Source organism: Physella acuta, unplaced genomic scaffold (genome assembly GCF_028476545.2).
Source record: "Physella acuta isolate Inbredline_101_S28 unplaced genomic scaffold, ASM2847654v3 ptg001628l, whole genome shotgun sequence".
NCBI lineage: Eukaryota > Metazoa > Mollusca > Gastropoda > Physidae > Physella > Physella acuta.
The window spans coordinates 37,788-172,959 of NW_026733142.1; the positions used below are offsets into that span (position 1 = coordinate 37,788).

The window sequence follows — 135,172 nt, forward strand, 5'->3', positions numbered from 1 at the left end:
TATCAGATGAAGTGTAGATTTGTATCAGGTTTCAGCTACTAAGTTCCAATGAAGTTTCAGGTGCTGTGTTCTAATGAAGTATGGGTTTTGTGTAATGTTTCATGTGCTATGTTCTAATGAAGTATGGGTTTTGTGTAATGTTTCATGTGCCATGTTCTAATGAAGTGTGGGCTTTGTGTTATGTTTCAGGTACTATGTTCCAATGAAGTATGGGTTTTGTTAGTGTTTCAGAGTAGTGTACTATATTCTAATGAAGTATTAGCATGGGTTTTGTGTTATCTTTCAGGTACTATGTTCTGATGGTTGCCTTCTTCTTTGTAGTCCAGACCCTCAACAACTACACACTAGGGTTCAACATCTCTATGCCCTTACACATGATATTCAGAGCTGTGAGTATTTTCTTTTATTTTCTTTGTGTATTTTCTTTTATGTTGACCAAATCATTGTTGACTAATACAGATGATTATTTTTGTTTTAAATTAGTCAGTAAAATTATTATTCAAATTCTATTTCTGAATGTAATCAATAATTAGTTTTAAATGTAGCATTCTGTTTGTTCATTGAAAAAAAATGTACCAACTTGGTTCCAGGGCTCTCTTATAGCCAACCTCATCCTTGGTGCCTTAATCATGAAAAAACAGTAAGTGTTATGTGACTACTTCATCTCTCAGTTATCTATCTGTGGTACATTTTTAAAGTTACAAGTTAAATTTTATAGTAGGCCTACAGCATTAAGTTTACTTCCACGACTACATTATGCTAAAAAAGCAACTGATTATTTAATAACTTATAATTCACTTAAGGCAGAAACAGCAAATTAATAATTACAATGCAATTAAAAATACATCTATAAATATGTACATTAATCATAGGTATTGTAAATCAACAAATTCTATACCAATAAGCATGATCTGTACATAAATATAGACAGAAGTAAAAACATTACCTATGGGAATCTCATTCTTCATACAGATACAAAGTAACGAAGTATTTATCTGTTGTACTCATCACTATTGGCATAGCTCTGTGTACCATTGCCTCAGCTGGTCAAAAGGTAAACACTTTTTCATTCTTTTAAGTCCAGGACCTTTTATAGTACAAACATTAAATGTGTATCCACTTTTAAACCGTATTTAATGTGAATTAAAAGTTGGTTAAAAGGTGAACACTTTTTCTCTCTTTTATGTCTTGTATCTTAAATAGTTCAAACACTGTATGTGGATTTGCTTTTAAATTGTTGTAAATTGAAATTTGTAGAAGTCTTGAATATAATGGGTCGATTGCATTTTACAAATATTGGAATTTCATGTTTTTTTTTAATCAATACTTTTATATTTTGTCAAAACTAAATATTTTTATTAATTTCAAAAAGATCATGTGTAAAATTTAAAAAAAGAATTGTCTATTATCAGACATCGTTATCAGCTATAATTAACTATGCATTTATTTTGATGCTAGTATTTGTACTTAATTAAAATTATGTAATTAAAATTCAAAATATCCTGTATAAATTTGAATTGTGTTGTATTTTTTAGGAAAAAATGGCAAGCCACACCGGAGATGCAGCATATGATTATTTTATTTGGGTTATAGGTAATGTGTTCTGCTGGTATTTATAAAATGTATTGGTACTGTAGATGTACTTGTTTCTTTTTTTCTTTTATTTTATCTGATGGCTATGACTCTCAGCTGTCATGCCTGATTTGTTGTCCCAGTAATAGCACTGTCACTGTCATCATTTGCTAATGTCCCCAGGCTTGTGTCTCCTGGTGCTGTCATTGTTTCTCTCAGCACTGATGGGGATCTTCCAGGAGAAAACTTATGCCCAGTATGGCAAACATCCATCTGAGGCTCTGTTTTACAATGTAAGTTTTGTTTTGTTGACTGGCTTCTATAGTAATATAAGTAGGTAGTAATATATTTTATCCTTGTTTGGGCTATACTTGAATAAATAATATTATATGTGGCTGCAAATAAGAACACACCTTGACCTAAAGCCCCAAAAGTAATGAAGTAGGGCTCAGCGCCTCTGATGGAACTTTAATCAGGTAACTTAAGTCAGGGAGCTAGATTCAGGGAAGCAAACTAGAGCTTTTTGGATTAACATATTACCACACTCCATCACTTTACTTAGCAATCCTGTTTGTGTAGTGTTGAAATACAAATATTTGTATTGGTACCTGGCTATTGTTACACTTACATTTTAAAACATCATGAATTTTTTTTTTCTAGCACTTCATGCCTCTCCCAGGGTTCCTGCTAGTTGTAAGTGACATCTCCAGGTGTTTCTCTCAGTTCAACACCTCAGGTAAGTCATGGACAATGTGTCTAGTTTAAAGACAGTCATACATTGTTTTAATTCAGTAGTACATTGTTCTAAGGCAGGGTACCAAGTTTTAAGACAGTCATACATAGTTTTAATTCATTTGTACATTGTTCTAAGGCATCATATTTATTTTTAATTCAGTCGTACCAAGTTTTAATTCAGTAGTGTTATACCTAGTTTTAAGGCAGTCGTATATATTTTTAATTCACTCGTATATATTTTTAATTTATTCGTACAAAATTTAAATTTGGTCTTAAATTATTTTAGGCAGTAGTAAATTCCTTGTAGAGTCTAGGTGTTCGGCATAGTGTTGATGAGTTTAATGAAAACCATAGTAGTAATAATGCATTTAAGACCGATATTAGATAAAAGCCCTTGATATGTGTTATCATAACATTGTATTAAGAAAAAAAATATTCACATTTTATTGAAGTCGCCACTGTAATTAAAACAAGCAGCTGTGTTAAGATTCTGAAGTGATAGAGAAAATTGTTTTTATCCTAGAACCTTACAGTGTTCCCTCCCTTGGAATGGTGCTGCCGTGGGCGTGGCTGTGGCTGTTGTTCAACACCATCTCTCAGTATCCTTTGGTCAAGCTCCAGCTTTTGTTTACCATTTTATCTGCACTGTACTCACATCTAGACTGTTCTTTTTGAGTGACCACAGGTCAACTAATCTTTGGCTCACCAACTGGATCATAGATCTATCACTGACCACAGGTCAACTAATCTTTGACTCACCAACTGGTTCATTGATCTATCACTGACCACAGGTCAACTAATCTTTGACTCACCAACTGGTTCATTGATCTCTCACTGACCACAGGTCAACTAATCTTTGACTCACCAACTGGTTCATTGATCTATCACTGACCACAGGTCAACTAATCTTTGACTCACCAACTGGTTCATTGATCTATCACTGACCACAGGTCAACTAATCTTTGACTCACCAACTGGTTCATTGACCACAGGTCAACTAATCTTTGACTCACCAACTGGTTCATTGATCTGTCACTGACCACAGGTCAACTAATCTTTGACCACTGACCCACTAATCTTAGACAGGCCATAAAAACAACTTTTCTTCAAGTAACTATTGGTCAACCATTCTTTGACTGACCACTTGTCTACTTATCCTACTAAGTGACCAGATCTACACAGAAAACCTCTCACAACTAAAACAATATTAAGTTGGTACTTCACATGAAAACATGTAGATATATTTATATTTGTTGAAAAGTATTTTTTCATACAGCTATGACCTTACTTAACACATGTAAACTGGTTCTTATAATTAGCATTGGTTGTTGATTGGTTGATTCAAATGATTTGTTTATTATAGTTTATTAATCCTAGAAATACCATTTTTCTATCCCATGGTCCTGGATCTGTTTATTTATCCTTAACAAGCCCCCCAGATTCATCTGCATCAAGAGTGTTTTTATCCTGACCACTGAGTGCTCCTCCCTGACCGTGACCCTGGTGGTGACCTTGAGGAAGTTCGTCAGCCTGGTCTTCTCCATCTGGTACTTCAAGAACCCGTTCACCTTGACCCACTGGGCGGGCGCGACCTTGGTGTTCCTGGGGACCCTGATGTTTGTGGAGATCTTCTCCAGGTTTGAGCCTTACCGCAGACTTGAGACCAGACTCAATCAGCTCAAGAAAGTCAAGACTTAACGATAATTAACCATTAGGTCTTAGATCTGTTGTTTATTTATTTTACTAACAAAATATTTAGTAGTTGTCTGATGTTTTGTTTTTGTGGTAGACGGACAGCTTTAGTCATGAACTAATTTTTTTTACTTACTCTTCAACTAAATATTAATTATTTAGACTTTTTGTGTACTAACAAAATATTGAGGAGTTGTCTGATATGTGGTAGATACTTAAAAATGTTTGTGGTAGACAGACAGCTTTAGTCATGAACTAATTTTTTTTACTTACTCTTCAACTAAAAATTATTGTTTTTATACTTTTTTGTGAACTTTTCTTTGGTTAGAGAGAATTGTTTTTTTTCTTCTGTGATATATTAACATGGTTCTCATGGGTTAAGTTGTTCTACAATTGGGATAGATGTTGTATAGGCTAATTAATTATAATATAATTAGGTTAAATGTTCTCCAAATGGGATATATGTTCTATATGCTTATTAATTATAATATAATTAGGTTAAATGTTCTGCAAATGGGATATATATAATCTATAGTCAGATTAATTGTGATATGGATAGGTTAAATGTTCAACAATTGGAAATGCTAGATGTTTGACAAATATGATTGTTGTCATACACTCACGTTTATTAATAACTTTGTTTACATCTTCTACATAATGGATAGGTGTTCTATAATAGGCATTAATGTTGTTATCAAATTACTAAAACTATAATTCAGCCTTGTGGTCTATATTCAGGTTTATTGTTTTACAGTGGATTTAGTTGTTCAACAATTATTGGGTCTAGTCTAGTGTTCCACTAAATATTAAGTGAACAAGATGTATTTTTGTATCACTATGGATGACCTTCTTCAACTTTAATCTTTACAATTTGATGGGGCGTGGTAATGGGGTTTTAGTTATTGAGGTTTTTTTTTTCATCAATGATCACGTTTTATTTACAGTTTTTGTAATTTAACATAGTTTTTTTAAATTTAGTATGAAAAAAGCTTTTTATTCGCAAAAATGTTCCTAGTTCAGTTTTTTAGTTACTTCATTTTTTTTTGCAAAAATCTCCATTTTGACAAGTTCAAACTTTAAGTATGAAACAAAAAGATTACCTTGCTGTGTTATGTTTTTTTGTTTTGAATAGATCACATTCATTTATGTGCTGGTTTTTACTTTTACTGTAAATATTATTTGAGTAATTATTAATTGAACTTTTTATTGTTTTATTTGCAAGACAAGAATAGCTAACAGTGCATGATTTTTAAATTTTGTTCAATTTTTTAATTGCTCTCTCTCTCTCTCTACTGTTGAGGGTTCTTCAGTGTGTAAATTTGTAAAGGGGTAACTTATTTACATTTTTTTACTGGGTTTGTCAAACATTTTTTTATCAATTTTTACCAAGGTAATTCTTTTTTGGTAATTGAAGCTTCTGACTGAGCCCACCCAGCTCTGATGGGTACCTGACTTATGTTGGGGGAAAATAAAGGCCGCTGGGCATAGTGTTGACCACACCATCCTTCCATATGTTGAGGTTAAGAAAAATGAATTCTACTTCATCTGTCTGATGGATCTTTAGGTCTGGAAAGGGAGCTTAACCTTACTGATGCTTGTAATTGAGTTGTCACTCAAGTAGTGGTTTCCCCTTCCATCCAGTTGTTTCTCAACTTGTGGTGTTTTACTTAACCAGTGATCTCTCACTTAATGCAGTGGTCTATTTCTCAACCAGTGATCTAACTCAACTAGTGGTCTTACCTAACTAGCCACTCCTCCCCCTCCCCCCCTGACCCAGTGGTCCCTCTACTGCTGAAACTTCCAGTATTTGTTGCTTGTGTTCCTCTGGTCAACTTGCCATAATAAAACAAATCTGTTGCTAATCTGATTACCGCCCAATGCATGTGATTCTTCTATTTTAGCTATATTTTACACTGAAATTGTAATTTACATACTGTACCATGTAACTAAGTAATGTGTTTCAGTAACATTTAAAATTATTAATTAACTGGATAATAGATTGACCTTATAATTTTTTAAAATAATTTTTATTTAAAGTAAACTATTTTGAAATGTAGATGTATACATTGGTTTGTTTTCTTTTCTAGCTACCTAATTAAAGTTTGTGTGCTAGATGTTTTTTATTCATAGGTGGGGGTCACACTTTTCCCTCTGATTCAATATGATTGTTTAAACAGCCCCTTCAAGCAGCTATTAGGGTAGAGCTGACATTCACCTCACAGAGAGAATGTGTGACAGTAGACTTAGATATGGTTCACAATCTAGTGCATGGTCAGTTCATATGAATGACAGAATAGACAATAACATTACGTAAGTGTATTCTTGCCTCATACAAAAAACTAAGAAACCTACCTGAGAAGAGAACATCAAGCAATTAATTAACATTAACAAATTTAATAATTTCTATAGCTAACAGAAAGCAATAATATAACAAAAATTTGCAAACCTTTATTTAAAAAAATAAATCTGATCAACCAAGTACAAATTTAAAACCAAACATTTTGATTTCAATATTTATACTGAAAAATACATTCAGACCTACCAATCAAACACTACTTAACAAACTTCTGATCAACATGCTGTATAAAACATTGTAATACATAATTCACGGAATTCATAAATACTTTATATTACAGCTCATCAGAATTAGAAGAAATTACTTTTTAAAAAATCTTCCAACAAATAAATTCACTAAATCCAAAAATTCACTTTGACCACTCATTCATTTAACACTTCACTCAAATCTGTGTGATCGAACCAGTCACACTTTCAAATACTAAATTTTAAAAATTACTAACTAAACGCTAAATTCAATTTCACAACTTAATATATTGGCAATGTAATCAACATTAAAAAAATGGTTTAAAAACATGTTCAGCAGTTGTACTTTAAATAAATGCACAATGTTGTGACACAAAAGAGTGGCCTGCCATATTTAAATGCTTTATAAAATGCTGTGCCATACTTAAAGGACTGCCATACAAAATGGTGTGACATACATTATAATATTAATAACATACTCCAATTTAAAACACATGACCTTTTAGCACACTTTGTTATTCTAGTCAAGTTATGCTTGATGCTAGTAAATAGAATAGAAAAACTAGTCAGGGAGTTGTGGCTTTTCTATGTCTTCACCTTGGCTTATAGATAAGCCAGAAAAAAACCAACAGATTTAAAAAAATTTAAGTTAAATAAAGTAGACTTGTGCTTTTTTAAATAAGAGATATTTGCATGGCTGAATATATATGATAATAAATATGATTATGATAGATATATGTGATTGAAAACAAAATCCTGAATTAGAATTTTTTACTGCCTCCCCATCACAAATTATTTTAGCTATATTTTGGAGTAGCCAAAGGTAGAAAAAAATCTCTAAATGGTTGGCTGCAGTTAGTTGTAATGTCTTTACTTCAATGGATATTTTCCAAAAATTCAATCTTTTCTACACACAGACACTGAGTAACTTTGCTTGACTGATAATCTAACTAAAGAAACGGCAATAAATAAAACAAAAATCAAATGAATGTGTTCATTTCATGTATACATTCAACAAATACACAAGTCAATCTCAGGAGGGCACAATATCAAGTATGAAATGAACACACACAGAGAAACATGTACTCTAACATTCAAAACCGATATAATGCTTTCAATTATTCCAGACATGAATACCCTTTGAGCGATGCCTAAACATATCCGAGTGCTCAACACATAGACTGTATGGATGAATGTTAATCAATAAATTAATGCCACTTTTTCTCTGGGCCTACAGTGTTGACACTGCCAACATGCCACTGCCAGAATTATTTCCAGGACTCCCAGCCAAAGAACACTTTGCCCCTGTCAACATTTTCTTTCACAGTTAGACGCCCTCCGCTGATGTCTTTCTTCTCTAGGGGACCCCATCTTTCTAGAGGCCATAGAACTCTGGAGGCTTTGGCGGTGATCAGGCCAATAGATACCTGCGTTGTTTGAAAAGATAAATTACTAGCTGTGATTAGACTTTCAAATATATTAGATTTGGATTCTTAAACTAGCAAGGAAAGAATGAGAGGGACATAGACAGGGGACAGCATACATTATTAAAATAAATTATCTAATATAGAAATAAAAAAATATGAAAACAAACTGTATGCCAACAAAAATAAAATAAAATAGCAGTGAGATATGAAAAAGAAAAACTACACTAAAATTTAATTCCACTAATTAACAATAACTAATCAGCTTTAACTAACAGAACAGCTAGGCCGGCCTCAGAGTATAACAGTTTGACATCTCAGACTTACTGGGCCAAAGTTGTTACTGTCCATGCTACAATCATGGTTGTCTCCCTCTACCCAGCAGTGACCTCTAGGGATGTCCACATTCTCCTCAAAACAGCTGTTGGCTCTAGAAGCAAGATTCAATTTATTAATTAGTTGTTGGATTTAGGAAGAAGATTCAACAAAAATACATTTGACAAGAAAAATAGTGCTATCCTGTATTGCTATTTATTTTGTTTTGTTTAGGAAGTATTTTTCAAAAATATTTTAAAAACTATTTTAAGGAAGATTTAATGTTCTCATAAACAGAGGGTAAAACTTACTTGACTTGATCTCCTTCTAATGCGACAATTCTTTTAATCAACCACTGGCTGGGATCTTTAGGGGAGCTAATAGGAAGAAATAAACAAAGACCAATGAACATAAAGGGAAATAACTCAGAAATATAAAAATATTAACATTGTTCTTTTCCTTACACTAAAACGTAAACTATCCATGTGTTTCACAAACTTGATCTAGCCGCCCTCAAAACAATTGTAATGCAGCAATAAGACAAAAGTTAACGCAATCAAAAGATATTTTGTCGTTAAAAAGAGCAGATTTGTTTTGATTATACCTACTTTAAGACATTAGCAAGAACGTACTCATCGGCCTAATAATTATTAAGAAACTATTTTTTCTTCAAATTTTGTAGATATGATTTATATTGATGTTTAACTTTGGTGTTCGTGATTTTGTTGTTTTGTTTATGTGTGTGCTGTATGTTTCCATTTTTCTTGTTTTGCGTTTTTGGTTTTGTACAAGGTTAAAATAATTAGAAAATAATCGTTCTGATATTCGCGTTGGTGAGTGTTTTGTTTTCATTTGGAGCGAACGTGAGTTTTTCATATCAGGAAAAAAAAATCTATGCCTAAAAAACTAATTAAAAGCTAACATAAATACACACAAAACTTGCTAACTAAACAAAAAGAACACGAAGATTTAGATCAATAAAACAAACGTTAAAACATCATGCATTCTATAGCTGTAGCACCACGGGACAGTAGCAGATTTTTAATATTTTATTTATATTGCTAGAAGTGAGAACTTTGTACACACGTGGTCCACAAACTAACATTCATCAAATTGAGCGCAAAAACAACAAACGTAAGAGGTCTTTTGATGAGGCCCAGGGGCAGTAACTCTGCTCAATAGGTTCAGCTTGAAGTGACTACACTCCAAGTCTTTCAGCAGTTGTCGGTAATTACAAAACATGAAACAAGGGGGGCGGGGTGGAGATAATTGTTTTCTTTCTCGTCACTCAGTGAGTTCAAAGCTGATGTTTAAAACATGGCACGGTTCAGGTCAAGGTGGGTAGATGGTGTGGGATTGGTGGGTAGATGGTGTGGGATTGGTGGGTAGATGGTGTGGGATTGGTGGGTAGATGGTGTGGGATTGGTGGGTAGATGGTGTGGGATTGGTGGGTAGATGGTGTGGGATTGGTGGGTAGATGGTGTGGGATTGGTGGGTAGATGATGTGGGATTGGTGGGTAGATGATGTGGGATTGGTGGGTAGATGATGTGGGATTGGTGGGTAGATGGTGTGGGATTGGTGGGTAGATGGTGTGGGATTGGTGGGTAGATGGTGTGGGATTGGTGGGTAGATGATGTGGGATTGGTGGGTAGATGGTGTGGGATTGGTGGGTAGATGATGTGGGATTGGTGGGAGGAGAGGCGGGATAGTGAGGATTAGGATAGTCTGCTGGGATAGTCGGGTGTGTTTTGGGATAGACGGGTGTGTTCTGGGATAGACGGGTGTGTTCTGGGATATATGAGTGTGTTCTGGGATATATGAGTGTGTTCTGGGATAGACGGGTGTGTTCTGGGATAGACGGGTGTGTTCTGGGATAGACGGGTGTGTTCTGGGATAGACGGGTGTGTTCTGGGATTAACTGGTGTGTTCTGGGATAGACGGGTGTGTTCTGAGATTAACTGGTGTGTTCTGGGATAGACGGGTGTGTTCTGGGATAGACGGGTGTGTTCTGGGATATATGAGTGTGTTCTGGGATAGACGGGTGTGTCATGTGATAAGCAGTGTGTTCTGGGATAGAAAGATGTGATCTGAAATAAACTACTGTGGTCTGGGATTAACTGATGTGTTCTACCGTAGACGGGTGTTTGCTTAAATAAACAGTTGTATACGCTGACACTTTGATGTATGAAGGTACGGAATGCTGGTGCGCGGAACTTTGACCACACGTGCTTTGACCATAGGGGGTTTGACCATCGGGGGTTTGACCATATGGGTTTTGACCAAAGCGGGGTTTTGACCATAACGGTGCTTTGATAAACCGATGAATTAAAAACATCAATACTTTAACTGCACTAACGCGGGCGTCTAAAAGATAGTCAAACTTTAAAAAAAAAAACGGTCATCAAAAACTATCAGTTATATCCTACACTAAATCAATCGAAATTGAAATCGGCTTGATTAAATCAATGACCGCCAATAAACGGCTGTGCTTAACCACGACCAAGCCACGCCTAATCAGACCATGTCCACGGGAACCACGTGATGAGGACTCATTTCCTGCAGGCTAAACGAGGAGCGTATACTGCGCCAAATGTTTGGTTAGTTTTGATGTGGGACAATTGCATTTTCTTTCAAGTCGGCTCTAGTGATCCTTTTAGTCTAGGCTGCTATATTGGGGGGGGGGGGGGGGGGGGGAAGGGTGATTGATGATGGATAACTATTGCTTGTTTGATAAGCGATTACATCTTAGTTGTGTTTATAATTAATTAGTGAGTTAATTAATTAACAATCACTTTGAAGTAGCCCACAAAGCTAATTGTTTTTTTTTTCATTATATTTTAAAGCTACGAACATACAAATATGATAGATATAAAACTACGATGGTTTTTATTGACTACGGAAATACGAGGCTTGTGGGAAGGGAGGGGGGGAGAGTGGGGTTTACTGTTACAGAAACCAAATCAGACTTTTGAAATTGTGGGTGGATGTAGGTGGTTTGCTGAGTGTAGGGTGTGTGTATTTGTGTTCCATCCCACATAGAGTTTCGACCACAATAAACACTTTAGAACCAATATTTGTGTGTATAAGCTCTCTTTAAAAAAAGTCTGAACAAAAACAAATGCGAGTCAACATGATATTTACTGCTGTTGCTTTCAGCTCCATTGAACCAGAAATAGCCTTCCTCCCTAAATTTAACCAGAAATAGCCACCCTCCCTAAATTTAACCAGAAATAGCTTTCCTCCCTAAATTTAACCAGAAATAGCCAACCTCCCTAAATTTAACCAGAAATAGCCTTCCTCTCTAAATTTAACCAGAAATAGCCACTCTATCTAAATTTAACCAGAAATAGCCACTCTATCTAAATTTAACCAGAAATAGCCACCCTCCCTAAATGTAACCAGAAATAGCCACTTTCCCTAAATTTAACCAAAAATAGCCACCCGCCTCGCCCCCTTTTTTAACCGCAGGTGAAAGTGACTGCTTGATTAGACGGGCTGCTGACATAATTGGCATTTGATCAATACAGTCAACGATACACTGACGTACAAACGATACCGGCGGGAATCGATACTGTCCCCCCCCCCCCACCCCGGTTAACAAGAGCCCATTACCTCGTGACGCAAAGGTACAAACGACGCCGGGAATCGATACCGCCCTGTTAACAAGTGCTCAGGGACAAAAGAGAGGGTGTCGTGCGCGCCCCGACCCCGGGAGAGGCGTGACTCCAGTCTAGCATGCCATGTCGTTATTGTCAAACAATTATGTTCTAAGAAAAAAATATATAATAGCGTTGACATAGCTGTAACCGAATTCTGCATTCAAAATACGGGCAGAATCGATCAGAAAATCATTACCAGCGAGCGACAACTCGTTAGAGAGATTTTCATCGGTTGGGGTAGGATGTGGGGATCACTGGGTCAACCACGTCTTCTTCTTCTTCGTTCTTAATTGTAGTGTTGGAAGGTATCCCCTCCAACACATTTAGTATTAGTGTCAACTGGTTATGCGCCATTGAGGCAATTGACTCCAATTTCAGCCTGCTTTTCTTTTTGGATTTGCTTCCATAGCCTTTGTCCAACCAAGAACAAACTACAAGGCAGCAGTTGTTTGATTTTGGAGTTGTCTCTCCTAGAAGAGTTGCTGTCCCCAGCTAACGTGTCTCATCTGCCCGAAGTCAACCACTTAAATCACAACATTTTACATTTAAATTATCAGTACCGTCGTGATGTTGTTTTTTTTTTTTTTTATTTCTTTTAAATAGCTGAGCAGAACATGACAAACTTGTTTCAAATAAAACAAAATGTGCTTAAAGCTTTATTTTGGAATTATTTTTTTAATAATGTCATTTAAGCCTTACAGAAGAAAAAGTTATAATTAGTTTTATTTTTAAAAAATGCCAGGTGCAATCAGTTGTTTTTTTTTAAATTGAAAACCAGTCAATAACAGAGGTGACAGTGATTATTTTATGTCCTATAAACTTTATGGTCACCTCCCCTACTTTTCTATTAATATCCTCCTGATCACGTGATACTAACAGACCAACACAACAGCTCATCACCATGCCAAGCGAACCAGACGACATCAGCCTGTAATCCTTCTAAATTTTACTTTTATATTTTTTTTCCTGATCTTTCAGATAACAGTAATTAGTTATATTTGCACTCTAATTTTTTTTTAAAGACAATAGGTTTTCATTTTAGTTTACCTGAACGTAAATTAAACTATCGAGCTTACGTAAATGCACCACAGGTAAACGGTAGAAACAGGTGCTAGCTGAGGTGATAGTAGTGGGTTTGGTGCCAGGGATTTTTTAGCTAGAAGACCAAATAAATACTCTCGATGCAGTCTACGTTAGACAGTCAGTTATAAGAGACTGTGTATACATAATAAGAAATGGAAGTGGTAAAGAGGTGGGTTGTCATTGTTTTGTATTGTGGTGTGTGGGGTATGGAGGTAGGTTGTTATTGTTGTATAGTGGTGGTGTGTGTGTGTGTGTGGGGGGGGGGTGAGGGTATTGTAGAGAAACGATTAATAACGCATTAACGCTGCTTCAATTTTTTCATCATTATTTTTGCGCTATTTCTCCTATTTAGAATGGTTATATAATTACGTTGATACACCAGATTAATTTTTTTTTAATTCAATTCAACATTTGAAGGGTCGATGGACATGTTTTATTACGTTATACGAGGAAGGTAAGAAGGAGAATGTCATATTTTGTGTTTTCTAATAAAGCACAATTCCTAAATCATTTACGCCAATGCTTCGATACGTCTTTAGATATATGTAAACACGAGAAGTATGATATCTTATAGTAGGAATAACTGTGTGCCGAGTTAATTAAGATTGCGTCGAAACAAAAAAATCAATACAAACTACGTCACTGGTGCTAAAAATAGATGGATGAGTCACTTGAAAAAACACAGAACAGAAGAGTTAAATAATTCAGGATATTTTTTTTCTGGCAACTTCCCTAGACAACAGACGACCCTGTCTGGCACACTGAACAATGACCCCCATCACGTGATAGAGTGGTCAGTACGTTTAGCGCAGGAACAAGATGGCCGCGTGTCACGATGACCCATGCCTCTGTTGTATTAAAAACATAGGAAATTGAACAGCGGTGACTCGTTTGTAGGGTGGAAGTTTTTTTTTTTACTATTGAAGTTGAGAGAAGCTTTTTAAGACAAGACAGGAGCTAGGGACGAGACACACGCTAAAGACAATAAATCTGAAAGACAAAATGCACGCGAAAGACAACACACCAGCTTAAGACAAGAAACGCTAAATGCAACGCACACGCTAAAGACGAGACACACGCTAAAGACAACACAAGCTAAATTCAACACACAAGCTAAAGGCAAGACACGTTAAATTCACCACACAAGCTAAAGCCAAGACACGCTAAATACAATACATAAGTTATAAAGACAAGACATACGCTAAATACAACACCCCAGCTAAACACAGGACAAACGCTTAAGACCACCTCACGTTTTAAAGTCAACTATTCCAAGACATCTCAGCTATGCCAGACATGAAACCTAATCGGTCTCAAAGGACATTCCACCACTGGCTCACGCACGCGATTTAGACCTGACAAGCTCACGTGCGCATTGCTCGCGTGAGCGACGTAACGCTGGTGAGTAAGTTATCAGTCACGTGATGTCCTGGCCCTGACAGAATTAATTATTTAAACAACCCAGGCTAGATTTGACTGGAACGTTTACTCAAGCAGAAATAAGCTGAGTATACGACGATAAACGATGTCTGTGCATATATATATATATATATATATATATATATATATATATATATATATATATATATATATATATATATATATATATATATATACATATATACATATATACATATATATGTATGTATGTATATTAAATATATATAAAATTTAGCTATATATTATAAACTAGTTGCTAATATTTTCCTAGATGTTTTTCATATAAAACACCTCTAACACAGGTAAACGCATGTCTTGACGCCCCTTGTGGATACATGTAACCTCCAGGATGAAATGGGGGGCGTGTCTAGCTAACCAATCAACTACACACACGATCCACCAGAAAGCTGCCATTTGATAAATTGCTGGCTTTCACAAGACCAAAGGAAGCGAATTTTTTAATTTTAATTTAACGCACAAAAGGGTTACGGCGAATAGATTTTTTTTTCTCTTTGTGATGTGGGTATGACCCGGGGAAGGGTGTGAGTCTGCAGGGGGGGGGGGGTAGGAGGGGGTGTAACGCGACCCGGCGATCATATCACATCAGAGGCCCACAGAGCACCTGCTGGCTGTCGCTATAATTGGCGCCACTGCAGTCTTGTAATTCCGCTGACTTCCGGTCTAGTGGAGGGAGGGGGGACGGGACCAATCACTGCGTCGGTTACAAACAAAGACGTCGTCGGCATAGGTGGCGTGCTCACTGTCACGTGACGTGACCCCTGTCACGTGGCGTGACCCGGGTGAGTGCAGCAAGCGTGAACAAGTAGAATACTTGACGGTAGGCTACTCAGTCATGACCAAGTAGAATATTTACCGTAATCCCAGCTTTAAGTAGAGACCAATAAACTTTTTCCCGAGTCCCCCCCCCCACCAAATAAATGCGATGTGTTAAAAATGGTCTCTTGACTGGTATCGCAGTTGATATCATGATTGGTATCATGAATGCTATAATGACTGGTATCATGATAAGTATAACTGGTATCAGGTCTGGTGTCAAGGCTAGTCTTAGCAATGTGCGAGAGATAGTTTGCTAGAGCGTTCTGATTTCACGATTAATTCAGCCATGATACTATTCATCCTGTCCCTTAATTCAGAAACACAGAGGTCTATATCAAAAGTTTAGGATATTGAAGCTGTCTATCCCAAACTTTCAGGATATTGGAACTGTCTTTCCCAAACGTTTTTTTATATTGGAACTGTCTATCCCAAATTTTCAAGATATTGAGACTGTCTATCCCTATCCCAAACTGTTAGGATATTGGAGCTGTCTATCCCAAACGTTTCTGATACTGGAGCCGTCTCCCCCCCCCCCCCCCCACTCGCTGTGAGCACCCAATCTGACCTGACAGCTAATCGATGACGATTCGCTCACCAGTCACGTGAGCAGTAGAGTATACCGGAAGTGTGAGCAACGGCTGACCGACAGATGGGGAATAAAGTCTTGGACAATGGCAATAGATGGGGAATAAAGTCTTGGACAATGGCTGACCAATAGATGGGAAATAAATCGTATACTAGACAGACATTAATGTTAACTTTATCGTTAATAACACAATGATTCTTGTCAGTATAACGTTGATCGTCGGGTAGGAAAGATGATTCCGACTAACATCTGATTCAGGTCTAAGATTTTCTGATTTACGACACAGATACACATACAATGCTTACGGAGAAATAGTCAAAAAGATGGAGGATAGAGATTCTTAAGAATGAGAAACAGTCATTATTGTTGTTAGGATGTAGGCCTATCACTTTAAAACCGTAACACAAGGCACTGTGCTAAAATAGTACAGTTCGCCGGTTTGTTAATGGACTAAGTGGAGGCTCATCAATTCCTTACAGCAATATCTTCGTATCTTGTTCAGATAATGCAAAGTGCAAGAGCAAAAAGTTAAGCCCCGCCATATAATCAACCTCCAGCCTTATAGGGCTAGGACAATGGCTAGGGCTTGGGTTAAGGTTAGGGTAATTATCAGGGTTAGGGTTAAAAACTAAAAGTGCAAGTTTAATATCCTCTTTTTTTATACTTTTTTTGGGTGGTTGGGGGTTAACTTTTTTGGTGGAGCTTATCTGGACAAGATCCCACAATTTAACCTTTTAAAAAAAATTGAGAAAAAAAAACACGCTGAGGAAGAAGAATTTGGAAGATTTTTGAAACAATGTTTTCCTTTAAAAAAAAAAAAGGAGCTGGTAGTTAGTGTAATTGCCTGTGTTGACAGGGGAGAAGACAGTGCAGGTGTGGAACCGCTTTACGTCATGACATGCGCAGACGTGGGTGGCCACGGACCAGCTCGGCTGACGATTGGCTGGGTCATGGTGGAGGGTGAGATTTGATTGGCTGTGTCAAGAGGGGGAAATGGGGGAGGATGGGTGGGGGAGAAAGGGTTTGGGGGTTACGCCGTGATGGGTTCTCGAAAATTTCACTGGTGTGTATACCAATAATTGTAATAGAAATTTAAAAAAAAAATGACGATTTTCTTGGTTGAAAGCAGCCGCACATTAAGTTAAGTTCCCAATCCAAACCTGACGGTCTATGGGCAAATGAAGTAGGTTCACCTGTTTCTGTGAACTCGGCATATAAAGGTCAGCACTAAGAACAGCCGCAATTTCTTTCCCTAACGTGAGTTAGGTACCCATTAGAGCTGGGTGGACTCAGGGATGGTCTACTGGCTTGATCCAGGATTCGAACTCTAGACTAACGGGTTAGCAGTCTATCACTCTACCGCCATGCCACTCCGTCTGCCATACATTACCTAAGTCAAAAACTATGTCACTAGTTGTGTTTTTAGTCGTCTTTCTACAGTATTGTGTGCTGACGAACAAAGTTTCTTCCACCACCACCACCCTCCCCCCCCCCCCCTTCCCACCGAACAAAAGGGAATTTATATAGAAAACGTATACTTTTACCAGTGTCCGCCACCCCGGAAATCTTGTCCGAAAATATCAAGTGCCCCCCCCCCCCCCACCCCGGAGAAAAAAGTCTGGAAGAAACACTGCTGACTAAGACCTTGGGTCGAAACGTCCACTGTACCGTTTAATGTCTTAATTTGTAAGAATACTAACACAACATGCTTTATTACAATTGATATAAGCCTCACAGCAGCTAGCACTTTCATTTATTTTACTATACCTTATAGACGAGATAGCGGCCTGGCTGATGACAATATTCTAGCTATGACCTCTAGTCCAAACCCTAGCCTTTACCATATCTGACACGTAAGTTAAACTTAGTAGGCGATACTAGAACTATAAACAAGAGGTATGGCTAAACTCGTCTGTCAGAAGACCGATACAACAGGATAGATGCACAATGTTGTGTAAGGACCAAGTCATTTAACTTTTTTTTTTTTTTTTTTTATTTCAACATAAACAAGCGTCCCAAAAAAATTAAACATGTCTTAGCCGCATTTCTGTATGATGCAAGTCAACCATATATTTAAAAAAAAAATAGTTCAAGAGCTAGCAGGCTAAATTATGATGACATCACTTGCATAGCTGATGCAAAAAAAAAAGACAGGAATTTATCTTTGTTATGCTACATCCACTCGACCCCCCTCCCCCCCCCCCCCCCCCTCTCTCCACTAAACAGATGTGATTCTAATGAAGAAGTTAACCCAGACTAAGAAGAAATGCATCTGAAGACGTCGACAAATTCAATTAGCTGGCCTTCTCTAGACACTCCCCCAGCGCACTGCATGTCTAGGAGGCTAATGTTGGAAGCTATTGACACAATTTTTTGAAGTGTCAAATGGTGTGTTGATAGGGGGGATGGTTGTGTATGGGAGGATGGTGTTAGGGGCTGTGTGAAGGTGTCACGGATATAAACTAAACGGGCAGGGAGTGTGGTCTTTTTTTTATCAATCTTAATGTGTAAGGAATATACAAGTCTCAATTATCTACCATAGTTGTGTAAGAATGTAAAAATCGCACATATTCACCATGGGTTTTGAAGAAAATGCCAGTTTCACTTTTTTATCCATGTTTTATGTAAAGCGTATATGGCCTACACACGTTATTTTTTCCCATGCTCTACCACTCGCCTATGCAAAGATTCAAATATAAACATCAGCGCCGTGCAGACTGTCTATGCGAGCGTTAGATTGTCTTCCCTTGACTGTCTATGCGAGTGTTAGATTGTCTTCCCTTGACGGTCTATGCGAGTGTTAGATTGTCTTCCCTTGACGGTCTATGCGAGTGTTAGATTGTCTTCCCTTGACGGTCTATGCGAGTGTTAGATTGTCTTTCTTTGACGTTTTTTAATGGATCTCCGCACTCCAACTTTCAAGGGGGAAAACTCGGTTATGTCGTAAAAAGTTAAGACTGAGAGCTGCTAGCGACAAATGCGATTGCCCAGTTGCCCATCCGTCCCTCCTCCTCCTCCACCCCCCCCCCCCGCCCCACCATCTACTATATATGTTACGGAACAGTCTTTCGCTCTTGATAAATTACTATACGTGCTTCTTATTGTAAAAATAATTTATTGCATTCAACCTTATTTACCCAAACAGTGGCTCATCGCGCTATACACGATGTATTTTTACCTACATCAAGTCCCAACATGATGTATTTTTACTCACACCAAGTCCCAACATGATGTATTTTTACTCACACCAAGTCCCAACATGATGTATTTTTACTCACACCAAGTCCCAACATGATGTATTTTTACTCACACCAAGTCCCAACATGATGTATTTTTACTCACACCAAGTCTCAACACGATGTATTTTTACTCACACCAAGTCCCAACATGATGTATTTTTACTCACACCAAGTCCCAACATGATGTATTTTTACTCACACCAAGTCTCAACACGATGTATTTTTACTCACACCAAGTCCCAACATGATGTATTTTTACTCACACCAAGTCCCAACATGATGTATTTTTACTCACACCAAGTCCCAACATGATGTATTTTTACTCACACCAAGTCCCAACATGATGTATTTTTACTCACACCAAGTCCCAACATGATGTATTTTTACTCACACCAAGTCCCAACATGATGTATTTTTACTCACACCAAGTCCCAACATGATGTATTTTTACTCACACCAAGTCCCAACATGATGTATTTTTACTCACACCAAGTCCCAACATGATGTATTTTTACTCACACCAAGTCCCAACATGATGTATTTTTACTCACACCAAGTCCCAACATGATGTATTTTTACCCACACCATGTACCAACTCTATGTATTTTTACCCACACCAAGTCCCAACATGATGTATTTTTACTCACACCAAGTCCCAACATGATGTATTTTTACCCACACCATGTACCAACTCTATGTATTTTTACTCATACCAAGTCAACACACGATGTATTTTTACTCACACCAAGTCCCAACATGATGTATTTTTACCCACACCATGTACCAACTCTATGTATTTTTACTCACACCAAGTCAACACACGATGTATTTTTACTCACACCATGTCAACACACGAAGTATTTTTACTCACACCAAGTCCCAACATGATGTATTTTTACTCACACCAAGTCCCAACATGATGTATTTTTACTCACACCATGTCCACACACGATGTATTTTTACTCACACCATGTCCCGATGTATTTTTACTCACACCAAGTCCCAACATGATGTATTTTTACTCACACCAAGTCCCAACATGATGTATTTTTACTAACACTCATGTCTCAACACGATGTATTTTTACTCACACCATGTCCAATCAACGATGTATTTTTACTCACACCATGTCCAATCAACGATGTATTTTTACTCACACCATGTCCAATCAACGATGTATTTTTACTCACACCATGTCCACACGCGATGTATTTTTACTCACACCATGTCCACACATGATGTATTTTTACTCACACCATGTCCCGATGTATTTTTTACTCAGATCGTGTCACCACTGCAGAAACACCATGTTACCACACGAAGTACTCTAGACACACCATATAACCACACGATGTATTATACCAACACCATGTCGCCACACGTTACACCACAGACACACCCAGCAAACATCAGCCACACAGCCACAACAATACCACGGGTATCTGTTCCCAGATCTCTCTCTCTCTCTCACACACACTCACACACCACAGTGAGGAAGATCGTACCAGCAGATAACACAGGTATTCCCTTTCAAGCCTGAATAAAACAAATGTTAAACGCGAATCAAATATTCGATGTGTGCGACAGAGATCAAAGAACGCCCGCATTAAATATTCAATGGAAGAAAAAAAAATATGCTAATCATATGGTAAACAAAGTTGAACAAGACAGATTCATTATCTGCCCCTGTCTTCTTTTGAATTTTTAGTATTCACCGCGCACCTGACTGCGTTACGGAAGAGCCTGGGTGGGCTTAGATACGGCCTTTCTGATTGGTCAATTTTTAATGAGATATGGATATAGCTGAATATCTCAAAGCGACCTAGAAACGTGAAACCCATATATAGTAACGTTTCACGTCGTATTTACTGTAGAAAAAAAGTGCTCATATAGTAAGGAAAGTAGTAATATTAAATGTGAATTTAAAACCCTCTTATTCTTTGTAAATTGTATTGTAGTTAGCTCACCAAATACAAATTTTATGAATGAAAACAATCACCAGAATAATTTTTCAGAAGTGACCGTAGCGATAATTTTTTTTTAAATCCACGCCAGTGACCTCCCTTGGTCTTTTATCTCAAAAAGTTTCAGTTTTGAATAATGAATCGATAATCTCTCCCCTTTACCTAATAAAAAAGTTTTTTTTCCTACAACAACTAAATAGCGGCGTATGATACACCGCGGGTCGGCTCGTATTTATAATTATCTTCTGGGAGACGCTAGAAAACAAGCTGTAAGCGCGCCTTGCAGTCCCCTCTCTTCTTCACTAGGCATAAATCAACCTCCCCCACCCCCACATGGTCTGGTGAGCTGTGGTTCACGCTAAATGTTTACATTCGTAGAGACGGGTTTAGCGACGGCTACTAGGGGCAGATAATGTAGTTTGAAACGATTTTAAACTTAGGGGAGGTAACTAAGAGAAGGCTGCTTTCACGGGGGGGGGGGGTAGGGTAGGGGTTGGGGGAAAGGTCCTTAACGACCTACTGATAGTGTTTTAAAAGCAAATATTTTCAGTGGCAGCATTGGTACTGTCAAATTCACAAATTATGAATTACTGAAAAGTAGAAAACAAAACAACTAAATCGCGGCGTATCATACGCCGCGGGTCGGCTCGTATATATATATAATTATTTTCATGGGGACCATAAGAAGACATCGCGCAGCTTAGCCACCACCCTCATCCCCACCTGCCAGGTGAGCTGAGGTTCACCCCAAATGTTTACAATCGAAGAGCCGGGTCGGCTATTAGGGGCAGATAATTTAGATTTAAAAAGGGGAGGTAATAATTTCTGCCATAACTGTTCATTGTCGTCTGTAAACTGTCGTCACGGACGGCCGCTTTCACGGATAGTGTTTTAAAGCAAAATATTTTCAGCCGCAGCATTGGTAGTGAATTATGAATTCCTGAAAAGTTGAAAATAAAACAGCGGCGTATGCTTACGGCGCGGGTATGCTCGTGCAGAAATATTGACCTGTAACAATAGGACAGACCAAATACAACTACACCCATTTGATTCAGAATAACCTTATTTTCGACAGAATAGATTTAAGCAGGCCTATAACTCAACCAACTAGCAGTGTTAATAGATTATATTAAATGACATAGGTAGTTCTTGATAGTCATCGAGTTATGTTTCTTATACAGGGCGAGTTTCCAATTCAAACTTAAATTTTAAATTAAAAATCATTTATTTTATTTTTGCCACAACTGAATTGATACGGAATTTAACATTACTTTTTAAAATATTTATGATAAATTATAAATAAAATTTCCTATTATTTTTCGATTACTATGAGTGTAAATGTTCGTATAACATTTTTGGAAGGTACGTAGTGCTTATATCCCTTCACTTCATAAATTTTAAACATGGGAAATAACTAGAGTAATTGAAAATTCAACGCATTAACTGTTTTCAACGCTTTAATATGTGTTATATTTTTAATAAATCGTAGTATTATACATTATGCTTATTCATTATTAAATCTTCTAATTATAAACAGGTATTTACTTATATACGTTTATTTTGAAACCTACATTTCTGTAAAAGCTTTTGTACATCCATTTAGAACTAGATCCCGCCTCACTAATGAGAGTTTCTTAGTTTGGAAACGCTTTATTTAGTTTGTGCCATGTGTATTTGGGCATAATTTCACAGATCACTCACAATTGTATCTTCCTAAAATAGGGAAGTTGGGAGTATATTTACACCGGTGTCCGATAATGGAATCTTCTTTAAAAAAGGGGTGTTAGGTTACTGGTAATTAACTAAATACACACATGGCTGGCTAATGTCAAAGCTAACCCTGTCCCTAACCCCAACCCTGGTCCTACCATACGCCTAACCCTAATTTCTAACCATAAAATTAGTTGAGATTACAATACTACTAACCACCCAACACACCTATTTTATGGAAGAGTCTATTAACGAACACCGGTATCTATAATCATCCAAATTGTTTTCATGTGTTGAAACATCAGAGGTGAAGGTCACGTAACTTGATTTTTTTTTTTTTTTTTTATATTGAGCATCGTTTAAATAAGGTCAAACAAGACTAGCTTTCATCCAGTGGAGTGTACTCACACCTAGCTAACGAAGCACACGTCGACAGGTGAGCGCATCACCTCCACAAATTAAAATAATTGTCCTCCCGTGTGGGGTGACGACAGCAAGTGGCGGCGAGTCGACAATGTAGGTGAGACACGCGTGACGTCATGCATGGACGCCGCTCACGCAGTGTTTCTTTCATGCGTCTCTTCGTTGCAGCACAGCCGCTCCCCCCCCCCCCCCCAACGAAATAGAATTTATATAAAAATATATACTTTTACCAGTGTCCGCTCCACTTCCGGATTTAGCCCTCCCCCCCCCCCACCCCACCATCCTGGGGAAAAAAGACTGAAAGAAACACTCGACTCAAGTGTTTTACACGTGCGTTATGGGACATCTACTAAGATGGAAGCAAATCCAGAAAGAAAAGCAGACGAACTGAGTCAGCGGGGTCAGATAGCACATAGGATGTTGACACGTGATGCTTAACTGTGTTGGAAGAAACCCCGCCCAACTCTACAATTAAGAACGCAGAAAAAAAAGCCCAGAAATGTAAGTCTACGCTTACTTGTTAGTTTAGAAAATAAAATTCATGCTATTAACGATTTAATTATAAACTTGTCACTTATATCTAATTCCATTTTTTAAGGAATGTATCATTACTCAAAATTCGACGTAAACTTTACTAATCTCAGAACCAACACGGATTGCTAAATGGTTGCTTTTGCGCCAATTAAAAAAGAGCAATAAAGCCATAAAGCTGTTGTAGCTTTTTTTAAATCTTTCAGAGTTTGTGCTATGCTGTCAGAAACACATCTGGTTAGAAAACACATTTTTTATTATCCTAAATGAAAAAAAAAAGCAGTTTTTCCCAACTTAGCGAAGCGTGTTTAAAAAAAAAATTTAATTAGTTACAGCAAGTTGGCGCAGTGGTTGCTTCCCCTGATTTAATTGAACATAAATCTCCCACCGCGCCGAAACGGATCTTTTAACCCCCGGCTTTCCCCCCGCCCTCAAGGTGTTAAACATTTAAGATTGGCTTCTTCAAAAGCTATTTCCCTAGATGAACAAGAAGGGAGGGGGGCGCTCATTTGTAGAGGATGGCTTAATGAAAAACACAAGGGGAGGCTGGTTATTTGTGTTCTACCTTCGCCAGTTGCAGTTTTTGTTCCACGTGGCGGGAAGCAATCAAACAACGGATGTGTACATACAGGAGACACAGGCTGGAATCATGGCTGGTGCGGTGTCTAAATACTTCTGGTATCGACTGGCGATTTGACAGCGACGATGTGAATGAAAGTATCGATATCAATATTAAAAGTCCGATATGACAGTATCAATATCAGTGTTAGAAATTCGTTATAATAGTATCGATACCAATGTTAAGTTGAGTTAAAATAGTATCAATGCCAATGTTAAGTTGGGTATGATAGTATCGATGCCAATGCTTAATCTGGAATATGACAGCGAAGATGTCAAAAACAGTGTTGAAGTCAATAAAAGAATCGATATCAATGCTGAAAGTTTGATACTGCCGTAACGATATCGTTGTGGAAAGTTGGATATGACCGCGCTCTACAGCATTTGTGTAACGGCAGTCTGAGCCCATGTGTACAGCCTATGACGCCATGATCATCATCAAATCATCATCAGCATTATTGTGGGCCCCTTGTGGAGTACAGGGATGCAACCACACCTCTCCGTTGTACTCGGGTCTGGGCGATTCCTCCAAGCTGGTCCCACAACAATCTGCTGCTTCTAGTTCTCCTACAGCTGACCTTATCCAAAAAAATTTTGTTTTGACCTGCTTACTTTCTTCATAACACAACGATAAGAGACCCATATATATCTCATTAACAAAAACAATCTCAAAGAAATCTGTACACTAAACACAATCCTTACAGACAAGATAACATTTACAGGACGTCCATAGTCAATATAAAAACCACAAAACGCCCATGTGCCAGCACTTAGAAAGCCTCTCCATTACACAGAATCAAAATAATCAACCTTAATTTCCGAAAGGAAAATATATTCTTAAATACCACTATAGGCAACTATAGGAAATAGATAAACAGATACGAGCTTGTTACAGAGAATAGATACCAGAGTAGGCAAGTACTAAACAGAGGCAGTCATTATCAGTAAAACACATTCCGTCCATCTAGCGGTGATTTCTGTTTTATCCTTATCATCCCATTAAATACTATCAGCTTTCTACTCACAACAAACACATCGGCCTGTTGTTGATGTTAGTAACGCGGGGTCAAAGGCCACACCAATCAGATAAAAAGGAAAGTTAAACAGTGAAGGCTATCGTTGGTAGAGAATGATTGGGGGGGGGGGGAGTACTTGATTCCATCACAAGAAAATTATTGCTACTGTGATTGAACGGTATGTATAAGCGGAAGGGGGGGGGTCTAGAAGCACCTGAAACCGCTACTAAAAAAAGTTACAAGTGGGAGATAGGGGAGGGGAAGGGGGGGATGACTGCTGATAATGATAGAAACACTAAAACATTTAGTTACAAGTGTGAGATTGAGAGAAGGGGAGGAGTTAGGTGTGTTGATCAATTGATATCAGTATTATAAAATGACTCACTGACTGAGAAGTTAAGTGTGAGTGGATACAATCACAACCAATACCACTCCAGAAAATTAAAGTTATAGCCGTGAGATATGGCGGGTGAGATGAGTTTGTTGATTGCCTGATACAGTATCAGTGTTAGACATTTACCTGGAGCAGTGCGTGTCCTTAAAGGTGCCGATGTCGTGGGGAGAGAGAGAGAGAGGGGGGGGAGAGATTGAGATCTCACGGGCAAGAAGGACCAGCTTACCTGTATTACCTGTGTTGCCCCCCCTCCCCCTCCCCCTCCCCGAGGTTGTAGAAACTTGGGAGTCTATGTGAGGTGGGGGAGTGAGGCGAGAAAAAAAAGTGCGAATTTTACTTAATTGTGCTTCCTTATTGCTATTAATTAACTTCAATCAACATTTAGCGCTGCCCATACTAATTAAGAAAAATGTGTGGGTTATAAGTTTAGAGAGAAACCGTATTCAGCATTATTCGTCATTTTCTGTAGTCTTGAGACAGCTAACTAAATGAATGTAATAAACATTAGTACTAAAACAGTAGGGTGGGGAAAAAGGGGGAGGGGGGAGGTGATGAAATTAGTTATAGTTACTACAAGCATTCAACTGTATGGTGGCTTCTAGTGTCTGCTTGTCAGTATGGTTGGTTTTTAATGTAAGGTGACTTCTGATGTACGTCTGTATGTCTGTGTCTTTTGATGTACGTCTGTATGTCTGTATCTTTTGATGTACGTCTGTATGTCTGTGTCTTTTGATGTACGTCTGTATGTCTGTATCTTTTGATGTACGTCTGTATGTCTGTGTCTTTTGATGTACGTCTGTATGTCTGTATCTTTTGATGTACGTCTGTATGTCTGTGTCTTTTGATGTACATCTGTATGTCTGTGTCTTTTGATGTACGTCTGTATGTCGGTGGCTTTTGATGTACGTCTGTATGTCGATGGCTACTGATGTACGTCTGTATGTCTGTGTCTTTTGATGTACGTCTGTATGTCTGTGTCTTTTGATGTACGTCTGTATGTCTGTGTCTTTTGATGTACGTCTGTATGTCTGTGTCTTTTGATGTACGTCTGTATGTCTGTGTCTTTTGATGTACGTCTGTATGTCTGTGGCTTCTGATGTACGTCTGTATGTCGGTGGCTTCTGATGTACGTCTGTATGTAGGTAGCTTCTGATGTATGTCTCTCAGTAATGGCGCTCTGTAAAAAAAAAAAAAAGACTATAAAAACACAGACGAGCAAGAGGAAAACAATACTGGGAAAACAAGTGGGAATAACCCAGACACAGTAATACATCTTTTTTTTTTTGATAGTTGGCGAAGAAGTGGGATACGTCTATCCCTTATAAGAACAATAAAAATGCACAAGAGGAGAGGGATATGGGATGGGGGATAGAAGTGTCCTGTATTTGATTGCATCTCTAAGACATGTTTCATCTTGGTAGAGCTCTGGCCCTAGAGGCAGGGAGACAATATCTTAGCGGCTCAAGTATTATCTCCCCTGTAGGCTCAAGTATTATCTCCCCTTGTCGACTCAGACGGGAGACTATCTGAAACACGGGTTCTCGATCTATCCTCACTACAGAGAGTTCAGTGAAATCTCGTAAACAATGGGTTTTCTATACAGACATATATATTTCTAATTTTATAGCTATATGTAAGTGCTTATTTCGGCAAACGATATAGGAAATACACAAGGTGCTTATATCCTCTAACCCAGGGGTCTCCAAACTACGGCTAGCGAGCCGGATGCGGCCCGCGAAGTCCTCTCATCCGGCCCGCGGAGATCTTTTTGTCCAAGGAAAAATCATTTGTTGGTGAAGATGAGGAGCTTTGCGCAGATTAAATCAAAGACATGCCTGAAAGAAACTGGCCCCCGAACTGAAATTTGATTGTTAATGCGGCCCTCGGACTGAAACGTTTGGAGACCCCTGCTCTAACCCGTAACAGGAAATAAGTAAATTATTTATTTTCTCGACAGTATGTGAGAGGATACAAGCAACTTGGTAATTTCATATATACATATATATATATACACATGTATATACATGTATATACATGTATATATATATATATATATATATATATATATATATATATATATATATATATATATATATATATATATATACATGTGTATATATATATATATATATATATATATATATATATATATATATATATATATATATATATACCTACATGTCAAGTGTAAGTAAGGAAAACAAAATATTTGAACCAAGACAAGCCACCCGTCACCTATCCTGTCTATACTTATCTCCCCTACATATGCTCACAGCATCGTCTCTACACCTCACTGTGTAAAAATAGATGCGGTGAATCTGACAAGTGTGAGCACTCGGCGCCAAATGCTGACCAGGTGTGCTGCAGGTGCGAAACAATGCTTTGAGTCACGGCATCATCTACCTGGAGCCGAGTGCAGGCTCTGGACGAGACAGGTGAGAACGGCACCAAACCTGACAGAAGCACTTTAAGGGCCTGCAATGGTGTGAAGAAACACTACACAACCGTCGAAATTCGTGAATCGTCAATGAAATTAAATTGGTTTTTTTTTTTTAATGGCTTAGCGATATGAAAGGTTAAAAAAAAAGAACCAGACACAATTTGTACACCTACTTTCTATACATTATATCCTTAGTTTTGGATGGGTTCTCGTAGTAAAAATTGCAATGATCCCCCCCCCCCCCTCAACCAAGAATGAAAACAAGTGCTCCTCTTTGAACCAAAAACGACGATGTGTACAAACAGCGGGGTAAAAATAAAAGGCAAAGACAGAGAAAATAGAATCTTAGGATCTGAGAACTTGTATAGCAAATAAGATGGATCATAATAAAAAAGCGGTATGTATATATATATATATATATATATATATATATATATATATATATATATATATATATATATATATATATATATACACACATATATATATATATATACATACACACACACAAAGGATCAAATCGCTTCTTCAGAAGCACAACCATGCAAATGGCAACAGATTCAGGCCATTTCCTCGCGTCATCAGATGAAACCTCACCAGACTGAGGTAAAGAGAAAACGGCAATGAACTTGAAATCTCATAAATATTTACCAGCCCAATGCGTGTTATTCAAGGGGAAAGAACTCACCCTGTTATCACAGGCCACCGGTTGTCAGCCAATCATATTTCAATTCATCCAGCGCGGCACAGAACACGCAACAAAGGGGAAACTCAGCCATTGAGAGAGATGCCCATGTATTCATGCGTGTTTTATTTGTATGTGTACATGTCTTATTTGAACGGGAGGGCGTGGAACACGGCATAAAGTGATCAGGGATGGTTAAAAAGGATAGGGACAATATAAAAATCGTAAGCTTGGTTTAGATAGAAAGGAAAGGGATTGTATGGACCGGATGTGATTGTATGGATCGGAAGTGATTTATGAACCGGATGTGATTGTATGGACCGGAAGTGATTGTCTGAACCGGATGTGCTTGGTTGGACCGGAAGTGATTGTATGGACCGGAAGTGATTTATGAACCGGATGTGATTTATGAACCGGATGTGATTGTATGGACCGGAAGAGGATGTAGAGACCGGAAGTGGTTGTTTATACCGGAAATGACTTACAGACCAGAAGTGACTGTTCTGGCCGTGAGTGATTGTATAAATAAATATATAAATGTATAGAACTATAGAATCTATAAATGTATAGAACGGAAGTAGTTGTATAGACCGGAAGTGATTGTATAGACCGGGTAAGGATGTAAAATCGAAAGTAGCTGAAGACACCGGAAGTTTTCCAAACGACCGGGAATAATTGAAGACAGGGCCGCGACAGACAAACACCGGTTGTAGAAACTTCAGTAGATGAAGAGACCGGCAATGGGTTAAAAAAAACAACTGGAAGGTTTTTTAAAAAAATTGGGCAAGGATTCTTCTAGAAACAGTCTGTGGTGGTTGAACAGATTGACGAGAAATGTAAGGAGGTCTATGTTTAAACAAGCTGTTAGGGGAAGCTCCAGCGCTGGGGGATCAAGCCATCACAGGAAGCCAGGCTGTCGCTGGGTCAACACGGTGGAATCTCGCGTTCTTTCAGGCAGGTTTTAAACACAACTTGTGTTTTCTTAGGTGAAGCTCGGCTTACACGGGAGCTAAAGGGTTGAACATGGTCTTAGAGATGTGCCAGTCTTATACGAGAGCTAAAGGGTTGTACATGGTATTATGGTACGCCCGTCTGTATAAGAGCTTAAGGATATGCCAGTCTTACACGAGAGCTATAGGGTAGCAACAGAGCTAAAAATAGCTAGAGATCTAAATAGCGACTAAACACGGTACTAGAGTTAAAGCTTGTTATTGCTGGCAGTATGCTATGGGCCAGACGTGAAACTCTGACTTTTAGATGCAGTGCATTTCTCAGGTCCAGTGTGGCAACGGTTGACTTTTACAAGAATATGTCCCAGCGTTTCTTTCAGACTTTTTCTCTCCAAGGGGCACCTGTTCTCAATTTAACCTCTCCATGTAAAAGCCTCCCGGTCTAAAGTATCGAAATGCATACCCACATGAGTGATTGCTAATTGTTTTATCACATACATTTTATATAACACACATCCATTCATCACACAGACACACATTCCTAGATCACCATGTATTCCCACCAGCCCATTCACAACCCAACAACCACCACTTACACATGTCCGTATATTTTAACAGCTGTTGGCCCGTGTGTATTTTTACAACCATCAGACACACAAGTATATTTTTCCAGTCAGCTGTCAGCCCATGTGCCATTTTACTGCCTGCAACATGCATGCACGACCAGTGCTCACTCTTCATCACTACGTGACTGCACTCTTTAAATGTTTGACTCACAATGTTACAACATCCGACCGACTGCACCCCCACACCTACCCCCCACCCCCCAACTTTTTTAACTCCTATCTTTTTTTTTAACTTGAGACCCCCTATACCCTAAACGCTTGCCACATTAAAAAACAGTTCCCCGTCTAGAATTGCCTCCTCTGGTAAATATTTACCCGAGATTGCCCTAGCTAATAAACAATTTACCTGCAATTAATTACAGGTATCAGGGAGTTGCGGCCCCCCGTCAAGATTTCTCCCCCGTGTTTGGCCAATATGGCTGTAAGACAGAGATCTGTGGGGAAATATTTTGGCGGGACACACCTGTCTGAGTCAGGTTCTGGAACAATCTGTTCGCAGGTGGCCATCTTTAGGCTCTATTGGTGCTTGGTCAAGTTGTGGCCATCTTCAGGTTGTATTGGTGCTTGGTCAAGTTGGTAGCAAGTCTCAGTCATAGGACAAAATTTTAAGTAGCAGACTTAATCAAAAGACAAACGTTAAGTAGCAGACGTCAATCATAGGACAAACGTTAAGTAGCAGACGTCAGTTATAGGACAAACGTTAATTAGCAGACGTTAATCATAAGACAAACGTTAAGTAGCAGACGTCAATCATTGGACAAACGTTAAGTAGCAGACGTCAATCATAAGACAAACGTTAAGTAGCAGACGTCAATCATTGGACAAACGTTAAGTAGCAGACGTCAATCATTGGACAAACGTTAAGTAGCAGACGTCAATCATAAGACAAACGTTAAGTAGCAGACGTCAATCATAGGACAAACGTTAAGTAGCAGACGTCAATCATTGGACAAACGTTAAGTAGCAGACGTCAATCATAAGACAAACGTTAAGTAGCAGACGTCAATCATAAGACAAACGTTAAGTAGCAGACGTCAATCATATGACAAACATCCTGTTCTAGAAGTAGCAGGACAAGCCCGAGACAGGCGCCCATGAAAAGAAAAACACACCGCCAAATTCCAAGACAATAAAACCAGCATCAGATAGATTGGGCGCCATCCTTTACTGCTAATCGGCGTATAGGCGTCTAGCCAATCAACTAGCTCACATGCCGACAGTTTAATGCACAATAAAAGATAGATGAAATCATTTGTTCTCGTTTCTCTTGACCCCACCACCGCCCACCACTCCCCCTAGTGGGGGTCAAAGTTCAGGTGTAAAATATATTATCTTTTTAGACGTATCTGTATTGTTGACATCTTCTTAGCCCCTATTCCAGTAGTCTACAGAATTGGTAAGATGTGAACACAATTTTGATCTACAAAATCCGTTCTATTTAACAGAATTTACGGCTAGTGCCAGTATAACCGCCCTTTAACCACCAGTCTAACCACCTTTTAACCACCCGTTTAACCCCAGATTTCCAGACAGTTCCATCACCTCCGCCATAGACCAGGGATGCTGGAAACTTGGGCTTAGAATACCCTCGGTACCAGCTACCTGTAGATAGCCCAGGTGAAAACGGCGTTGTTTTCCTTCACTTAGAGCACCTACGTGTTAATGCACGACCCCATCTGCACGTGCATCGCGTCAGTAAGGTGAGCCCCTCTCAAGGTGGCAAGCAGGAGTACTCATCACTCACTCATGTTGGTCTGACAGAAGGCGCGGTATATCATGACTGGCTGTCACGCTCAACGTGTTGGTTTGACAGACAGCAGGCAAGATTTCGTGTTTGTCTGTCATTCGTGTTGGACTGAATGAGAGCATATATCGAGTTTATTTGGCGTGCATTGAATGAGCATTAGCTGTCCACTATTCTACAGACCTAGCTGTCCACTAGTCTACTACAGACCTAGCTGTCCACTAGTCTACAGATCTAGCTGTCCACTACTCACCTAGCTGTCCACTATTCTATAGACCTAGCTGTCCACTAGTCTACAGACCTAGCTGTCCACTAGTCTACAGACCTAGCTGTCCACTAGTCTACATACCTAGCTGTCCACTAGTCTACAGACCTAGCTGTCCACTAGGCTACAGACCTAGCTGTCCACTAGTCTATAGACCTAGCTGTCTACTAGTCTACAGACCTAGCTGTCCACTAGTCTACTATAGACCTAGCTGTCCACTAGTCTATAGACCTAGCTGTCCACTAGTCTACAGACCTAGCTGTCCACTAGTCTACATACCTAGCTGTCCACTAGTCTACAGACCTAGCTGTCCACTAGGCTACAGACCTAGCTGTCCACTAGTCTACTATAGACCTAGCTGTCCACTAGTCTACATACCTAGCTGTCCACTAGTCTACAGACCTAGCTGTCCACTAGTCTACAGACCTAGCTGTCCACTAGTCTACAGACCTAGCTGTCCAATAGACAACAGATCTAGCTGTCCACTAGTCTACTACAGACCTAGCTGTCCACTAGTCTACAGACCTAGCTGTCCACTAGTCTACAGACCTAGCTGTCCAATAGACAACAGACCTAGCTGTCCACTAGTCTACAGACCTAGCTGTCCACTAGTCTACTACAGACCTAGCTGTCCACTAGTCTACAGACCTAGCTGTCCACTAGTCTACAGACGTAGCTGTCCACTAGTCTATAGACCTAGCTGTCCACTAGTCTACAGACCTAGCTGTCCACTAGTCTACTACAGACCTAGCTGTCCACTAGTCTACAGACGTAGCTGTCCACTAGTCTACAGACCTAGCTGTCCACTAGTCTACAGACCTAGCTGTCCACTAGTCTACAGACCTAGCTGTCCACTAGTCTACAGACCTAGCTGTCCAATAGACAACAGATCAAGCTGTCCACTAGTCTACTACAGACCTAGCTGTCCACTAGTCTACAGACCTAGCTGTCCACTAGTCTACAGACCTAGCTGTCCAATAGACAACAGACCTAGCTGTCCACTAGTCTACAGACCTAGCTGTCCACTAGTCTACTACAGACCTAGCTGTCCACTAGTCTACAGACCTAGCTGTCCACTAGTCTACAGACGTAGCTGTCCACTAGTCTATAGACCTAGCTGTCCACTAGTCTACAGACCTAGCTGTCCACTAGTCTACTACAGACCTAGCTGTCCACTAGTCTACAGACGTAGCTGTCCACTAGTCTACAGACCTAGCTGTCCACTAGTCTACAGACCTAGCTGTCCACTAGTCTACAGACGTAGCTGTCCACTAGTCTACAGACGTAGCTGTCCACTAGTCTACAGACCTAGCTGTCCACTAGTCTACAGACCTAGCTGTCCACTAGTCTACAGACGTAGCTGTCCACTAGTCTACAGACCTAGCTGTCCACTAGTCTACAGACCTAGCTGTCCACTAGTCTACTACAGACCTAGCTGTCCACTAGTCTACAGACGTAGCTGTCCACTAGTCTACAGACCTAGCTGTCCACTAGTCTACAGACCTAGCTGTCCACTAGTCTACAGACCATAGCTGACCACTAGTCTACAGACCTAGCTGTCCACTAGTCTACAGACCTAGCTGTCCACTAGTCTACTACAGACCTAGCTGTCCACTAGTCTACAGACCTAGCTGTCCACTACTCACCTATCTGTCCACTAGTCTACAGACCTAGCTGTCCACTAGTCTACAGACCTAGCTGTCCACTAGTCTACTGACCTAGCTGTCCACTACTCACCTAGCTGTCCACTAGTCTACAGACCTAGCTGTCCACTAGTCTACAGACCCAGCTGTCCATTAGACAGCAGTAATAGAGGTCCGCAAGACTTAACGGTGACACAATCTAACAATCTTACATCAAATCATCTAGTTACACAATCAAACAATCTTTTATTACATCATCTTGACAAAAGCCCAGTCATCAATCTATCAACGCTGCCTACACCATCCCCAATCTTACAATGCTGTAACCACAACACATTACCCAATCAAACAATCCCACGCCGTCACAGCCCACACGACTTAATCAACCATTTTAAACCCCAAAACTCAAGCAAATTTGGGCTCAAATGAAAGAAAAAAAACTTCATGCGATTTCCTTCATCTTAAGAAATCCCCCAAAAAATCGATACATTTGAAGCACTCCAGACTTGCAGAACAGACGCCGCTGGGGGGCAGGCTATATTGCAATGCTAATGTTCCCCACCCAGCGTTTTGAGGGCTCGCCAGCCCGTCCCCCCTGCTGACGTCGAGAGGGTCAGGGGTCGTGGGGTCGCTACTCATCAAAATTTTTCTCGTGTTCTTATAAGCTGCGCGCTAGCTGAGTTGTAAATCGATAGACCTTGATAAATATTCCATTTTTTTAAATATTTTTTTTTGTTTTCATTAATTTTTTGAAACATTTATTCAGCTGTGTTTGAATTATCGTCGGTTATATTTGCTGGTGCATCTTCATAAATTAATTAACTTACCCTGACAAGGAAACCATAGGTCGTCACCTATGTGTTTGCCGATGGCTGAAGACTGACCGAGATACGATCTAGATCTACTTGTATATACATACAAGCCATATTCTGTGTGCGTGTATGTGCGTCTGTCTGTATATTTAATTTGGCGCGTTGTTTGACTGCTTTTTAAAATATATTTATGTATGCGCGTTAGTGTGTCTATTTGCATATTTGTGTGTGTATGTGTAAGTGGATGTGCGTCTGTCTGTATATGTGCTCGTCAGTGTGTCCGTTTGCATATGTGTGAGTGGATGTGTGAGTGCGTGTGTAAATAGATGTGTGAGTGCGTGTGTGTTTAATCAGAGTTTGTGCAAGGCTCCAGCGTTTAGCGAGAATCATGTGGTGTGTTGATTCAGACAGCGAGCGAGGAGTGAACCACATTATGACCACACACCTACACGGCTATACACCCACACACCCACACACACAGCCACACACACCCACAGGGCCACACACACACCGACACGACCACACACCCACACACACACGGCCACACACCTACACGGTCACACACACACCCACACCCACATGGCCAAACACACCCACACGGCCACGCACACACGGCCACACACACACACGGCAACATACCCACACGACTACACACTTACGGCCACACACACACACGGTCACACACACACGGCCACAAACACACACGGCCACAAACACACACGGCCACACGCCCACATGGCCAAACACAACCCCACACACACACGGTCACACACACACGGCCACACACACACACGGCCACTCACACACACGGCCACACACACACACGGCGACACACACACGGCCAAACACACCCACACGACCACACACACCCACACGGTCACACACACACACGGCCACACACACACACGGCCACACACACCCACACGGCCAAACACACAACCACCTCCACACACCCACACGGCCACACACACAAACGGCAACACACCCACACGACCACACACACGGTCACACACCCACACGGCCACACACACACACCTACACGACCACACACCCTCACATCCCCCCCCCCCCCCACATATTAGTCAAGTTGATCACGTGTCTAAAAAAGCGTTAATCAAACTTTATTTTTTTATTTATCAAGCTCAGCCTAAAAAAAAGTGTTAACCATACATTTTGACGATAATTTTTTTCGCATGACATTAATTAAAAATACCTGTACTTTAGTATTAGAATTTTGTGAGGATGTGCTACGTGGAACAGTAAAGGTAATCAAGAAATATGATGTAGAAATAGATTCTTAAAAATTTTAAAATTATGATACTCAGGTAAATTATTGTTAGAGGTAGAGTTTTGAGGCCGGTGGAAAACCCGGGGTGGGGGGGGGGGGGAGGGGTTACAATATTAAAGGGGTTGGGTTTTTATGACTACGACGGGTGGCGATTGAGGTTGAGCGAGCGGGGTTTCACGAAAATCAGCTAAAACGACATGACGTCATTTACAGTCCCCATAATAATATTACTGTAACGACATGACGTCATTTACAGTCCCCATAATAATATTACTGTAACGACAGGATGTCATTCGGTCTCCATAACAATATTACTGTAAGGACAGGACGTCATTTTGTCCCCATAACAATATTACTGTAAGCACAGGACGTCATTTCGTCCCCATAACAATATTACTGTAAGGACAGGACGTCATTTTGTCCCCATAACAATATTACTGTAAGGGCAGGACGTCATTTTGTCCCCATAACAATATTACTGTAAGGACAGGACGTCATTTTGTCCCCATAACAATATTACTGTAAGCACAGGACGTCATTTTGTCTCCATAACAATATTACTGTAAGGACAGGACGTCATTTAAAGACAGTCTCCATAACAATATTACTGTAACATGAACCCGTTCCCGTATGTACAAAAACTGTTATTACTGCAATATCCAGACATTCCTCCATTTATAGCAGATGAACAAAGACACAATAACATTAGTTTATGGCTGTAATACCCACCCACTTCAACACCAACACACACACACACACACACACAAAGTTTGTACATGATTAAATTACTGTAATACCCACCCACTTTACCACAACACATACACAAAAAAGTCGTAAGTCTTTACGCCGACTCCTGCCCCACCCCCCCCCCTCCGCCCCACTCCCAGCAACCGAGACACCTAGTGAAACGTGTTCACGCATGCGCACCACTGCCCATCTCAGTTAATTAAGAGCCCTTGGTTATGTTAAACCCCATTTAGTGCTCGAAATGTACTCAACGCCCCAACCGTGCAGCTGAAGAAAGAAATAGAAACGTGGAGGGGGGGGGGGGGTGAGGAACTTCTAATGAAAAATATAGAAATCAATATCAAGGGAGGCTAGTCGTTACTAATCAAAGGGCACACTCTGTGGTTGTGACAAGTTATCTAGTTATGCCCCCTGGAGACTATACTTTGAACACATTATTATAGGACTACTATGAATATGAAGTTAAAAATTACGGTAAGATGTGTAAAATATAAGAGAACAAATGTATATAACATAAGGAAAGAAATTTGTATAAAGGTAAACAAGTGTATGGAGAAAAGAAAAATATGTGCTTGGGGGGAAAAAAATTGACAAATTACTGACCACATAACGATAGGTGTGACATAAGTACAATTTGTTTCAGCGCAAGTATCTTTAAAAGTGAAAAAAAAAAAATTGCAAAACATTCCTCTAAGAGTATATCTAGCCTCATAAACATTTCAAAAAGTGTTGTTTTCTTCTGTGAATAAATTTTTTTTTTTAAATGTGAATAAAATAAATGGTTTTATTTCAATGAACAGATTTTGGTGAAAAACGTGATACATAACATTTTATATGACAGTCTTTAATAGCTTTTAACAGATACTGTGAATTTGACGATACATGTTCAGTGACATTTGTTCTAAGTGAGTGATGCTTGGTGTTGGGACAATGTTAGGTTTCAAGTTAGTTGTAAGGTTATGGTTAGAGTTAGTGGTAAGACTGTGTTTATGATGAGTTAGAAGGTTGCGCTTAGAGTTACTATCAATGTTATGCTTAGGGTTGAGGAAAAGATGAAGGTTATTATAGCAGACACAGTTGTTTTAAGATAGAGTAGTGATTTACAACGTTCAGACATAGGGACGTGGTTAGCTTAAGAGTTATCTATATCCACAGGCACAAGTACGGTTCTCCGAAAAATGCGCAATCGAAATTTTCGAAAAAACAAAACCATTTTTCTGATAGTTTCATTTCGTCATATTTAGAGGGAAAATGTTTTAATATGCTATATTTTACATGTGGTCTTACTTTGAATTATCAGTTGTTGTTTGTTTTTTTTTTAATTCCAGGACCACTGGCTTAATGTTAAGTTACAACCACTGCTTTGTGTTAAGTTATTACTCTTAGCTTTATCATGAACAACATTAAAACCACACTTTTTAAAAAGGTTTTTCTTCAAATAAAAACTATTTCTTTCAACCCTTACACCTGAACACAATAACAAAGAAAACTTAACTATCACTGGGCTATCATGCACGCAATGGTTACCTCCCCTACACAAAGCAAACTCGTCCCATATCGGCTATGTCAACAATGTCTTATGAAATAAAAGACTTTCACCGATATCCCCCCCCCCCCCCTCTATACACAACCCACCCCACTCCAACATCATATAATGCACTAAATAAACATCCGTTGGGGGTTCTGACACCTAGAGGGGGAGCTGGCGCGGTTGTTGATTTTAACGATTATGCTAATCAGGCGGGCAGCTGTCGAAACTGAGGCCAGGATTGAATTGAATTTTTTTTTTACGGTACACTTTCCGGGATCGTGTTTTGTTTACTTTGTTATTATATTTTTACGGTACACTTTTTGAAGACGATGGTTTGTTTTTTTACTTTTTTGTATTTTTTACAATAAAATTTAGCGTGAGGTTATGTTGTTTATTTTGTAGTTGTATATTTTTACATCAATCTAGTTATCTAGTTTCTCGTTTTCTTTAGTCGTGATGATTCCAACTGAGGCATAATCTTGATTTGCGGATCGTGTGGTACCTCAGTGAAGGGCAATGATCGTAGGTTTGTTACTGACTAATTGTAAAAAGGTATGTGCGCAAGGCGTTTTGTAAAGTATTAGGTGCGCATGCGGTTTGCCCATTGTAAAGTATTAGGTGCGCAGTCCGTTTTGTAAAGTAGGTGCGCAGTCCGTTTTGTAAAGTAGGTGCGCAGTCCGTTTTGTAAATTATTAAGTGCGCAGTCCGTTTTGTAAATTATTAGATGCGCAGTCCGTTTTGTAAAGTAGGTGCGCAGTCCGTTTTGTAAATTATTAAGTGCGCAGTCCGTTTTGTAAAGTAGGTGCGCAGTCCGTTTTGTAAATTATTAGGTGCGCAGTCCGTTTTGTAAAGTATTAGGTGCGCAGGCCGTTTTGTTAAGTATTAGATGCGCAGGCCGTTTTGTAAAGTATTAGATGCGTAGGCTGTCTGCAACCCAGCACGACTAAGCTTGTTAATCCCGGGATGAAATAATCAAAAATATCCCCGAGTTCGTGGCGAGGTTTTCTATCAGCGGATTCAACTTGTCAAATCACAACTTGACAATTCCAATATGCCCTTCTCGCTGACTGTCGTGCGGCTAATCCCTTAAGAAAAATGCGCTGTTTGTTTTATTTTATTGTTTTGTCAATACCTGGATGACATTTCATCCCGCCCTGTTGCCATGACGCAATAGAGAACTTGAAACGACGGACATGACGTGAAACTTTAGAGAAAAAAAAATGGACAGCTGACAGCACGGTGATACGACACCACCCACGGTGATAACATCGACTTGATGGCGGCTCCTTTTCTAGATAATCTCTTTTGTATAATATCGGGTTAGTCGTAAATGACTGATTTCTCGATAGTCTGTATTTAAACCGTAATTCATAACATATTTCTGACTCAAACCCTAACTTTAAAAAAAAATCGGTAATACCTTCGGTCATATATATATATATATATATATATTTATTTGTATGTATATATATGGGAGAGAGAGAGAGAGAGAGAGAGAGAGCGAGAGGGGGGGGGTACCTACACAAATCCCAAAGAGGGTACCTACTCAAGTACCTACAAAGTACCTACACAAATCCCTAGAAGGTACCTACACGAGTCCCTAGAAGTTATCCACTACAGTCCCTAGAAATTACATACACAAGTCACTAAAAAACGTTACAGATATATTCTCGAGCTGAGAAAAAAAAATATTCCACCAACATGTCTAAGATGAAACCAATATTTAAAAAAAAAAACGGCAGCGTATCGTTATGACAAGCTCAGACTGAACAGGGTTAACATTACCAGACAGTAGAGGGTTAACGTCCACAAGACAATCCAATTACCCGACCCCTCACTGCCAGGAAGGACGGGAGACCCCAGAGCTGCCCAAACAATCAGACACACTCAGGACTACTTGACCGTCCGCACACTCGGGCGGGAGAGGCAGATCTCACGTTGGTCTACAGACACGTCTCGTACTGGACGATCCTGACTGTCGTCTGCTAGAGGTTGGCACCGGACTATCGGGTTTAAAGCAAATCTTGGACGGTTGATTTACAACTTGGGAACGTTGATTTACAACAATTTGGGAATGTTGATTTACTACAACTTGGGAGCGTTGGTTTATAATAACTTGGGAACGTTGGTTTACAACATTTTGGAAATGTTGATTTACAACAATTTGGGAATGTTGATTTACAACAACTTGGGAGCGTTGGTTTACAATAACTTGGGAACGTAGATTTACAACATTTTGGGAATGTTGATTTACTACAATTTGGGAGCGTTGGTTTACAATAACTTGGGAACGTTGGTTTACAACATTTTGGAAATGTTGATTTACAACAATTTGGGAATGTTGATTTACAACAACTTGGGAACGTTGATTTACAACAACTTGGGAGCGTTGGTTTACAATAACTTGGGAACGTAGATTTACAACATTTTGGGAATGTTGATTTTCTACAATTTGGGAACTAATCCTGGAAAGGTCACTTCCCTAGCATGTTGCATTCATATTTTAGCAGTCATTATGTAGCATCACGTGAAGTCATCATATAGCAGTCATCATGCAGCAGTCATCATTCAGCAGCCATTATGTAGCAGTCATCATGTAGCAGTCATTATGTAGCATCACATGAAGTCATCATATAGCAGTAATCATGCAGCAGTCATCATTCAGCAGCCATTATGTAGCAGTCATCATGTAGCAGTCATCATTCAGCAGCCATTATGTAGCAGTCATCATGTAGCAGTCATCATGTAGCAGCCATTATGTAGCAGTCATTATGTAGCAGTCATCATGTAGCAGTCATCACACACAAGTCAAGTCATTATTTATCAGTTATCATGATGTAGCAGTCATCCCAGCTTGCATAACTTTCATCTAATTCAAAATTCACCTCATTCTCCCTTGTTCCAAGTCGCGCACAGCGAACGACAGGCGGGGTTGGGGGAGGGAGGGGGGCAGCATGACACACATAAAGAGAGACTGTAACTTAATTAGCCATTTTAAATTAGAAAACACAGCATTGTAATGAGATATCACAGGGGGGTAAGTTATTCCATACAATGAAACAGTGACAAGGCAATAGGCTGTCATATATGACATAGCATTGTTCTGTGAAACTTTACCGCTATAGAAACAGTCAGTGAACATTGTTTACTTCTGTCTTGCATGCAAATTGAAGGTCATTTTATGTAAATATGCTGTTAAAGACAGTCTATGGTGTTAGGTGAATAAATCACATGCATCATAGACCACAGCTACAAGACGCGCACGATTCCACTACTTGATATAAACAGGGCACCGGGTTGTAGTGGTTGCGTCACGTCGACGCCACGCTCCACTGACTGCAACACTTATCGATTACTTCCTGCTCCGCCAGAGTATCGATCAAGATGAACCCCCAGTCTCAATTTCCCTCTCGCACCTCACATCCGATATTCTATCATCTGTGCGGAGTGGGTTCGAACCCTTGCGGGAATGTCGATTTGTCCGACACTAGATAGCAAGATGGTTATAGTGAGGGGTGTGATCAGAGGGAATATGCGGAGACAAGTGGTACGGTAGAACGACTTGGACAATGGGTACGGTTAACTAAATCAAATAGTGCGGAATGGAATAAAGAACAGCTCACAACACAATGTATTTTTTTTTAACTACAAACCGTGATCTGAAAGATGACACAACAGTGGTTAATTACTTCTGATGACACAATAGTGGTTAATTACTTCTGATGACACAACAGTGGTTAATTACTTCTGATGGGGGTCGGGAGTTTAAACAAACGTTTCATCAGGTTCAGGGCCATATGATGCTTGAGAAACTACTCAGCTGTGAGGAGTACCTGGCATAAGTTCGTAAACAATTAAACTCAATGTACGGTCTAATATTCAATATATACGTCAATAGCTTACTGAAACAGCAGTCAGTAGGCACTGCGAGTGAGAGTAATAATATAATTATAATATGTATTATTATAATTTTATATAAAATTATAATAATAAAACTATTATAATAATATATATTATCATAATTTTATATTTATATATATATATATATATATATATATATATAATTACAATATAATGTAATTATAATATAATGTTATAATTATAATGTAATTGGCCGGGATACTTAAAACCTAGCTGCCATTAGTGTAGAATCAATGTATTAAATAACTGATGCTGGTGCATGCAATTTCTGACAGAAATCACGGTGGGTGTAGAAATGTAATACGGTATTGATTTACCTTTTTAAAAGCATAAATAAAAGGTAAAACTAATATGTATGAGAGAATAACGACCAGTTCATTAAAAAAATGTGCCTGTGACCAGCTAAAAAAATAATTCCCGATCAAAACCGGAAGGACTAGGAAAATCAATAGCGACAGTTACTTGAGCAGAATTTCGCTGGACGCCTGGTTTGATTACGTCCCTTTAGTCGGGAATCTCAGTTATCTCTCCTAACCACTTCACCGCGAGAGGTCGCTCTTCGCTCGCCATCTTCCCGCTTTCATTTTTTTTCCTGTTGTTTTTTTTTTTTTATTTTTTTATTTCCAAATCAGGCGACGCGATTCTCGCCTGATTTCCAATAAATCCTGATGGGAAATGCGATTATAATTAACGTTGCTGTCTTACTCTCCAGAAGGAAGAAATACGATTGTCGTTATTTTTCTTTCTTTTTTTCCAAACCCGTGTAAATATTCGCTTCTACAAACGGCAGTGCTAAAAGGAATTTTCGATTTCCTTGCTTCAATATTTGAGTGGGCAGCAAGCAGACAAAATGTGTTTCACTAGTCTTTAATAAATTTAACAGGAGGATTAAAACGATATGACTGGGGACTTCAGGGGCGGATCAAAGCTAGGGAGTACAGGGAGTGATTTGATTTCAGACGACCACTTTAAGAATATTAGAAATGGAAACTCTGAGAACACATAACACCCCCCCCCCCCCCAATATTTCCACACCTACACTCACACACTCGTTATGGTATTTTCGAGAACAAGAGAAATGCTGGAATGTGATGTAACAGCACAATCAAAATTATACAGCACGATCCTAACTAGACAGCACAATCCTAACTAGACAGCACAATCCTAACTAGACTGCACAATCCTAACTAGACGGCACAATCCTAACTAGCGAACACAATCCTAACTAGACTGCACAATCCTAACTAGACTGCACAATCCTAACTAGACTGCACAATCCTAACTAGACTGCACAATCCTAACTAGACTGCACAATCCTAACTAGACTGCACAATCCTAACTAGCGAACACAATCCTAACTAGACTGCACAATCCTAACTAGCGAACACAATCCTAACTAGACTGCACAATCCTAACTAGACAGCACAATCCTAACTAGACAGCACAATCCTAACTAGACAGCACAATCCTAACTAGACAGCACAATACTAACTAGACAGTACAATCCTAACTAGCGAACACAATCCTAACTAGACAGCACAATTCTAACTAGACAGCACAATCCTAACTAGACAGCACAATCCTAACTAGACAACACAATTCTAACCAGACAACACAATCCTAACTAGACAGCACAATTCTAACTAGACAGCACAATCCTAACTAGACAGCACAATCCTAACTAGACAACACAATTCTAACCAGACAACACAATCCTAACCAATCAGCACAATCGCAAATACCTTACACAATCCTTACAAGTCAACCCAATCCGACCTAACCATCTCGTCTTAAGTAGACAGCACAATCACCATGTATTTAAATTCAAAGACATGTACGACATGATTGTGTAGTGTACACATATATGACTTTTCAAACCCGGACAAAACCGGTATACATCATTATAGATAATTCATAATATATTATGCACAATTCATGTAGAATGTACATTTAAACCCGGATAAAAACGTTATACATAATTCATCTGGAATATCTATTTAAACCCGGACAAAAGTCTGTTACAAGCGCCCAAAGGCAGGAGGAAATTACTCTAAAAACTTCCGACAGACGGAGGGGTAGGGTGACAGGGGGGACGGGTGGGTAAAAAAATCAATAAGCAGAAAAGTGGTTTAAGGCCGTTTATTCAGAGTGAATGGAGTTTGGGCAGAGGTAGACATTGGCTATCTGGGCTGACTATAGAAGAAAATGGGGGAGGGGGTCGTGTCGGGGGGGGGGGGGGGGGTTCGTGTCGGGGGGGGGGGAGGGAGGGGGGGTGGAGGGTTAGAGGAGAGGGGGTCAGGAGCCGAAGGAGGGGGGTGAGTTTGGGCAGAGGTAGACATTGGCTATCTGGGCCCTAGGCTGACTATAGAAAATGATGGGGGAGGGTGTAGAAAATAGGGGGTCAGGGGGAAGACGTGAGAAGTTTTGAACCAAGCAAACATTTTGGCTATTCAAGTTCAAGGCTGCCTGTAGCGGGGGGGGGGGGGTGTTAAAGGGTCCAGGAAGAAACATGGGGGGGGGGGGAAGGTAGTAATTGAAGTTAAGGCCTAGGTAGATATTTGCTATTTTAGCTCATAACTGCCTATACAAGAGGATGGATGGGGATAGAGGGGCGGAGGTCAGAGCATCGGATGAGTAAATGTAAAGCTTTGGACGAGGTAGACATTGGCTATTTAAGCTCAAGGCTGCCTGGAGGAGCAGGGGTGAGGAGAAGGGGGTGGGGACGGTTGATAAACTGTATAGACCGTCAGACCGGAAACACTTCCCCGAGGAGAGAGCGGAAATAGAGAGGGAAATGGGATTGGGAAATCTAAAGAGCCTGTTTCTGGAGCCAGGCAGTGAATGATGAGGCAGGGAAGATTTCCCTCCCCTTTTTCGTCCCCCTTTTTTTTTTCATGTCCTAATTCTCTCTCTTGTCGATTCATCGTTTCCGTCGTCTTTGTCACTAGAGTTGTTTACTGCAGTAGATAAACACAGCAGTTCCATGGCTAAACACGACACTGAAGTTTGATACAAGTCATACAACCCTACACAGTGTCAAGTTCTAAACTACATCTTGCCGTATGCAACAACTACAGAAAATGACAAACCTTATAACAGTAGAACTACTTATTGCAGACGAATAGGCACTGTCAAATAATCATCGATCAAACAGCTGAACTCTACTTTATCTGCACCACGGAGGTGCTTTACGAGCTCATTGAGATTGTTTCACTATCATATCATCATCTTTTCCCGTTCTTGACCAAGACACATGGGGCAGATGAAGTAGAGTTCATCTGTTTCAGAGACCTCGGCAAATGAAGGGATAGTGAAATTAGCACTATCCCCAGATGCCCTTGCTTTCCTACTGATTGAACCCGGATTCGAACTCGAGACCACGCCATCCCATCACTGTCATACAAGAACAGCACCATGTATGTAAACACAGAAAACCATGACTTTCAATGCTGTACAATGTTCTAAGACAGCCGGTGATTAGCGCTCATGAAGCTGTTGAAAACTGTTCTGTAACTACACGAGGTAAATCACAAGCACGTTGATTCGGCACACACAAAAAAACCGGTTTTAGCCGTAAGATTTGTATACAGATGTGTCAACGATAATCTTGTAATCTCTCGTCTCTGTTGATACTTGAAATTTCATTGTTGCTCTTAATCACCCCCCACCCCACACACACCCCATCTATTTTTATTATCCGATAATTTTTACATGTCATTTTTGTGTTTTAAATTGCATTGTTTCTCTAACACCCCACTCCCCACCCCCCCCCCTTTTTTTACTCCCTTTTGTGAGGTTTTACATCTTTTTCTTCTTCTTCTTCGTTCTTGATTGTAATGTTGGATAGGATTTCATCCAATTTACGTATCAACACGTTATGCGCCACTGAGTCCGCTTGCATTTTTTTCTGGGATTTTGCTCTCGCGGACTTTGTCCGTCGAAAAACAAACTACAAGGCAGCAGTTGTTTCATTTGGAGCTCGCTTGATTTTGTTTCATAGCTGTTCCCAGCTATCAAGTCGCATCAGCCTGCGGGTTCAAACTCGCGACTTTTTAGCAGCCTTAAGCTTTACTGGCCCGACCACGGCGATCCCTTACTTCTGTCATGTTTCATAATTTTATTTTATGTAATGGCTGCTCTAAATATCACTTCCCCCCCCCCCCCACACACACACCGCCGCCACTTGTATCCATCATGGGATTTATAAAGGAAAAAAAAAGAGCGACCTGCCAATTTTGATTACATCACGGGATAACTGTGGGGGGAAGGGGAAGGGGTTGGGGGGGGGGGGGAGCCAACACGATCATGTACCAGTTGGTGTGCGACCTTTCAACTTTACTCACAGCTGGCATTGAGTAACAATCAAATGTCAGACGTGTAAACCTCGTTATGGGAAGGTCATTTTGAACACGTGTACACAGATCCGTACACATATACACACAGCTCCGTACACATAAATACACACACACACATCCGAACACATAAACACACACACACACACATCTGTACACACGCATACAACCCCTTGAAAAACGAAAATAGATGCTGGTAAACACACAAAAAAACACATGCATACATACACACATACATTACAACACATACATACGAATATACTGTATATACACATAAGCACTAAAACCAATTAAAAATAAATTAAAATTAATCACATACATTACAGCAAATAAAAAGGAATAAGTGAACACGTGAACAAAAAAATACACACATGCATTCATCCACTCACTCGAAACACAAACACACACACTCACCAACACACACGTGGGCCGAAACATGCACTCTAACTACTGAATCACTGAAGCGTGAAGTAACTCTCAAAGAACGTTCAAACCATTGGGGTTGATGCATCTGAAGTCTTTCAACCAAATACTTTAAACTCACATCTGTCGGTGGAGCACCTTGCCTTATCATACGTATATATACAGTACAGTGGGTCTCAAAGTCTCTGTTGTCCTGTACCCCAGCCATTACGTGCTTATGTATGCTCAATTACTAAGTGAACAACCGCAGCTTATAAGTGTTAATCTTTGTCCAAACTTAATTTGTAATTATTTATTCTAATAAATATAATTACATTGTTATCCTTAAGGTTCTTTTTTAGACATACCCTAGAATGAATTATCTTAATAGAGGGACATATGGTTCATTACACATATATTAACCTTGACCTTGACATGTAGCTTTAACTCCTGAAGTGTGAATATTAATAATAATTAGTAATTATAATCATCGTCTACTGTGTAGCTAAAATATTGCGGGGTATGTCACCATTGTACCAGAGTATCTGAAGCAAACTAATTAAAGGGTTCCATCAAAAAGAAATGTTGTGTGTTGGATGTCTGCGGATCGTTCTGGTGTTGAGAGCGATGTGTAGAATATTAGACAAAAACTGCCAGATATTTGCACACGGCGAGAAACCAGGTCAAGGTCAGAATATTTCCTGTGTTTTATCCTGATGCAGGTTTGTTTTCTGTGGCGTGGCATTGTATGATGTCAGTCATATCGTGACAGTGATGTCAGTCATATCGTGACAGTGATGTCAGTCATATCGTGACAGTGATGTCAGTCATATCGTGTCACTGTCTGATGTCAGTCACATACGCACATAAAGCGATTCTAAAACTACAACTTAATAGCATTGTCTGCTATTTCAATGTCAAACTATCTTTTTATCAAACTCTAACCCTAAACTGCCTAAACTTAACCTTCAAGTAAAAAACTATTTATCTAAGCCAGCAATAAGATAAAAGCGGTACGGCTAAGCCAAGTGTACACTTTGAAGTCAGCAGAAAGGTTGAGATAAAAAATATTGGGTGATGAGAATCAAATCAAACTATTATTTCGTAGAATAAAACCAACCTATACATTCGCAAACGACTTGTTTTTAAACGACCGTGTGAGCAGACACGACGATAAGACCAACGCCATAGTCACAGGCCGGGGTCAATTTCAACCACCCCCATGACGTCACCACGTCATTATGCATGCACCAGCGTCACGGTCTGATGCGTGTGCACTCAAGCGTGACAGCGACAGCTTTAACTTGGGTCTTGTGTTACATAATTTAGACCATGTGTTTTTGTTATTCGGCGCTATAGCATACCATGGGTCACTATAGCATACCATGGGTCACTATACCATACCATGGGTCACTATATCATACCATGGGTCACTATATCATACCATGGGTCACTATAACATACCATAGGTCACTATGGCATACCATGGGCCACTAGAGCATAACATAGGTCACTATACCATACCATGGGTCACTGTAGCATACCATGGGCCACTAGAGCATAACATTGGTCACTATACCATTCGGGGAGAATAGAAGGGGTTGGGGTGTTAATTTAAAAAAAATTAATTATTAATTTTAGGAAATCGTTTAATTACAGCTTGATAGACCCCGAATAGTCTAAACTGGGGTCCATGTTGAGGAAAGTTTGAGAAGCCCTTCACGAAATAAATTAATAACGCACTCAAACGTCGTTAGTCATTGGCCCAGTACATCTGACTCAAAGTGTGACCTGAGTGTTTTGTTGTTCGAGTCGCTCATGTAGGATAGAGTCGGCAGTAGTAGGAAGTGTTGCTGTTCCAGCCCACCAAATGATGTTGTTGAGAGCTCAACACAACCATCGAGTTAGGCGGAAACAAAAAACTATCGAAGGCGGTGGAACCGAACATAAGACAAAGGATGGGATTCGATCGTGCCGTTCTACTTCCTCTACGCTACGTTAACCACGTGACGCCCGTAAAACCGCAGCACGTGACCAGAGTTAGGGCCGGGTGTACAAGCTGTCGCCGGGCGCCCTTTACGACGTTGTGCAGATGTTGTTGCAGGGATTTCTGTGGTTTTCGGTGGTGGGGTGGGGGGTGAGGGGGGAAGTAAACAATACAGTGCAAAGGGGTAAAGAGGCTAAACCCCCAGTCACAGTTAAAAATAGTTACAGGGCTTAGATCTACCAAACCCACAAACGCTGTACCGGCCACATCCATACATAGATCATACCCGGAAGTAGCAAGCCGCGTATGTTTGCTCCCTACAAATTGCGCCATGTTTCGATAACAGCTCAGGTGATCGTGCGTTTGATGTGCGCTTGTTGTTGTTACTGTCTTTCACAATCTTTTTCAGAACCCCATCCAACACCCTCTACAAACATAATAGCACACACAAATACAAAACAAACTCATACAGCCCAATATCCAACATCGTTCACAAAATCCTTACAAGCATCCAATCAAAAGCCCTCCGCAAACATCAACAGCACACCATATAGCACCCTCTACAATCAACCTAAACATCCCATACAGCACCCTCCACAATCAACCTAAACATCCCACACAGCACCCTCCACAATCAACCTAAACATCCCATACAGCACCCTCCACAATCAACCTAAACATCCCATACAGCATCCTCCACAATCAACCTAAACATCCCATACAGCACCCTCCACAATCAACTTAAACATCCCATACAGCACCCTCCACAATCAACCTAAACATCCCATACAGCATCCTCCACAATCAACCTAAACACCCCATACAGCACCCTCCACAATCAACCTAAACATCCCACACAGCATCCTCCACAATCAACCTAAACATCCCACACAGCATCCTCCACAATCAACCTAAACATCCCACACAGCATCCTCCACAATCAACCTAAACATCCCACACAGCATCCTCCACAATCAACCTAAACATCCCACACAGCATCCTCCACAATCAACCTAAACATCCCACACAGCATCCTCCACAATCAACCTAAACATCCCACACAGCATCCTCCACAATCAACCTAAACATCCCACACAGCACCCTCCACAATCATCTAAAACACCCCATACAGCACCCTCCACAATCAACCTAAACATCCCACACAGCACCCTCCACAATCATCTAAAACACCCCACACAGCATCCTCCACAATCAACCTAAACATCCCACACAGCATCCTCCACAATCAACCTAAACATCCCACACAGCATCCTCCACAATCAACCTAAACATCACATACAGCACCCTCCACAATCAACCTAAACATCACATACAGCACCCTCCACAATCAACCTAAACATCACATACAGCACCCTCCACAATCAACCTAAACATCCCACACAGCATCCTCCACAATCAACCTAAACATCAGATACAGCATCCTCCACAATCATCTACAGCACACCATACAGCACCCTCCACAATCAACCTAAACATCCCACACAGCACCCTCCACAATCAACCTAAACATCCCATACAGCACCCTCCACAATCAACCTAAACATCACATACAGCATCCTCCACAATCATCTACAGCACACCATACAGCACCCTCCACAATCAACCTAAACATCACATACAGCACCCTCCACAATCAACCTAAACATCCCACACAGCATCCTCCACAATCAACCTAAACATCACATACAGCATCCTCCACAATCATCTACAGCACACCATACAGCACCCTCCACAATCAACCTAAACATCACATACAGCATCCTCCACAATCAACCTAAACATCCCACACAGCACCCTCCACAATCAACCTAAACATCACATACAGCACCTCATCAATCATGTACAACATCCAACAATGCACCATCCATAATCATCTACAACACACCATACAGCACCTTATCAATCATGTATAACATCCAACAATGCACCATCCATAATCATCTACAACACACCATACAGCACCTTATCAATCATGTACAACATCCAACAATGCACCATCCATAATCATCTACAACACACCATACAGCACCTTATCAATCATGTATAACATCCAACAATGCACCATCCATAATCATCTACAACACACCATACAGCACCTCATCAATCATGTACAACATCCAACAATGCACCATCCATAATCATCTACAACACCTTCCACAACCCCTCCCCACACCGCTACACCTCATGACACAACTGAAACAACAGGTAAACAAAACGACACGTCACCCCATGTAGCAGGTGTTTAGCAGGCCGACATTTTTTATCAGTGACAGCCAGAAGAGACGAACAGAATATAACATACATTTTTGGTGTGTCAATGGAGACACCTGGGATAGGGTAAGAAGACGGCGGGGGAGGGGGGGTTGCTTTATTTTTCACTTCGTATTCGTTAATGAACTTTTAATGTAATCAGTAACCTGAACTTTTGATTTAATCAGTTATATGAACTTTTAATTTAATCATTTAAACTTTTAGTTTATTCAGGTATTTGAACTTTTAATGTAATAATTTATTTTAACTTTTAATTTAGCCAGCTGTAGGAACTTCTAATTAAATCAATTAAGTGAGCCATTAATTGAATCAGCTAATTACTAGAATCAAGATTTCAGGCTACAACGATCGGTATTTAAACTTCACATCTTTTAGGAATACTTTACTCGCTCTGCCAATTGACCACCCAGTCTACACATTGTTAGAGCTCACAAAATATACAGAGGGGTAGGGTGTGTGTGTGGGGGGGGGGGGGGGTGATGTCGACTTTAAAGGGACTTTAGGACTTTAACAGTTGCATCATTATATTCAATTAACCCTAAAGTCGCCGTGACATATGATAGTGGATTAACATTTTTTTAATTAACCCTACGGCGGTTACTGAGATGCATAGATTAAATTAACCCTACATCGCCTCTAGCACTTGAAGAGTGGATTAAGCTTAAACCGTGTAGAGCTGCTAAAATGTAATTTAAAACTACTTCAGTAACAGAGCTAGAGAAGTGTAATTTTAAAAAAAAAACAGTAACAGAGATACTGAAATGTAATTTTAAAGTACATCACTAACACAGCTAAGAAATTTAAAACTACATCGGTAACAGAGCTAAGAAATGTAATTTAAAACTATATCAGTAGCAGAGCTAAAGAAATGTAATTTAAAACTACATCAGTAACAGAGCTAAGAAATTTAAAACTACCTCGGTAACAAAGCAGCTAAACAGTTAACTGAACCTAAATCAGATATAAAGCTGAAGATTAACCCTACAGCAGCCGATGAGAAGCAGAAATAGAAACCACAAAACCATTTCCTGCGGTTCTCGATTGCCCGTCAACTAGGTCGCCACGCCCCCGTTTAAACGACACCTGGTTGGGAAAGGGTTAAAACAAATGTCTTCCTTCATTCAATGAGGCGCTGGGGAAGGTATGGTTAGGTAGGAAAGCGTACGTCGACTCGTAAAACCTTAAGTTTGGATCCCCGGGCAGATAAGTCTCGTTAGTTTGGGACAGCAACTCATCTAGAAGAAAAAACTAAAAATCAAACAACTCCTAACTGGCAGATTATTCTTGGGTGCACAACTGTTATATATTTAATGGCAGCAAATCCAGAAAGAAAAGCAGGCTGAAGTTGGAACCAACGAGCCTTTTAGCGCATGACATGGCGACACGTAATTCTAAACTATGTCGGAGTAAACCCCCCTCAATATTTCAACTAAGAAGAAGAAGAAGAATCGAGTCACTAGTGCTAAGTTCAGCTGGTGCAGACTGCATGTAGATGGCTTTAATACTCTATCACATTCAATCAATATTTAAGCTACCCGGGCTAGACCCCGTTACTGTGAGCCTATTATACTAGGAGATTTGTTTTTGTTTTTGAAAAATCTCATTACAAATAACCACGTGTAAAAAAAAGTAATAACATTTATTTTAACGATCTAATTTTGTTTCTATAATTTAAAAAAAACAGAGCCGGAAATTACAAATGAAAAATGATGTAGCATTGTTTTGATGTGATGCTCAGTTGTGTGTGAAAAAATTATTTACCGGTGACACAGTTTTCTATGTCACATATGTCACATAGTGATCCAACCACACCACACTTCAAAAGATGAGACAAACACAGACATTATAAATCTAGAACATTCGTTGTTGACAACACCAAACACCCCTCCACTCTCCACCTACTTTTAAAAAACTGATCCCCCTAATCCCGTTTGTTTACTTCAATCAAAACCAGCTTCAGACAGCACTTGTGTGTAGAACAATTGAGAATGAGTGCAGTCTTATGTTTTTATTAGATCAACCCCCCCCCCCACCCCTTACTTTTTTTACCTCCCCCCCCCCCCACTCCCCACCGCGGTACGCCAAGGCACGCGCAACCCTCTCTCCGCCACCCCGCCACGCGAGAATAGAAGGCCACGCGCAGAGAGCTCACGGGAAGAATCTACTTAGCCCTGAAAGGGGTAGCGCGGAGTGGATTTAGGGACGATCTAGTTTCCGTGCGACGCCGCTGCAAGCAAGAAGACCCGCGCACACAATAAAAAAAAAATTTAAAAATAAAAAAATAGTCGCACACAGGAGAGGGGAACCATTTCTTCACATGGGGCTGCTTGTGTATACACACGATTTTCTAACCGTGCACGGATTAAGATTAGGATTACATGTTCGTGCGGGGATAATTAGCTGGATTGGATAAGCTCTTCTACCATGTAAGATAACTTTTTTCATAACCTATTTATAACTTACAGATAAACAATCTCTTGGTATATGGGAAGGTGGGTAGTAATTTAGAGTTCCTGTAGGTGGAACACAACAGTGACCCTGGGCTGAAACTCATGTCGGTTATCACGTGATCGGGAATCCCCCCGCTGGTGCCTGGTCGATTCAACAGGGTACAATTAGGGATAACGGGACACGCGAAACTCATGTCAAGTCACTTACCTGTTGGGGTGGGGCCCGTGGGTCTGGTGTACACGCCAGGGGGTAGGGGGTCGAGTGTGGGTGGGGAGGAGTGCGTGTGAGGAGTTTGCATGAGGAAAGGGGGGTGAAAAAACATCGCGCGTTATAATTAAGTTAAACCTGGTAGAAATAAATGTGCGTGAGAAAATATGCATGTTTTGTACCAGGATCAGTAGGCTACTACGGAATTACAATGCGGAAGACGTTTTACGATATAAATTACAGCCGTAAACATAACTGTTAGCAAGACGTGTTTACTGTGTTGGTAAAGCTTTAAATAATGTAAAAGGTAGGCTAGTCGTTCCGTCTTTAGCATGAAAACAATGACGAGCCAAGCATGACGGTTACCTCCCCTGATGTAAAAGTTACGACAAAGAAAGCGACTTGCTCTCTCTCTCTCTCTCTTTCTCTCCCTCTCTCTCCCTCTCTCTCTCCCTCTCTCTCTCTCTCTCCCTCTCTCTCTCCCTCTCTCTCTCCCTCTCTCTCTCCCTCCGTATTACGAACTATTGTTTCCCTCTGACCTGTAAAACATCATCATCATCTTTTCCCTTTCGTGCCCAAGTCACATGGGGCAGATGAAGTAGAGTTCACTTGTTTCTGTGACCTCTGCATATGAAGGGATAGTGTGGTCAGCACTATGCCCAGCCGCCTTTACTTTCCCTAACGTGAGTAGAGTACCCATCAGAGCTGGGTGGACTCAGGGACGTTCTACTGACTTGAACCACGATTCGTACTCGAGAATTCCAGGTTAGCATTCTAGTGGGTTATTCCCCTGGTTATGGAACTAAAGGACCGTCAATAGGCACTTGATATTTCTAATCAGCAACAGAAAACCAATCACAAGCTAGAGGCAGTCGCTTAAGAAAGAATTGTTGATAACGCAAGCTGCCTCTCATTAAATAAATAAATGACCAAAAAAAAGAAACTAGCTGCATTTAATTTAAAATATAAATAATAAATTTAAAAAAAAAACTGGCTACCACTCATTAACAAAAAAATTATAATTAATAAAGTCGGCCACTTTTTCTTACCAAAAATATGACCGCACAATGCGACAAAAATCTAATGGCATAGTGAGTTACCTTTCTCTAACAGAGAAATAATGACAAATATGGTAAGCTACCTTCACCTAAACATAGAAATCCTGACAAATAAAACTAGCTACCTCCCCTTAACATAGAAAACCTGACAAACAAAACCAGCCACCCCCACCTTAACATAGCAATAATGACCAGTGAACACCAGGAATAATAAACCTGCTAACATGCATACACAACCATTCTGTAGCCAGCAATCAATAGAATGCATGTAACTCACATGATGTAACTTCATCGATTTGACACACACACAGCTATTGGATACAATTCATTCGTTTTTCATTGCACGTAACAAACTGGACTAACTTTGTTTTCAATATGTAACAGACAAGTTAATACAGGGAAATGGATTCGTTTTTCTTTGCACCTAACAAACTGGACTAACTTTGTTTTCAATATCTTATAGACAGATTAAGATGGGAAAATGGATTTGTTTTTCTTTTCACATAACAAATAGGATTAACTTTGTTTTCAATATGTTATAGACGGGGAAAATTGATTAGTTTTTTCTTTGAAAATAAACTAAAGTAAAGATGTTATCTATGTGTTATAGGAGAGGCTTAGATAGTGAAATGAAAAATCTTTTTATTAATAAAATGCTATTCATTCGGTTACAATGCCAATGTTTACTAACAGAAATAAATACATTGAATTACAATAATCATTATTTTTTTCTGTTCGTGCCAATGACACATGGGACAGATGCAGTAGAGTGCATCAGTTTCAATGACCTCGGCCTACCATGAAGGCTCCACCATGACCTTTTAATTCCTAACTTAAGTCAGGTACCCAGCAGAGTTGGGTGAACTCAGGGGCGTCCTACTGACGCAAGTCAGAATTATAATAATATTGACTCTTAAAGCTCCGTGCAGTATGGATTGGGGGGGGGGGCGACCGTTAATAGAACACTTTGGTTCCAATTAAGAAAATGTATTTACGTGGAAATTTATGAAAGTGATACAAAATGTGCATTGTGGGTAGGTTAGGGTTAAGGTCAGGGGTTAGGGTTCACTTAAGGGTCAGGGTTTCACTTCAGGGTCGAAGACTCTATACAATTTCAAGGTCACCCGCGAACTGGCAATATTGTAATCGTGACTCTTATCATCATTAAACGTATCAGTCTAGGTTAATATTACCGCAACACATCCATCTCAACATACCAGACTAGAAAGAATGACCGTATCACACCCACCATAACCACACCCACATTTAGTACTTTCCCCTATGTTGCAATACAACTTTCACCCTTCCTCTTCACACCGTTGTTTACAATTGTAAACACGGACGTGCGTCACATCCTGGTCCAGCACACAAACAACTTCAGGTAAAAATTAAAATGTCTCCCCCCCCCCTCCACACACACACGTGGTTAAGGGGTCCTGCACACATTACAAAACACGAAAGAGGGTATTGGGTGGCGTGGAGAAATATTAACACCGCTTCTGATTGCATCTATTTTTTTTTAAATAAAATAATTTATTAAATTTTCGCCACATTGCATTGTCATCAAGTATTGACCTACTTATCAACTATGGGGAAAAAATCGGTTCGGTAGAAATGAGTGAGATAACGTTTTCAAGTTTACGTCCATGACAGATGCGGAAGAGTCAAGTTAAATAAAAGCCTGTAACAATCATTAAAATTTCACTCAAACTAATTAACCATGACGTTAATATAATGAGGTTGGGGAAAGGGGGGGGGGGGGGGGGGGGGGGTAAATCCTAAAAATGTTATACGAAATGAAAAATGTTCTATGAAATGTGGTTGTACGTCTGAGGATGACGTTGCTCTAAGTTATTTAAAGGGGGGGGGGGGGGGGGGGTAGGGCAGGATGGTCAAATGTGTTTGCCTTGCATAATATGTGCACGGCCCCTTCACGTCGCGACGGCCGTGGGTTCCCGTGTGAACTGTGGTGTCGTCAGCACAGGTCAGCGCCGAGGTTAAGCCAGTGGCTGACACACGCTCTGATTTAACATCCTTTGAATCACGGGGCGACACAGACGGCGGGGCATTTGTACGTGTCATGTGACGCCGTATGCGAATCGGTGATATTAAACCAGTTTTTTCCAGGCATCTCTTCGGAGGCCGCCCCCCCCCCCCCCCCCCCCCCCCCGAAGAAAGTCTACCCCCTCCACCGAACGAGATGGAATTTATATGGTAAACATATACTTTTACTAGTGTCCGCCCCCCCCCGGGGAAATGTACACCGCCCCCCCCCCCCGGGGAAAAAGTCTAGAAGAAACACTATATTATACGATACTTTAAATCTCAGAGTTAGGGTTTAGTTTAGTGTGAGCAATGGGATTTAGTTTTAGGGTTTAATTTTAATTTTTTATTAATATTTTTAAGAGCACGAAATCCCGGTTGTATCAAAATATAAAATGGTTTTCCATTACCAGATAATGTATACGTATCTTTATCGAGAACCTGTCTAATGACTCCGTATTCGAATAAGTGATATGTACCGATACCTTAAATTTTAGGGTTAGGGTTTAATTTAGAGCGAGATATGGGTTTTAGTTTTAGGGTTCAATTTTTATTCTGTTTTATAAATATTTTATGTGTTCACAAAATCCCGCTTGTATCGAAATAAAAAGTGATTTTTTTTGTCATTACCATCGCAGTACAAATAATGTATAAGTACCAGTATTGATAACTAGTCTAATGTAAAACGACTTGGTGGGTCTCTACATTAAGAACATTTGTTAAAACAATCGTCCAAAAAAAATAATTGCCAGCTGTCTCTGCTGCTTAAGTTTATATAAAGATAATGTATGTACATATGTCTCTGTCATATATGCATGACAGATTGGTGGGTGTAGAAGCGTGCTGTTGGGATTTAAAAACAGAAGTCATAGAAACCAGAAGTCGTACGGCTCATAAGCTAGAGTGAGTGAAACAGAATCATAGGGATAATAATACAAAAACCAACAGAATCTGTTGTTTAAAATATTATATTTAAACAACAGCAGCCTGAATAAAATGAATCTAAATTTTTCTTTACTATCTATAATAGTTTAGTTTAAACTAACATATATTTTTTAGTTTAAACTAACATATATTTGCGGGGAAAAAAATAAAAACCATTCTAACTTTACTCTTAATATCTATGTGTTTACCTAGTAATATTGCGCAGTGGTTTCGAAAAAGTTTTTCTTCTTGGCGCCAAATAATTTCACATTCATCGAAAATCGTTCAACATAAAATTTAATCATCATTTATTTTAACTATAATGTCGGAAATCAAACAACTAAAACAAAACAAAAATAAGATTTAAAACATAAGAGCTAATTAAACTAATGTGTTGGACTGAATAGAACCACAACCTTCCCAGTGAAATATTGCTATCTGTAGCTAACCGTCAAAAACAAATCCTCTAAGTCTTTAATTTTGCCAATACTGAGTAGTTATGGGACTGCTAACCCGCAAGTCTTGAGTCTTAGGATGTCCATGAGACCACCCAACCCTGATTGGTACCGAACTTACCTCTAAGAAAGTGAAGTCGGGTGTCATAGAATTGACTACAGTCTACCCTCGGGCAACTCTCGGTCTACCCTAGGTCTACCCCCCCCCCCCGTGTAACCTAGGTCTACGTTTAGTGTAGCCTAGGTCCACTTTTAGTGTAGTCTAGGTCTAAGCTCAGTGTACGGACGGTCTCCGCCCAGTCTACGTTCCCCCACGCGACAGAAAGCTGAGCAAACCCATTGACTGCTCGCTTTCAAGGGACGATACTCTAGTCGCTAATAAAAACCACAAGTAGGATAAAAGGTCTCTGCCCTTTATGGCTTTGGTAAACAGCTAGCTTACAGAAGAGCCCCCTCCCGTCCCCAAACACACATATGCTGTTTGTAGTGGTAGCGATTAAACCTAACATAGTAACGATTTTTTAAGCACGTGTCCTTTGTGTTAAATGTAGTTACTTGTGATATATGATGCTGAGTGAAAATGGTTTTAGTTAAAGGTGTGTCGTTTTTAAGCTGGGATTTCTCGGGAGTTTAGTTTCCGGGAGTGTGGATTTGGTTTCAGGGAGTGTGGTAGGTTTCCGGGAGTGTAGTTGGTTTCCGGGAGTGTGGTTGGTTTTCGCGAGTGTAGTTGATTTCATGGAGTGTGGTTGGTTTCATGGAGTGTGGTTGGTTTCCGGGAGTGTGGTTGGTTTCAGGGAGTGTGGTTGATTTCAGGGAGTGTAGTTGGTTTCCGGGAGTGTGGTTTGTTTCCGGGAGTGTGGTTGGTTTCCGGGAGTGTAGTTGGTTTCCGGGAGAGTAGTTGGTTTCCGGGAGTGTGGTTTGTTTCCGGGAGTGTGGTTGGTTTCCGGGAGAGTAGTTGGTTTCCGGGAGTGTGGTTTGTTTCCGGGAATGTGGTTGGTTTCATGGAGTGTGGTTGGTTTCCGGGAGTGTGGTTGGTTTCAGGGAGTGTGGTTGATTTCAGGGAGTGTGGTTGGTTTCCGGGAGTGTAGTTGGTTTCCGGGAGTGTGGTTGGTTTCCGGGAGTGTGGTTTGTTTCCGAGAGTGTGGTTGGTTTCCGGGAGTGTGGTTGGTTTCATGGAGTGTGGTTGGTTTCGTTTTTTTTTTTTGGGGGTGTTATTTTCAGGCAGGGAGTTGAGTTTCCGGGAGTGTGGTTGGTTTCCGGGAGTGTATTTGTTTAGGAATGTAATATTTCTTTTGGCAGTGTAGTTTTTTAGGAGTGTAGATTTCCGGATTTTGGTTATCGGGACTGCAATTTTCAGAGAGTGTAGTATCCCAGAGTGTAGTTAACGAGAGAGCAACAGAGGTAAGTCTAAGAGTTGAGAACGATTCTCGAACATTTTCGTGACGTCCGGAAGAACAGAATTAAACATCCTCAACCCACTCCGTGTCAAGCCCCATCCCTTCCTTCCCTACATTTCCGCCCGCCTAAAGTTAACCCACCCCCTCTGAGCACCTCAGCGACAACAACGTCATGTAAGATAAACTAAGTTTTCTCTTCAAACTGCAGGGGGGGGGGGGGGGGGGGGCTAGTGCCAAATGAAAGATTTTAATCAAGATATTTAAACTAGAAGCTGCACGTATGGGTAGCCCACGGCCAGGAAGACTTTACTCGAGAGTTTTTTAATTAGCAGTTGAAAATGAAGACACAATTTATAGAATAGATCATAGCCGGAATAGAAGAGAATCACTACAATAACAAGCTAAAAAGAATATTTAAGGCAAAGGCGTTTAGTTCAATGTAAACTTAACATGAAACTGTGACTCACTGAAAAGTTATCTATATGACGTAACCGAAAAAAGATATTTGCAACAAAGATAATGCTCACAAATATTTACAAGGGAAATAACACAGTACCCCTAGGTAATCCAGATAAGGGATATAACTATGAATAATTGTGAGGAGAACGGCAAGGATCGTGGAACTTTAAAATAGGGAATAGATACACTGAAGTTGTGTAATGGAAATGTAATGGTCGATGTAAGGACCGATGTAAGAGTGAGACGATGGGAGGTAGAGGCCTGTAATGGAAATGTAATGGCCGATGTAATGGTCGATGTGAGGGGTGGGACTATGAGGGGTACAATTTGTGTGGACAACCTTAACCCAAACATAGTGGAGGCCATAGAATTACCAGTAAAAAGGTCGATTATTGTTTTATTAACCCCTGAGACGGTAGAACAATGAGGACGTAGAACAATGGCAAGGGTGGCAAAAATTAAGCGATGTAGTAAAAACAATAAGATGAATTAAACAATGAGAAGGTAGAACAATGAGAACTTAGAATAGTTAAAGAGGTAGTAAACTAAATGGTGCAGTTGGAACAATAGGAATATCACACGCTTTGGGGGTAGAACAATGTGGACGTAGAACAATCTCAAGGGTGAAAAAAAATTAATACAGTAAGAACAATAAGTTTAAATTAAACAATAAAAAGGTAGAACAATGATAATTCAGAACAATTAGGGAATAAATTGTTACAGTTGGAACAATAGGAATATCACACGCTGTGGAGGTAGAACAATGTCAAAGGTGAAAAAAATTAATACAGTAAGAACATTAAGTTTAAACAATAAAAAGGTAGTACAAAGAAAATTCAGAACAATAAGGATATTGAAAATAAACAGTACAGTTAGAACAATACGAATATCACAGACTATGGAGGTGGATCAATGAGAATATAGGATAGCATTGATACAAGGTAAACATATTAGAATGTACAGTAAGAATAATAAGATTACGCACAAGGAAAATGGAACAATGAGAGAATAGAACAATGGTCAGGCAGAACATTAAAGGGCTGAGTTAGAACAATAGGGGAGGTAATAAAAAGTGACAGAAATTAGTTGAGAAAAGTACAAAAAGGGGATGGCAATACAATGTGAGGGTTGTGAAGTGAAAACATAGACCAATGAGAAGGTAGAACAATGAGAAGGTAGAACAGTTCGACCAATGAGAAGGTAGAACAATGAGAACAATGAGAAGGTAGAACTATTCGACCAATGAGAAGGTAGAACAATGAGAACAATGAGAAGGTAGAACTATTCGACCAATGAGAAGGTAGAACAATGAGAACAATGAGAAGGTAGAACTATTCGACCAATGAGAAGGTAGAACAATGAGAACAATGAGAAGGTAGAACTATTCGACCAATGAGAAGGTAGAACAATGAGAACAATGAGAAGGTAGAACTATTCGACCAATGAGAAGGTAGAACAATGAGAACAATGAGAAGGTAGAACTATTCGACCAATGAGAAGGTAGAACAATGAGAACAATGAGAAGGTAGAACTATTCGACCAATGAGAAGGTAGAACAATGAGAACAATGAGAAGGTAGAACAATGAGAACAATGAGAAGGTAGAACAGTTCGACCAATGAGAAGGTAGAACAATGAGAACAATGAGAAGGTAGAACTATTCGACCAATGAGAAGGTAGAACAATGAGAACAATGAGAAGGTAGAACAATGAGAACAATGAGAAGGTAGAACAGTTCGACCAATGAGAAGGTAGAACAATGAGAACAATGAGAAGGTAGAACTATTCGACCAATAAGAAGGTGGAACAATGAGAACAATGAGAAGGTAGAACAGTTCGACCAATGAGAAGGTAGAACAATGAGAACAGAAAACAATGAGAATGTGAAGGTACAACAATGAAGACATAGTACAATGGGAATATGAAACAAAGAGAACGTAAAACTTTTTTTTTTTAAAACGCACTTATAACGCCAACATCGACATCTTCACTTGCACCTGTTCAAACCCAACCACCCCACCACTCCACCAACCACCTTAAAAAAAACCACCAAACCAACCAAAACAAACTACACGGGTCGATCAGACTCTGGTCTTAATGCCTTTCTAATGATTGAATTTCCCACTCCCCCCTCCCTTCCACCCCCCCCCCCCCTCAACAGTTCCGATGAACCTAATTTGTCGGGACAACAAGACACGCGAAACTCGGTAGCGCCGGAATGCGGAACGGAAAACGCGTCAAGTCTCTTACGTCACAAGGTACACATCGGAAAACCTGCCCCCCCCCCCCCTACCCTAATCGATGGAGATTTACTTTATCGGCTCACAAAAGACAAACTCGCGCATGGCAGGAACAGGGGCAGGGAAAGGTTAATGGATTGAGAGGTGGGGGGGGGGGGGAGAGAGAGAGGAGGAAATGGCAAGGGGCGGTGAAAGAAAACTAGGGGAGGGGGGTGAGAAATTGATAAATAAGGGTAAGGGCAGTGATAAGAATGGTTAAAGGGAAATTCGGTTTAGAAAAGAATAGTAAAAGGGAATTCGAATGAGGAAGGGAATATATAATAATCGGAATGGTTAAAGGAAATTTGGATTTGGATGTGTAAGGGAATGGGTAAAGGGAATTAAGGTGAAATTCGGGTGTGGAAGGGAATATACAGGAATCGGAATGGTTAAAGGAAATTTGGATTTTAATTTGTAAGGGAATGGGTAAAGGTATGGAAGAGAATATGTAATAATTATCGGAATGGTTAAAGGAAACTTGGTTTTGGATGGGAAGGGTAACAGAAATTCGGGCGTGGAAAGGAATATTCAGGAATCGAAATGGTTAAAAGGAAATGGAGTGTGGAAGGGAATGGGAAAGGCAATTCGGGTGTGGAAGGGAATACATGATTGGAATGGTTCAAGGGAAGTTGTGCATGGAAGACAATGGATAAAGGGAATTTGGGCGTAAAGGTAATATATAGTAATCGGGATGGTTAAAGGGAATGTGGGTTTGGAAGGGAATAGACAGTGATGAGGAGGGGAAAAAAAAAGGGGGGGGGTGTAATTTGAGGGGGAAATAGGTGAGGTAAAGTGTGATGGATAGGGATGGGTTAATCCACAGCAATGGATAAGGGCAACAGTTTACATCAGGTTATATGGCCAGTTACTTAATCAAATCGTGTTAAAAATTAACCCCCTTCCCCCCTCCCCTAATGAAAAAAGGGGAGGTAATAAAACCTGGCACCAGGAGAAGGGAGAACCTCGTTTAATGACTGTTTGGCGCGCAATGAAAGGAAACACGTTATTTTTTACAGCTGCACATTTAACATGCCATCTTGACCGATAACGCCGTCTTGCTGCGATGCGAGTCAACAATTTAAACCGGGTTAAACTGGATATGGCGTCATCGCGCGCGCATAATCTCTAAACGAATGTGGACCTTTTTTTTTTGACGAGTTGAATTATTTCACGGTGATGGTGGGGGGGGGGGGGGGGGGGGGGCTGGATTTTACCATAGCGTTCTACATCAAGGAGTGGAGGTGGGTGGGATGGGGGTCAATGACCTACATAGAGGCAGAGGCGTAGCGAGGGGGGGTACATATGTCCACGGGCGCCGACCCTAGGGGTCGCCAAAATGGGTTGGGGAAAAAAAATTAAAAGCTCATTTTAGCTGCAGTTTTGCATTATACATATAAAAATATAGGGGGGGGCGCCAATTTGAAAGTTTGACCGGGGTTGGGCAAATTGAAAGTTTGTCCCCGGACGCCGGGAAGGGTCTCTACGCCTCTGCAGAGAGGTCAAATATTTAGCAGGAATTGTTGGGTTATCTGTGTTACAGTACGTTTGTAAATCGATTCATGCATGTTGTATCTGGTTTATTGCAGGTAAGGAGCTTTAAGTAGCGAAAGACAAATTGACGAAAAAGTACAACATCAATAATTGAAATCTAACTAATACGTTTTTTATACATCAGTACTGTAATTGTTTCGTTGCAGTGATTAGAGTGCTTAAGCGATATAAAACTACATTTGAAAATATCGATTACATCATTACAAAAAAGTACGATGTGCGTATGTACAGGAGCTAAATAGGCGCTTGCGCTAAATGAAGTATAAGTATACTGCAAACGGCATTAGTATCATCACAATAGGTGATATAGAGGGGTAGCGATGGATGGGGTTATTAAATACAGGCGAGTTTATGTGTGTTGGGAGGAGGTCAGCATTACGAGGCAAGCGTTGGACTGGAACCCCAAGGCAGAGTAAAAAGTAGGCTGACCAAAGCAATCCTGGAGAAGGACCGTGTAAGGAGAAACAAGGGGGTGCTGGGCTTACGCCCCCCCCCCTGAAGAAAGTCTAACCCCCCCCCCCCCCCCCCCCCGAACAAATTGAAAATTATATAGAAAATTTCAAGTGCCCCCCCCCCCCCCCCCGAGAAAAAAAGTCTGGAAGAAACACTGGGCTTACGTGGGCCCACCTTCTTCTTCGTTCTTAATTCTAGTGTTAGAAGAGACTCCCTCCACCACAAGTACTGCGTGTCAAATTTTTATGCGCCGTGGGCTCTACTATAGAGAGATGTTGTTATAGACCTTTGCTTCTCGAGGGTATCAAAAAAAAGAAGGGGAGTTTAGGGGCAAGCACCCTCCGACACCCCCCCCCCCCCCCCAACCTTCGCCTTTCTTCATCAGGATAAATTGTAAACAGAAAGATTAATATGAGGTCTTAGTGGGAAATTTCAAGTAACGTCACGCGTTTCAAAAAATTAATTAGAATTTAATTTCTTTCAGCTCAGTGGTTTTATTTTATTTTAATTACACAGTTATCTGTATATAATTTCTCTAAGCCTCTATAAATTAAAACTAAATTTCTACTGGGAGTGGCATGACAGTGATGCCCTTGCGAGACGCTGGCAAAACGCTTACGACGAGTCTTTCTTGATTTGGTGTGTGAGAGTAGTTTCCCCTCTCGCCTTCCGTGACTTGATTACCTCCCCTGGTTGGCTGCGTCTAAGCCAGGCTGGGCCCTGCTGTCAAGTGAGTTATTGCCCCTATTAAGGATTAGACTGATAAGAGGGAGGTTATCACTTTGCGAGATTTCGCGACTTTCTAATCTGAAACCCTGTGAGCCGTTCAACACGGATGCTTTAATCGGGGGATGGATTATTTGAGACAGGATTACCACATAGTAAGTAGCTCTAATTACTTAAGAAATAACGCTTTACTCACTATAGGATTAATAGCTGCCTTTTTAATTATTTTATAACCTGAAATATTCGACATCAATCACCAATAAAAATTAGACAACCAGCTTAAGAAAAGATGCAAGAATAAGGTAACTAAAGTAAATTGGATTTTTACAGCGTTTTCGCGGCGTTATCTGTTTATCGCGAAAAAAAAGCGAAGTGGATTAAGTGCGAACTTTGACATAATCAGTCCCCAGATCAGGCCAGGAATAGATGGCGCAGTTTAACGATCGCAAGTATTTTCAAGTGGAAATGTCCGTAATGGTAGCTGTCCACGAGAATAGAAGAATTGTCAACGCCGCAACGTTATACAAACTAGCAAAGTACGCTCTTCTTTGTGTTTGACATTCAACTGAATTAAACTGGTCGGTTGTATTAGCTGCGCGTTCTCCTATGCTATATTTAGTGGGATCGGCTTACTAAGAGTCATAGTTTAGGAGCCATAAATAAATAGTTATAAATTAAAGAGTCATAAATTAAGTGTCATAAATTAAACCCTTCTTGACAGTTCTATCGCCCGCACTGACAAATTCCGATCGTGAATTACAAGTCGGGTATGTGTCTTGACCTCCGCCGAACCCCTGATCTAAAGTATGAAATGTATGTATGATACGAATGTTTTTACACATTTCTTCTATGGCTTATTCTCCTCCATTCCACTACCCCCTCCACACCCCCACTCATTCCCCGCCTTTAACGCCTACCTTCACACTCCTTATAAAATCCCGAGTTAAAATGTAACGTAACGCGCTTAAACACCCCCTCCCACCCACCCATACGACAGACCCACATATTCAACAATTGAACACGCGCTCCTATTTTTGTCAAAGCTATATTTAAACACGGCTTTATTCACGCATACCACAACAATGTAAATGGTCCCTATATAGTTGAACCGACACAACCTATTGATCAACCTACGATTTGAAGCACAGAAACAATAGGACACCCCGGGTTTGATTAACTCCGTCAATGACCACAGTAGTATCCGTATCACGGCGCTCCCTCGGTACTAAGCCCGACCCGCGGGGAGTAGGGGAGGGGTAGATTACATTTCTCGATACGTTCCTGTCGCTAGACAAAAGCCCTAAGCCAACACCGCTGTGTTACGCTTGAATGGTTTCATCTCCGTTCAGGTGCTCAGGTTTTAATTGGAAAATATTTAGTGAAATAGTAACATCCACATATCGGTTGACATCGGTTCTTGAAATAACTTTTTAATTGGAACATATTTGCTGAAACAATAGAGGAGGCATTGAACTATGGTTTTGAATTAAAGTTATAATCAGAAATCATTGCCCTGTCAGTATTCTAGAAGCCATTGTTTCGAAGCGTTAATGAATATAAAGTTTTAATTAACCCTGCCGAAATAATCGCACCACAATATTTGTTCTAAGCGTTAGTCTAAGTATAGAAATAAAGTGTGAATGAGAAATATTCGCCCAGATAACCTCATCAAATTATTAATTTGAAGCGTTGGTAGAAAATGTTAGCGAGATAACATCAGGCAACCACATATGACGTAACTGTGTGTACAAACAAATACTACAGGGGAAGATAAAGAAACTATGGAAATAAAAATTAATAAAATACAAACATTTATTCGACTAAACAGAATGTGTGCGCATATGCAATGGTTGTTTGTTTTTAATTAATCAAACATTTAATAATCTCTAACATCAATTCATAAGGCTCTATCAACAGAAGTAGTCCAATCGGTCAAGTTTAAAATAAATCGGTTGGGTATAATTGGATTAAATTTCTTTCTCAATTTATGCTCATGATGGATACATGTAATCATAAACAACAATGAGCAATCAAGCTATAAAAACGTGTAAAACCTACAAAAACAATTCAATCTAATTTTGTTTCATATATGAATGCTTGTGTGGTTTGATTGGCCATAAAACTAATAAAGACGGAATTACTTGACACAAAAAGATATTTGAAAAAATAAATATGAAGGCCTTAAGTTAGTGAGTAAAACCACTCACACAAAAGCCATATTTTGGTGAGTGAAACCACACACACAAAAGCCATATTTTGGTGAGTGAAACCACACACACAAAAGCCATATTTTGGTGAGTAAAACCACTCACACAAAAGCAATATTTGGGTGAGTGAAAACCACACACACAAAAGCCATATTTGGGTGAGTGAAAACCACACACACAAAAGCCATATTTTGGTGAGTGAAAACCACTCACACAAAAGCCATATTTTGGTGAGTGAAACCACTCACACAAAAGCCATATTTTGGTGAGTAAAACCACTCACACAAAAGCCATATTTGGGTGAGTGAAACCACACACACAAAAGCCATATTTTGGTGAGTGAAACCACACACACAAAAGCCATATTTTGGTGAGTAAAACCACTCACACAAAAGCAATATTTGGGTGAGTGAAAACCACACACACAAAAGCCATATTTGGGTGAGTGAAAACCACACACACAAAAGCCATATTTTGGTGAGTGAAAACCACTCACACAAAAGCCATATTTTGGTGAGTGAAACCACTCACACAAAAGCCATATTTTGGTGAGTAAAACCACTCACACAAAAGCCATATTTGGGTGAGTGAAACCACACACACAAAAGCCATATTTTGGTGAGTGAAACCACACACACAAAAGCCATATTTTGGTGAGTAAAACCACTCACACAAAAGCAATATTTGGGTGAGTGAAAACCACACACACAAAAGCCATATTTGGGTGAGTGAAAACCACACACACAAAAGCCATATTTTGGTGAGTGAAAACCACTCACACAAAAGCCATATTTTGGTGAGTGAAACCACTCACACAAAAGCCATATTTTGGTGAGTAAAACCACTCACACAAAAGCCATATTTGGGTGAGTGAAACCACACACACAAAAGCCATATTTTGGTGAGTAAAAACCACACACACAAAAGCCATATTTTGGTGAGTGAAAACCACACACACAAAAGCCATATTTTGGTGAATGAAAACCACACACACAAAAGCCATATTTGGGTGAGTAAAAACCACACACACAAAAGACATATTTTGGTGAGTAAAAACCACACATATAAAAGCCCTACACCAAGCCGGCTTTGTCAACACAGCGAGACACACAACTGGGATACGTAGAATCGATCGTTAGTTTTAACGATTAATTTTTACTATCGCGGTTGTGAGCTTGACCTTCGGAATTTCCTTCTGTATTGATCTAGACAAACATGCAGTGGTCCTCACGTTGATAAATTAACGATCTAGACAAACATGCAGTGGTCCTCACGTTGATAAATTAACGATCTAGACAAACATGCAGGGGTCCTCACGTTGATAAATTAACGATCTAGACAAACATGCAGTGGTCCTCACGTTGATAAATTAACGATCTAGACAAACATGCAGGGTTGATAAATTAACGATCTAGGCAAACATGCAGGGTTGATAAATTAACGATCTAGACAAACATGCAGTGGTCCTCACGTTGATAAATTAACGATCTAGACAAACATGCAGTGGTCCTCACGTTGATAAATTAACGATCTAGACAAACATGCAGTGGTCCTCACGTTGATAAATTAACGATCTAGACAAACATGCAGGGTTGATAAATTAACGATCTAGGAAAACATGCAGGGTTGATAAATTAACGATCTAGACAAACATGCAGTGGCCCTAACGTTGATAAATTAACGATCTAGACAAACATGCAGTGGTCCTCACGTTGATAAATTAACGATCTAGACAAACATGCAGTGGCCCTAACGTTGATAAATTAACGATCTAGACAAACATACAGTGGTCCTCACGTTGATAAATTAACGATCTAGGCAAACATGCAGTGGTCCTCACGTTGATAAATTAACGATCTAGACAAACATACAGTGGTCCTCACGTTGATAAATTAACGATCTAGACAAACATACAGTGGTCCTCACGTTGATAAATTAACGATCTAGGCAAACATGCAGTGGTCCTCACGTTGATAAATTAACGATCTAGACAAACATACAGTGGTCCTCACGTTGATAAATTAACGATCTAGACAAACATACAGTGGTCCTCACGTTGATAAATTAACGATCTAGGCAAACATGCAGGGTTGATAAATTAACGATCTAGACAAACATGCAGTGGTCCTCGCGTTGATAAATTAACGATCTAGGCAAACATGCAGGGTTGATAAATTAACGATCTAGACAAACATGCAGTGGTCCTCGCGTTGATAAATTAACGATCTAGACAAACATGCAGTGGTCCTCACATTCATAAATTAACGATCTAGGCAAACATGCAGGGTTGATAAATTAACGATCTAGACAAACATGCAGTGGTCCTCACATTGATAAATTAACGATCTAGACAAACATACTGTGGTCCTCACGTTGATAAATTAACGATCTAGACCAGGGGTTTCCAAACAAAGGCCCGCGGGCCGCATGCGGCCCGCGAAGTCCTCTCATCCGGCTAGAATCATAACGTCCAGAATGAAAGCTAACATACATGAGCCTTTACGTTGGGGGCGGCGTGGTCAAATGGTAAACCTTTGACACGGGCTCGAGTCCGTTTGACGAAATAATTTAACTCAATTTCATCTGCTCAATGGACTGTAAGGTTCGAAAGGATACCTCACTACATTATTACAACGATATTACATTGCTACCGTATTCACCAAACTGACTTCTTACAACACCTACATCTTGACGCGAGCATTATTGACTGAAGAGGAAAGCTCCCAGCTGACATCTCTAAAGATGGCGACTACAATCTGATCATGTGACTTCCGTGTCGACGAGACCCGGGTGACCTAGTTACTCGACGCTCAAGGTCGAAAATAATTGCGTGAATGTTCGATCAGTGGTTTCTCTGTCACATTTCCAGAAGATTATGGCATACTTATCTCCCTTTTCCACAACAAGATCAGGACATACTTCTCTCCCTTTTTCCTCCACTAGGTCGCGGTATACTCTCAATAAGAGCACGGTAAACGAGTTCCTATTTTAGCCCACATCTCCGTTTGATCAATGTTCCTTTATTTCAGAATTCTAAATGTGTAGTCCTACATATTTTTACAGGAAATTTAAACAATATAAATAACAAACTCATTCTATTTGTTCAGATCAGGGTTTTATGGGGTTTTTTTTATTTTTATTTTATTTTTAATTTAATTGAAAAAAAAACCCCACAAAAGCCAAAACAATTATATTTTCATAATTATTGTTTTGTACACGCGATCAATATAAAACTAGTTACGTCTGTGCCATACAAAAGAAAGTGTGTGTTTTCAGCTCAATAAAATATGTCTAATTATATCGAACAGTTATGACGTCAGTTATTGGGTTGTTGTTGTTTAATTATACAGCATTCTCGTCATCTGCTTAAATAATCTAACCCTAACCCATTTCTACTAGAAATAAAATACAGAAAAATAAGATACTTAAAACGTCGATGCTTCAAATGAGTTTTTAATTCTGGTATTAATTATCACCCCATATGGCAACAGAGATGACGCCACTGGGCTAAATTTAGACGGGAAGTAAACAAACTACCGTCGATATTTTAAGCGAAACCGATACTATGTATCGATTCACAAGGTCGCCTAGTGCGAGTCAATGCAACAAAATCTATTATTGTATGGTGGTAAGAGGATGGCATGTTACAAAGTTTACTTTTAACCAAACGTCACTAACGAGATAGTTAAAATGCTTAACTTTAATGCTGAACTATTTTATAAAGTATATTTCTATACGTTTCGTTAATTGTTACAAAGTTAACTATTTACTTAACGAGCTTGAAAAAGTATACCTTTATTTTGTCTATTTGTAAAGCATATTTTTAATATGGGCCAAATTATAAATTGTAATTTGCAAAGAAAAAGATTTAAAAAGTAGTGATTTTATCCAGTTAAGCCCCGCCACTAATGCAAAAAGTGCACGGGCGAAAAGTTAAGCCCCGCCACTTATGACTTATTTCTGATGTCTAGACATTTGAATATTAAAAACGCACGCCATAAAAATAACTCCTTACCCGGTTCTAGAGTTAGGTTAGGGTTAAGGTTGGGGTTGGGGTTAGGTTAAGATTAAAGGTACAAAAATAACGACCTTTTCATGCAAATTATCTATGACATGTCTCAATTTCACCCTATACAATACATTCTAAAAGTGCAAATTTACGCTTTATAACCAGGTTTGTTTTTTTTTTTTGGTGGCGGGGGTTAACTTTTTGGCGGGGCTTATCTGGACAATTCCGAATTAAGCTTATAGCCTACTTAATTACTAACAATGCACCTCCCTCAGTCAATGAACATCAATCAGTCACACACAAACAGTCACCGAACCAGTTTGGCTGACGTTGAAAGCGACAAGCCTGACTGAAATGTTAACAAGAGCAACCGTGTATCGCCACATGTTCTAACTAGCCAAGACTCAAGGCTAGGCCGCCCAAGGAAACATCGAACCGGTCTATGAACGCGGGGCAAGGGTTAGGGTTAGCTTTGGGTTAGCAAGTGCCGCAGAACTCGTTGGAAATCCATTGAGAAGATGGGAAATGTAAGACCAAATGTATGGTGGATAAGATGAAATGAAAAGGAGATGTGGAGTGATGGAATAACGTGGTTCGAAGTAAAGAGAAAGGGAAATTAAATTCGAATTTGAACTGTGATCTCTGCACTGTGGTTGTACGAAAGCGGAAATGATTATGAAGATAAATAGGGTAGTATAAATAAGTAGATTTGATCTGTTAAAGCGAGCACGGTATCCATACAGACTTGATACCGTAATAAATTTAAGTTTTGGATGTTAAAATTGCTCTCAACTAATACCAAATATTTACCGCAAATTTGAATAGACTTTCAACTCTCACAAAGTTACCAGTCTCAATAAACTTAAAGTCGAATAGACTTTTAACTCTCACAAAGCTACCAACCTCCACTTAAGCACCCAGCAGCTTAACCGTCTCCCGGGAGGTTTAGCAGACTCGCGAGTCTTAACCAGTTCCAGACTAAACGTCCACTTCAGGTTGTGAAAAAAAATGAAAAACGTTAAATACGAGTACTCTCTCAAGGAAACAAATCGATCATCCCCCCTCGAGTTCCGTTAAAAAAAAAAGTCACCACCAAATGTCAATACTCGGGCGGGTATCGGAAACATGTGCACGACTACAAACACGACGTGTTTTTCAACTCTGACGAGTGCTGTTGTTCTAGAGTTCAATTAGTGCATTGTTATTTAATCGCCCCAGGCTGAGTCCATGCCTGGAATGCCGTGACATCAGCGCGAGTCTTTAGAACGAGAGGTTCTCAAGTTGTTCTCACGTTCCCTGGGCGGGCAGCTGTTCGCTAATCGGTTGTTACTGTCTACAAAGGACACTTTGGTTGTCCCCTCTTAATACAGTGGTTCTCAAATAGGTTTCTACTGTCTACAGAAGATACTTTGGTAGCACCCTCTTAAGACAGGGGCTCTCAAATAGGTTTCTACTGTCTACAAAGGACACTTTAGGTGTACCCTCTTAAGACAGTGGTTCTCAAATAGGTTTCTACTATCTAAAGAAGATACTATGGTAGCACCCTCTTAAGACAGTGGTTCTCAAATAGGTTTCTACTGTCTACAAAAGATACTTTGGTAGCACCCTCTTAAGACAGTGGTTCTCAAATAGGTGTCTACTGTCTACAAAAGATACTTTGGTAGCACCCTTTTAAGACAGTGGTTCTTAAAAAGGTTTCTACTGTCTACAAAAGATACTTTGGTAGTACCCTCTTAAGACAGTGGTTCTCAAATAGGTCTCCACTTTCTACAAAGGACACTCTGGGTGTACCCTCTTAAGAGAGTGTTTCTCAAACATTTATCCAGGGGCGTAGCGAGGGGGGCGGGGGGTGCGGACCGCACCGGGTGACACCATTTAGGGGGGTGACACCAAGGCAAAAAATAGCAAAATATATAGAGAAAAACTCGAGGGGGCGTGCAAATCGAAAGTTTGAGGGGGGGGGTGTGTGTGCAAATCGAAAGTTTGAGGGGGGGGGGGGGGGGGTGCAAATCGAAAACTTGAGGGGGGGGGGGTGCAAATCGAAAGTTTGAGGGGTGGGGGGGGGGGTGCAAATCGAAAATTTGAAAGTTTGTCCCCGGGAAGGGTCTCTATGCCTCTGGGGGGGTGACACCATTAAGTGGCGCACCGGGTGACACCCGACCTCGCTACGCCACTGCATTTATCTACTTGGTACAAATGAATCGAAGCATGTCACCTAAACATACTATTTGTTATAATATAACTTCGGAGCACAATTTGTAAAAAAAAAATAGTAACGATAACCGCACCGTAACACCCCCCCCCCCCCCCAACCAAATAACAATCGAGGGCAAGGTTTGTTTGTTTTTTAATCAAAAATTATCTACGAATGACATTACTGATTACAAAGGTTCTCAAAACGGCACCAGAATTTAAAAAACACGGGGTTGCAAACACAATTTTTCACAAAGTCCCGTAGGGGAGAAAGTTAAAGTGCAACGTGTATTCTGTGTGCGGTGTTCTAAAAGTCTCACACAAAGATTTTTGTATTTTACAAAATGACTGCGCGGCAGGTTCAAAACTAGTGCGCGGCCGCGCGACCACGCAGCTCAGTTGGGACATTGTCCCTGCCATTCTGTATGCGTGGGTTGGACTGTATGTACAAGCTGTTCTAGATTTGGTCATTGGCTGTGACCTCACTAAGATTCATCATAAACATAACCAATCAAAAAATACAAAGGACCGATAACGATAGAAACAAATGTTACCGGCGGCCATAATAATGGAGTTTTAATGGAGAATACCGTTAGCCTAGTGGGTAAGGTTGGGGGAGGGGAAGGTTGGTGGGAGGGTGAGGTTGATGGGAGGGGAAGGTTGTGGGGGAGGGTAGGGTTGGCAGGACGGTGAGGTTGATACACACACAATTGTAAAACTGAAGTAAACCACATATTTACAAAGTCATACTTGATTTACACACAACCTTAAGACTGACATAAACCACATATTTACACAGTCACGCTTTATAAACACACAACCTTAAGACTGACATAAACCACATATTTACAAAGTCACGCTTGATGACTTCCTGATACACCTGGCTTACATCCAAATAACTGTTCGAATTTTTTCTCGATCTAATAATAACTCGGTTAATAAGAAAAGACAGTCCCTAATCAACCGATAAAGACCAACTGATAAGATCAAGACGAGGGCACCGTCTACAGATGAGCGCGCACGTTGTCCATAGAGTTCACGACCGAGCGCCAACAGACATGGCGTCCACGGCGCTCGCCATACAGGCGATGATCCAGTTGAAGTCGCCTGTGACGGGAAGCGTTACTAGATCTAGCTGGAGTAATGGAAGAGGATCATGTTCTATATCAAAAAGATATTGAACTCAGTGGGGGAGGGGGAGGAATGTGGTAGGGTGGGGGAGGAATGTGGAGGGGGTAGGAATGTGGTAGGGTGGGGGGTCAGATTTTAATTAAGTGGTCGTGTCATGTAACCAGTACAGCCAAATAATTCCTAAAACTCGGGTCAAATCGGACGCTCTGGATTTCGGCTATAGTGTGAGCAAAGAAAAACAACAGCGTTGATTAAGTAAGTAAATGTGTGGAGAAGGGAAAACGACTCTAATCGCACCAAGACGTAGACCCATTACAGTTACAATACCTATTTCAACAGTGTTCTTTTTTTTTCTTTTTTTTCTTTTTTTTTTTGCTGTTGTTTGTGGATGTTGTGGTTGTAGAATGTTGATACCATTTCTTGTCTGCTATACGACGGTCCTCTGTTTTACTAATTAATTAAATTCGTACTGATTGCACGGTTCATTTAATAATAAAATTCTGCTACTGATATGGCTCATGATTTACATATATCTTTATATATATATATATATATATATATATATATATGTATATATATATATATATATATATATATATATATATATATATATATATATATATATATATATATATATATATATGTATATATATATATATATATATATATATATAGTGTATATATATATATATATATATATATATATATATATATATATATATATATATATATATATATATATATATATATATATATATATATATATGTATAAAGATTATGTATATTTTCTTTAACCCCTTTCCCATCGTAGCATATCGTCACGGAATTAGATCCCCCACCCCCTCCTCCACTGTGTGTAACGCTCATTACACAAGACCTAATTTTGTATACATGAATTTGTGTTTGTGTCATACAACATTTGCCTATGTATATCCGTACGTAGGAGATACGGCTGGAAGTGTAATGGAGTGTGGGGGTGAGGGTTTTTTTGCTACATGAATTCGGTGTAATTTAAAATCAATTAAGCTTTTTTTCTTAGAAATATATAAAAAAACAACAAAGGCCTTTTAATTCTTATATTTAAATTCCCTTACCACTAGCCTACACAGCGACCGAACTATGGATAAGCCCATTGCGCGACCGCCGCAGGTAGATCCCAATCAATAGATTAGTACACGGCAATCTGCCGCCGCCCCTCGCTAATGAGCGGCCTAGACTAGTCTAGTGCCAGCACGAGTTGTGGGACTTGTGTTTTGGTTCCAGAGTTCACTAACCTACAGAGTAGCAGGCCCTACCGCCGGGGCAGACTGCTCCATGCTGTTCAAACTATTGGACAGACGACGTGGATGGATTATTGTTTTTATTTGTGTGAGTAAATATTGATAATGCGGTCGACATTGAATTGTATGCGTGTAAATAAAACTTTTTTTTTTTTTAAATCGAAACAGTTTGAAATCGATTAATGTATTCATACTATGAGATAAGCGAATTTTTTTTTTTTAAATTTGTGAGTTGTTGTTTTTTTATTTTGAAGTGTTGGTCACATACCGAAAGCGTTGAGATCTAATCACTTAACAATTTTTTTGTACATTCTGAAAATAATAATAAGGCATAGCGAAACCAACAAAAATATTTTTAAAATCAAACAGTTTTAGCGATTGTGTATGGTTGAAATTTTTAAACATGAATATTTGAAATCAATAACGTCTGATAATCATTTAATAATAGCTCGATCAATGGCATGGATCTATTAAGCACACAAAAAACATTAGACAAACTGAGCAACTTTACGAATGTCATTTATATTGGGTTTTTTTTTTATATTTGAAGATGAGCTTTTTTTCTTGAATGCGTAAATACACTTGTAAAGGTTCTCTCTTATTATTACACCCAATGGGCAAGTCGACCTGCCAATTCTAAAGACAGTCTAGAGATGCATGCAAGTGTATGTTGAACCTTACGCTAACCAAAACAGTAACGAACACAAACGCTAACACAACGCTAACTCAAACGAAAACAACTCTATGCGTCCATGTCTTCCTAGAGGCACTGATAATAACGAAACCAGCACAAAACGACCATTCTTCAATCTTTCGACTAAACACCACCACGCACCATCAACACCAGCGCACGACAACCACCGATAAACTACTACATCGTTTCTTACAAGTGTTGTAGTGAAAGCGTTGTACGTCTAGGGCTTTATCTTGTAGCAGGCGGTCTCGTTCTCATGTGCTTGATTCTTACATCAAGTAGTGTGTGTGTGGTTAGGTTAAGTGTGTGTGGTTAAATGAGGTTAAACTTTCACGCAGTCAGGTATGTGTGTGGCTAGGTGAGGTTAAACCCGTGTGCAGTTAAATGTGTAGCTAGGTAAGATTAAACTCTAGTGCAATTAAATATGCGTGCGCTAAAATATGTGACTAAAGCTTTTATTTTAAAAGGTTTTTTTATAAATTATTTTTACTGCACTTAAAAGTTTATTACAATATTTTTTTATATTTGTATTTTTTTTCAATGACAAGTGTTTGCGTTGAGTGAGGACAAAGTTTCGTGCAATAAAATATTTGTTGAGCATTATTTAAACGGTTGTTATTGCCTGAAAGTGAAGGTTTAGTGCAGTTTTTTTTTGTTCAACAAGGCAAGTGCTATATTCACCCCGCATTGGCTGGAAGCGATGCTTGACCGACCACTCGTGATGGTCGGTCTAAGAACCCAGCGTTCGGTGTAGTGGTTTTTTTATTTATCAACAGTGGGTAGTATTTTGTTGCTAAGTGATTATGTTTTTTGAAAGTGGATTTTTTTTTTGTAAAAGGTGAGAATGTTGTAATCGAAAAGAGGGAGTTTTTTAGTGTGAATATTCTTATTAATAAGTTTGATTACTGATATAAATAGATAAACATTTGTTCTTGGTATTGAAAAGGAGTCATGTAAATTAACGCGACAAAAAAATTATACGTTATGTGCATTGTTGATTTATGTATTTACTAATGTTTAATTACATCATTAAAATCTAAATGAGCAACAAGAAGAGAGTAAGGACTGACCGTATCGAAAAAAAAATGTTTTGATAAAGTTTTTTGGGATAACACCAGGTACAGCAAGATTCGCAACCAGTTTTTGCTAGATGTATGAGATTACATGCGTGGCTGAATGCGCAATCCATATAATACAACGTGTACGGTTGTATCTTTCAAAAGACTAGCATGGAAACATAAGCATGTCTTTATAACAGCGAGTAAGATACAATGCAAAATATGTCCCTACAAACACATGAGACACTGGGAAAGTACATTTTTTTAAAGTTCAAAACTGACTGCAAATAAATACAACCTAGCTTGATGGTTCCAAAAAAAAAAGCGAAGAAATATTCCAGAAGTTATAATTATTTTTAACAAAAGCAAAACCGGTCACCAGCAAAACCATAACTCATCAAAACATATCTCTGATTTATTTTATTCAAGTAATTGTCTCATGCAAAAAGCCTTGAAAAGTTATTTGACTATTTCTTATCTTTTTCTAAAACTGACTAAACATTGCCATTTTGTTCACTTCCCAGCAGTTTAAAACCTCAGACTGTGACACAACGAGAAGCGAGAAGTACAGCGCCAGTGTGGCTGGACTGATACGACCGAGTTAGCCTCGAGCAAGCCCCTCTAGCAGACGACTCATGTGCTCAGCAGACGGCAGACGTCCGCCGGCCGATGACCAATGTTAACATGACCCCGGGGTCGGGGTGGACCGACCCTCCTACAACGCTTGACGTCATGATGTCACTGACGTCACATAGATACCGCGAAGACACATGAGACCGAACGGTCAATGAACAACAGCAAATTACCACCAAGCAATTAACAACTTGACACACGGATATAATTTTAATTAAGTGAGCGGCGAGCCAAGACAACCGTTCATACATCCAAACCATCGACATCAGGACATGAATGGTTGGTCCCCGTCATGACGTCACTGCTGGCCTGGCTCCTCGTCGCTATGCTCGGGGCGTCCATCGAGGGCGCCGAGCTCTACTCCGCCCTCGGCGCCCGTGACGACGACGACCCGGACAACAAAACCCAGACCCAGGCGCCCGCCTGCCCCAAAATGTGCTCCTGCGCCCTCCAGGTCTTCCCGGAACTGGACACCCCCCGCCCCCTCCTGGTGGTCAACTGCTCGAGGTCGGGGCTGGTGGAGTTCCCGGCGCTGCTGCCCAGCGGGACACAGGTGCTGGACCTGTCCCACAACAAGCTGCAGAACCTCAGCTACCTGCCCCAGCTGCCCGAGCTGCTGGCCCTCGACGTCTCCAGCAACTGGATGAAGCAGCTGGACAACCACTGGGTCTTTGAGCACGTCAGCAAGCTACGGCATCTCAGGTCAGTTGAGTTACCCTTACAAACCTAGCAACCCAAACCCGTCATTAAACTACGCCATCTCAAATCAGACTTAACGACCCAACCACTGGGTATTTGAGCATATCCCCTAAACTGTGCTATCTAGTCAGTCAAGCTCCCCTATGCCTATCCGAACAAACGATCTATAGGGCAAATGAAGTACAGTTCATATGGTTTTTGGCCACGGCTTATGAAAGGATGGTGTGGTCAACGCTATGCCCAATCGCCTTTTCTCCTAAAGTGAGTCAGGTACCCATCAATCAGAGCCGAGTTGACTTAAAATGTGTACCATTAAGAAATAACGAAAACCATAAACTTAACCTTACACCCTTAAGCACGGAATAACCGAACCTCCCGCATTGTAAAGTGTATTACGTCATACCACTTAACGTCTTTAAAACTCAAACCATAAACCTAGACTTGTGGTACGCCTTTTCCAAACCACACAACTACACAGAATCAGCCTGGAATCTCTATTTAAAAAAAACTTGTTTACCAACTCCAACCAACATCACGTGGGTACCGTTTAAATCCTGTAGCCCCCCCCCCCCCCCCATGTCACGTGTCATTAGTTTCATAACCTCCCTGTGTGTACGCCTGTCTCACACAAGCGCCCCCTGATCCCTACCATATGGTCGCCATTAACCCCATTCTGGCCACGCTTTAGCACCCACGCATGTCATTCATGAGAGGCTCGGCGTTAACGTCGTTCCCACTACACCCACCCACATTGGTTGATAAGTGTTTAACTCCAGTCCCATTCGCGACACACAGACTGGTTAACCTGAGCTAACACTCCTGTTAACCCGTGATCTCATCTTAGGTCGCATGTCAATTAACCCAAGGTTCCGTATATGTTAACACTTGGTCCCATATTTGTCCCACATCTGTTAAGCCGAGGTCCCACATGAGTTAAACCGAGGTCCCAGAACAGTTAAACCTAGGTCCCACATCAGTTAACCCCTGGTCCCACATAATAACCCAAGGGCCCACATCAGTTAACCCCAGGTCCAACATCAGTTAACCCCAAGCCCCACATCAGTTAACCCAAGGTCCCACATCAGTTAACCCTAGATCCCACATGTTAACCCCAAGTCCCACGTGTTCACCCCAGGTCCCACATCAGTTAACTCAAGGTCCCACATCAGTTAACCCTAGATCCCACATGTTAACCCCAAGTCCCACGTGTTCACCCCAGGTCCCACATCAGTTAACTCAAGGTCCCACATCAGTTAACCCTAGATCCCAAATGTTAACCCCAAGTCCCACGTGTTCACCCCAGGTCCCACATCAGTTAACTCAATGTCCCACATCAGTTAACTCAAGGTCCCACATCAGTTAACCCTAGATCCCACATGTTAACCCCAGGTCCCAGAGGCGTAGCGACCCTTCCCGGCGCCTGGGGACAAACTTTCGATTTGCACGCCCCCACCCTCGAACTTTTCATTTGCACCCCCTCAAACTTTCGATTTGCACCCCCCCCCCCCCCTCGAACTTTTCATTTGCACGCCCCCCCCCTCGAACTTTTCATTTGCACCCCCTCAAACTTTCGATTTGCACCCCCCCCCCTCGAACTTTTCATTTGCACGCACCCCCCCCCCCCTCGAACTTTTCATTTGCACCCCCCTCAAACTTTCAATTTGGCGCCCCCCCCCTAAGGTCGGCGCCCGGGGACATATGTTCCCCCCCCCCCCCCCGCCCCCCCTCTCTACGCCTCTGCCAGGTCCCACGTGTTAACCCCACATGTTAACCCCAGGTCCCACATGTTAACCCCAAGTCCCACATCAGTTAACCCCAGGTCCCACATGTTAACCCCAGGTCCCACATGTTAACCCCAGGTCCCAGTTAACCCCAGGCCCCAGTTAACCACTGGTCCCACATGTTAACCACAGGTCCCACATGTTAACCCCAGATCAAACATGTTAACCCCAGGTCCCAGTTAACCCCAGGCCCCAGTTAACCACTGGTCCCACATGTTAACCCCAGGTCCCACATGTTAACCCCATGTCCCACATGTTAACCCCATGTCCCACATGTTAACCCCATGTCCCACATGTTAACCCCATGTCCCACATGTTAACCCCATGTCCCACATGTTAACCCCAGGTCCCACATGTTAACCCCATGTCCCCCATCTGTCTCCCCAGACTGGCCGACAACGCCCTGTCCTCCCTACAACACGGCAGCTTCAGCGGTCTGGGTGACCTCAAGATGCTGGACCTGGCTCACAACATCATCAGACGGGTGGACACGCACGCCTTCAGTGGACTGCTCAACCTAGAGGTCAGTATTGTGGCGTCAGCACAAACATAGGGGTAGGGGGTGGTGCTGGTACTTTGTAAGTCATAGCACCGAATACGAAAGTGGAGTATCGCCAACAATGATACTGGCTTCAAAATCTAGCTCTAAAGAGTAAAGTATCGTTACTAGCAATACTAACAATGTATGCCGATACGGAATAAGAAACGGAATATATTTTTTTAAAATCAAAATGGAACTGGCGGGTATATTTAAAGAGGTTTGGTTATTTGTAAATCCATGAAAATTGTATTGAATACAAGGGTTTTGTCATTCTCTAAAAGTACTATGAGGTTTATGTTAACCTAATTTAGTATAACTGTATAACTGTCAACCATACTGTTACCCCACCCCCCCCCCCCAGCCCGCATTCAATAAGAAGGTTCAATGATAGGCTAATCAAGTTATGGAGATAATGAATGAGACTAATTTAAGACACGCATTGATTCACACACACACACACACAGACATTAACAACGCACTAAGTATGTGCGGGCTGTTATTTCTGCAGTCAATAATCAATAGAAACCAAAACGAGTTAACTAAAAGGGAATAGTGTAAATATTAGCTTACAGTTATACAGCTTTTTAAAATTCATTATTTTTTTTCTGCCGGTATAATTATTTTAGTCAGGGTTAAGGCTAGGGATAGAACTCGGGTTGTGGAGGTTATGGTATCGAAAAACCTTAGTGATGGGTTAATGAGTACTTAATAGTACATACGTTTCAATATCTAGTATTACTATACAACTATAGAGCTTTTGAAGCACATACAAAGGTGTGCAATATATAGGTGAGCTTTTTATAAGATCAAATGAAATGGTGTTATTTAATTGGGCGAGATCTATATTAGGGCGCATAGCAATACAAATATGTGAATTTAATTAGGTGAAAACGTTATAAGGGCACATACACATACAAAGGTGTGCATTGATTAGGTGTGATCTTTATTAGGGCGCATACATAAACAGGTGTGAACTACACCAGTGAGTCTTTATTAGGGCGCATACATAAGCAGGTGTGAATTAAATCAGTGTGTCTTTATTAAAGCGCATACATAAACAGGTGTGAACTACACCAGTAGATCTCAGCCACCATTGTCTCCTCCCCAGGTGCTAAGGCTGGACGAGAACGACCTGTACCAGCTGAAGCGTGAGTGGTTCCTGTCCTTGACCTCCCTCCAGCGGCTGCACGCGGGCAAGAACCTGGTGGCGTGGCTGGAGAACGACACCTTCAACAAGCTCAGCCGTCTGCAGCATCTGGACCTGTCCGACAACTCTCTCCGTGACATCCCGGACAACTCCCTCAACGGCTTGCACAGCCTCAGACTCCTCAACCTGTCCGGGAACTCCAACCTCCGGGAAGTTCCGAGTAAAGCCCTCCGCGCCGTGTCTGGTATCAACATCCTGTTGCTGGACGGCACGTCCATAGAGAGACTCGCCTCGTTTAGTTTCTCCTCCCTGGGGGTCGGGGAGATCTCACTCAGCTTCATGCCCAGGCTGAAAGTGGTCGAGAGGTCAGCGTTCCACAACCTGACCAACCTCAGGACGTTGCAGCTCCACGACAACCCCCGCCTCATCTACATCCACCCCTCGGCGTTCACGTCGCTCCCCCTGCTGCGTCACCTCCTCCTCCACAACAACGGTCTGGTGGCCGTCCCCGGGCAGATCGTCCAGTCCCTGCCGTCGCTGGTCGACCTCCACCTCCACCACAACCCGCTGCTCTGCGACTGCAACGTCTACTGGCTGCGGCAGGAGCTGAGCCTGGAGCACCACTACCAGCCTAGAGGCAGCATATCATCCACAGACCACATATCCACTGACCACATACCATCCACAGACCACATATCCACTGACCACATACCATCCACTGACCACATATCATCTACAGGCTTCCCTTCATCATCCACAGACTTCGCCGTACCATCCACAAGCACCATGACGATAGAGATCGTCCCAAACAGAACTTACATCAGCGAGCCCGGTCGGGTTTCCTGTTTCTTCCCGGCAGGAAACTCCAGCCTGCCTCTCATCCAGCTACCTATGCAGTACTTCTCCCCCACCTGCCCGCCCACCACCCTCCCTCTGTATCCGCCATCCATCAACGCCAGCGTGGGCGATGAACTCAGGCTGGAGTGCCACGGCCTGGGCGTGCCGACCCCCAGCATCTCCTGGCACCTCCCCGGGGGTCGCCAGCTCAACTCCTCATACACCCCCACCAAAGACGACTCCATCAAACCACCGGATCTACTAGACGAGAACACCCTGTACATAAAATCCCTCACCCTCACCGACAGCGGCACGTACATCTGCCGGGCCGTCAACTCGCTCAACGAGGACGTCACCGCCACCACAGTTCGTGTGCTCAACAAACCCCTCACCATCTCCGACGCCAAAGTCGGCAACGACTACATCACCCTGTCCTGGAAGGGTTCCATCCCGCGCAACCAAATGTCGGACTTCCAGCTTTTTTACAAAGAACTCTTCTCCATACCCAACCCCACCGAAACAACGGACACTGAGGTCAATACTGCCGAGGAGCCTAAACCGGACCAATCCACCCTCAACGGGTTCGACGTCGTCTCGCTTCACGCCTCCGTGCACAAATGCACCATCACGGGTCTCAAACCGCTGACGACCTACCAGGTGTGTTTGGTATACAAAGCGGTGCACACCATCCAGTGCAACAACTACACCACCACGCAGGACGTGCAGGTGGTGCGCGCAGACGGAATCGTCCGCGTCAGCAAGACGCAGGTGGGGGCGGGGGTGGCCTCGGTGTTCGGGGTGCTGCTACTGGTGGCGGTGGTGCTGGTCGTGCGGAAGGTCCGGCACCGCAAGGATTACCTGGACCCGCTGGCCGAGGAGGAGAAGACGAACATTCCCTTGGAGGCGCTGCCGCCCGCCGCGCCCAGCACCCCCTTGACATCCTCAAGGACGGCGTTGTTGACAAACTCTCAGATTTGAAGTGTTTAAAAAAACCAAGCGAACGGCTAAAACAAAACTACGATCTCTAGAACGATCCCCAGAAAACCTGAATTTCTTAAAATCGGGCGAAGTATGATAAAATCTACAAAAAGGGGAGATCACTATAAAAGATTTTTTCTTTAAAGATTACATTATTCCAACAATGATAGGACCGGTGTTTTATATGCATCACATCCATTGCTGAACGATTTGTAAATAAGAATCCCCCCACCCCCCCCCCCTACCCCACCCTCTAAAAAAACTACAGCTTGTATATCCACAATTCTATACCACCATTAGCGTAGAAACATGTAAATAATGTACATTAATTAATTAATTATTATTTTGTGTTAGATCTCCAAAGTCAGCCTGAAAATATGGATCACAACAAACTGAGGTGACTCATTGTTTTGTACTTTACGACTGATTATTTTTTGCACTAAGTTTGACACCCTAGGATTATAAAAATTTAGTTCACAGCTTGTATACAATTATTGGTTTGTCTCTTAAAGCCACAGGACCATACGATATCATATTAATGCTGTTGTTTTTTTAATTCTGTCTGTGCCACTGGTGATGACTATCGCTTGTGTCAGGAGTGGGGTCAGGTTTAGGGTAAGAGTTACAGCTAAAGACATTTAATTATAGGCTTAGGGTTAAAGCTAGTGTTAGAGCTAAAGATAATGTGATTTTAGATGTGACAAATTCTGTTACGTTATATGTAGTCATGGTTCCATATCACAAGATTCACTTGATAATCATTTTAACGTACCTAATTTATATTTTTCATATATATATATATATATATATATATATATATATATATATATATATATATATATATATATATATATATATATATATATATATATATATATATGGTTTCAGATAATACATGTAGGTTTCTAGCTAAAAACATGATCTCAAATGGATAATGAAATGAAATTTTAAATTTAAAAAAAAAAATCACCACAGTAGATAACAATAAATTCACAAAGTGGAATTCTCGCATATAAAAACATGCACTTAATAAACAACTCCATGTAAAACAATACAGCAAGCGTCTCCTTAAACTTAGCACATGCAAATATTTTGCAACATATGAAAAGAAAACTTCAAGCTATATGTTGTTCTATATTAGCCCTGACCCAGCAGATATATCAGACGCTAGGGTCTACTACATACTCAGAACAGTGATGCACATTAATCAATTAGAACCAGCTAATACGAATTTGAGATCACCCGAAGATGATAAAAATAGAAAGCCTGTAAATTATAAAATCCCACGGTCCAAGCCCAACAATCTAAGCCCTGCAGATCTAAGCCCACAAACCTACAGCCCTAAGCCCACAACTGCAGCACTAAGCCCACAATACCAAACCTACAGATTTAAGCCCACACACCTCAACTACCACTCTAAGCACACAAACTCAAACTAACGTAATACTAATACTATCCCAAGCCCACAAACTACAACCTTAAGCCCATAAACCTTCAACATTAAGCCCACAGACCTACAGCCTTAGCCCACAAGCATACAAGCTCAAACACTAATACTATCCCAAGCCCACAAACTACAGCCCTAAGTCCACAGACCTACAGCCTTAACCCACAAGCATACAAGCTCAAACACTAATACTATCCCAAGCCCACAAACTACAGCCCTAAGTCCACAGACCTACAGCCTTAACCCACAAGCATACAAGCTCAAACACTAATACTATCCCAAGCCCACAAACTACAGCCCTAAGTCCACAAGCATACAAGCTCAAACACTAATACTATCCCAAGCCCACAAACTACAGCCCTAAGTCCACAGACCTACAGCCTTAACCCACAAGCATACAACACTAATACTATCCCAAGCCCACAACCTACAAAAAAAACTGGAGATGATACTTTAGTTACCACCAAAGTCTTAAGTAACACACCTTCCAATAATACTATATCTTCATGTGATCATATCTACTATTTAAACTATTTAATGTACAACCAATAAAGGATTAATCATTTGGTACAGCTTGTTTTTTATATTTATATCTTATACATTTATTCATTGTATACAGTTAATTGAATGAGAACTTTAAACCAATTGAATGTGTTGTTATGGTGTGCTAAAAATGACATGAATAATTTGACTGTTTGCTTAAATGAAACAATGGTTGATGTATGGTGTAATGTATATAGAATTAAAGCTTACGTGACATTGTGCCCAACATTGAAAGTGTGAGTGAAGGGTGTAGCTATGAACAGTGTAGCTATAAGACTTTTTTGCAATATTTCCACTGCCATATCCTAGCAACAGCAGCCATGTTGTGCTTTTTTAACTATAATTCTTGTTTCATCAAATTTGTTTTAATAAACTACATTTCTAATTCTTACCCCTGTCTTAGTTTGTATAATTTTATTAGTATAACCTATTTGCATAATTATTCTCATAATCATCTCAGCTTACATAGTAAAACTTAATTAGGCTTTAATGCACGGGTGGCTTATCATCTATTCCAATTTTTCAGCTAGATGATGCCTACCTAGAAGCAATCCTAGGTAGGGTGTTCCGTCACAACAACATCTAACTTACGATAATCTCAACGAACTATTAACTCAACTCAAATTTCACAACCTACGATTATTCATCTCTTAAATACTCAAAAACATTATCCAAATAAACTATTCTACCATCGCTACTACTCAACATTCTCAACATGCCATTTCCAACACACGATTACTCAACCCCATCTACCAATCAACAACAAATCAACTCTCGACCACCCAAAAAAATTTACTTTTAACTGGTCATCCCAAACTCAAGAAATTCAAGACTAACCAACCCTCCAACACTACGAACTCTCCTCACATACTCATGGGCCATTTGCAACTAAAAGACATAACCCAATCTACCACTACAAGACCAAAGACAACACACTTTGATAACTCATCCTGTGCTACCATCAACAACAAAGACTACAGCTATCTACGATACCTCAACAACCCACTACATCATCATCACGATACCTCAACAGCCCGCTACATCATCGATACAATACCAGCTCAGCAACTATAGTTCCATTGACACCCCCCACTTCACGCAAAACTACTAACCAATTGACACCACTTCAAAACGACACAACGAAGATCAAACACTTCCCACTGAAGATTGTTCAATTGCAAGAATCTCCGCCCAAGAATACAAAGACGTGGATTGACCATGTGCTGTTTAGTGATGTTATGTATTTTAAAAAAAAAAAAATAAGGAGAATGCAATTTAACAGAGCTATCCTTAGGGTTTATAGTTTATAATCAATTTCAAATCTCATGTTAACTGTCTATAAATTCTAGAGATTAAATAAGTAAGGTGAAATGAAAAGAATTTCTTTGCTAAGACTTAATAACATATTTATGAAGATAAAGATCAGAGAAGAACTAACATGCATTACTGATAAAAAAATTTAAATTAAAATTTGGAATAAAAAAGAAAGAGAGATAACCCGTAATATTTACCATAAACCGTTAAACTTACTTATTACTTCCCCTGGCAAATGTATATCTACCTTACAGAAACGTTTTCCCACAGTGTTACTAAACCTAAGCTTCTATGTTAAACTTCAAAGATAATGTAAGCATTTCTCTTTCTTTTTAAAAAAATAAATGATAACCAAAAATTGAGTTTAATTTAGTAAAATGTACTTACATAAGAGATACAACATCCCCTCTTTCAAACTGCAGGCTTGTGGCTGCCCACCTATCCAACAGCACAAAGTCTGTGTTAAATCCATCAGGGTTCAGGGTTGGCTGAGGGGAAGTATTAGTGGATAAGTACGGGATATCAGATATGTAAACAGTTGAACAGATAACTGTTTTAATAAAATTGATTGTGCCAATCAAATCAACAGTTATGCTGTTAAAATTAAAATCAATCTAAGTGTCTCATTCAGTAATTACATATATTTCTAATTTAACACTTGCAATAATCATTAGCTTCACCACAAAGTACAAGAAAATATGTTATCTGCATACAATTTAGCTATTTTAAGCTGCCTTTCTGTATGTGATTCTCCCAGGCTAAAATACAGATATAAATTATACACCAAACATACACATTTTAAATACCTGCATAGAAACACCATCTACAGTTCGAACAGCATAGAAGAGATCTGTGAAAGCCATGTATGGCGGGATAAAAAGAAAGGCCCCTTTCACTATACGCCTTATCCAAGACATTCTGTTTATCAAAGGTTGGAGAGACTTAAGGCACCTGTAGGAAGCAGGAAATAGTTTGAGGTGATAGTGTAGTACATGGATTGGCTGTGGTTACGGCAAGCAAAAAATAAGTAATGAGGAATAAGACAAGTGGATGTTTCATCTTTTGGTAAATTCTCCTATAACAAAACATACAATATTAAAAATTAAGAAGAAACAATTTATGTCAAACACACAGGTTGGAGTTGTACGGTTGTTGCCGGACCCCAGCTTAAATGTAAAATAATGATTGCCTGGTACTTAAGATGATATGGTGTGGTAGAACAGGAGGGCCCTTCCTGCTAACCTGACCATTTTGAGGGTTGTGAGAGGTTAAGCTAGGTAAAGTTTTTTAACAGTCCATTGACAAGAACGTATAATTTCAATATGCTGTTGGGGTATATTGGAAAAAGATGGAGGATCCAAGTTTAGCTTGGTAGGGTAAGTTAAAACAGGAACAAATGATCTAAATATGTAGTTAGAAACAATCCTTGCTGCAAGATGAGATAACTTGGAGTGGCAAAAAAAGCATGGTCTGGTGAGCCCACAAAAAGCTGGCCGAAAAACTTTGCCACAATATTGAGAAGAGAAACAAACGACCAGAAGAGCTGAGCTCATGTTGCATTTTTTCTGGCAACTTTTTGTCACAGGACAGACCAACAGCATCTTCTGCCAGGTGGTATTACAGGTGGTATTATTTGTGGTAATTACAAGTGGTATTACAGGTGGTATTACAGTTGGTATTACATGTGGTAATTACAAGTGGTATTACAGGTGGTATTACAGGTGGTATTACAGGTGGTAATTACAAGTGGTATTACAGGTGGTATTACAGGTGGTATCACAGGTGGTAAAAGAAGAATGAGATATTTGAGTCAATGTTGGTCTGTCTAACTGAAGGACATTGCTCTACTGTTTATGTAACATGTTCAGGTTGTATTATTGTCTGTTTTGTCCTGTCACTTTCAAGTGACTTAAAGCCTCTGTGTTTTATGAAATTTTACAAAATTTCATCTGACAAGCATTCGGTAGCATCTCTATAGATGATTAAAAAAACTTCAAAAGTTCGGTATTAATAATTCAAAATTTAATTTGGAAGTAGATATTATCAAAACTGTTACAATAATCATCTTAAAAATATCTCATGTTCAATTATATCTATCATATCTCTAGAGATTATTTATGCATACTTCTGAGCAATGACCTGTTTGTTAATTACAATACAGCAAACTTTTTAGAATTGGAAGATCTATGAATTCTATGTCTTGAGATCTCTTTCCTATTGTCTTGCTGTCCAATAAGTTACAAAAACAATTTTAAAAAAAAAAACATTTTTAAACATCAAAATGAATATAATGTTCAATTACCAATTAGACCTAATTTAGTCATTTTTGTCAGGGACAATTAATATTTTTAAAAATTACTTTCCATATTGCATCGAGGCGTTTTTATGTTAATTTTTTTTTCACTGTTCTGCTGAGAAGAGAAGACAGTCGAAACTAGACAAACTGTACTTTACACTGAATAAGGCTTAAATGTAAAATAATGATTGGCTTGTACTTTAGATGATATGGTGTGGTAGAACAGGGGGCCCTTCCTACTAACCTGACCATTTGGAGGGTGGTGAGGGGTTAAGCTGCGAACAAAAATTTCAGTTTCAGCCCCCAAAGGCTCACATAGGCCGCTGAGGGCCCTGTAATAACATTTTTTTTGAATAATCAGATAAATTAACCAAGGGTTAGATTATTAACTGGGTTGTTTCCTTTTGTCCATAAAAAAAATCCAAACAATTCCAAAGCCTACAGTTCTAGAAATAATGAAAATATTTCCGTAAAAATTAATTAGTGAAGGGCAACTCAAATCTAAAAATAAAAGTCACACTTCTAAAAATAAATTTGTAACTCGAGGAAATCCTTCTGTACAGTTTCGTCACTTTGCAAATGATGCAATTAGCAACTATTTTTAGACGATCCAATCAGAAATTGAGATCGAGCATCTAATAATACACCATTAGTGATGCTAACAAATTGCATCAGCCACACGTCAAATAATTTATTTCTACATGTTAAAGAAAAAATCCTGTTGATTTATGTCACTTAAGCGAATGATGCCATCTATATCATTGTTTTAGGATGTTATTTGGCGCTCTGGGTTATCCTTTGAGCACCAGGGTACTTACGTTAGTTTTAAACAGCCAAGGACCGTATGCAGCACCCCTGCGGTAGTGTAACCGGAGGCTCTCTAGAGCAGGGGTTCCCAACCCTGTGCCCGCGGGCGCCATGGCGCCCGCTGAACGATTCGTATGTGCCCGCCTCTCACTATTCGACAGAGACAGAATTTTTTTCATAAACATTAATTTAAAATATGATTTATTTTTATTCATTTGTTACAGTTTTAATTTTTTTTTTATTGCCTAGGTTTATGAAATATGTTCGATACTTGTCCCAACTTATCTAGCGGCGAGCCAGGAGATAGTTATAGTTCTTGTTATAATATATTTATGCATATAAGGCAGAACAGACTTGCGTTATAACATTGTCATTGATATTATATTGTAGTTCAATTTTTTTTTTTTAAATTATTTATTTGAGTACATGTATATGTACATGTACATGTACATATACGGGTACATGTACATATATGGGAAAATGACAAGTTATGGAAGGAGTTTTAAAATAGGTGGTGCCCGCCACCCTACCGATATTTTAGAATGTACTCTAGAGTAAACAAAGGTTGGGAACCCCTGCTCTAGAGCGTTCCTCTACATCCCTTACATCTTGGCGGTCACGGAATTGTGTTCTGCCTCACTATTTACGATGAGTGATTAACGTACACTCATCAAGGCTTTCATGCAGTAGGTAAACCCATGCCCTGATAAATATGATCAATGATCCATTCCAAGCGAATAATTATATAGTATAGGCCTAATATAATATAGTTAAATATAGATCTAGATAATCTAGACCATGGGTCTCCAAACTACGGCCCGCGATGTCCTCTCGACCGACCCACGGAGATCTTTTTGTCCACGGAAAAAATGTTTGTTGGTGATGGCTGAGGAACTTTGCTCAGAAAAATCACAACATGCCTGGAAGAAACCGGCCCCCGAACTGAAATTTGGATGCGGCCCTCGAGCTGAAAAGTTTGGAGACCCCTGATCTAGACTATCAGTATCTCTAGTTTTAGATTTTAGAGCTAGACTTTAGAGTTTAGAGTACATCTAAATCTAACTAGAGGTCTAGATTTAGTTATTAAATCTAGATTTTAGATGTAGATTCTAGATGTAGATCTAGAATTCTAGATTCTAGCAGTGTTTCTTCCAAACTTTTTTCTCCGGGGGGGCACTTGAAATTTTCGGGGGGGGGCGGTAAACTTTCTTCGGGGGGGCGGACACTGTTAAAAGTATATATTTTCTATATAAATTATATAAATTTCATTCCGTTCGGGGGGCGGTAAAAATTTTTCGGGGGGGCTTAGCCCCCCCCCCCCCCCTCCCCCCCCCCCCCCCCCCCCCCCCCGAAGAGATGCCTGGAAGAAACTCTGGATTCTAGATTCTACATTCTAGATCTAGAAATATAGATTTATGCTAGATACTAGATTCTAGATCTAGATCTAGTATTCTAGCTACTTTTACTAGATTCTAGATGTAGATTCTAGATCTAGTTCTAGATCTAGATTTAGATCTAGATCTAGAATCTAGATAAAGTGTTAAAATACTTTTAAATAAAAATCTAAATTAAATGAAGTTGCCCGGTAAGTTAGCAAGAGTTCGATTGTTCTCACTTAAGCGAAAAATGAATTTTTAATATACTCACGGTATTTAGTTATAAAAAACGTATTAAACAAGTCCATTTGAACAAGAGTAACATGTTTTAAACTCTAACTAATATCTAAACCAATATACTACACTCAAAATACGTTTAAAATGTTTGTGTTGACACTGAGGTACACAAACTCCAATGTCATTGGCAATTTTAAATTTTTAGAGTGATTTCCCTTGCTGAAACAAAATCAATTCATATTTATTTTACCCTCTCTTTGATCATTGTGTTTTGTGAAAAATATTTAGATTCTAGAATATATAGATCTAGATCTAGATCTAGATTATAGATCTAGAAATATCTAGATTCCACAAATTTGAGATGACTTATTGAATAATAATTTTTTTAAGACCGCATCTACCTTGTAATGTGTAGACTACAGTAGACCGAGCCAATTTAAGTTAAATTAAGTCTCGAGAACCTTTTAGGTATTTGAAAAAAATGATCACTATTTTTTAGGTAAACTAAAGGTTTTTTGACACGCTACTTAAAAATTAGAACATCGTTAATAGCAGGAATCGCAGAAGTATGGAGATCTAATTTATTTTTTCATTGTGTAAGTTCTAATTTGTGTTATTACCGCGGTGTTTAATCGGTTGTATAGTGATGAGTTTTTAGTTTTAAATCGAATGCACTTATGTTTCTAAAGTCTGAGTCGAGACAGTTCACTTTTCATTTCATTAGATTTTGTAATATGGTACAGATTTTGGATCCGTACCACTCAAAGAAAGATCTTTTTATAGTTGTATTCAACTGAAGTAGAGTTCAATGGAAAATAAGTTGAACTGATATTATAAATAAAAGACACAACAACAATCTTAAGGGTTTTCAATAATGAATATAATAAATAATAATATTGATTTGTTAATATAAATAAGGTATCATACTATCATTGTAATTATTTAAATATTATAATGTAGTTTTGATTATTAATTTTAACATCTGTATCGTTGCTAAAGCTACAATACTTAAAATTAGATAATTTGTTATTTTAATTAAAATATGCTAAGTTATTTCCCTTGAACCTACTTTTTAACTTATTACAGTTCTTGTACGAGACAATTATACTTTTTTTGTCGAGTTGCAATTTTTTATTTTTTACGGTTTGAGGTCTATATTAATTGTATTGCTAAATATGTAAATATTGTATCATCGATGCTTTAATTTGCAGAATGGCATGCAGGCAATTTGTGGTGTTATCCTCTGCTGTGACAGGAAAAGTTATATATTTAAAATATATATATTATAGTCAGTAGTCATAACCTCTCCCCCCCCCCCCCCCCCCCCCCCGAGTTTCTTCCAGACATCTCTTCGTCTACCGCCTCCCCCCCCCCCCCCCCAACGAAATGAAATATATATAGAAAATATACACTTATATTCTCTGTTGGAGAAAAAAGTCTGGAGGAAACACTACCCTCCCCCTCCCCCCCCCCCCCCCCCCCACCACCACCACCCCTTTTTCCTCCTATATCGGTTCAGTCATTCAGTGTAATTTACGAATTTAGGATTTTAAAATGGGTTTTTTTTTTCAATTTTTTTTTAATTTAACTTAAATTGTTTCCCAAGTTATTTTTTTTGTACATAGTTATAAAACATCAATGCATCTTATCTTGGCCCAAATGTGGTACACTTTTTAATATTAAAATTACATAGTGATTTGCAGTAAATTTTTTTTTTAACAAGTATACTTAAAATTTTTGTATGAAAGGCTGAAGTGTGACATTTCCTGATGGGGGTGGAAGTGGAGCGGTGGGGGAAATCAACCAAAAGAGTGTGAGTGAGCTTGGAAATAATAGGACTTTTAAATTACCGGTTTCTTTATTATTTGGATTCTACCATTTTTTTTTTTTACTATTTAAAACAGTGAATAAAGACATGTTTTGATGAAACAAAGCAATATATAGACTTTTGTAAAGGAAAGGAATAAAAAAAAGGTTTGTAAAAAAGTACTTTTATTTTCAAATCATAAGGGAGACAAATATAAAATAGCAAACACCCGCAACATTTAACTATCAGCATTGCACATACTGTAGAGAAAAACAATTGGCTCCATAGGCAAAAACTTGTACAGCAGTTGAAGAGGAAAAAACTGGGGACAATAATTATAATAACATTTGGATTCTTTATAAGAAAAATTTGAAAAGGATCTTGGAAGAAAAGCACAATGTAACAAATAGGATAGATCATAAAATAGTGAATGTTAAAAAATATAATAGGTGAGATACATCAGTTGTGAAGGAATTAAGATATGTTATAAATTATGTGAAACAAACCCTCAACTTCGTTTACAGCAAAACATTTTTTTTTACTTAATATCAAATTATTCACTTTTTACACTAATATGAATATTTGTTAAAATTTGTCAATAAATAAAAACATTTGATGCAATAAAACTATTAAAACAAAAAAAATGTTATTATCTGGGCTATGTTAAAAGATTCTTTAAAATTATTATAAATAATAAATGCTACATTGTTTTAACATAACTGAAAAATTGAAATATTTCAAAGTCTAGGTATCAAAAACACATCTGTATACTAAAATGAAGAACTTTCAATTTTATAGAAGAAAAAAAATTATATTTATACACACATTTTTCTTCGCTAGGTTTATTAATAAGTTTCAAACATTTATTTTTTACAAAGCAAAATAAATAGTTAACGCTGTTTTATGATATGTTCAAAGTTGTACCCTAAAATATATTAAAATAAAAAGGGTGACATGTTGACAGAGGCATATAAAGTATCAGTGTAAATGTTTAGAACAATAACATGAAATGTATATTAAATTACTTGTATCTGAGCAATTAGAAATTGTAACTACCATATGATCATGTAAAACAACATTAAATGAAATATGGAGGTGTTGATATCACAATAGCGCATAAAGTTTGTAAGTTTTAATATACTATTATTATGTGTTGTATAGTTAATACTGAAGAATATTATTTATATATTACTCTTACAAAAAGACACAAATATACACACCAAAAGTATGTGAGTTATTCTGTGTGATAAGAATCCGATTTAAATTATTTCATACTAAAATTGATAAGTTTAGCCTGATAGAATAAATACATTATATCTTTAAAAATAAACTGATATGTTGGATAATAATACAATTACAAGATTAAAATAGTTTTTCATAACAAATTTTAACCTTTTCTAAAACATCAATGTTATATAACAGGTTCGTCAAAACTAACATTCAACTTTCAAAATTGTTTAATAGATGGTTATAGATAGCTATATTTTTTTAAATATATAAAAAAAAATTTACATTTTTTTTCAAATACAATGGAAGTGGGTTTTTTTTCTTCAATTTATTCACAGTAAAGCAAGGAAGACAGAAGGATCAGTGATGCATATAGTTAATGTGCTACCATTGTTCAATTAGCTGAATGCATAAAGTGTAGGTAACTTTGGCAGTTTGAGTTCAGCAACAAAACCAGAGCATTCATGAAATCAATATGAAAATATAAGCCGTTGTGGAAAGAATTCTACATCAGATATAATCAAGGCAAATTAAAATAGTTGCAATAAATTATGATAAAGAAAAACATTCAGAAGAAAGTATATAAAGACTTTACATTAGGCATTTTATCAATCAACAATAAAATGCTGCCATTTTAAAACTTAAAAAAAAAAAAGTTTTTCCTTTTTTTTTTAACTTTACAAACCTTTCAAATTTTTTTTCACATTACTCTAGTATCAGGAAAATCTTAAATTACAGAAGAATTTTTACAAAGTAACATCATAAAAGGTAAAAAAGAAAAAAAGGATTCAACACAGACTAGAGGTAAAAATGGTCCCCGAAACTATATAAAGAAGAAATGTCCATTGAATTCCTAAACAATGGTCTGATAAAACTAGAGATGGTAGGAGTGTCAACTGAATTCCTTCACCATTATCACTCTGACAAGAAACAACAGAAATGTCAATTGAATTCCTTCAAATACATCTCATGCTGTTCCTGTGGTATCCCTTTGCCTAACAGAGTCTCTTACAACCTCAATAGTTTTGTATGGGTCAATGTTCACATTGGTGGCCTAGAGAAGAAAAGGCTTTATAAATTGTGAGATTTTGCACCATACAAAGTAGAAACACATATACAAATTTATAATGTGAAAAAGTTTAAGAATTAACTGCCTAAATAATAAAACCAAACAATGACAAATATACAAGGTATACAAAGAAAACATGTTATTTTGAGCTTATTTTATTATAAATTAGATATGCATACACATATACAAAGTAGACTCCTTTCCCCCTTTACCCCCCCCCCCCCCCCAATAGATTTTACAAATACAATTTTCAACTTGGGGATGGTCAAGATTTGAATAAACAGGTTTTTTACAAATTAAAAATATTAATTAAAATCTCACCAAATACAACTCAAGAGAGCTCATGTCAGCACGGATATCAGTGATGTAGCCTCTGGTAATCACTCGAGCATAAGCAGGTAGTCTCCCTTCTCTGGTATTCTTTTAAAGTAAAAAAAAACAAATAAAAACATCAATGACTTTTAGAATCTATCATATTATTTATCACCAAATCAGTTTCATAAGCAACCTTTACAATTAATCAATAACATTAATTACTACAGATCATTACAATCAATCAATAACATTAATTACTACAGATCATAAATTTATATATATAAATGTATAATAATATGCATATTATAATATATATTTTTTTTGTAAAAAAGCTAATATTTTAAGAAAAGAAACTTAATGTTTGATTTAAAATAATACAATAACACATGATATGAACATAAAAGCCTTCATAAACTTACCAGAGCAGGTAAACCTATCCCCAGAGAAAAACACATTTTATGTAAGTCATCAATAAAACCTGTGGAAAAAAAACAGGGCAGAAATGTAAAATTGTATTCCTAATTTAAAAACAGCATATGATAATTTAAAACTCTTAAAATAGGAAACAAATATGGATTTTAATTTTAAAAAGTTTCAAGAAAGAATTCACTCACCCCTCAAGACAAAAAATAATAATGTATAAAAGTCAGTATCAGGATTCTCTGATATCACAACAACTTCATGATCTTTTTTGGGGACCTGTTAAAAAAAAAATTCATACCATATATCACAGCTCATTAAAGTAGAATAGTATTAATAATTTCAAAGAATATGAGTAATTTCAAACTAACCAAATGAAAATATTTTCCTTACCAAACTGGCAAAGGCCACAGCACTTCCATATTTGACTGTTAGATTTAAAGCTGTGTAAATGTCGACTAGATCAGAAAAATAGTTGCTTTTGTGTATACTGTAGTACTCTTGTGCCCCTCTTCTCCATGTTTCCTGCACACCTGCATTAAAAAAATATAAACTGAGTGAGCACCTTGTTGGTAATCTCAAATAAAAATGGCTATGTTAGTTCACAAATTGACATTTTACACAAAAATTCCATTTACAAAAGGCTGTAGTTAGAAACAGCTCAATAGATAACTTGAACATGCACCTTAAAACATATGCTAAAATAAACTTTAAATACACTTAACCATTAACTTTCCACAGTATGCATCCCATACTCTTAAAAATAATACATTTGTTTCATAAAAATTTGGCTAACAAATTAAAATTAGTAAATGGACATATTGTAGAAGTGTCTAAACTTCTTATTTTGGCTCAGCAATAAAGATGGCTATCTAGAAATTTTACAAATTTGTATAGTATTTCTTTCTATCTCGCAATTATTTTACCAATCCTCATTCATTTTATTACATAAAAAATATATTTAAATATGCCTGAAAAAAAAATCAAAACATATTTAACACTCTATATATTAGAAATGACTAAATTGCTATTGATCTGATTAATTTGTTGGATATTTGTTTAGACAAAAATAATTGAAGTTGACTGCCCCAAATGACTTGTTTTAGATTTTATTTTATATTTTTAGTTTTATAGTGTAGACCTACATTTATTGAATGTATTGTAATATAGTTGTTGGAAAAATATTTATTTCAAAGTTAAAAAAAAAATAATTTTTATATCTAATTCAATTTAAAGAAGGTAAATATTTTTTAAATTCTTCACATATTCATGAATAATCACAATCTTTACAAATTACAGTGAGAATTTAAAGGTGGTGTTTTGGAAGGATGATCAGGAAGTTAAAAACAAATTATCAAGAAGCTCTAGATATCAAACTTGAGTTTAACCAGTCATTTTAATGTATTCATTTCAGAAATTTAATGTTGATAAGGGGCTGTTCTGGTGTTTCAATAACAAAAGAAAAAGTTGATATGTTCAGATCATTATATTATTACCATGATGCCTTTCAAAGTCCAAGACCACATGCAGGTGCGGATGGACCTGGCTGGCGCCACACTTAGGCAGGACGTCCCAGATGACACCAGGAAAACGAGCCTTTGAATAATTATGATTGGCTTTGGCAATCCTGTAAACAAGGAGAAGAAAATCTGGTCAACCAAAAATTATTTAGTCCATGTTATCTTCTGATCAATTTCTTTATCCATTCTCAATTTCTGCAAAAAAGTTAGATAAAATTACTAAACTATTTTTAGTTTGTTAAATTATAATAGATAATATTAAGAGAATCTAAGCCAACTTAGTTCGAATTGAAAACATAAAAATCATTATTGTAGTTTAATTTTTTGTCAGACAAATGTTTGCTTTAAATGTTAAGAGTCAAAACCTTGCCCGGTTTACTTTGCAGTGAGAATTTCTAATATTGCGTTGATTATCTACAGTATGTTGACTAGTTGAAACAAATTTAACAATGCTGAATTTGCTGTAAAAATTTTAAAATGTGTGTAATATCTACCATGTATTGACTAGCTCAAACAGATCTAAAAACTCCTCCAGATTCCAGTGGATGGGGTCATGCTTCTTCAAGGCCAAGATAGCATGCAGCGTATCTACTTTAAATATATTGGAGGCAGAAAAGGCATGTTTAGACTCCACTCGACCAAACGTATGCTCTGCTGTAAAACTGAGGACAAAGATAATTTTTGAACCTAGAACCTTTTAGAAGCAGAATTTTAATTAAAAAATATAGTCATGATTTATACTAATAAATTATTTTTCCTTTTAAAACTGTCAATGTAAATAAATTATCTTAAAAGCTAACTTGTTTTTAACCTGTAACTTCATTTTTAAAATTATCAAGCACAATATAACGATCATCCAAAGCTTAGTAAAAACATGTGACAAATGTAACACTTACTCTTTAAACTTACAAAAATCACATGACTCTGCTGACTCTTTTAGCATGGTATTAAAGCTGAAACAAACAGTAACATTGCTCAATTAAAATTCCACTACAATATTATACTTAAATATTTGATTCTAAAAAATGAAATAAGGATGTAGAATAATTTTTAATTTAAACAAGTAGTTTTACAGCACACCATAGCTCTTATGCTCATGTTGTTTAAATAACAACAGCACAATACTAAAGAGAACAAACAGAAAATAAAATACATACTAGCTTTCCTCTGATTCTTTAGGGGGTGAGACTGGCCTTTTATCTCTCAATGGATTGAAAATTGTGTGCTCATGTGTGAACTCGCTGATAATATGGATCACATCCTAAATGTAGACAACAGAATTTGAAATGAACTCGTACAAATCTATCCTTACCTGTAGAAACTTTTGTTTTAAAATATACTATTTATATAAATATAAAGGCCTATAAATAATTTTTTTTAAAAAAAGTAGTAAAAATACTCAAGCATTTATATCAATGTGTACCTGATTATAAACTTCATTAAACAGCTCCTCATTATTTGCTAGCCAACCTTTAACCTTAGGTTTGAATGGTTCAGGGATAGACAACTGTGCTTTTCTGGCAGTTATCGTGAAAATGGAAGCAAATTTATCATACAAGGCCCTGAGGAAATTAAAAAACAGAATGAAACCAGAGTACTCTAAAACATACCTGTAAATAATGTTACACAAGAAACTTTTATCTGGATTTAGGTGACAAGATGACATGATGAGTGTGTAAATCTCTATACATCCTATACCAGAGTAGCTCATGTTTTGGTAAGTACAGAAATATATATTAAACTCTAGTTAGTATTCACCTACTGGCAGTATCTGTTCTTTGATTTGGCCCATTGCTTTTTTATGTCCACTAGACCTGTTATACTGTATTCAGCATTACTAACACACATGGATTTGAAAAATACCTGAAAAAATAAATATTTTATTTAATATGGCGTACATTTTTAATTTTTCTGGAATTGCAGGTTGCATTCTGTCCATTATAAATTGATTTTTACTCTTTACAAATTTTCTGAAAATAATTTTAGTCTTCTTGAAACTAACTTGCTAATTTAAAATATTTTACTTTTTCAGAAATTAGTTAATTTTAAACTTAAAATCTTGACAAATAAAAAACAACACTTTAAAGAAACTCTTGAAGGAACTCTTGACAATTAGCTTTACTGCACTCTCATTATACCTCATTCTTCTAAATATTTATTTCCGATAAGAAAACAAATTATTTATAAAACACACTCAAGAACTAAGGCAAATTTATTTTTGTTACCATTATCCTAGCTACTTAAATTTTTAACTTTCCAAACAATGTCCCTTTCAATATATTATATATTGGACTACACTAAGTTTAAAATATACAATACACCGACAATATAAAAAATTAAACATTGTAACTATTTTAAACTGGAGTAACATAAATGTAGAAGAAATAATGTTTTAGTCAAGACTCACACTATCTACTGGAGAATTCTTTTTAAAATCTGGCCAAACTGAGTAAGAATGTTGTTCTTGGATTTCAAATTTCTGAGAGAAGATGGTTACATTGCTCAACTTCAGTGCTGACATCAGGTAAAAGACAACTAGCGAGAGGGCCACTATCACAATTAAGATCCATTGCTTTTTCCACTTGATTATGGGAGCCATGATGCATTTCATTAGCGCACCTCCTTTGTCTACATCAGGATAAGACAGGGAATGCTCTTTTGCTGACAACATGGTGATTTCTTTCTAGAATACACAGGTGAATAAAAAAGTAAATTAGTATACTAAATCTTACTACTGTTGTTTGGGCTAAAAAAGATATTTTATGATGCCCGCTTTAAATTATTTTAACATTAAAATTTTCAAGCTTTCTGTTAATGTGCCTATAGTGTCACATTACACAAATGAGATTTTTCAAGTAATTTAAGCAATGTTTAATAACTAATTAAGCTACTAAAAGAAATACGAAAAGACAGGTTTTGCGTCAGTATACACACACTAACACAGTAATACAATGTGTTGCTTCTATCAGCATAATTTGGCATAACTGCCCTTTGATTCATTCCTCTACAAGATTTTGTTCAACTCTTACCCTTGCCAACATAGCGGCATGAAATGAGGTTTGTAAATGCTGAAATCGTGATCCAGATCCAGGTCTGAGTTAAATGCACTACAATGCTGTGTATTATAATAATTATATATTCTATGTAGGCTTCTGGTAATTTTGTTTGGGTAAATTTCAGCAATTGTTTAATATATGATGAGAGCTTGAGTGATGATTAGTAAAAGGGTTCTTCAGAGCACCTCTCCTACCCACCATATTTGTAGGCCTAAAAGTGTTTTTTAGGTTAAGCTTTATAACCCTAAACATCAGCTATTGGAATATAAAGGTTTGGCAGCATGATACATACATGTTTCACCAGTTAGGTTTAGATCTAGGCCTAGAAAATTACATTAGGCCTGGCCTAGTCAGTTCTATGGTGTGACCAAATGTACTAATAATAGCCTACCAATTTTTTTTTACTTTGTTAAGGATTATAAGGATTACTACAATCAATAGGCCCTATAATGACATACACATATAGGCCCTACTCATATAGACTACTAGTCTTAAAAATAAAAGTAGCCTACTAGATCTACTTATTTACTAAATCATTTAGTAGGCATGATGATACTTATTAGGCCTACTTATTATATTAATAATTAGGCCATATAGGCCTACTATTTTATATTATAGTATAATTATAGGCCTTGATACTTATTAGGCCTACTTATTATATTAATAATTAGGCCATATAGGCCTACTATTTTATATTATAGTATAATTATAGGCCTTGATAGAGTAGGCCTAGTACTAGTAGGCCTAGACTCTATATAATATATTAATATATAATATATAGTATTAAGTATATTAATCTGAGTAGGCCTATAGATCTATATTAATATTAATTTTAATATTAATAATCTAGTGTAGTAGGCTTAGGCCTTAGGGCTTAGGCTTAGGGCATTAGGCCTAATATAAATATTTACTAATTTAGATCTAGATCTAGATCTAGATATAGAATGTGAGTAGATTTCTAGATCTACTAGATCTATTTAATATTTAACATTTAGTGTATACTAATAATACATTTTAATTTTAGGCTTACAAAATTATTATTTTTTTAGAATCCTTCCGAAGTAAGTTGAAGTTCCAACTGAACCAGAGTTAAGCGCAAGCGAGTTTATATATAGATCTATTTAAATCTATTATAGACCTCTATAAGCGTTTGATCCTCTGAATTTGCACATAGACTAGATTCTAAATAATATAGATAAATCTATTTAGATTGAAATATAATCAATATATCAGATCAATCATGATGTGTAGTACTGTAGTTTAAGTAGATTTTAAATGTTAGAATGCCATGTAGGCATAGTATAGATCTAGATTTACGTTTCGTTTCTATGGTTGGCAGTCGATAGGCTACGCAAGCTAATCGAATGATAGAATATTTTTAAGAGTTGCCCCCCTTGGTAAAATGCGAGTGGTCTGTGTTTGGGTGGATAAAAATGGGAAAGGGGGGGGTGTTAAATGTTATATCTTAACCAGTAGACCCAGTGGCCTGTGGGTATATGTCGTGGAGCAATCATCGCCTTTTTTTAATGTTGATGCCGTGGGGCTATTTCACTACATCAGCTTGTCTTGCTTTTTGTCGGTTTTAAAAATAGACTGCGGGCCTACGTAGAGCTAAAACGTCTCAACCGCCGTAATTTTTTTAACAGCCTTCGTATCTATTAAATGTAATTACCAGTAGAGTCCATGGTTGGCTGACTTTGTACAATCAGACCCAGCTTTTATTAAAATGTCAACTGCCGGACGAAGTGTAGCGTAACTGGTTCTACGTAATTCTAATCAGATTACTTGTAATTCTGAAACAAAAGGTTTAAAAATATTATCCATTTTATTGTATTTAGTATTTCGGCACACAGAGTAAGCCGACAAAGAAAAATAAATTAGAAACACACAAACATATATGCCTACACGTTGATAATAATTTATACCTGTCTCTTTTTAGTTAGTTGACAAAATACAGAATCATTTCCTTAATTAAACTAACATCTATTATTATAGCAGTGAATATGCTATTTATATGGCAGGCCCTATGTTCCATAAGGAGCAAAGAGGACTAAGTAAAGCCAAATACGCTATTTAATTCGGGGCCCTAATCGACGTTGCACATAAGCCCCGTTCGCCCTGAAGTCGTCTGAACGAAATGTCGGGCTATTGAGCCAAGGCTTTTGGTTTTTCTTTACAAAGAATTTTTCCGAAGACAGCGAGAAAGACATAAGAGAAAGAAAACCCTTCCTCAACCAGGGGTTACATGAAAACGATTGACAACGATTTTTGAGCTCCCTAATCGGTCTTCCCCCCTCCCTCCCCCCCCCCCCCCCCACCCCCGCATTGCGGGGTCTGGCGGTATAGTAGTTTTACCCTGTATTCAATCCTTGTTAAGTCTAAGCGCTATTTGTGTTAAAAAAAAATTAAAATGCTGTGTCAGTTCGAATAGCCCCACCGGTTCTTGACCCTGTTTTTTCAATCCACAGAAGATACTTCAGTGCTAAGTACCGTAATCAATAATAGGCTAGCCCACATTTAATCGGGAATTTACATGCTCGTGTTTTCGTTAAGATTATCTTCTAGTACGATTTTCGTTAAGACTATCTCGTAGAAAGATTTTAATAGGACACGATAACTGCCTTCATACAGGTCTGCTTTGGGATTACTAGTTCTCGAGAGGGAAATATACAAAAATACTTTTAGCTAGTTTTATAGCCTACAAAGTAAAAAATATTTGAACCCATGTCCATAACTAGTCCACACCAGGTTATACAAAAGGTTTTGACGGCGCTGATTATTCGGTACAGTATTCTAACCCAGGGGTCGGCAACCTTTTGAAGCGGAAGAGCCAAAAGTTACAATTTTCAAAATTTCCCTGGTTTTAAAGAGCCACTAACATGTTTTTATTTCAAATATTTTATTTTTTATTAAGATTATTAGTATTTGTTCAAGGAGCTGGAGAGCCGCATCTTGATATCCAAAGAGCCGCATGCGGCTCGCGAGCCGCAAGTTGCCGACCCCTGTTCTAACCTTTCAGACCAGGAGACGGTCCCATAGGCCAGATTAACTTAGTCGATAGCGATAATCTGTTTCTATGACCTCGACATATTAAAGGGATGGTGTGTAATTCAGTTTAGGGTTGCCCTTAAATGCTGCCACACTATTTTAGAACGTTTTTTTTTTCATTCGTATGTGAAATATCTCTTTAACACACTTTCAGGCATCTGTACGTAAAGTTCCCTTTCGAATCTGCAGGTCCATAGGGCAAGTGAAGTAGAGTTCATCTGTTTCTACGACCTCGGCATAAGAAGGGATATTGTGGACAGCACTACGCGCAGCCGCCTTTGTTAGATACCCATTAGAGCTGGGTGGACTCGGGGATGTTCTATCGACTATAACCCAGAATCAGTAGCGTAGCGAGGGGGGACACATGTCACCGGGCACCGACCTTAGCGGGCGCCAAAATGGGTTGGAAAAATAAATTGAAAGGTTGAGGGGTGTATAAATCGAAAGTTTGAGGGGGGGGGGGGTGCAAATCGAAATCTCGAGGGGGGGTGCAAATCGAAAGTTTGAGGGGGCGGGGTGCAAATCGAAAGTTTGAGGGGGGGGGGGGTGCAAATCGAAAATTTGAGGGGGGTGCAAATCGAAATCTCGAGGGGGGTGCAAATCGAAAGTTTGAGGGGAGGTGCAAATCGAAATCTCGAGGGGGGGTGCAAATCGAAAAGTTTGTCCCCGGGCGCCGGGAAGGGTCGCTACGCTTCTGCCCAGAATCGAACTCGAGACTTACGGGTTAGCAGTCGTATGCTCTTATATTATTCAAGTGTGCTTTACTATTTGGTGTGCATTAAAAGGTGTGTTATTTGTCAATTTACTAGCAGTCAGTTTATCAACAATAAGCGAGTCCCACTATAGGCGTACAAAAACCGGTTCGACTTTTGTGCTGTGTGATAAAACATGCACACACTGAAATAGCAGCATACGCCACACGTTGATCTACCTACGCTACACCCAAGTCTATAATTACACGTAGGTATGTGAACACGCCCCTTCAATAAACTTGCTACACCTGACTGTGAAGTGACTCAGTTCAATGGGTTCACATTCTATTTGTGTGACATGGGCGGGAACCATGGCCTTAGGGGAGATCAATGCGACAACTATATATATATATATATATATATATATATATATATATATATATATATATATATATATATATATATATATATATATATATATATATATATATATATATATATATATATATATATATATATATATATCTTTAATCTCAAATGTATTTCAGCTCTAGTTAACAGATCGTTGAATCACCATTAAATTTTAATTACACATTTGCATTATCAGGTTATTAGACGTTTTGTATTATGTATAAGCAAACCTTCTTAAATAAATGAAAGTAAATGTAAGAAAGAAGTATTACTATTGTAAATCCATATCCATCCTCACAAGCCGATGATGAAAACAATGTAATACAAAAGGGAGATCCCACGAGTTTGACATCATTGTTGATGTTTGTGTGTGTTGGGATAGGGGGGGGGTATAGTTTCTTCTTGGCATCCCCCGGAGAAAAAAGTCTGGAAGAAACACTGTGGGGGGGGGGGGGGGAGAGATTGTGATTGTTAATAAGCGAAACGATACAGGCCAACACGACATACTGTGTATTGTGATGTACTTTATTCCGTCTAGGTAAAACTGAGCGGGGTTAGACACACCACCACCACACGTGTGTGCTAGTCAGCGCCTGAGACTACATAAAGCAGAGAGCCACTTCACCGGTTGCCACGTACCCGGTGTGTAAACAAAACACGACAGCCTGTTCGACGAGGCTGTAAAGCTACACACGTAATAAAAGCACACAGCACATTTGAAAGAAGGAAAAATAAAACAAAACCTCTCACTAACAACGCTACACATATAAACGACACCTCCCTCCACCCCTCAGCGCTAACCTACTCCCCTCCCACCTGTCCTCATTTATAATAGTGATCTCTTGCCAACGTCAAAGTGCTATCGATGTATGCTGTCGCATTTTTTAATCAAATAAGAACAAAGGTAAATAAACAGAAATGACTGAAACAATTGTAACCATACACATATAACATTCGTATAGCTAGTATTACCAAACGAGAAATGAAGGCTATCCCATAGATTATATTTTTAAAAATGCTCTTTGATTTTCGTTGTAATTCGGAGTCATATATTTAAAAACAAATACCTCTCCCTTCTACCTATACCCTATATAAACCGGATGTCCCATCCCATAATACATGCTTAGCTTTAAGCTATAATTAAGCTACATCAATTCACAGAAGCCGCCTTACCTAGCAATGACCTCTCGCAGACTACCTGTGAGCACATCCAGGTCGGCAGTTAAAACAGTGGCAGGCACGGTCAGTGAATCAGTTTCAAACGTGGACTGATTGATTGGGATCAATAGCCCCAAACGACCAGGTTAGAAACGTGCGTGCCACTGAGAAAAGTTTAGATGGGAACTACGTAATCGAACTAGCGCCGACTGCATGGAATGAAAGGAAGGCATAGGTCATCAATAACGTAAGCCGCCCTACAGGCATAATCGATGATTATTCAGAGATCGATATTCAGATATTACGAAACACGTGGGCCTACTTTTGTAGGACTACGAAACACAGACATTTTAAAATTGGAATTTGTCAATGCATGGCGTGCTCATTTTTTTTTAAATTTTATTTATTTATTTATGTTGCTGCTTTTTAATTTGACGGTAAAACTAAAAAAAAATTCATAAAAAACGTTTTAATAACAAGCTTTTATGTAATGATGCACTAAAAAGTAGAAAATAAATTATAGACTACTATTTAAATAACTATAAAGAAAAGCGTGGGTCACTTTAGTATCTATTGGATACCTTTACTAATGTTAAGGAAGACACCCACGCTTTTCTTTATAGTTATTTAAATAGTAGTCTATAATTTATTTTCTACTTTTTAGTGCATCATTACATAAAAGCTTGTTATTAAAACGTTTTTTATGAATTTTTTTTCAGTACTTTACATGTTTTATCTACAATAGAGTTACATGACTAAAAACCACTGCGCGCCTACTGAACATCACGTTCAGTAGGCGCGCAATGGTTTTTGAACGCAGCCAATACGTGGTCGTGATGGCGCAGCTATTGATGACGCGTGTGGTGTGGTTGGCTAGACATGCCTACTAATTCGGTCCAAATTTTAATTAATTCATAAAAAATCAATTAGGCATCCAATTAAGTCAAATTTAGTTTCAGATTGCATTGTCTTCATGTCTTGACCCACGTGCCAACTGTGAATCGTGTCGGTCAAGTAGAACTGTCCGAATTTTCACTCCTGCGTTTCCGTCTAGACAGACTGTCGACAGACTGACGACAGAGGAAGTGAGTTAAATAAAAGCTTGTAAAAATAGAGTAAATGCCCATCGTGTGTCAAATATGTTTCAAAGTTAAAGATCGATATGACTCAATGAAAAAATATCGATGAGCCCCTAGGAGCAGTGTTGTGATAGTCCTATTCAAGTTTTCATTTGTTTTTCTTTTTCCAAAAAAAAAAATTGTTGGTATTTTAAAATTTCTTCATAAGAAGGCGTAAAATTGAAGCTTTGAAGGAGGAAAATTGCAAAAGTAGTTACTGTTATAGGTATGATTAAAGATAAAACCTAATTCGACATCTAAATAAATTAATCTATAGTCTACACTTTTTTTTAATTTAAAAAGAATTAATGTAGAATTCTCGTTAGTCGATCTCGTGTATTAGTTATTAGTTATTAATTAGTATTAATTAAGAAATAAATTAATGAACCAGTCATACAACTTCTTTCAGGTGTCTTTTCCGGGAGGTGGGGGGAGCAGTGGCGTAGCCAGGATCGTCTCAAGGGGGGGGTTCCAATTTTTACCCGGGGACAAACTTTCGATTTGCACCCCCCCCCTCAAACTTTCGATTTGCACCCCCCCCCCTCAAACTTTCGATTTGCACCCCCCCCCTCAAACTTTCGAATTGCACCCCCCTCAAACTTTCGATTTGCACCCCCCCTCATACTTTTTATATATATACCGAGGGGTCTATGGGGGGGGTTATGACCCCCCCTAACCCCCCCCCCCCTGCCTACGCCACTGGGGGGGAGAGTCCCGGAAGAAACATGTCTGATAGAAACACTGTAAATGCAAATCGTAATCATACGCAATCACAATAATTATTATAAAACTATAATGTATTTATTACACATTGAAAGCAACAAGCTTAATTAATTTAAGTGTAGCAGTATAACATCACGCACGAAGGAAGTAACTAGACTAATTACTAATTAGACAATCGTTAGCATTGTTATAATTTTAATTTACAAATAGATCTATGTGATATCTCCTTCGTAAAATGACACATTGCAACACTTACAACATATTTCCGCTACCGGTGATAAGTTGATCAAAAACTGTAACCGGCCCTTAGCGAGTGCTTGTGCTACACACGACGATCTAATTAATATTTTATGACACGAGAGCGCATGTTTCCAACATCATCGAACAAATGTTGGCCCAGCATATATTGATTGCAACGATCGGAATCAACCAGTACATTTATTTGTTAGAATTATTTTATTTTATTTGACTTCAGGGGGGACGTCACATCCCAAGAGAGCAGTGTAATGGGTATTGTGTGACAATGTATGACGACTGGGCAGGGTTGCAAACATTTCGGGAACTTTTTTTTTTAACTGAAATTTAGCAGTAATTTCGCTTTTTGAATGACTTGTTTCTATAGGGAAAACTGATTAATAAGTCAATAACTCGACCAATAGTTTATCCGGCGCTAAATAGGCCTACCAGTTCTTAAAGTTTCATATTGAAGGGGATTTATCTCAACACAATTAAGTATTACGTGTCAGCATTGTTTTACGCCATATGAAACTTTGGCTCCTACTTCCGCCTTTTTCTGAACTTGCTTCCATAGTCTTTGTCCACCCAAGAACAAACTACAAGGCAGACTGAGTTTTCTCTAGCTAACGACACATCTGCCAATTCGGAATATTTGGATTTAGCTCTCCTTCCGACCGCACATCCTAATTATTTTATAGCTTTCTTAAAGTAAACAATTCGTTTATTGAACTCCAACAATAGACACAACGCGACTGTGCAAACGTTAATAAAAGGCGTTCAGAGAGGGGTGACAGGTTCGTATAATTGAATTTGTCGAGTGTGGGTGCCTTAGATAACAGAAGACCCACCTGTTGATTGATATACAGTTTATAGAACTTGATTATTTAGTTTAGATTGTTGTTTAGTAGAATCAGACGATTTGCCAGCCAATTATTGATCTACGTAATGATTATGTTGTGTTGTTCGATAACAGGATAATGTATGAGTTTAGAGTAACTTTCGGGCCGGGGTGGGAGTGGGGTTTGATATTGCATTAGGTAAGGACAAGAGTCCTTGCAAGCAAAAGTTATATGGCCTATTAGTCATTTATCACCAACAGCCTAACACCCCTCTTTACGGAAGAGTCCATTGTCGGGCGCCGATATAAAAAAAATATAACTTATCGAATCCATTGGTGGGATTGTTTTAGTGCAACGAGTTCGTACTTGAATGGAGGAGAGGGGTGAGAAAGTAGCACGAACTTTGACCTTAATACTAGCCACAGTATGCCAAGCAGGGCCAAGCATATCACGGAAGATAGCAGTGTCATACTTTAGTGAATGTCACGTCCGATTGTACTCCTGTAGCCTATACTTTTACGTAGCTGTTTTATTTCTTAGAATAGTTGTTGCCCTTTTGTAACAAGCAAGGGAAGAAACTGTGAAACATCGTGTTGGATGTGGCCAGTAGTAAAATTAAAATATCGAAAGAGGAAGTTTCCAAATAAAAGGCAACCACTAATGCCAAAATACGTTTGTAATGTTTAGACCACACAGGTTTAATACAGCTAAGGGGTATTTTTTTTTAAATAAGTATTTATTAACAAAACGAAATGAATAGTTTTCAATAAAAGGTGGTTAAAACTTATGACGTAATATTTCAGCCTACCCCCCGCCCCCAACCACAGTTCAGTTGTTTTATGTAGCATATATTGCTTTTTACAATATTAATTACGTTTGGTCAAGGTGTATTGATGAATTTATATTACAATTTACGTGGGAATAAATATTTTTTTAAATGTGAAGTAACTGCTGATAGTAATATTTAATCATTAAGAAAATCACTTTTAAAAAAATGCTAGGCCTGTTGTGCAACATCCCCCCCCCATTCCCCCACCCCTACTCATAACACATCGTCTCTAAAACTCAAACCCCTTATTTTTTTTAAACCATTAAAAAATTATCATTATATCATATGTGAAAAAAAAAATTAATTTTACCAAAATGGGTATCAACCTTTCTGTTTATTATCCCAAAGAATCCAATTCCTGTTCATGAACATAAAAAAAAAAACAACCTAAAGTGAAAACCTGTGCGACACAATTTGAAACTATTCACACACAAAAAGTAAACAATTTAAACACAGAAATGTGAAACATCGAAGAATGTACGGTATAATCCAACGTATTCTAGACCTATGTCTATCTGCGGCGAGCGTGGCTAGGGGTCCACTACGCTAGACCAACTTATCAATGTAAGATAACAAGCCACCGCCTAACTCGTCACCAATCATCCCCTTCCCCCAATGCAATACAGTACAGCGCATATAGATCTACATGTATAGCTGTCCCATTGTCTAAGTTTGTTCGATTATGGTTATTTAGGTTGCGGGGTTTTTTTTTTCAACAGTGAAATTAGGATCTGTTTAAACACGTAACTTTAGTGTGGCAATTCACTATCGTACAGAGATAAAAAAAAAAAATTATGTCGGTATTGCTGTGATGATTGGGGTTTGGAAATACGGCCGTAGCTAAGATAAAGTTCAGCGACACATTTTGACATGGGGTTAGTGTAATATCAATATCCAGGGTTAGAACAAGACATAGGATAGGTCCACCGTTATGATTGCGAGACTTTGGAAAACTTTGGAATTAAAAACAAAGTTTTGGTGCACAAAAGTGGCGCTCTTATACGCGAGGCCTAGATAGGGGAGGGCAGGTGGGGCGGCCACCAAGGGCGCCGACCTCCAAGACGGTGCCAAACAGGGGTTTTAAAAAAATAAAAAGCTCATTTTGAGCTGCATTTTTTAATTATACACAGTTATTTGAGTTAAGAAATAGACTGCTATTTGACTTTACTAACTTATTTAACTGTTTTCTACCTCAATTGTGTGACACTGAAATAAAAACTGTTAAGGAATGTTACCTGTTAAAAAGTGTATCCGACATTTTCAAATTGGGGATAGTAGGGGGCGCTTTTAAAATATTAAATAACTATATAGAAATGGATGGGGTGCAAAGTTGATAGTTCGCCATGGGCGACAGAATGGGTCGCCGTGTCTCTGCCTAAGTACCGGTTGCTGATGAATAAAAAACGAAGACACCGCCTATTTATAAAACGTGCTCTTGAACATAACTGAGCTGCAGCCTTCAAGCTGACTTAGTGTAGAGTAGGTCTTAGACACGACACCAGAAAGTTTGGTTTGGGGGAGCGTTTTGTTTGTCGTGTAGGCAAAAGTGGTGGGACGAGACAGGTGGTCGGTGGACTCTAGTGGACGGTTGTATGAAGGTGGATTGTGGTGGATGGCGGGGGAAGGTGATCGTAGGTGGATTCTGGTGGACGGTGGAATGCAATGGACGGTGGATTGCAATGGACGGTGGATTGCAATGGACGGTGGATTGCAATGGACGGTGGATTGCAATTGACGGTGGATTGCAATTGACGGTGGATTGCGGTAGACAGTGATATGTAGAAGTTAGATTGTGACGGACGGTAAAAGGTGGTGTGCAGTAAACGGTGAATTGCAATGGACGGTGGGTTGTAATGGACGGTGGTTTGCGATGGACGGTGGATTGTGGTGGACGGTGGATTATGGTTTTAGCAGAGTTGGCTGTCATTTCATCTTGACCAAGTCTAATTGGTATTAAACATTGCAACATTACGGCTTGCCACAACATTAGAGCGCTAAAGATTTGCATACAGATGTTTGATTTGGTGTTTACGTAGAACACACGGCTGCCAACCCGAAAGTCTCGAGTTCGGATCATGTCCGCATGACGTTTTGAGTCCACTCAGCTCTAATGAGTACCTGGGTCGCGTTAGAGAAAGTAAAGGCGGCTAGGCATAATTATCCCTTCGTATGCAGATTTTACAATAACAGATGAACTCTACTTCATCTGAACTCTACTTCATCTGTCCCATGTACAGCCAGGTTCGAAAGGATAACTTTAAAAAAAATACTTCAGCTATTTAAGTTGAAAGATAAGGCTAAAAGTAAAATCATTCAAGTTAAAGCGCTCCTTTTAAAAAAAAATACAGCTCTCTTTTGAAGATTGAAGTTTCTTCATTATAAAAAGCAACGGATTAAACGGAGGATTGAGTAAATGCCCCATTAATGTACAGGGACTTTTGAAGTCCCAATTTTAAGTATACTTTAGTCCACCTCTTTACACAGACCCAGAGGGGTAGCGAGGGGGGCGGGGGATGCGAACCGCACCGGGTGACACTATTTAGGGGGCCGACACAAGGCAAAAATAGCAAACTATATATCTGTGTACAGTTTAAAGCTATCACCGGGTGGAAGGGGGGGGGGGTGACGCCAACTAAACGTTGCAAAATTTGCCCGAGGAAAAAGGTTTTCTTGAGCATTGTAATAACTGACACGCCAAGCCACGTCTGGGGTGGGGTTGGGGGGGGGGGGGGGGCGACATCAAATTTAATAATGTATTACAAATACTATGATTTTTCCCACTTGAATTAATAATTGTAGAGTTAGGGCCCTAAATGATTTCTCTTACGATGGGGGATGGTCGCTTTTTCGGTAACGTGAATAAATATATAAATATTGGGGGGGGGGGGGGGGATAAGACTGATAGTTCGCCCCAGGCGCCGAAATGGGTCGCTACCAGTGTTTCTTCTAGACTTGTTTCTCCGGGAGGGGGGGGGGGGGCACTTGAAATTTTCCGGGGGGGGGGGGCGGACTAAAATTTCCGGGAGGGGGGGGGCGGACACTGTATATATTTTCTATATATACTTTTCGTTGGGGGGTGGAGGGGGGGGCGATAGACTTTCTTCGTGGAAAGAGATGCCTGGAAGAAACACTGGTCGCTACGCCTCTGGATACATGTGATATTTAAAGCCAAAGTTTTTACCAAGCACACCCATTTGAATAAACCAATATTCAATGATGATGTTCAACCCCTGCTGCTTCTAATGGAGTTCAAATGTGTGCGTGCAACAGCTGTGTAGTTGACGTTGTCATAGACACAACGAATGGTTAAACTGCCCTTCCCAGCCCAACTACCGCTACGTTGTAAAGAATTGAACGGAAATTCAGTCTTTAATAGTGCCTCCATTGAATACATTTAAAATTATTTTTAAAAAAGAAAAAAAAAAAGGGGGGGGGGTAGGGGGGGTTATGCTTTGATTTTAACAACACTTTAAAGCATGGGTTCCCAAACTGGGTGTCGCGACCCCCTAAGGGCCGCGAAGGGTTTTCTGGGGGGGGGGGGGGGGTCGACAACTGGTAGACTAAACCCTAGCAATGAAAAAACAAAAGGGTACATATTTAGAAGACTATCTGAAATTCGGCTTTAATTAACATCACAATGGACATGGAATAAAAAAAAATAAACAATGCGTACTGTGCTAAGTTTTTCTTAGAAAATTGTATTTTAGTGTTTATCCATTTCCTCACTAATTTCGACTTTTTAATTCTATGGGGGTCGCGGGTCAATTACTTTTTATAAAAGGTGGTCGCCACTCGAAAAAGTTTGGGAACCACTGCTTTAAAGGGCAGCGCTTATTTTACAGTTTCCCGATAGCCACGCCTTTTCTGTCTGGCATGTATAAACGTCGCTAACTTTAAAAAAATAAAACCTTGTAAGCCTTTCAACAGATACAAAATACAAACTACATACCTGATATAAAGTAACAAAAATAAAAGTAAAGAGTACTCTTTAGATCTAGCGATCCATTGGGAAGCGAAGTATAGTTCATAATTAACCCTCATCTTTTTTTATTTACTCCCTGACATAATAAATACTGATAACTCCCTATACTAACTAACTATAACGATGCGATTCTTCTTTACAAAATACAATTAAAATCAATTAAACGCTCCCTAAAGGGCCTGAGTCTGTATAACGTCTCTGTAGACCACCTACCTCTGAAGGTTACCTGGCTCATTTTTAGGGAAAGTGATATGCCAAGGTCACCAAAACTGCTAAACTCTACTTCACCTGCCCCATGGTTCGTAAGGTTTGAACTGGTACCCACTTAAACCCTCGGTGCAAATAATTGTGGGGCGGGGGGCGGACACTGGTAAAAGTATGTTTTCTATATTAATTCCAATTTGTTCGGGGGGGGGGGGCGTAGTCTATCTTCGGGAGGGCAGATACCCCCACCCCCGAAGAGATGCCTGGAAGAAACTCTGTACAAGAATCACATTATTTGTATGTATACCAATCACATAACATTTACATAGCAATCATATAATATGACACAAATTACACAATCATATTATAGTAGTAGTACATTTTAACATTTACGCCGTTCCCAACATTTACATAAATTATTTAAATAATCGAATTTTACAAACCCTTAGCCTTAACTACTGCCTTAATATCCGGTTGCTCTTATGACTGTAACAGCATGTATTACAACAACATAGCACTGCCCCACATACACCCCACACCCCGGGCTATACACCCTTACCTCTATCTCCGGTAAGCCCGGAACACCAAGCCCCAAGCCCCCACAACCCCTCCCCTCTCACCATAAGCATAAAACAAAGCACACGCCTTTCCTTACCTACAATCAAAAGAGATAATGTAGATCTGTGTATTGGGTCGTGTATGGGAATAATCAAACAATAAAACAGATGTAGACCATGTAGACGTATGTAACACATTAACACAACTCACTGTTCACTGTCTGTATACAACCGTCCAATTGTGTCAATGGACACCAGCGAGTTGACGAGATTCCTTCCGTAATATTGTTGACATGGAATAAAAATGTGCTTTTTTAGATTTAGGACCATAAAACTAATAAAAGATAAAATTTTATTAAAAACTTAAGCCTAAAATTAATTCAGAAATGTAATATTTTTAGAATCAATGCTATACAAGTTGCAGATCCAGAGAACTTGAAAATAATTTGTTGAGTTTAAGGCTACATTTCTATTTATTTTCATCAAGCCTAAGTTATAACCCGATGTTTCACTTTCGTAAGACAAACATTGATTGGCTGTAAAGGAACTCCGTGATCGATTTCTGACAGCCCCACTTTATAGTTATTTTGTTTACAAAACTTTGCAGATCAAATTTTTAAATAACTATGCAAATTTAAACACCATGACCTATTGTTTCTATTTTTAGCTTACAATGTGTACAATAAAATTTATGTCGGCCATTGTTTATGTCGCCATTACACGTGAAAACCAAATTGTTTTTTCTTTTTTTTAAATTTTTATTTAGTTACCGAAAATATTAAAAACATCAAATACATCCAATCTTTAGTAAAGTCCGAAAAAAACCAGACAGATAGGATTTTATAACCATATTAATTGTAACTACGCCGTGCAAGATTTTTAAATGAATTTATACACCTCTCAAATACCTTTGAGACTTTTCTCGCTGGTGTCCATTAATCTCGCGCCTGTATCATTTAGCAGACGACAACGCATTGCAATGGAGGGCAAATTACGTCGAAGCTATAATTAGACCTATACTCTGTGCTGACTTTAACTCTAAACCCGGTCCGGTTATTTTTCATAACCCGTTCCTTAAAGGCCTAAACCCTGACCCCAGTCCAAAACTGATAAGAGCGGTACCAACGGGGAAAAAACTGCGCTTTGATAATAAAGCTCTGTTGACTATCTTAACTTAAAATTTTGAAGTCGGACTAGATCTAGATCTACTCATTTAATAATAAATTATTAAGTCTTGGATATTTATATTTAATTTACTGCTAGTTTAAAATAATAAGTGATTACTTCTAAAAAATTAAAACATAACATGGACTAATACAGAACATTCATGTGCTACTGACATAGGTCCTACCTTATGAAAAGTTTATTAATCCTCACTGAACCGAATCCACAAACACACCATCACCTGCTCCATCGTTTCTAGCCTAGTGTGTGCTTAACTAACTGAACTCTGCTCACATAAACTCGCGTTTTTTTTCTCTTCCTTTTTTTTTCCTATTCGTACATCTGACCTATTTAGAACTCTAAAAAAAAGTCAAGTTTAGTAACTCTAACGCCGTAGCTTGCCCTAAATATTAAAGGTACTGCAGGAGTTACGGGACATGTCGTCCGCGCGAGCTTTGATAATAGAAACACATGAGATAGCTTAGCGAATGAGTCATTCATCTTTATTATCCTAGAATTTAAAAAAAAAAAAATATTTATTATTTGTTTTCTCTAACCTTTGCCATGTACAAACAAAAAGTAAAACATGGAAGAAATAAATAGCAGGTAGATAACGAATTAAAATAGGAAGGTAGAAGAGTATTACTATCATCACACTTTAAAATAAGGTTCGTCTTTAGTGTAATTGGTTAGGAGAGGAAAGGGGGGGGGGGGGGGATTAACACGCGTGACGTCACTCTCTTGGGTTGGGGGGGGGGGGGGCGAACATTTATGTCAATATGGGACGAAAGGGAGGCGAGGACGTCAGAAAATGTGACGTCACTTTTTTAAGTTTTTTAACAATTAATTATTTAAACTTATTTATAGCAGTTTTCCCCCTCATTTTCCAAGTCTTTATACATATTGTAATAAAACCTGATCTGTAAATGCATTGAGCCAGCTGTATAAATATGTTCATAGAAATTTGTTTCATAATAAGTTAAATGAAAATTGGGGGCGGAGGGGGGATGAGATACTAAAGTGTGACGTTATTTTAACGTGAGAGTCCGAGTTTTTTGTGTGACGATGGGGAGTGGGGGGGGGGGGGCAGGGGTGGATAAAAGTAACGTGACATAGTTATGAATGACCCATATGTAACCCGACATGAAACCATGCAAGTTGAGATGAAAAGGGGGGGGGGTCTGATCTCTGATATAGAGCCACACAGGTAAGGAAGAGGGATTGTCACGTGGGTGATGAGTGTGGACAGGACTAGTTCGTGGTCAGGGTCTGTGTGGTCACGTCACGTAAAGGGGTTCTTGTGATCACGTTATGGATATTCTGTGTGTGATTACGTCAGGTTAGTGTTTCTTCGAGACTTTTTTCTCCGGGGGGGGGGGGGGGGGGACTTGAACTTTTCGGGGAGGGGGGACGCTGTTAAAAGAATATATTCTCTATATAAATTCCGTTTCGTTCGGGGGGGGGGGGGGGTAGACTTTCTTCGTGGAGGGGAGGGGGGCAAGAGATGCCTGGTAAGTAGTATAGTAGGTCGTGTTTGGGTCGTAAGAGGAGGAGGAGGCGAGGGGGAGGAGGAGGAGGAGGAGGAGGAGTGATTGATTATTTTGACCGTTATTGATTGATTTTTGCCCACCTGTTGCATATTTTGACCGTTATTGATTGATTCTCGACCACCTGTTGCATATTTTGACCGTTATTGATTGATTCTCGACCACCTGTTGCTTTTTGTCCCTGTTTTTTGACCAACTATTGATTTTTTTTAGCCCGTTGTTGATTGTTCATTAAACAACTGTTGATTATTTTGACTAGTAGGTTATTGTTTTGATCGGTATGTTGACCACTTGACCACTTGTTGACCAAAACGATTATCATAGAGGAGGAGGAGGTTATTGTTTTGATCAATTGATCGATATATTGACCAGTTGACCAACTGACCACTTGAGCTATTGTTTTATTAATGGTTAAATAATAATGTTATACATTTTGTTGACCAGTGGACCAACTGACCAGTAGTTGACCAGATGATCAGTTTATCGGTTGTTGACCAGTTGCCCATTTGTTGGTTGTTTTTATTGACCTGGACGACAGTCCGGCTTTTAACAGTATATCGTAAAATAGTATTTCACCACCCTCCAGTGAGGGTGTGGGTGGGGGTGACGCGGGTGAAACCCGGGGGCGGGTGGGGGAGGTGGTAGCAGGTGGTACCCCTTCCCTTTGTGTGTTGCAATCTCATTCTCCCTTTGTCTGAAGTCTGTGTGACCATGTCCTTTTGTGTGCCGCTACTCGCGTCATACTCAAAGGCAGGTGCCGTACCCCATTGTCTAATCCAACTCACGCGCCTTTACTATCGATTTTTTTTAAAAGTCATGTTTAAACATGTTGACCGTATAAAATCTTTGTTGAATAGGCCTGGTGGATGTCGAATTCTACTCGTCTTAATATAAAGAGATACATCACGTGCCAACACCCGAGGCGGTTATTGCCCCCTTCCTGGTTTCTACTTGGTTGTTGTGTTTATGGCTGGCGTTTATTTACACACACACACACACACACACACACACACACAACTTACACACAACTTATATCACAACAAAAGACTTCTTATATTTTATGAATTTATTTCAACTTTCTCCAAGTCATCAAACGCTTTTAAAATATCATATCTCAGGGCGAGTAAACGTTCAAAGGCTATACGAGAGAGATTTATTCCAGAATTATTAGGAAATTTAAGATCTGTACCATCCATAAGATCTCTAAGATTTAAAGTGTTTGTGTTCATGAATTGACTAACGATAGCTACTTTATAACCACTGTCATTCGTCGTTCGTATTTCCGTCACTTTATTTCTACTTCTGGCCACAAGTATCCAATCTTCACGAGACATCTTGAAAGCGCGGAAATAAACGTTTATAATTAGTCCCAATAAGTGCAAGTGTTAAACGTGATATAAGTCGATCGTTAATATATTGTCGAGCCGGTGACGGTGAAAAAGGGTGGAGAATAAGTTTTAGGCTAGCTCCACGAACTTTCTTCAAAACAAAATAAACAGCGTATAACCCGCAGCTGTTGGTTACAATGTCTTGCAAAACTCTTGAATTGTAAACGAATGGTCTGTTTGAATTATTTTTTATAAAAGCCAAAATGGCGGGTTCACGCGGTGGTAATCCAAAACTATCGAAATAAGTAAATTGCGATAGACCATTGAAAAAAGACCAACCCAGTGGCTGCCTTCATCATTGGACGAATCTAAATTTATAATGAACGCCGCTTGCTTCGTTCTATCGATACGAGTAGGTAGTTGATCGCACGCTACAACACCAAAGAGATTTGTGCGTTGTACAAATAAATCTGCGGCCAGTATACTTTGTAGTTCTCTTGTGTTCATTTTCGTCTATAGGACGCTTTAGGCGGTGTAATCTGTCAACACTTGTCTCGTTTTTGAAATTTCTAACACCGAATCTAGTTCAGCATACGCAATAACTTGAATCGGTTCAGTTGTAACTTGTGAAAATTTAAGTTCAATAGAAACAGGTCCAGATTTAGCCAATTCAAATTGTTCACCATCCAAAAGACTGGGGCTTAAATCAAAAGCAAACAAGGTATAGCCGTTCTTAAAGTGTTTATAGTCTATCCCATTCCCAGCATCTTTTCCAACCATACCCAGAGAGAGGTTACTATTGAAAAATGCTCTAATGGCTTGATTCCTATCAAAGTCCATGACCAGTGGTTTTCCCGATAACGATCGTCCATCAACGCTTACATTTAAATATGTCAAGTGAAAATGTTGAAAATTGAAGGGGTTTTTCGTGTAACTACCATTAAAGGTTGTAGAGGCGACTAGACCGAGGACTAATCGGGTGGGTGTTTGACTCATATACAAATTGTCTTGATTGTGACTTAACATTCCTTTCGGTATAGCAAAGGTCTTTATAACAACGCGTTTAAAAGGGTATTTTGCATTCATTCTCGTTAAAGCCTTTTCATGCGCGATAGAAATCGCCGGGTTAAGTCTGGCCTTTCTAACCACCAATGTTGCGTGCGTTATCATCGCTTTATACCCCTTGTTTTGGTCTGCTGTCAAGAGAGTGAAACTGTCTTTTGCGGGTGTAAGTTTAATTTTAATGTCAACCCCATTCAGCATATAGCGATCTTGGGTGAAAATGTCAGAGTGTATACGTCCCATCATATCGATCTCATGACTTTCAGCAGCGGTGGTGCGGCGAATCCTATACCCATCATTATTATCATCTTTGAACTCCTCGAAATAACACGGTGTGTCCATCGCATATAGAGCGGCCGATAGAGACCCATTCTTGGCATCTTCCCCGTAATTTAACGTAGCCTCCAGATAGGCGCGATACGGATAGGTGTTCTCACTAGCGGTGATTAGTGTGTCGTTGAGAGAAATATCCACTTGGGAAAATAAACTGTGCAAAAAATAATTGACTGGTGCAACATCAGAGTCCACTGATATGGGATCACCATTCGCTAAGGTCACCTTAGCGCGCACATGTAAATACGTGTTGAACAAATCTAGATAGTCTTCACTGTTGCCAGAAATTGCAAATTCTATAGGTGCACTTTGTGCCAAGGATGCGAGGGGGTGTATTTCAACAAATTGACCCTCCTCGACGGCAGTTTGTGTCGGGGGTATACTAAATAAATCCAATCCAGAATGTAAGCACTCACATGAACTTGGATGAATAAGAGCCATGGTTAAGCAAATATATCTGAATACTTGGGATGTTTCTTCTTTCGCTTAGCACACGCCTTCGAATGATTGTGACTTGATCTGTGTGCTAGTTTTATTCGTTTTTCAAAGGGTTCACCTGGTGGTCTCGACAGCGCACGCTTTCTTCTCAATCCGCTTCCTGATTGGTTTTGTCCCAGGTGATCAACGGCGCCTTGTAATAAACGATGTCCAGCTTCTTTGGCGTGTTCTTTAAACGATTCTCCAATGTTTCTTCCCGCTAATGCATCGTTTGCAACATGCAACCCGGTACTAACACCTTCTCTGAGTAAAGCCTTACCTCCCGTCTTTATCCAAGGGAGGACCATTCGACCTAGACCACTAAAGAAACTACCAATACCGTGTCCTCTCTGATTTCTTCCACCGATAAAAATTGGTAAACCATGACCGTACTGGTTACAGTAAAAATCTTCGTACAATTTAGGGTTTCGATGTAAAAGGGTATGTTTCACCATGGTGTGAGTTATTCCAGATCGAAATGTTTACGTGTTCTAAAATGGAGTGTCAACACTGACGTTCCACTTGTGAATGAGAGAGATTGTCCCAACTCATCGCATAAAAGTATTTCCACTGTGTCGAATGAAAAGCGGTTCAGGGGGATGTAGTGGGGTTTGTCGTAAATTCGAAAAACGGAACTTGGTTTCTTCTCAACGATCGGTACGGTCCGAAGCAAAGGGACCATTACATCTCCAACCGGTCTCGCTTCTACGAGGTCACAATAGACGAATACAATTTTTACTTCGTCTTCCTCGATATGTTTCTCTGTAACTTTACCCGGAACAATCATATAGGCGTTCAACCAGTCACGGACAGTACTTTCTATTCCCGATGCAACTACTTTGACGACAATTTTCTTAAATCCCTTATTACAGTCTGAAATTATAATTTCCACTTTTCGTTCATCTACATCTCTTTTTAATAGTTTTTTTATAGCGTTGACAAGCAGGTCGATGTTTTGGTATTTGGTCTGGCGTAAGCCAAATAGAAAAAGGTTAACGTCTGCACCTTCTTTGATGGAATGATACTGGAGCCAAACTTCATGTTCTCTAATCATACAAAATGCATTCGGCATTTGAATCTCGACCAGACCAACCTCATAGTGCGAATTCACATCGATAGTCTGTGGTAATTTAACGAAGAAATGCCCAGCCTCATTGTCTGGAAATACATTTGGTGATGCATTGCTAGGCAGGGTGACATAAAAACTCATTGTAAAATTTTGGTTCTTGCAATGGTTGGGTTAGGTAAAATATAACCGAGACAGCTGGATAACAACACGACCCAAAGTTTTCCCTCTTTGTCGTCGAGTGTTCCACGCGTCAAATTAAATAGTGAAAAAGCGATGACGACAAATATAACCAACATTTGAGAGATGAAAACAATTTCCGGTCGTGTCCTTAGTCTACCGACCCAGCTCGAAATGGTCGAACCGATAGAAGACGTGGTGGATTTGGGTCTCACCTCACTTCCACCGAACGGTCTGAGCGTTTCTTCCAACACGGTCTCATCCATGCTTACGCTTTTCACTGTTTCAACCATCGTTAGTCTTTATATTTCGAAATGTCTCTAGCTGAAATCCAACTGTTGAATGAAGGGTTATAACCGAACCACTTGACTAAATACTCTTTACCACCGACACCCTTTCTTTCTTGTATAATGTGTTCGATGCGGTACACTTTTTTGTCCCCCACTTTCTGAAGCTCTTCTTTGTAAAACGATCCTTTCAATTCTTCACCCGAATCATCTTTTAAGACGTACGTTACGGGTGTTGTTGCGATAACTCGGCTCACCGTAAACAGTTCTTCCGTCCACGAAGGCGTATACCCCTTTTTAAAAGTGTGTCTGCTTTGCCCTATCCGTACACGATCACCTTCGTTAAATACTTTTCGATAAGTAATGTCCACTGGTGCGTATAAAGTATTCCACACCCTTTCTTGATTACTCAAATTAACATTCACGGGGGCCATGCGAATACTCCGATGGTATGAATGGTTATAATTGTTGATCAAATCGGCTACCACATCGATGTAACGAAGACGATTTGTTTTAGTAAAGTACCGCCACATTTTTTCTTTTAATGTGCGATTGAATCTTTCAACTATAGCCGCCTTAATATCTTCATTCTCAGTGGTAAAGAAATGCACGCCCTCTGCTTTAAGAAATTTTAAAAATGTCTTGTTGACAAATTCACTACCTTTGTCTGTTTGAAAATTTATAGGTTTTCTAGTCGAAAAAATTTTACGCACAGCCTCCACTAGCGCTTTACCCGATTTTTTCCTTATCGGAATTGCCCAGGCGAATTTGCTAAACACATCGATGCAAGTCACTAGGTAAGAAACGCCGTCATTGTCCTTTCGTAACGAGCGCATATCTATGAGATCCGCTTGAAATTGTTGATTTATTCCACCTGTGATGGTGGCGCGCCTTTGAAACCGTCGCCGAAGGGGTTTATGTAACGTGTAGGTATCCTGATGACTTAACCATTCTTTAATTTTTTTAGTTCCAATTTCAGGGTGTTTAAACACACCACCGTAGGCACCTGGTCTACTGGGGTCATAGTAATGTCTTGTTAGTGTTTGGTTTTTTCCCACTCGTCCCATTTGGTAGTACTTGTTTTAGTTTTCTTACTTCTGGTACGTTTCGATGGTGGAGTTTTTTCTACGTATGTCTTTTTATATTTCTTCAAGGGGCGAACTTTAGAGTCAGGCGAGGCGGTTTTCGTTTTAGGTTCAGAGTCGGTTATGTCGATCGTTTCTTTTTTAGGTTCAGTTATGTTTTCTTGCTGTTTTGAAACCTCGGTCGTTGGTGTATTCACGGTGGATGGTTTCACATCGACTAAACCTAGGGGTTTGTTTCTATAATCGTTAAGTCGCGTCGTGTAGAGCTGTAGTGTCTTTTGATATTGTTTCACTTTGTCGTGTGGTGACAAATCTTCCCTATTTAAGATATGTTCCATTTGCGTATCCAAGAGGCGTAGACTATCGTTGAGTGTGTCGGGTGGTACATAGGGTTTTTGTTGCATAGACTCTAATATACGAGGATCCATTAAAATCATTTTTCTGGCCATCCTTAAAATCCCAAAACACCTTTAAGCACACCAAGGACTGGTCCGAGTAAAGCACCTATGAAACCTCCGGTCTGCAAAATTTCCTTTCGTCTTTTGACGGTCAATTTCTTTTTGCTAAGTTGTCTCAAGCTCGCTTTGTGACGACGCAGACGTCTCTTCTGAACCGGTGTGAGGGGAACGTTGCCTTTTAAGACATTGTGACAGCACTCGCATAATGTTTTTACGAGGTGGGGCGAAGCATTTTTGACAACTGCTTTCACGACGGGTGGTTTTGCCCGAGCCAATAACCTTAACATTTCACCTTGTCGTTTTACTGACTCAGACATGTTTGCTTTTTTATTTTGGAACGTAAACAACTTGTTGCTCGTGAGAAAAGATACAACTACGTAATCTCAGATTATCCGGTGTTTCCTGTCGAAGGTCGATCAACAAATAACCATGAGGGGCCGATGTCGCGTCCTTAAAACTCTCCTGGACATATGAAACGCGACCTGGGTACATTTGTTTTGCTAAATTTGTAATCTGTGAACCGTCCCTAGGGTTCTTGAACAGTACGATGTAGTGCGAATTGAGACTGATGGTTCTTTGTTCTTTATTTTTTCCGAATAGGTTTTGGACAATATACATGACACTAATATTACGATGATGACTACCTTTCGTAAACAATTTTGTAATTCGATCATCTGTTTCCACCATCAAATCATCTATCACAACTAGACGACGATTTTTTCCATCCCCCATTGAACCGTTTTCTATGTCAGGAAGACCTTCCACAAACTGAACGTTCTTGATAGACTCAAACAAAGGCTGCCACTCGCCGTAACAGTAATAAATTTCCTCAGGTGCAGGATCCATCATCTCTGACACCTGGGATAAAAACGTTTTAACAAATACCGTTTTACCACACCCGGTAGGGCCAGCTATCAGAGCCGTAAAGGGGTGTTTCCATCTCGGATCCATAGTTTCAATGTTTGAATTTGCTTTTAGTAACCCCTCTTATATACGACACAGAGTTACATAACTTACATGCACAATTAATAAACACAATAAAATCACAAAAAAGACCGTTTCAATGTATATAATAATATATTTATTTATTTATTTAAAAAAATCAACCCATCAGCATACAGTCATAAATTATGTCTTATTTACATATCTACATTAGTATAATATGTCGTTAAAATTTATAACTGTCCAAAGTCTTATATGTCTAGGGGAGATGTTGTTACATTGTCTGGCTGTACCTGTCTTTTAATATAAAAATAAGAAAGTGCATTTTTGTGTTGGGTGTATGTATAAACCCCGTTGTTGAGTGCCCTGAAACCTGTATTTATCCCACCACCCGGTATTTTTGTCGTGAGGACCTGCATAAATGTGTCTTTGTCTAGTGTGTTGTGATTTTTGGATAGCCCTTTGGTGGATGTTTTAGGATCGTTGTCTCCAAAACAGTGGTAAGACTTGCTACATAAAGATATCATCCCATCCCCTTCATATTCTAACTTAAACAACCCCGGTGTTCTTTTCTCATAACGTTTCCTATCACTACACCCCTGACAATGACTATCTACCGTACCCTTGCCGCTTATAAATTGTGGTCTATGTGAGTCGCATACTTCTGAGGGGAACCATTTGTCGTAAATGTCAAAAAATTCGTGTTCTAGTCCCGGTCTTACGGCTTTTAATAAGTCATCGGTACTTAAGGCTAAGTATAAACTGTCAGTGTCCATCTCGCAGAGTTGAAAGTCGGTTCTATCTATATATTTGTCTATAAAGTCATAATAAAATTCTAACATCCTAAGTTTAGCGTATTGATAAACGAAAAAACCTATCTGTAGGGGAAGATCCCAATCTATTTTCTTTTTTAACATTTCTATTTCGTAAACTCCGTCGGAAAGTTGGGTCATTTTTTTAAAGCGCGGATTATTAATACAACGTCCGACATCCCTATCACTACAGTAAGCTATGTCCGTATGTCGTGCTTTATTCGTTATCGTTTTACCGTAAGCCGCGTTTCCTAACAATTTCATTGTCTCACTAGTAATTGCGTTATTGACGTCTATATCCCCCTGTCTTCGCGCGTCTGAAACAGTATCCCCAAAGGTCTTAAAACATGAAACCGGATTATATTCTACCACTTGATAAATTTTAGTCACTACCAACTCATGATTTAAATACCACTTTAAAAGAGGGGTCGCTAATAAAATTTTCTCCCCTTTAAAACTACCGATTAAAGTACGTCTACCGCTTGTCAATAATTTATTGTCGACCGCGTATTGTCTCATAAACGATCCGATGTCGTCTCGCGTAACGTTAGTATTTTTAAAAATCGGTGTCATCTCACTAAAGTATTCTCTTAATCTATCCGGCACTGTAATGTCGCATTCTACCAAACCAAAACACGAGTCGTCTAAAACAGAATCGATGATCTGTTTTTCAGTCAGGGGCCAGCTTTTACCATAGGTCGGTGTCGGTGTCTTTTGAGGTTTGTCACTAGATTGTAAAAATTTTTTAATATTTGGGTCAATCTGTTTAGTGGTAGCCCACTCACATTCCCACATTTCTACGACTTTAACGTCAACAGTATCGGTCAGGTACTTCGTAATTTCGGTTGTCTTTTTAAATAAGTCAGTCAAGGGTCTATTATTAATAGGGTTTACTGTCTTATCTTTAGTTAAGGGACAGTCAGGGTGTCCGTGAAAGAGACAGCCATGGAACTGATAAACGGTTCGAGCCTTCGAATCCCACCCGTCTACTCTTATATGTCGGGGTCCTAAACTAACTTCGCCCCCGTTAAACGCTGTTTTTAAAGTTACTCCCTTTGTTGTTGAAACCCACGATAACCACTCCCAGGCCTGTTCCCCATAACGACTAGCTCTACGCGGTTTAAACCCATCCTCACTATTTCTAATAATCGGAAATCCTGTCGGCATTTTCTGCATTAAAGACCATAAATAAAGCGCGTTCGCGTCGTACCCCTTAATCGCTTGTACCACTTTATTTCTAGCCCCCCTAATGAAAGTTACCCCCTTTTCGTGATGTCTATGAAAAATTATGGAGGGGCCCCCTACGATATTTTTTCGGATTGATGAATGTAATTCTGATTCGCGTTCAGAACACAAAGAAAAAGAAACGTCTTCTGAAAGTGTTTTAAAAAGATATTTTAATGTAACCCCGGGGACAGAAATCGCGTCTTTGAAAATATCAACCCCTAAATTTTGGTAAAAGCTAGTTTGGCGCTCGAGCGCCTCGATAAAGGGCTTAACATCGATATTATTATAATAAATAAGAAAATCTTTAAAAGTCTCCATCCCCTTCTCTACCCAAATTTGCTCACACGTCGCGTACTCCTCGTCCGAAATATTACAATTTTTTAAGGTGGAAAAAAAGGCCGAATGCGGAGGTAAACACGTTTCGTCTAAGACGGCTAAACTTTTTACATATTCGTACGGAAAAAAGCCCTTGGTCTCTTTAACCTTATATGCGGCGAGATATTTACTATAGCTAAACCCCGGTGCTAGATAATTAATTATATCTAAGAACTTTAATTTATTAGTTGATATACACATAAAATTATTATTTCTTTTCACGACGTATTTAAACGGTGTTTGTTTATCTTCTACTTCTTCTTCATCATTAAAACTAGGTCCCGCTTCTAACCCTTCTGTATTTGAATTAGCTAAAAAGTACTTTATAAAATATGGTTTAACGAGATTAATATCGTATTTCCCTGAATTAAACCCTATAACCGGCATTTGTCGCAAATACTCTTCTAACCTATCGCTAAGTATCCTATCAATCCCTTTCTCATTAGATTTATCATTACTACCCCTAGATTTAGGTGGATATAGCTCCCTTATTTGGTTAAAAATAGGCTCGAACTGTTTTCTCAAAATATCATAAGCTGCCTCAGCGATTGTATGTAGTCTGTCAATAACTCTAGTCACTAAGTCTTGGGGGTCACCAGTCGAAATAAAACATATGGGTTCGACGAACCCATCTACGTTTGATGCAATCGCACACGACAAGGGTACGTGCTTGGCTACACTAGTTGTTGAACTACCTAACGTGGGTAAGTTTGAGTGGTCGAAAAAACACTCAAAATCATAAGTTGCTCTAAAGGGGTAAACAAAGTTACTATCTACATCTACCCCATATCCTTCTAAAAACCCCCAAATTGTCTTCTGTGTCTGATAAACCCCTCCCTTATACCTATCTACTGGTTTACCCCCATTACACCCTTTCACGTGTCTGTTTAATTGCGTAACGGTGGGCCATAATTTATTACACATAGAACACGCGAAAGAGTGCCCCGCCCCATCTATATTATTAATGTATATAAAATGATTATTAAAAAATAAAAGATATAATGTTTCCCTAAACCTATCACTACTTCTAAGTTTGGGACAAAGGATCTGATTTTCGTTAAATTCAAAAATATCAATATTTATATTAAAACAGGACTCTAAGAGGGGAATTTCGACTAAACTAACCCCACTAAAATTATCCAAGGTCCCGAGACCTTGATATTCTTGCCACTGTTTCGCGAGGATTTGTGTTGGTTTTCTAAGATCTTTTGTGGGTGGTCCTAAGTGTCTGGATAAACATCTAAAAAAACAGAAATTGTCTGTGTAGGGTTGTGAATTTGAATCGTGTTGTAAAGTGTTAAAGGCGTGATTATGTTTGATAAAATCGGGAACGTCTGTGAGAAGGCAACCTATGGGGAATTCGTTAAGGTGATATAGATAGAATGTGGTGGCTGGAATGATCTCAACTGTGTATTTCGTATTAGGCCTATTGTGTTGTGCATAGTTTAGAATGTCTGCTGTGTTTAAGTGTTCTAAAAAATCTTTAAAATCTACCCTATTATTAATTAATTTAGGAAGCTCTAAGACGCATGCATTGTTGTTACTTGAGTGAAAAAACTTATATTCCCCTGTTTCTTTATGTTTTAAAATGGAATGGTGGCTATAATTTATTTTGAACCGCTTAGTTTGTGTGTTAAATATGGTGTCTACAAGTTTTGTATCCCAGTCTATTGGAGTAGTGTCTAGTGGGCTGTGAAAAAAATTAAATGTGGATATATGTTTGCCTGTAGTTGCGTGTGTCTGTATGGCGTGCCAATTGTCAATGTATATGTTTTGTAATTCGCTGTTTAAGTTGTAAATGGTGTCAATTTCGTCGAACGGTAAGTCTAATCCCCTTCAATTTTCAACATTTTCACTTGACGTATTTAAATGTAAGCGTTGATGGACGATCGTTATCGGGAAAACCACTGGTCATGGACTTTGATAGGAATCAAGCCATTAGAGCATTTTTCAATAGTAACCTCTCTCTGGGTATGGTTGGAAAAGATGCTGGGAATGGAATAGACTATAAACACTTTAAGAACGGCTATACCTTGTTTGCTTTTGATTTAAGCCCCAGTCTTTTGGATGGTGAACAATTTGAATTGGCTAAATCTGGACCTGTTTCTATTGAACTTAAATTTTCACAAGTTACAACTGAACCGATTCAAGTTATTGCGTATGCTGAACTAGATTCGGTGTTAGAAATTTCAAAAACGAGACAAGTGTTGACAGATTACACCGCCTAAAGCGTCCTATAGACGAAAATGAACACAAGAGAACTACAAAGTATACTGGCCGCAGATTTATTTGTACAACGCACAAATCTCTTTGGTGTTGTAGCGTGCGATCAACTACCTACTCGTATCGATAGAACGAAGCAAGCGGCGTTCATTATAAATTTAGATTCGTCCAATGATGAAGGCAGCCACTGGGTTGGTCTTTTTTTCAATGGTCTATCGCAATTTACTTATTTCGATAGTTTTGGATTACCACCGCGTGAACCCGCCATTTTGGCTTTTATAAAAAATAATTCAAACAGACCATTCGTTTACAATTCAAGAGTTTTGCAAGACATTGTAACCAACAGCTGCGGGTTATACGCTGTTTATTTTGTTTTGAAGAAAGTTCGTGGAGCTAGCCTAAAACTTATTCTCCACCCTTTTTCACCGTCACCGGCTCGACAATATATTAACGATCGACTTATATCACGTTTAACACTTGCACTTATTGGGACTAATTATAAACGTTTATTTCCGCGCTTTCAAGATGTCTCGTGAAGATTGGATACTTGTGGCCAGAAGTAGAAATAAAGTGACGGAAATACGAACGACGAATTACAGTGGTTATAAAGTAGCTATCGTTAGTCAATTCATGAACACAAACACTTTAAATCTTAGAGATCTTATGGATGGTACAGATCTTAAATTTCCTAATAATTCTGGAATAAATCTCTCTCGTATAGCCTTTGAACGTTTACTCGCCCTGAGATATGATATTTTAAAAGCGTTTGATGACTTGGAGAAAGTTGAAATAAATTCATAAAATATAAGAAGTCTTTTGTTGTGATATAAGTTGTGTGTAAGTTGTGTGTGTGTGTGTGTGTGTGTGTGTGTGTGTAAATAAACGCCAGCCATAAACACAACAACCAAGTAGAAACCAGGAAGGGGGCAATAACCGCCTCGGGTGTTGGCACGTGATGTATCTCTTTATATTAAGACGAGTAGAATTCGACATCCACCAGGCCTATTCAACAAAGATTTTATACGGTCAACATGTTTAAACATGACTTTTAAAAAAAATCGATAGTAAAGGCGCGTGAGTTGGATTAGACAATGGGGTACGGCACCTGCCTTTGAGTATGACGCGAGTAGCGGCACACAAAAGGACATGGTCACACAGACTTCAGACAAAGGGAGAATGAGATTGCAACACACAAAGGGAAGGGGTACCACCTGCTACCACCTCCCCCACCCGCCCCCGGGTTTCACCCGCGTCACCCCCACCCACACCCTCACTGGAGGGTGGTGAAATACTATTTTACGATATACTGTTAAAAGCCGGACTGTCGTCCAGGTCAATAAAAACAACCAACAAATGGGCAACTGGTCAACAACCGATAAACTGATCATCTGGTCAACTACTGGTCAGTTGGTCCACTGGTCAACAAAATGTATAACATTATTATTTAACCATTAATAAAACAATAGCTCAAGTGGTCAGTTGGTCAACTGGTCAATATATCGATCAATTGATCAAAACAATCTATAATTGGTCTAATTATGCAAGCGTGCGTCACGCAGATTTGGAGGTCATTGAACCCCACTACCCTCCTTGGTTTACAAAGAAAAAATACCCCGTCACCTGCTTGATACATAAAGTCAAAAAGCTAATTCCTTTCAATTCACGGCTCGCTTCGCGGAAAAGATGCATCACTAATTATCTAGCCGTCCATGAGCGTTGGGGTATAGCTATTGTTCTATACTCACACGCCACGATTGCGCACAATAGTTTTGTCCTCACGGAATACAAAAGGGTGGAGTTTTAGGGCCATTGTGTTCCTTAAAAATCAATAAAGTGAATGACGTGAGTGTGTTTTGAATATATTTTATCGGATTACCACCGTGTCAACTCACCATTTTGTCATTACTTTAAAAGTCGTTACATAATTTTTAAAGGGAGAGCATTTGATATACAAGGATGTCTTTATTAAATAATTCTATTTGTTCTGTTGGCTGTTGTATAACTATTAAAAATAAAACAAAAAATAGAAATAAAAATATAATAAAAAAAGATAAAAATACTGATGATGAAATATTCTTAAAAAAAAAAAAAAGTTTACTCTTTAGACCAAATGGTATATGAAGTGGTAGTGTGGTCAGCATTATACGCAGCCGCCTTTACTTTTCCTAACGTGAATTGGGACTCATCAGAGCTGGGTGAACTCAGGGCTACTATCTTGAAACAGGATTTGAACTCTAGACTTTCGGATTAGTGGTCTAACTGTACCATCACTTTATAAAAGATAATCCTGAAATGGGCAAGGAACTAACCTAACACGACCTTACAGCAATAGCGCAGACTATGGTCTAATTATTCTAAAGACGCTAATTATTCAATGTCTTCATTAATGATTGATCAAGTCAATATTATGTTTCCTCAAGAAGAAAGAACACGCCGACCACAAAAAATAAATAAATAATAATAATCTTTTTTCAAACAGCTTTTATCAAATCAAAATATAACAACTCTACGAAGCAGACAAGCCAAGAGAAGACAACCACAACACATAAAGCACTCACACTAAACTTAATTAACACGACTCGGACTAGACAAAGAACACAGGACAAAAAAAAACCAGACTGGTAGTAACGTTTATATATAGATCAACTGGATGAGAAATAAGGAATATAGTCAAGCCTTGCTAAATAAAATAATTATTTTAAAAAAATTTTTTTAAAGATAATTGATTAATATACTCTTTGATGTCTAGCCCTGGTCACTATTTTAGAAAGAAATCGTCACTAGGAAAACTTAAAAAGTCGTGATTACACCATACCCTCAACTATGTACATAAACGTACAATAAACCAACAACCTAGCACTTAAATATAATACTTCTAATATACTAAATATTAAAAAACCACCAATCAAACACCCACAACAAATAAAGCAATCACACTTAACATAATTAACACGACTAGACGAAAAACAGAGGACAAAAACAGACTGATACTAAATAGTAACGGCTATTTATAGATCAACTGTATGAGAAATATGGCCTATTGTAAAGCAAGCCTAGCTGAATAAATTATTTTTAATGACTATTTAAACATATCTTTCAAAAAAAAATCGATACTCTATTGTTTGTCGTCGCGGCCGTAAAGGAGCGTCACGGAAGACAATAGGAGGAGGGGAACACCTGCTCCAGCTGGAGTATTTTACTATATAACATGTCTGCTCTGGCTGCTCAATATTTTACTATATAAACATGTCTGCACAAAAACGACACAAACACGACCTACTATACTACTCTGGTAGAAACTCTGCGTCAGGGTTAAATGGCTCTGTGATCATTTCATGTTATAGAGATTCTGCAATTACGTCAGGTTATAGAGGTCCTGCTATCACGTCAGGCTATAGAGGTTCTGAGTGTGATCACGTCAGGCTATAGAGGTTCTAAGTGAGATCACGTCAGGCTATAGAGGTTCTGATGTGATCACGTCAGGCTATAGAGGTTCTGATGTGATCACGTCAGGCTATAGAGGTTCTGAGTGTGATCACGTCAGGCTATAGAGGTTCTGATGTGATCACGTCAGGCTATAGAGGTTCTGAGTGTGATCACGTCAGGTTATATAGATGTTGAGTGTGATCACGTCAGGCTATAGAGGTTCTGAGTGTGATCACGTCAGGTTATATAGATGTTGAGTGTGATCACGTCAGGCTATAGAGGTTCTGATGTGATCACGTCAGGCTATAGAGGTTCTGAGCGTGATCACGTCAGGTTATATAGGTTCTGATGTGATCACGTCAGGTTATATAGATGTTGAGTGTGATCATGTCAGGTTATAGAGATGGTGAGTGTGATCACGTCAGGTTATAGAGATGTTGTGTGTGATCACGTCAGGTTATAGAGGTTCTGAGTGTGATCACGTCAGGTTATAGAGATGTTGTGTGTGATCACGTCAGGTAATAGAGATGGTGAGTATGATCACGTCAGGTTATAGAGATGTTGAGTGTGATCACGTCAGGTTATACAGATGTGTGTGATCACGTCAGGTTATAGAGATGGTGAGTGTGATCACGTCAGGTTATAGAGATGATGAGTGTGATCACGTCAGGTTATACAGATGTGTGTGATCACGTCAGGTTATAGAGATGTTGTGTGTGATCACGTCAGGTTATAGAGATGGTGAGTGTGATCACGTCAGGTTATAGAGATGCTGTGTGTGATCACGTCAGGTTATAGAGATGTTGTGTGTGATCACGTCAGGTTAAAGAGATGTTGAGTGTGATCACGTCAGGTTATAGAGATGCTGTGTGATCACGTCAGGTTATAGAGATGTTGAGTGTGATCACGTCAGGTTATAGAGATGTTGAGTGTGATCACGTCAGGTTATAGAGATGTTGAGTGTGATCACGTCAGGTTATAGAGATGTTGTGTGTGATCACGTCAGGTTATAGAGATGTTGAGTGTGATCACGTCAGGTTATAGAGATGTTGAGTGTGATCACGTCAGGTTATAGAGATGTTGAGTGTGATCACGTCAGGTTATAGAGATGGTGAGTGTGATCACGTCAGGTTATAGAGATGTTGAGTGTGATCACGTCAGGTTATAGAGATGTGTGTGATCACGTCAGGTTATAGAGATGTTGTGTGTGATCACGTCAGGTTATAGAGATGTGTGTGATCACGTCAGGTTATAGAGATGTTGTGTGTGATCACGTCAGGTTATAGAGATGTT

The 135,172-nt window shown here is 39.1% G+C and overlaps 4 protein-coding genes across 9 annotated transcripts in view; 2 read left to right on the top strand and 2 right to left on the bottom strand.

The window, feature by feature from the left end:
* Positions 1-4,030, top strand: part of LOC131929441 (nucleotide sugar transporter SLC35B4-like) — a 7,953-nt gene extending 3,923 nt beyond the window's left edge. The window contains exons 4-11 of the mRNA XM_059285650.1: positions 287-389; positions 591-640; positions 973-1,054; positions 1,536-1,593; positions 1,756-1,865; positions 2,233-2,308; positions 2,831-2,906; positions 3,747-4,030. Of these exons, the coding sequence (XP_059141633.1) occupies positions 287-389; positions 591-640; positions 973-1,054; positions 1,536-1,593; positions 1,756-1,865; positions 2,233-2,308; positions 2,831-2,906; positions 3,747-4,005 (814 nt within the window). The 3' untranslated portion in view covers positions 4,006-4,030. The remainder of the gene's footprint in view (positions 1-286; positions 390-590; positions 641-972; positions 1,055-1,535; positions 1,594-1,755; positions 1,866-2,232; positions 2,309-2,830; positions 2,907-3,746) is intronic.
* A 2,414-nt stretch (positions 4,031-6,444) lies between these two features.
* LOC131929438 (mitochondrial inner membrane protease subunit 2-like) lies at positions 6,445-92,858 on the bottom strand. Its single transcript, XM_059285647.1, has 6 exons — positions 92,710-92,858; positions 88,766-88,910; positions 88,347-88,447; positions 8,591-8,656; positions 8,292-8,394; positions 6,445-7,967 (listed from the first exon to the last, which is right to left on the bottom strand). The coding sequence occupies exons 2-6, from the start codon at positions 88,874-88,876 to the stop codon at positions 7,809-7,811; spliced, it is 540 nt and encodes a 179-aa protein (XP_059141630.1). The 5' UTR covers positions 88,877-88,910; positions 92,710-92,858; the 3' UTR covers positions 6,445-7,808.
* Positions 53,638-84,896, top strand: LOC131929437 (leucine-rich repeat-containing protein let-4-like). Of its 2 annotated transcripts, none has more exons than XM_059285645.1 (4): positions 53,638-53,891; positions 78,567-79,374; positions 81,540-81,675; positions 82,802-84,896. In XM_059285645.1, exons 2-4 carry the CDS (start codon positions 78,965-78,967, stop codon positions 84,653-84,655), a joined length of 2,400 nt encoding a protein of 799 aa, XP_059141628.1. In that variant the 5' UTR covers positions 53,638-53,891; positions 78,567-78,964; the 3' UTR covers positions 84,656-84,896. The 2 variants fall into 2 exon arrangements, with proteins under 2 accessions (XP_059141628.1, XP_059141629.1); XM_059285646.1 differs by lacking the exon at positions 53,638-53,891 and adding an exon at positions 65,565-65,622.
* Positions 92,859-94,661: 1,803 nt separating the features above from the next.
* Positions 94,662-117,453, bottom strand: LOC131929443 (uncharacterized). 5 transcript variants are annotated; one of them, XM_059285652.1, is made up of 14 exons: positions 117,239-117,453; positions 103,762-103,882; positions 101,441-101,716; positions 100,796-100,896; positions 100,457-100,595; positions 100,191-100,294; positions 99,930-99,986; positions 99,528-99,695; positions 99,010-99,140; positions 97,907-98,046; positions 97,708-97,792; positions 97,513-97,571; positions 97,100-97,198; positions 94,662-96,763 (listed from the first exon to the last, which is right to left on the bottom strand). In XM_059285652.1, exons 3-14 carry the CDS (start codon positions 101,702-101,704, stop codon positions 96,677-96,679), a joined length of 1,434 nt encoding a protein of 477 aa, XP_059141635.1. In that variant the 5' UTR covers positions 101,705-101,716; positions 103,762-103,882; positions 117,239-117,453; the 3' UTR covers positions 94,662-96,676. The 5 variants fall into 5 exon arrangements, 4 of the variants coding, with proteins under 4 accessions (XP_059141635.1, XP_059141636.1, XP_059141638.1 ...); XM_059285653.1 differs by lacking the exon at positions 117,239-117,453 and adding an exon at positions 111,455-111,549; XM_059285655.1 differs by lacking the exon at positions 117,239-117,453 and adding an exon at positions 107,414-107,527.
* Positions 117,454-135,172: the final 17,719 nt, after the last annotated feature.

Coding starts and splice junctions, on each gene's coding strand:
- LOC131929437 (XM_059285645.1), top strand. CDS start 78,965: ATGACGTCACTGCTGGCCTGGCTCCTCGTCGCTATGCTCGGGGCGTCC. Junction 79,375..81,539: donor AGCAAGCTACGGCATCTCAG/GTCAGTTGAGTT, acceptor CTGTCTCCCCAG/ACTGGCCGACAACGCCCTGT. Junction 81,676..82,801: donor GTGGACTGCTCAACCTAGAG/GTCAGTATTGTG, acceptor TCTCCTCCCCAG/GTGCTAAGGCTGGACGAGAA.
- LOC131929438 (XM_059285647.1), bottom strand. CDS start 88,876: ATGTCTTGGATAAGGCGTATAGTGAAAGGGGCCTTTCTTTTTATCCCG. Junction 8,395..8,590: donor TTAGAAGGAGATCAAGTCAA/GTAAGTTTTACC, acceptor TCTTGCTTCTAG/AGCCAACAGCTGTTTTGAGG. Junction 7,968..8,291: donor ACAGTAACAACTTTGGCCCA/GTAAGTCTGAGA, acceptor CAAACAACGCAG/GTATCTATTGGCCTGATCAC.
- LOC131929443 (XM_059285652.1), bottom strand. CDS start 101,704: ATGTTGTCAGCAAAAGAGCATTCCCTGTCTTATCCTGATGTAGACAAA. Junction 100,596..100,795: donor TCAAAGAACAGATACTGCCA/GTAGGTGAATAC, acceptor TAATTTCCTCAG/GGCCTTGTATGATAAATTTG. Junction 99,141..99,527: donor TTTGAGCTAGTCAATACATG/GTAGATATTACA, acceptor CCTTGTTTACAG/GATTGCCAAAGCCAATCATA.